General features: G+C 46.0%; 1 protein-coding gene across 4 annotated transcripts; it reads left to right on the top strand.

Moving 5' to 3' along the window:
* The first annotated feature begins 52,365 nt into the window (after positions 1-52,365).
* Positions 52,366-126,340, top strand: LOC144590725 (progranulin-like). 4 transcript variants are annotated; one of them, XM_078395152.1, is made up of 14 exons: positions 52,366-52,457; positions 60,542-60,610; positions 83,042-83,185; positions 87,093-87,227; positions 90,042-90,191; positions 90,458-90,685; positions 93,370-93,448; positions 98,875-98,984; positions 99,728-99,875; positions 103,989-104,086; positions 106,636-106,866; positions 112,719-112,949; positions 120,550-120,765; positions 123,694-126,340. In XM_078395152.1, the coding sequence occupies exons 3-14, from the start codon at positions 83,045-83,047 to the stop codon at positions 123,832-123,834; spliced, it is 1,908 nt and encodes a 635-aa protein (XP_078251278.1). In that variant the 5' UTR covers positions 52,366-52,457; positions 60,542-60,610; positions 83,042-83,044; the 3' UTR covers positions 123,835-126,340. The 4 variants fall into 4 exon arrangements, with proteins under 4 accessions (XP_078251278.1, XP_078251281.1, XP_078251280.1 ...); XM_078395153.1 differs by having other exon boundaries at positions 52,382-52,462; XM_078395154.1 differs by lacking the exon at positions 112,719-112,949 and having other exon boundaries at positions 52,373-52,457.
* The last annotated feature ends 11,230 nt before the right edge of the window (positions 126,341-137,570 follow it).

The raw sequence follows: 137,570 nt of genomic DNA, 5'->3' as shown, positions 1-137,570 counted from the left end.
TTCTTTATATTCTTGGCCAGCTTCCCATCGTACTTCATCTTTTCAGCCCGTATTGCCCATTTTGTTACCTTTTGTTATCCTATGAAAGTTTCCCAATCCTCTGGCTTCCCGCTGCTCTTTGCTGTGTTATACATCTTTTCTTTTAGTTTTATTCCATCCCTAACTCCCCTTCTCAGCCACGGTTGCCTCCTACTCCCCTTAGAATCTTTCTTCCGCTTTGGAATGAAATGATCCTGCGTCTTCCGGATTATGCTCAGAAATTCCTGCCATTGCTGTTCCACCGTCAATCCTGCTAGGATCCCTTTCCAGTCGACCTACAGCGTGGAAACACTGAGTCCTCGCCGACCAGCGATCCTCACACTGTTCTATACGCTCATTTTCACTGAAACCAAATTAAACGTGTATGTCTTTGGAGTGTGGGAGGAAACCGGAGCACACAGGGAAAACCCACTTGGTCAGAACCCTGGGGTGTACTCCATGTGGTTCAGGTGACAACACGTTCAGACATTTCAGCTTGCCAAGCACCTTCTCCTTTAGTAATAGTGACCAACAGTTACCTCCCTCCCCCCCCCCCCCCCCCCGCCCCCCACCCCCTCCCTCTTTCCCCCCACCTTCCTCAACTAAAAGTCGGCTAACCAGTTCCTCAGTCACAATGATGTATCCCTCTTGGGCTCATACCATCTCTAGCCAACAATCAGCCTATCTGGAAACCTCCTTGCCTGAGGTCACCTATTGCTGGCCCCAACTTGTCCTGTTTTTTTTCTCACTTTCAGTTCCCCCCCACCCCCCCCCCCCATTACAATCATGGAGGAAGGTTCCCAACCAAAAGGTCACCTATCCAGGTTCTCCAGAGATGCTGCCAGACTCGCTGAGTTACTCCAGCACTTTGTGTCTATGTTTCATTTCTACTTTCCCCAGTTCTGCCCATTGATTTCTTTCAGCCACCTAAGCAACTACAAATTGTCCATTTTATCATGCATGTGAACAAACAGCTTTTGTCAATAGGTGGAAAATATTGTGATTCTTGGAAAGGTTTGCATGATAATTCAACCTTATAAGGATGGCAATTCTGGCTGCAGGTCTATTAGGTGGAACCTACAGAGAACTCCCTTGAATGTTAGAAATGGTCAGATGGGCTTATTTGTGTTCACTGATGCGCTCAGTAAAGGAAACCTGATGCACAGGATACTCAGGTTACAGTATTATTTTGGTACAAATTGCCATCCGGTTCATTCAATTTTGAACACAAATTTAGAAGTTGGTAATCCAAGAGATCCTGTGCAAATTCCAAGTCTGGAAAGGAAACAAACATTTCATATTTTATGCATCATGATGAGTTATGTCCTTGAATACGGAAGCAGATCCCAGCTGTAGAAGAATCTCCGCTAACAGTTGTTCGGCGTGAGTTTTTAATTCCTGATATAGCTTTGCTAACGAGCCTTCGGCTTAGAAATTACTGTTGGCGATATTAGCGTGCAAACAGTTAACATCGTCAGATAATATTGCTATCATTGTTATGGAAGCATTGACCCACAACAGATACATTGGGACTCATTGACCCAGAGGCTTAGTGTACACTATACGGGCAGGGACCCGTTGGGCCCAAACCTCTCCTGCGGGCCCAGCAAACCTCCCCCAACTGACAACCCATGGACCCGTTGCAATCAAATGGCGATCTCAAAATGGCAACCCTCCCCCAACTGCGCAAGCGCGGATCAAGCGGCCATCTTACCGTTGTGACGCAAGATGAACACATAAGTATTAGATGAACAGGCCCCAACTGCGCAGGTGTGGACCCATTGGGTTCCCATTGCGACGTGGAACATGGAGGTATGACTGTGCAGGCGTGGCTGACGGGCAGGACAAGTGGAGAAGGGATGTATTAAAGCTTAAAAAGTGTGTATAATGTATGAGTTCTGTTAAAACTTAAATAAAATATTTTAAAAATAAAAAACATTTAAAAAAGTGATTTTTAAAGTTTAAAAAGTGAATAACTTTTAAAATATAACAACCATTTGAAATGCAGGCCAATGATGAGTAAGGTGGGCCTAAAATTGTTGCGCTATCGAATACTGTTTTAGCTGTATTTCGGGAACAAATATATCCACAAACCCATCCACAAACCCTTAAATATACAAGATGAGAGTTTTGGTAATATACTAGACCAAGTGGACCCATTGGGCCCGTTCCTCATAGAGTGGGGACAGGGAAGGGGAGAGGGTTCCACTCACCTCAGCCCCATGGAGCCAGTGCTGCAGCCAGAGTGAGCCATGGACCCAAAGCCTCTCCTGTATTGGTCTAGCACCCTCACCCCCCCACTCAATCCCCCACTCACCCACTCAATCCCCCTGATCCCCCCCGACCCACTCCATCCCCCCTACCCCACCCCCACTCCCCCCTCCCCTCCCCACCTCTACTTTCCCTCCACTCCTTCCTCCCCTCCCCCAACCCCCACTCCCCCCTTTCCTCCCACCCAGCCCCACTCCCTCCCTCCCTCCCTCCCCCTCCCCCTCCTCCCCCCACTCCCCCCCACCCACACCCACACTACCCCCTCCCCCCTCCCCCACTCCCCCACTCCCCCTCCCGCCACTCCCCGGCTGCAAGCCTTGACCGTATCAACGGTTCCCAACTGCGCAGGTGCGGCAAGGCCGTTGGGTTCCCATTGTGACGTCATAGCGGGTGACGGCAAAAGGGAGAGAAAAGTGATCTTTTAAACTTTAAAAAGAGATTTTGAAAGATTAAAAAGTGAAATTGTTTTTTAATATAACATTCATTCCAACCCCAGGACAATGGTGAGTAAGGTGGGCCTAAAATTGTCGCGCTATCGTGTACAGTTTTGGCTGTGTCCAGGCACAAATATATTAATATACACACAAACAAACAGAGAGTTTTAATAATGTATAGAAAGATAAAGGAGACCCAGGATATGCTTAGTCCCTATGAGCTTAGTGAGCTGTCAGGGTCAGTGCTTGGGTCACGTTCAGATCCCCACAGCAAATTTGGTATCAGGTTCGAATCAGGGAATTGTGGGTTCATTTGTTGATAAGTCATAGGAGTCGGCGCTGACCAGTGATCTCCGCACACTAACACTATCCTACCCACACGAGGGTCAAGCCAATTAACCTAAATAACTAACGTCTTTGGAGTGTGGGAGGAAACCGGAGAAACCCACGCAGGTCACGGGGAGAACGTACAAACTCCAGACAGACAGCACCCGTAGTCAGGTTCGAACCCGGGTCTCTGGGGCTGTAAGGCAGCAACTCTACCGCTGCGCCACCCACATCCTCTGTGTGAAAAAGTTATACCTCAGGACTCCTTTATGTATTTGCCCTCTCACCTTACATTGATGCCCTCTAGTTTTATAGTCCCCTACCCTGGGAAAAGGACTGTATCCATTCCCCTCTGGTTTCTATTCCCCTCTCTCAGTTCACCACTCAGCCTGCTGTGCTCCAGTTATAAAAGCCCCAGCCTATCAAGTCTCTCCATGTAACTCATCTAGTCCCGGTAACATCCTTGTTAATCTGGCCGGCATCCTTTCCAGTTTCATGACATTCTTCTCAGAGGTCGGTGACAAGAACAGAACACAATATTCAAGCGTACTCTCATCAATGTCTTGCACAGTTGCAACATGATGTCTCAACTCTTGTACTCAATGCCCTAACAAATGAAGGCAAGCATGTCAAATGCCTTCTTCACCACTCTCTCTACCTGTGTCACCATATTCAGGGAAGCCTGCACTTGTACTCCCACAAGACTCTGTTCTACAACACATTTGAGGGAATCTACTATTTGCTGTGCAAGTCCTGCCCTGATTTAACGTACCAAATTCCACCACCTTGTGCTTGTACAAAGTACCTTCCATCTGCCAATCCTCAGCCCACTTTCCCAATTGATCGTGATCTTGTTTAATCGAAGTCAACCTTCTTCACTGTCCACTGTACCATACATTTTGCTGTCATCTGCAAACTTACTAACTATACCTCCTAGATTTGCATCTAAATTTAGTTTAGCTTAGTTTAGAGATACAGCCCACCGAGCCCGCACCAACCAACGATCCCCACACATTATCACAAGCTTACACGCTAGGGACAATTTACATTTATACCAAGTATACAAACCCAAGTCAATTAACCTAAAAACCTGTACGTCTTTGGAGTGTGGGAGGAAACCAAAGATCTCTGAGAAAACCCATGAGGTCATGGGGAGAACGTACAAACTCCGTACAGACAGCATCCAAAGTCAGGATCGAACCTGGATCTCTGGCGCTGAAAGCACTATAAGGCATTGTTGATATATATTTTGAGAAACAAGTGGACCCAACTCAGATGGGTAACAGGCTTCCAATCTGAAAAGCAACCCTTCATCACCACCTTCTGACTTCAACATCCAGGCTAATTTTGTATCCAAGGTGGACACACAATGCTGGAGTAACTCAGCAGGGCAGGCAGCTTCTTGGGAGAGAAGGAATGGGTGACGTTTCAGGTCGAGAGCCTTCTTCAGACTGATGTCAGGGGAGGGGGTGGGAGAGTTGCTGCCTTACCGCGAATGTAGTGCTGGAGAACCGGGTTCGACTACGGGTGCCGTCTGTACGGAGTTTGTACGTTCTTCCCATGACCTGCGTGGGTTTTCTCGGAGATCTTCGGTTTCCTCCCACACTCCAAAGACGTACAGGTATGTAGGTTAATTGGCTTGGTAAATGTAAATATTGTCCCTAGTGGGTGTAGGATGGCGTTAATGTGCGGGGATCGCTGGTCGGCGCAGACCCGGTGGGCTGAAAGGCCCTGCTTCCGCGCTGTATCTCTAAACTATAGCAGTGGCCTCTAACAGTTGGATAAAACCCCTGATGTACAACTTCAATATTACTCAGGCAGCACAGTGGTGCGGCTGGTAGAGCTGCTGCCTCACAGTGCCAGATACCTGGGTTCGGCATGACATTGGATGCTGTCTCTGTGGAGTTTGTACGTTCTCTACGCAACCTCGTGGGTTTCCTCCAGGTGCTCCACTTTCCTCCCACATCCCAGACATGCGTGTTTGTAGGTTAATTGTCCTCTGTAAAATTGCTCCTAGTGTGTAGGGAGTGGATGAGGAAGTGGGATAAAATGAAACTAATACAAAATTAGTGTGAACGGGTGATCAATGGTGAGTGTGGACTGAAGGGCCTGTTTCCATGCTAAACCAAATTCACTTGAGTGAAAAGCATTGCTGTGGTCATAATCAGACCGCAATCGCCATGCTGACAATTACGTATCCAACTGTGCTGACCCCAATGTCCAACATTTGCTTCATTGCCTCTCTGCCCTTACAATACAAGTGCCCTCTGAGAGAATCTTTGCCTCTACCACCCCAGAGACTGCATTCAAGATTCCACAACATTCTGGGTGAACATTCTGAGTTTAGATTAGTTTAGTTTAGTTTAGTATAGTTTGGTTTAGTTTAGTTTAATTTAGTTTAGAGATACAGAGCGAAAGCAGGCCCTTCAGCCCACTGAGTCCGTGCCAACCAGCGATCCCCACACACTAATACTATCCTACACCCACTAGGGACATCACACAATTTTACCAAGCCAATTAACCTGCAAACCTGTACGACTTTGGAGTGTGGGAGGAAATCAGAGTATCCCGGAGAAAACCCACGCGGTCACGGGGAGAACGTACAAACTCCATACAAACTCCGTACAGACAGCACCTGTAGTCATGGCCTGAATTCAGAATGGTTCAATCGTTTATTATGTGTAGGAAAGAACTGCAGATGCTGGTTTAAATCGAAGGTAGACACAAAATGCTGGAGTAACTCAGCAGGACAGGCAGCCTCTCGGGAGAGAAGGAATGGGTGACATTTCGGGTCGAGACCCTTCGTCAGACTGATGTCAGGGGAATGGGCAGGACAGAGATAGAATGTAGTCAGAGACAGGAAGACTGGTGGGAGAACTGGGAAGGGGGAGGGGATGGAGAGAGAGGGAAAGCAAGGGCTAGTTGAAGTTAGAGAACTCAATGTTCATACCGCTGCAGTGTAAGCTACCCAAGCGAAATATGAGGTGTTGTTCCTTCATTTTGCACTGGGCCTCACTCTGACAGTGGAGGAGGCCCAGGACAGAAAGGTCAGGTTGTGAATGGGAGTTAAAGTGCTGGGCAACCGGGAGATCACGTTTATTATCACGTGTACCAAGGTACAGCGAAATACCTTTTTTGCAAATAGATCAACAAGACTATCACCATACACAATCCCCCAATGAGTACAGAATGAACAGAACAGCCCACTGTCCATGTGAAAGAATCACTATTTTGGCGACATCGTGGTCCCAGCTGCAGCTGGCAAGGAAGGCCCTGGCAAGGAAGGCCCTGGCAAGGAAGGCCCTGGCAAGGAAGGCCCTGGCAAGGAAGGCCCTGGCAAGGAAGGCCCTGGCAAGGAAGGCCCTGCAGCCGTCACCTGCATTCCCGTCCCCCCCTGAACCACCGTGCCTCTCCTCCCCTGGCCCTCTTGGCCCTCTTCTCTGGGAGGTGCCTCCCACAGCTGACCTTGAGGGCATGGTCCTTAGTCTAGCGTCTGCTGCCATCCTCCTCCATCATCCTCTCCAATTCCCGGTCTTCAGCGGTGAGCAGGGGCCGGGCTCGCTGGTCTTCCCACTCCAGGTGTGTTCCCGGTTTCACGGCGGGATGGCCAGGCTTGGTTGGGATAAAGCCGCAGCTCGCTGGGAAACTTTCTCACCGCCTCCTCTCATCCTCCCTGAACCTTCCACTCTTACCTTCAACCTCTGCCTTGGATTTAGACAGCTTTGTTATTACATCCTATAATAATGTTGAATTATGCTCAGTGGCCTGTATATTGCCACCAGTTTAGGGCACTCTACAGATAAATATTTAGTTAATCAAACATTGCTTGCTTCAATCACAGTCATTTCCTAACTGTGTGGGGTGGTGTAGCAGTGGTAAAGCTACTGCCTCACAGCGTCAGAGACCCAGCTGTAACTCTGACTGCAGGTCTGTACGGAGTTTGTATGTTCTCTCCATGACCTGCGTGGGTTTTCTCCGAGAAGCTCCCACACTGCTGGTCGGTGTGGGCTCGGTGGGCCAAAGGGCCTGTTTCTGCACTGTATCTCTAAACTAAACTAAACTAAACTAAACCAAACTAAACCTAGTTTATGCTGGACTTTGAATTCAGAATGTACGTTTCAAACATGCTCTCTTGGTGAAATTATTGGACAAATAGTTAGGCAAGATTCAGATGGCAATGTCCTTTAGACAGTTTCATGGCTTTGAAAATTGCACATTACAACAACAGTTTGAAATTCTAAATCTAGCATTTGACATTTTTATACAAGTGCTAAGCTATCATCTTGTGGTGTAGCAGTGGTCATCATTTCTATTTGTGGAGACTAATGCTGCTCAGAGGTTCTCTCTGCCAAGTCAGAGACGGCCCTGTCTTGTTCCTGACATGGAGAGTGAACTTGATATCCAGAGGCATCTGCTAATGTGATCACAGACCATCCATCTTTTCTTAATGAGCTTTATGTACTTATTCCCTTCAAAACATATGCAGCAAACCTTAATATCTTTGAGGTCAGTCAGACATGCATCAATGAAAACTGTTTGCTGAGAATTAAACAGAGATTACGGCTAAAACATCTGGCCTTTCAACCCAGCTAACTGCAAGCATTAAAGCTGCATATGAGCTTCTGCAGTTGTACAGGGCCCCAGTGAGACCACATCTGGAGTACTGTGTGCAGTTTTGGTCTCCAAATTTGAGGAAGGACATTCTTGCTATTGAGGGAGTGCAGCGTAGGTTCACAAGGTTAATTCCCAGGATGGCACGACTGTCATCTTTTGAAAGATTGGAGCGACTAGGCTTGTATACACCAGAATTTAGAAGGGTAGGAGGGGATCTTATTGAAACATATAAGATTATTAAGGGATTGGACATGCCAAAGGCAGGAAACATGTTCCCGATTTTGGGGGGTGTCCAGAACCAGGGGCCACAGTTTAAGAATAAGGGGTAGGCCATTTAGAATGGAGATGAGGAAATACTTTTTCACCCAGAGAGTTGTGAATCTGTGGAATTCTCTGCCACAGAAGGCAGTGGAGACCAAATCTCTAGATGCTTTCAAGAGAGAGTTAGATAAAGCTCTTAAAGATAGTGGAGTCAAGGGATATGGGGAGAAGGCAGGAACGGGGTACTGATTGTGGATAATCAGCCATGATTACAGCGAATGGCGATGCTGGCTCGAAGGGCCGAATGGCCTACCCCTGCACCTATTGTCTATTGTCCTCCATCTGCCCCAATATACTTCATCCTGTCAACGTGACCTTCTATTAATTTCTCCCTCATGCACTTTGGTAACTTTTACTTAAACTCCTCGATGCTCTTGCAGCCCTGACTAAGGATCAATGGGTCCAGAGATGAAGGATCTTCAAGGAGACTCTTCAATGTGGCCAGTTCAATGTGGCCAAAACTCGTGGCCTTGAGCTATAAGGGGAAGTTGGGCAGGCTAGGGCTTTTCCTTGGAGTGCAGGAGGCTGGTGGGTGATCTTATAGAGGTGTACAAGATACACATCTTTAGATGGATGCATAGAGTCTTTTATCCACAGTTGGGCAATCAAGAACCAGAGGACATAGGTTTAAGTTGAGAGAGCAACGATTTGATTGGAACCTGTCGGACAAGTTTCACACATGCAGGGTGGTGAGATACATGGAACTGGCTACCAGGGTAAATGATTGAGGCAGGTAAAATAACAACTTTTAAAAGGCACTTGTTCAGGTCTAGAGCTTTAGAGGGATATGGACCAAACACAGGCAGCTGGGACGAGAGTAGATGTGGCATTGTGGATGGCATGGGCAAGTTGGGCCGAAGGGCCTGTTTTGTATTTTATAACTCTCTGAGTCTACGAGGTTCAGGGGCAGCAGTGGCACATCAAGTAGTGCTCCTGCCTCACTGATCCAGCAACCCAGTTTTGATCCTGACCTCCCTGGCTGTCTGTGTGGCGTTTGCATGTTGTCTTTTTAACTGCATGGGTTTCCCCAGGGTGCTCCAGTTTCGTCCCACGTGCTGCTTGCTGAGTTAATTTGCTCTGTAAATCACCTGTAATGCGGTGTACAAGAACTGGTGGGTAGTTAATGGGCATTCGAGAAGGAATGGGTTACAGAGGAATAGCAAGATGTATAGATTGCTGGGGTTGTACTTAGAGATGGCATGGGCTTCATGGGTCAGCTGCCCTCCATTAAGACAAATAGGAGAGCTTTACAGGAATCTTTAGTCAGAGGGTGGTGAATCTGTGGAATTTCCTGCCACAGAAGGCTGTGGAGACCAAGTAAATAAATATGTTTAAGGCAGAGGTAGATAGATTCTTGATTAGTATGGGTGTCAGGGGTTACGGGGAGAAGGCAGGAGAATGGGGTTAGGAGGGAGAGATAGATCAGCCATGATTGAATGGCGGAGTAGACTTGATGGGCCGAATGGCCTAATTCTACTCCTATCACATGACCTTATGACCTTATCCCTTCATCCTTCAATAGAAGGCAGGAAGTAGCAGGTACTGTGGTTTTCCAGAGGATTTTGAGGTGTATGATTGCATGTGTATGAAACTGCAGGGTTAGGTTCAGACCAGAACCACAACCAGAAAGGAAATAACAAGGGTTTTCAGTCCCTTCATTTTCACATTCACCACAACCACATGCACGTAATCATAGCTGCTAAATCTATGCATCCACCAAGCTTACATGTTTTTATTCTGAACTGGTTCACTTTGCATTCTATAAACCAACCTTTGCACAACCAACCTCCCTTCCATTGACTCCATCTACACCTCACGCTGCCTCAATAAGGCCAGCAGCTTAATCAAGGACAAGTCGCACCCTGGCCATTCCCTCTTCTCCCCTCTCCCATTAAGCAAAAGGTATAGAAGTGTGAAAACGCACACCTCCAGATTCAGGGACAGTTTCTTCACAGCTGTTATCAGACAACTGAAGCATCCTATCACAACCAGAGAGCAGTCCTGAACTGCTATCTACCTCATTGGAGACACTATCTTTGATCGGACTTTACCTTGCACTAAACATAATTCACATTATTCCCTTGATCCTGTAACTGTCCACTGTGGATTGCTCGATTGCAATCATGTATTGTCTTTCTGCTGACTGGTTAGCATGTAACAGAAGTATGTTACTGTACCTCGTGACAATAACTAACCGTGACACTAAACTAAACTAAACTAAACTAGATATATACACCAATGAGCCAAAACATTATGACCACTGACAGGTGAAGTCAATGACATTGATTATCGTGTTACAATGGAACCTGTCAAGGGGTGGGATATATTAGGCAGCAAGTGAACAGTCAGTTCTTGATGTTGATGTGTTGGATGTAGAAGAAATGGGCAGGAGTAAAGGCCTGAGCAACTTTGACAAGAGCCAAATTGTTATGGCCAGACGACTGGGTCAGAGCATCTCTGAAATGGCAAGGCTTGTGGGATACTTCCGGTCAGCAGTGGTGAGTACCTACCGACAGTGGTCCGAGGAGGGACAAACCACAAACCGGCGACAGGGTGTTGGGTGCCCAAGGCTCATCGATGCGTGAGGGCAACGAAGGCTATCCTGTCTGGTCCGAACCGACAGAAGGTCGACTGTGGCACAAGTCACAATTTTAATGGTGGTCACGGGAGGAATGTGTCACAATACACAGTGCATCGCACCCTGCTGCGTATGGGGCTGCACACGGAGGACCAACAGCATATTAGGCTGATGGTCATAATGTTTTGGCTGATCGGTGTATGACACCATATTGAATGAACAGATCATTCTTTGGAAACAACATCGCTGCCATGAATCAGGAGCTCCAGCAAACAGGCCCGTCCTTTAATAATGGTGCAACCGATAGCACAGTGGGTGGGAGGAGGGGATGACAAGCTGCTAGACAGGGTGGGGAACTTATTGTTGGAGTCCTGAAGAAAAGTTCCCAATGTCTAAATTGGTCTAGAGATTCATTCGATGGAAACCCATTGCCAGCTCCAATGAAAGCATCATCTGTCACTCACCCCTTTTCTCCACAGAACACGTTTCATTATTAACGACATCTTACACCAGCCGAACTGGGGAAGGCCAGGAGATTTAATTCAAATAATACAAGACTAGAATAGATTGGATATTAGATCAAAATGAAAAAGACACAAAGTGCTGGAGTAACTCCACAGGACAGGCATCATCTCTGGAGATCTTGGACAGGTGTCATTTCAGTTCAGGACCACACTTCAGAATGATTGTGTGTGTGGTGGGGGAGGGGGTGGGGGGGTGTGGGCGGGGGGGCGGAGTGGGGGGGAGGAAAGAAAGCTGGAAGAGAGGAGGGTGAGGACAAAGTGTGGCAGATAATAGGTTAACATGGGCAAGGGGGGTATTTGATAGGAAGATGGTTGGACAAAGGCCAAAGATGAAAGGACAGAAGGTGTGAGACAAAAGGATTGAAGAGCTACAAATCATGAAGCCAGATGAAGGATTGGAAGTGGAGGGTCGGGTGATTAGGGTAATTTCAAAAGACTCGCGCTAGTTTGCTTTGCTTCTGTAAGCTGCCACTATTGTAGACGGGTGCTTGGAGAGCCCGTGGGTGGACATTGGGCAGGGTGAGGGCAGAGAAGTTGTACACAGCTGCTTGATGGACGGTGTTAATATGGTGGGCCTGGGACTGGCTCAACACTGCGTGACTTGGTGGCAATTTCTCTTCAGCTGAATTATGTCTCCTCTAATCGTTCTCTATTCCACAAAAAAACAAATCTGGCATATTTGATCTTTGCTCAGAGATACAGTTCCAGCAACAGTTTCATAAATCTCATCTGTTCCTCCGCATTCTCTCAGTTTAATCGGTTCTTTGCTGTTACATGAAGACCAAACTGTATGCAGCACTCACACTGTGTGTTGTTTCACGGTCTCCCAGCTTTGATAACAATTTTTAAGCTTTTCAGTAAAAGTTTAGTTTAGTTTACAGTTTAGAAATACAGTGTGGAAACCGGCCAACAGCCCACCGAGTCCACACAGACCAATGATCATCCATACTCTAGCTCTATCCTGCACACTACGGACAATTTACAGAAGCCAAGTATTTGGAATATTGGAGGAATTTTCTTCTCATTTCTCAATATTTTCTCACTTAATGTCATTTATTCTACATTTCCCTGTCTTGTTGCACATCCCCAATCCAATTCCTCGCATTTCTCTGGTTTAAGTTCCATTTACCACTTTTCTGTCTAATTAATCCTCCTTCAATCTCAAACGTTTCTGTTTACTGCATGAGAAATTTTAATGGGGAATCAACCATTAACTGTATTTTTTATATATTGGGTTGCAAAGAACAAGAATGTAATTTGTATAAAGCAAGCAAGAGGATTACAATGATTTACCAATAAGGGCTGAAATATTACAATTTGGGATGTAGCTTTCAATTGCTTGAACTTGCTTTTGGGCTGTTCATGAATAACAACAAACTTCATTAACTCTTTAATATGTTCAAGTAAGATCCAGATCAGTGTATTCTGGAAATGAAAACTAGCCCAACAAAAGCTTCAGTGACACAATGGTGCACTCTAGTGGTGACCTGCACAACTGCATGTCGCCAATGATGGACCATGACAAGTTTTTAGATGTTTTCTGTATGAGGCTTCCAACGTTTGTAATATTTTCAGTGTTATCGATCAGGAAATCTGCATGAATTCAAAGTCTGAACTGTACGATGCATTGATCAGAATGAATTTAAAATGTAGCATTCGGCAGATTTTTAACCATTTCCGCTTTCTTGGAAGATTGGACTGCTTCAGTGGCTGAGGGGCAGCACAGGTCCACTATCCATTTACAGCAGCCCTGGCTCCAGACCTTGCTGGATTATCCGTTTTTCTGGGCCAACAGACATCACATAATAATGATACAACAACACACCTCTGAACCACTAATTATATCCTACCCATGTTTGTAAAGCACCATGGACTGCTGGAACCTTAAACAAAATTAATATTAAATGCAATTTAAAATACAGTGAAATGTGCATTTGTTGCATGGGCAGCCTGGGCGCTGGGTAACGAGTTGCCCTCGGATGTCCTGAGGCGGGATGGCTCGGACTCCACCTGTGGGGCTGAGTGGCCACTCTCCCGGCAGGGCGACCGGGCCGACCCGAGATTTGCCAAATCTGCTGAAAATGCAGAAATGCCATCCCACCGTCTGATGCACGCCTGTGAGAGGAGTCAAAGGGCACTGGAATGGTTCACCTAGTCTGCCGGGCAGCTCCTCAAACTGCAGAGCATCCTAGACAATACAGCTCACCCCCTCCATGACACACTGGTCAACCTGAGGAGCACCTTCAGCAACAGACTGGTTCCACCAAGATGCAGCACAGAACGCCACACAAGATCCTTCTTCCCTGTGGCTATCAAACTGCACAACTCCTCCCCCTTCTGTCGTGGGGTAGACTGAAACTGACTCCCCCCCCCAATCTTTGCACATCCCCCAAGCCTTTCCACTCATCACTTTAATTTCATGTTTCAGACGGGAAGTGACACAGCTGGTGTCCTGGTGCCAGCGCAACAACCTGGAGCTCAATGCTCTCAAGACAGTGGAACTAATTGTAGACTTTCGAAGAGCTCCCCCTCCCCTCCCCCCACTCACCATCAACAACAACACAGTCACATCTGTGGGGTCATTTAAGTTCCTGAGAACCATCATCGCCAGGGACCTTAAATGGGAGGCCACCATCGACTCCACAGTCAAAAAGGCCCAACAGAGGATGTACTTCCTGCGGCAACTGAGGAAACACAATCTGCCACAGGCAATGATGGTCCAATTCTATACTGCTATCGTTGAGTCCGTCCTCACCTTCTCCATCATGATCTGCTTTGGCTCAGCCACCAAGCACGACATCCGGAGGCTGCAACGGATCGTTCGCACAGCTGAGAAGGTTGTTGGCTGCAACCTTCCCCCCATTGACGAACTGTACACTGCAAGGGCCAGGAAGCGAGCGGGCAAGATCATCTCTGACCCCTCTCACCCAGGCCACAAAATATTTGAAGCACTTCCCTCTGGAAGGCGACTCCGGGCTGTCAAAGCAGCCACAGCCAGACATAAAAACAGCTTTTTTTCCATGAGTAGTAGCTCTACTCAATAACCAAAGTCTGTAGTCTCTTTTTTGCTCTGGTTTATTTTCACCCACATGTTTAGACCGTAATGTTGTATCCTTATTGTTTTGATGTGTTTATGCTTTATTCTTAATTGTTAACTGTATATTTGTGTTGTCATTTGTGAGCGGAGCACCAAGGCACATTCCTTGTATGTGCACATACTTGGCCAATAAACCTATTCATTCATTCATTCATGTTTCATGTATCTTGTGTTTTTATGACTGTTGGCAGATCAATTTCCCTCCTGGGATGTATAAAGTTGTGTCGTATCGTATCGAGATACCGGGCCGCAAAGTCAGCCTCGGAGTCGGCTATGGGAATGGATCTGCCGGCTCCGGCCGGGCCGCAGTTCCAGAGCCCCGGCTGCAGCGGGCAAATTCGATCCGCTGATTGGCCACAGAAGTCCTGATGAGGTCAAGATCGGTCGCCTCACCCACCCCAGGCACCAGATTTTCATGGGGATCTCCGGGGGGGTTCAGGTGCGCTCTTGTAACTTTGATTGGATTGAAGGAGGTGGCGGACCATCAGTTGCCACAAAATGGGAGTGGTAGATCTGTACATGGAATTGAACATCGTACCATCACCAGCAGCAATCATCACCACATCTCACCTTATGAAGGGAATTGATGAAGCAGATGAATCTGTCAAAGGTATTTATTCACAACATGCTGGAGTAACTCAGCAGGTCAGGCAGCATCTCAGGAGAGAAGGAATGTTTTGGGTCGAGACCCAAATCCCTTCGATTTGTACCAGCATCTGCAGTTATTTTCTTACACTGGATGAATTTGTCAAGTGTGTTCAGGAATGTTTCCTCGGGCAATATATTGAGGTCCCTAAAAGGAGAGGCCAAAGGTTGAACTAGTCTTCTGTAATAGGACAGGGCAAGAATGAAATATCAGAGGCCAAGCCGTTGGGAACCAGTGACTACAATGCTTTTAGCTTTAGAATATTTATGGATAGGGACAGAGCTGGTTCATCAACACACTAAAGTCCTCATTTGTTTGTTTGTTTATTCCTGAACTACAGCCAAAACGGTACACGATAATGCGACAATTTTAGGCCCACCTTGCTCACCGTCGTCCCTTTGGTGCTAATGGAAGAAACATAGAAACATAGAAAATAGGTGCAGGAGAAGGCCATTCGGCCCTTCGAGTTAGCACCACCATCATCCACAATCAGTAACCCGTGCCTGCCTTCTCCCCGTATCCCTTGATTCCACTAGCCCCTAGAGTTCTGCCTCTTAAATTCATCCAGTGATTTGGCCTCCACTGGCATCTGTGGCAGAGAATTCCACAAATTCACAACTCTCTGGGTGAAAAAGTTCCTCAGTTATAAATGGCCTCCCCTCCCACATTAATGGAGATTTCTTGAAGACAGTCTGTATTAGGATTCGGGATATCTTTATTTGTCATCCAAAAAACAAGTTTTTTGAACGAGATTTCGTCACCCACAGTCCAACAATAAGAGCAATAAAATAAGCAAATTACACAACCCCAACCAACACAAAACACAAAAAAAGAAACACCCATCACAGTGAGTCTCCACCAGTCCCCTCCTCACTGTGATGGAAGGCCAGAATGTCTTTTCTCTTCCCATGCCGTCTTCTCCCGCGGTCAGGCTGTTGAAGTTGCCACGTTCCAGGCCACGCCGGACGGTGAAAGGTCCGCGGTGGGCCGACCCAAGCCCCGCAATCCGGGGCGGGCGAACACGCTGCCGCTGCCGGAGCTCCCGATATCGGCATCCATGTGGCCCGAGCCTAAGGCGAGTCGCAGCCGCTCCCACAGCCTCCGAGGACGGCCGGCTCACAGTTGAACAGGCAGTTTAAAAAGAGCGCCAAAAGGAAGCTAGTAGTCAATTTGAAAAGTCCGGGAGCAGAGCAAGGACGCCCGTTGGCTGAGCAGTAAAGTAAGTGCTAATCAAAGTGAGAAGTCGGGTAAATTGGACAATCAGGCAATTTAATTGGCGATATAAGCAATACTTGCAAAAGGGTGCAGCCCTGTTCGGGTGCAGCCCAGTGAGGAAAGTGCCCAGTGAGGAAAGTGCCCAGTGAGGAAAGTGCCCAGTGAGGAAAGTGCCCAGTGAGGAAAGTGCCCAGTGAGGAAAGTGCCCAGTGAGAAAAGTGCCCAGTGAGAAAAGTGCGAGTCTTCGGCGAGGAGGCTGAGGTGAGGAGGATACAATTGTTTTAAGCCAGAGCTGGTTATAGGCACAAGGTGATGGCGGAAAAGTTGGTGCGGTGTGTTTCCTGCAGGATGTGGGAAGACAGGGACGTCGCTGGAGCTTCTGGGAGCTACACCTGCAAGAACTGTGTCCAGGTGCAGCTCCTGAAGGGACGTGTGGTGGAGTTGGAGAGGCAGTTGGATGACCTCAGGGCCATCCGGGAATGCGAGAGTTTCCTCGACAGGACCTATTGTGAGGCTGTCACGCCAAGGGTCCAGGTCGAGCAAAGGTGGGAGACTGTTTCAGGGGGGAGTGGACGTGGACGTGGACTACAGGAGACCCCAGTGGCTGTGCCTATTGCAAATAGGTATACCCTCTTGGGAACTGTCGGGGCAGAAGACGTTTCCAGTCCGAGTGGCGGACCTGTTGGCAAGGATACTCGACAGGGGAGACCGAATTCTGGAAGAGCCGTAGTGGTCGGTGACTCCATAGTCCGAGGGACGGACAGAAGATTCTGTGGCAGCAGGAGGGACTTGAGGATGGTCTGTTGCCTCCCTGGTGCCAGGGTTCAACACATCACAGACCGGCTTCAGAAAATCCTAACGAGGGAAGGCGATCAACCTGAAGTCGTTTTGCACGTGGGCACGAATGACGTCGGGCGGAAGAGGAAGGAGGTGCTACAGCGGGAGTTTAGAGAGTTGGGAAAAACGCTGAGAAGTAGGACGTCGAAGGTGGTTATCTCTGGACTGCTACCGGTACCTCGTGCTGGTGAGGCCAGGAACAGAGAGATAGAGGGTATGAATTTATGGCTGAGGGACTGGTGCAGAGAGCAGGGATTTAGATTTCTGGACCACTGGGATCTCTTCTGGGCTAGGGGTGACTTGTACAAAAGGGACGGGTTGCATCTTAACAGCAGGGGGACAAACATTCTGGCAGGCAGGTTTGCTAGTGTGACACCTGTGGCTTTAAACTAAGTAGTGGGGGGAGGGGTTAACAAATTGTGAATATGAAGATGAGGTAAAAGGGAATACAGGAGATATTGCAAAAGACTCTCGGAAGAATGGGAACAGAAGTTCTAGAGCGGAAAAGAAATTAAGGGCAGGGCCAATTGTGAACGATGTGAGAGGGGAGGTAAATACAGAAGTTAAAGTGTTGTACTTAAATGCGCGTAGTATAAAAAATAAAGTGGACGAGCTTGAGGCTCAGTTAGTCATGGGCAAGTATGATGTTGTAGGGATCACTGAGACATGGCTACAAGAGGACCAGGGCTGGGAACTGAATATTCAGGGGTACACAACGTATAGAAAAGACAGACAGGTGGGCAGAGGGGGTGGGGTTGCTCTGATGGTAAGGAATGATATTCATTCCCTTGCAAGGGGTGACATAGAATCAGGAGATGTTGAATCAGTATGGATAGAAATGAGAAATTGTAAGGGTAAAAAGACCCTAATGGGAGTTATCTATAGGCCCCCAAACAGTAGCCTCAACATAGGGTGCAAGTTGAATCAGGAGATAAAATTGGCGTGTCAAAAATGTAATGCTACGGTGGTTATGGGAGATTTCAACATGCAGGTAGACTGGGAAAATCAGGTTGGAAATGGACCCCAGGAAAGAGAGTTTGTAGAGTGCCTTCGAGATGGATTCTTAGAACAGCTTGTACTGGAGCCTACCAGGGAGAAGGCAATTCTGGATTTAGTGTTGTGTAATGATCCTGATCTGATAAGGGGACTAGAGGTAAAAGAGCCATTAGGAGGCATTGATCACAACATGATAAGTTTTACTCTGCAAATGGAAAGGCAGAAGGGAAAATCGGAAGTGTCGGTATTACGGTATAGCAAAGGGGATTACAGAGGCATGAGGCAGGAGCTGGCCAAAATTGATTGGAAGGAGGCCCTAGCAGGGAAGACGGTAGAACAGCAATGGCAGGTATTCCTGGGAATAATGCAGAGGTTGCAGGATCAATTTATTCCAAAGAGGTGGAAAGACTCTAAGGGGAGTAAGAGACACCTGTGGCTGACAAGGGAAGTCAGGGACAGCATAAAAATTAAGGAGAGGAAGTATAACATAGCAAAGAAGAGTGGGAAGACAGAGGATTGGGACTCTTTTAAAGAGCAACAAAAGTTAACTAAAAAGGCAATACGGGGAGAAAAGATGAGGTACGAGGGTAAACTAGCCAATAATATAAAGGAGGATAGCAAAAGTTTTTTTAGGTACGTGAAGAGGAAAAAAATAGTCAAGGCAAATGTGGGTCCCTTGAAGACAGAAACAGGGGAATTTATTATGGGGAACAAAGAAATGGCAGACGAGTTAAACCGTTACTTTGGATCTGTCTTCACTGAGGAAGATACACACAATCTCCCAAATGTTCTAGGGGCCGGAGAACCTAGGGTGATGGAGGAACTGAAGGAAATCCACATTAGGCAGGAAATGGTTTTGGGTAGACTGATGGGACTGAAGGCTGATAAATCCCCAGGGCCTGATGGTCTGCATCCCAGGGTACTTAAGGAGGTGGCTCTAGAAATAGTGGAAGCATTGGAGATCATTTTTCAATGTTCTATAGATTCAGGATCAGTTCCTGTGGATTGGAGGATAGCAAATGTTATCCCACTTTTTAAGAAAGGAGGGGGAGAGAGAAAACAGGTAATTATAGACCAGTTAGTCTGACATCAGTGGTGGGGAAGATGCTGGAGTCAATTATAAAAGACGAAATTGCTGAGCATTTGGATAGCAGTAACGGGATCATTCCGAGTCAGCATGGATTTACGAAGGGGAAATCATGCTTGACAAATCTACTGGAATTTTTTGAGGATGTAACTAGGAAAATTGACAGGGGAGAGTCAGTGGATGTGGTGTACCTCGACTTTCAGAAAGCCTTCGACAAGGTCCCACATAGGAGATTAGTGGGCAAAATTAGGGCACATGGTATTGGGGGTAGGGTACTGACATGGATAGAAAATTGGTTGACAGACAGAAAGCAAAGAGTGGGGATAAATGGGGCCCTTTCGGAATGGCAGGCAGTGACCAGTGGGGTACCGCAAGGTTCGGTGCTGGGACCCCAGCTATTTACCATATACATTAATGACTTAGACGAAGGGATTAAAAGTACCATTAGCAAATTTGCAGATGATACTAAGCTGGGGGGTAGTGTGAATTGTGAGGAAGATGCAATAAGGCTGCAGGGTGACTTGGACAGGTTGTGTGAGTGGGCGGATACATGGCAGATGCAGTTTAATGTAGATAAGTGTGAGGTTATTCACTTTGGAAGTAAGAATAGAAAGGCAGATTATTATCTGAATGGTGTCAAGTTAGGAGGAGGGGGAGTTCAACGAGATCTGGGTGTCCTAGTGCATCAGTCAATGAAAGGAAGCATGCAGGTACAGCAGGCAGTGAAGAAAGCCAATGGAATGTTGGCCTTCGTAACAAGAGGAGTTGAGTATAGGAGCAAAGAGGTCCTTCTACAGTTGTACCGGGCCCTGGTGAGACCGCACCTGGAGTACTGTGTGCAGTTTTGGTCTCCAAATTTGAGGAAGGATATTCTTGCTATGGAGGGCGTGCAGCGTAAGTTCACTAGGTTAATTCCCGGAATGGCGGGACTGTCGTATGTTGAAAGGCTGGAGCGATTGGGCTTGTATACACTGGAATTTAGAAGGATGAGGGGGGATCTTATTGAAACATATAAGATAATTAGGGGATTGGACACATTAGAGGCAGGAAACATGTTCCCAATGTTGGGGGAGTCCAGAACAAGGGGCCACAGTTTAAGAATAAGGGGTAGGCCATTTAGAACGGAGATGAGGAAGAACTTTTTCAGTCAGAGAGTGGTGAAGGTGTGGAATTCTCTGCCTCAGAAGGCAGTGGAGGCCAGTTCGTTGGATGCTTTCAAGAGAGCTGGATAGAGCTCTTAAGGATAGTGGAGTGAGGGGGTATGGGGAGAAGGCAGGAACGGGGTACTGATTGAGAGTGATCAGCCATGATCGCATTGAATGGCGGTGCTGGCTCGAAGGGCTGAATGGCCTACTCCTGCACCTATTGTCTATTGTCTATTGTCTATTGGTGAGTCCGGTCCGCGAACCAGAGCCCTGGAGGCCGCCAGCTCCAGGAGTTTGGCCGATGGTAGGCCGCAGCAGGAACAGAGACACGACCCAGAAAACAAAGGTCGGGTCTCCGTTCGGAAGAGACAAATTTACAATTTTACAGTCCCCCCCCCCCCCCCCACACACACATAGTACACAACCACAAAAAAACACGACATCACATCTACAATTAAGACCAAAAAAAACAACAAAAACACAAAGACAAACGGACCGCAGGTAAGCCACAGCTGCTAGGGCAGCGCCGCCATTTTGGAATTATAGTCAAAGGTTGCTGAACCTAAAATATTGGAAGGTAGAGAACAAATTGCAGGACGCTGACGGAGATATATGAATCGTCATTAAACTTGGGTGAGGTGCAGGAAGGCTTGAGGATGGTTAAATCTGTGCCTCTATTTAAGAACGTCTGAAAAAGAACAAGGGAAATACAAAGCAGTAATCCTGATATCTGCAGTAGGAAAGTTATTGGAGAAGATTCTGAGGGATAAGATATGCATGCATTTGGAAAGACAGGGGTTGATCAGCATGGTTTTGTACGTGGGACATCGTGCCTTACGAATTTGAGTTTTTTGAAGATGTAACCAAGAAGGTTGAGAAGAGCAAGGCTGTTAACGTGGACATCAGCAAGGCATTTGATAAAGTTCTGCATGGTAAGCTGCCCTGAAAAGTTAGTTCACGTGGGATCCAGGGATAGCTGGCTAACTGGATAACAGTCTGAAGAAAGATCCCAACCCGAACAATCTCCTGAGATGCTGCCTGACCTGCTGAGTTACTCCAGCACTCCATGTTTTCTTTTGTAAACCAGCATCTGCAGTTGCTTGTTTCTAACTGGTTACGGAATTGGCTTCATGGTCGGAAGTAAAGGGTGGTGGTGAAAGGGTGTTTTTCAGACTAGAGGACTGTGACTAGTGGAGTGCCTCAGGGATCAGCCCTGGGCCCATGGCTGTTTGTGGTTCATATCAACAATTTCTATGAGAATGTACAAGGCATGATTAGTAAGATTTCTGAAGACATTCAAATAGGTGGTATCGTCGATTCTTATCAAGAATCACAGCATCACAAAAAGCTGGAGTAACTCAGTGGGTCAGGCAGCACATAGAAACATAGAAACATAGAAAATAGGTGCAGGAGTATGATAATGGCTGATCATCCAACTCAGTATCTCGTACCTGCCTTCTCTCCAAACCCCCTGATCCCTTTAGCCACAAGGGCCACATCTAACTCCCTCTTAAATATAGGAGAGAAGGAATGGGTGATGTTTGGTCTCGACCCGAAACATCACCTATCCCTTCTCTCCTGAGGTGATCTCCTGATCTACTGTATGTTTAGACCAAAGCTGTGATGATGTCTGGAGGAAACTGGTCCTGTCAAAACCCAAGTTGGCCATCAGTGGGGAAGTTATTGAAGAGTAAATGTCACCTGCCGTGACTCTTTTCCTCACCGTGCTGATGAGTGAGAGTGGACTAGGCAGTATTAAGGCACATTGTTTTTGCTCTGCATTTCTCGTGGATGGGACATATTAGGGCAATCTTCCCCATTATCAGCTAGAACTCATTGATCTAGCCACTGTCAAGATGGGGTCTTCAGAAAGAAGCCGAGAGGAATCATCTACTCAGTACCTCTGGGCCATCCTGCGTACTTCAGCATTATCTTTGATACGGGGTCCTGCCATTGTTAAACCTTTTTCTTGGTCTTCTGCTACTGTAGATGTGGTCGGACCACAGAGCTTTGAGCTGATCCATTTTGTGTAAGATCATTTTGATGCATCTATGGCATGACGCTTCTGTTGCCTGGTGTGCATGTAGGCCATTATCCCATTACTAGCTATGACTTAATGAACCTTCCCCATCATGTCCATTTTGGCCCATTGTGTTAGGGCGGTATGGTGGCGCAGAGGTAGAGTTGCTGCCTTACAGCGCTTGCAGCGCCAGAGACCCAGGTTCGATCCCGACTACGGGTGCTGTCTGTACAGAGTTTGTACATTTTCCCCGTGTCTGCGTGGGGTTTTTCGGAGATCTTCAGCTTCCTCCCACATTCCAAAGATGTACAGGTAAGTAAGTTCAGTCACTCTACACCTCCATCCCCCACCTGGAAGGCCTTAAAGCCCTCCGTTTCGTCCTTGACCGCAGAACCATCCAATTTCCCTCTAATAACACTCTACTCCGCCTAGCGGAGCTGGTCCTCACCCTCAACAACTTCTCCTTTGAGTCCTCCCACTTCCTCCGTCCAAGGCATAGCTATGGGCACCCACATGAGCCCCAGTTATGCCTGCCTCTTTGTAGGGTACGTTGAACAATTCCTATTCTCAGCATACTCTGGCACTATCCCCGAACGCGTACACTGGCCCTATCCCCGAACGCATACACTGGCCCTATCCCCAAACTCTATCTCCGCTACATTGACGACTGCATCGGTGCTACCTCCTGCACCCATGCAGAACTCATTGACTTCATCAACTTCACCACCAATTTCCATCCTGCACTCAAATTTACTTGGACCATCTCCCACACCTCCCCCCATTTCTTGATCTCAGTCTCCATCACAGGAAATAGACTACAGACTGATGTCTATTACAAACTCACTGACTCCCACAACTATCTCGACTACACTTCTTCCCACCCTGCTTCCTGCAAGGACTCTATCCCCTACTCCCAACTCCTCCATCTACGCCGCATCTGCACCCAAGATGAGGTGTTCTATACCAGGACATCCGAGATATCCTCATTCTTTAGGGAACGGGGGTTCCCCTCTCCCATCATAGATGAGGCCCTCACTCATGTCTCCTCGGTACCCTGCAGCTCCGCACTTGCTCCCCCTCCCCCCAGTCGCAACAGAGACAGAGTCCCCCTAGTCCTTACCTTCCACCCCATCAGCCATCACACACAACATACAATCCTCTAAAATTTCCGCCACCTCCATTCCCACCACTAGTTACATCTTCCCATCTCTATCCCTTTCCGCTTTCCGCAGAGACTGTTCCCTTCGCAACTCCCTGGTTACCTCATCCCTTCCCACCCAAACCACCCTCTCCCCAGGTACCTTCCCCTGCAACCGCAGAAGATGCAACACCTGTTGCTGGACCTCCTCCCTCGACTCTGTCCAGGCACCTCGACAATCCTTTCGGGTTAGGCAGACGTTCACTTGCACCTCCTCCAACCTCATCTACTGTATCCGTTGTTCATGATGTAGACTCATACATCGGTGAGACCAAACGCAGACTGGGTGATCGTTTCGCGGAACACCTTCACTCAGCCCACCTGAACCAACCTGATCTCCCGGTTGCTAAACACTTTAATTCTGCTTCCCATTCCCACACAGATCTTTCTGTCCTCGGTCTCCTCCATTGTCAGTGTGAGGCTAAACGCTAATTGGAGGAACAGCATCTCATATTGTGCTTGGGCAGCTTACACCCCAGTGGTATGAGTATTGATTTCTCTCACGTCAGATAGCCCCAGCATTCCCTCTCTCTCTATCCCTCCCCCTCCCAAGTCGCACTAACTTCTCATTTTCACCCTACAAACAGACTGTTTCCTTTATCGTTGTTACTTTTGTTCCATACCTTTCATTCATTGTTCTTTATCCCACCACATCACCATCCATATCTCTCATTTCCCTTATCCCTAACCAGTCTGAAGAAGGATCTCGACCTGAAACATCACCCATTCCTTCTCTCCAGAGATGCTGCCTGTCCCGCTGAGTTAGTTCAGCTTTTTGTGCCTATCTTCGGTTTAAACCAGCATTTGCAATTCCTTCTTACACATGTATGTAGGTTGATTGGCTTGGTATAAGTGTAAATTGTCCCTAGTGTGTGTAGGGTAGTGTTAATGTGTGGGGATCGCTGGTTAGTGCAGACTCGGCGGGCCGAAGGGCCTGTTTTCGCACTGTATCTCTAAAACTAAACTAAACTAAAATGTCCTTCTGCATCGCTCATTGGACCACAATCAACAGTAGTAGTTGAGAGAATATACCAGCCCATGAGCTTATAGACTGTGCTGGCTCTAGTTCTGTTGTTGCTGATGCTTCACAATTATGGAATACAGCTGTTGGAACTGGTCTAAATCTGTCCCATTTTCCCACCTCCCAATACATCCCATCGCCACAGAGGGCAGTGGAGGCCAAATCACTGGATGAATTTAAGAAGTTTGATAGAGCTCTAGGGGCTAGTGGAATCAAGGGATATGGGGAGAAGGCAGACACGGGTTACTGATTGTGGATGATCAGCCATGATCACAATGAATGGCGGTGCTGGCTCGAAGGGCCGAATGGCCTCCTCCTGCACCTATTTTCAATGTTTCAATGTTTTTATTACATTAAGTTCAAGGTGTTGCCTGACTTGTCAACAGACAGCTCCAAATGCTGAGGAGGGCTTTGCAAGGTTGCCCATTCCATGCCCAACACTGGTGTCCATGAATGCCAGGCAGTCCAGTGGTTTAATCTTCCTCTCTTTCAAAACAGAAGTCGTGGTGCAACAGCTGGAAGTGCTGGCCATTCAAATATCCACCACACTGATGGGTCTGGGTAGACTGGGTAAGTTGGGCTCCATGAAAGGTCATGAGCAGAGTCACGATTTTGCCACAAGTGCCATAAGTGCCTTTTTATGCCTTTTTGGATGATTTCAGCAAGATAATGCCTTTTTCGTGATCAAGTGCCTAAACCAGCCTTTTTTGCCGTGTTAACGTAACATCCATGACAATTTCCACCACCGGGTGAAACTGGGGGCACCGCTGTCGGTCGTTCATTCGTGGGTACTGGGCGAGGCCCCAGTCTTTTGCAGTCAGGCTGTAAGTGGGTGTTAAGTGGTGATTGGAGAGGGGTGGGTGGGGAAGGGTCCAGTCTTTTCAAACTGAAGTCAAGCTGTGAGTAGGTGTGAAGTGGTGGTTGGGGAGGGGGAGGGGGAGGGGGAGGGGGTACCAGGGTTAAGTTTCTGTTTATTGAACCTGCAGTAGAACTCGTTCAGGTCGTTGGTCAGCTGACGATTGTCTAAGAAGATGGGATTTTTCCTCTTGTAGTTTGTGATTTCTTGCAAGCCCTTCCAAACTGCTCATTAGCTCAGAACTTGCTCCTCAGCTTCTCAGAGTACCTTTCCTTGGCAGTTCTGATTCCTCTTCTCAGCTTGTACTTGGCCTGCCTGTAGAGGTCTGCATCCCCGCTCCTGTAGGATCTACCCCTGCAAGCGTCAAAAGTCAAGTCAACGCCTTGTAAAAAACTGAATGATTTGGTGAGAGTGTACGGGAGTGATATATTCTGTACAGACATCTGTGTGCAGTTTTGCAAAGCATGTGAGAAAGCAGTGAATCATGAGAAGAAATATTTTGTCTCCTAGCATGTACAGACAGCTAAACACAAGTCGGCGGCAGAGAAACTGAAGGTGGGAAACACGCAAGCTTGTCTCCTCACTACATTTACTGCTGGCTCCAGTCGCAAATCTAAGTTTACGAGTGATCTGTGCAAGGCATTCATTGATGCTGGAATTCCATTGTGGAAATTGGAAAACAAATCTCTCAGAGGTTTTTTAGAGAAACACACAGAGGAACATATAATGAGCGAGTCATCATTACGGAAACATTATGTTGACAGCAACTACAACATTTATTCACAAAATGCTGGAGTAACTCAGCAGGTCAGGCAGCATCTCGGTTCTCCTTTTCTTATGCAACTTCAACATTGTTGTGCAGAACATTAGAGATGAAGTTGCATGCAACAAAATATGGATCTCAATAGATGAGACAACCGATGCTGTGGGGAGATATGTTGCCAATGTGGTCATCCACTGGAGGCAGGTCAACCATCAAAGGAGTATTTGTATCTGAAGTATTGGAGAAGTCAAACAGCTCAACTATTGCTCAGATGTTTACATCTTCACTTGCTGTACTTTGGCCAGAAGGTTATAAAACACGAGAATGTTCTTCTGTTTGTGACTGATGCAGCTCCGTACATGAAAAAAGCTGCTCGTGCTCTTAAAGTTTTATTCCCCGAAATGTTGCATTTGACATGCTTAGCTCACGGACTCCATAGAATTGCCGAGCACATACGTAGCTTGTTTCCAAATGTCGATCGCATAGTTTCCAATGTCAAGATAATCTTCCTCAAAGCACCGTCACGTGTGCAGTGGTTCAAGGAAATGGCACCCAAGATTCCCCTACCTCCTCACCCCGTTTTGACAAGGTGAGGTACATGGGTCTCTACTATGCTGCAAATTTTGAAAAGATAAAATAAATCGTCAACTGTTTTGAAGAAGAATCTGCTGCAAACAGGATCGTCAGTGAAATCATGCAGAAAAAGTCCCTCCACCACGATCTTGTGTTTAATGCTTCCAATTTTGCAAACTTCCCACAAGCTATCACTTCCCTTGAGAAACGTGGTGAAACATTAGTGAATAACTTGCAGGTTTTCAACAAAGTAACTGACGATATTCGTAAAGTTCCTGGCGATGTAGGTAAAGATATACAAGGAAAATGTGAGAGAGTGATTTTAGGTAACAAAGATCTTAAAGAAATACAAAACATAGCTAAAGTTCTCAAAGGTAGTTGTTATGCACAAGATATCGACATGAATATAGAGTCTGTAGCTTGTTTCGGGTCTGCACCAGTGACTTCAGCTGGGGTAGGAAGAAGTTTTTCACAACTGAAGCATATTCTTTCTGACAGACACCAGATAATTTGAAAAATATGCTAGTAATTATGTGCAACCAGGCAACTTTGGTCATTTAATGTAGTATTGTAGCGACCATAGAGAGTGGTCCTAGGTGTCGAACCCTCAGATCGGCCAGCAAGGTCACGTGTGGGTGCGACCGTAAGGATTGGTCCAGGGAGTGAGACCGCTGATTGGACAGCGTGGTCACGTGTGGTTTTGGCGCCTAAAAGAGTCAGTTGAGAGACTCCTTCGAAGAGAACAGTTAGTTTTAATGGTTGTCTGTAATCTCGTTATGTAAACTTTGTGATCGAATATTGCTGTCGCAATAAACTTCTTCAACAAAGAACGAGCCTTCAGACTCGCCATAGTATACCTTTATATTATCATTTTTAACCATATTTTGGTGGTGGAAATACTTGCCTTTTTATGCCTTTTTTTGTCACTAAATGCCCTTTTCATGCCTTTTTTGTAATTTTTTATGCCTATTTGCTTGTCTACTTCAGAGAGTTTTAGCGCCTAAACATTCTGGATCTAGTCATGAGTGAAACATATACATTTTTCAGCAGCCCAGTAGTTTTTCACATCATTATCAATGACGGGCCTGGTGAAGGGTCTCGACCCGATACGTCACCCTTTCAGACTCTCCAGAGATGCTGCCTGGCCCGCTGAGTTACTCCAGCATTTTGTGTCTATCATCATCAATGACTAATTGGTTATGAAACAGAGGGAAAGGGTACATTGGATGGGGGAGCAGCCAAAGCTTGTGACAGAGGCTGCGATTGTCACGGGTGCCTCAGATAGAAAGAAGAAATATCAAAATAACAGTAATACCAAAACAGCACAGCTGAAAGTAACTGATAGTCAGTAATAAGGCTGATTTCCCCTCTCATATCATCATCATATCATATATATACAGCCGGAAACAGGCCTTTTCGGCCCACCAACTCCGTGCCGCCCAGCGATCCCCGCACATTAACACTATCCTACACCCACTAGGGACAATTTTTACATTTACCCAGCCAATTAACCTACATACCTGTACGTCTTTGGAGTGTGGGAGGAAACCGAAGATCTCAGAGAAAACCCACGCAGGTCACGGGGAGAACGTACAAACTCCTTACAGTGCAGCACCCGTAGTCAGGATCGAACCTGAGTCTCCGGTGCGTCATTTGTGACACAACCCAATGCTTTCAATTTTAACCATATATAAAATCGGATTTTAAAATTATTTTCCTGCATTCCAATTGTAAAGAAATAAAACTACATTACTGATGTTTACATAATTAATGGTAAACTGCAGTACATCTGATTAATAATTTCCAAAATAATTCTACTTGATTACATCTCAGAAAGTTGCAACATTTGTTTGTGCTCACAGACTTTGGAAAGAGGAATAAATACTTTGCAGCACGCTGGCACAGCAATCTAGCTGTGTTCACCGGTCTAACCGGTCTAACCGTGTTCAATCCTGACTACGGGTGCTGTCTGTATAGAGTTTGTACGCTCTCCCCGTGACCGCAGGGGTTTCCCCGGCAGCTCCAGTTTTCTTTCACATTCCAAAGGCGTACAGGTTTGCAGGTTAATTGGGCTTCAGTAAAGATTGTAAATTGTCCCTGGAGTGTAGGATAGTGCTACTGTGCGGGGATCGATGGTTGGCGCGGACTCCGGTGGGCCGAGGGGCCTGTTTCCGTGCTGTATCTCTAAACTAAACTAAACTAAATCTACAGGTGCAGATACTTCTGTGTCTCTCTGGGTTACTTCCTTCCCCATTCCAGTTAGAACCCTCAGGGTTTGCATAAACAAGCTGCAACAAGCCACCTGATGGAAATCACCTGATCAAGATGGGGCATTTTTACAGAACTCTTAAGCTAGAGTAAAGCTCATAAGTTTATGTTTACAATGCCTAAATCCAAAAACTCCTCCAAGAAGCCAGTATTCCTAAAATTATAGAAACAAGGAACAGCAGATGCAGGTTTACAAAAAAATGTGTTGGAGTAACTCAGTGGGTCAGGCACCAGCTGCTATCTGGCAACTGAGTCATCCTACCACAACCAGAGAGTAGTGGTGATAGAACTACTATCTACCTCCTTGGTGACCCTCGGACTATCCTTCAAGGTCGGCTGCAGTAGGCACCCCCGGGATACAGAGGTGGTTGGGTGAGGAGAGGGACATCACTTGGCAGGGGGAGATAGAGCATGCCCTGCAGCAGCCCGGGGCTTACCTGGGTTTACCTGGGTTTACCTGAACTTGCCTGAGCTTACCTGAGCTTACCTGGGCTTACCTGGGATTACCTGGGTTTACCTGGGCTTGCCTGGGTTTACCTGGGCTTGCCTGAGCTTGCCTGAGCTTGCCTAGGCTTGCCTGAGTTTACCTGGGCTTACCTGGGTTTACCTGGGTTTATCTGGATCAGAGAGCACCAGTACATTCAGCACGTTAACCGGAATTTGGACCTTGGAGTTCTTCTTTCTCTTTTGTAAATGCCACCAAAATATGGCGACAGGTGTAAGAATTTGACTGTGCAAACGAGACAATAAAGACCCATTGAAACATTGAAACATTGAACCATAAAACCATTGAAACATTGAAGCATTGAAACATTGAAACATTGAAACATTGAAACATTGACCCATTGAAACATTGACCTATTGAAACATTGAATGTTTCCATGACTTGCTTAGCTTTTGTGCATGCGGAAGTTTCTAATGAGGTCCTGTAAGGGGTTTCTGCGCCGAGCTTTCGCCCGACCTAAGGTCCCCGTGCCTTGCTCTGATCCCTTGACCAGGCCGTGCACACTGGTTCCCCGTGAGTGGTTCGACCCACTCACCCCTTACGGTTCTAGACACTGGGCTTAGATGCAGGAGCTCTTATAGTGCAGAAAAAATTCAACCAGACCAGATTTCAAAACCAGGGTTTAAATGAAAAGGGCTTTTATTCAGCACTTGGGACTATTGTCCATGAATACTTATTATACAGTTCGATAAGACATATCTATAATACACATCCCGAATACATGAATATCTTTTATTTATTAATCACAAAACGCACAGTTCACAAGACATATACCCGAATACCCTTTTCGCTGAAAACTTAAAAGCACACAGTTCCACGAGACATATATCCGAATACCTTCTTCGCTGAATTCTTGAAACACACAGTTACACAAAACGTATACACGAATACCCTTTTACTTATGAATTCTTAAACACAGTTCTGCAAGACACATACACGACTGTCAGATGGGGAACGCACGACGCATCGCAACCTTGACCAAACCCTATTTTTAATACACACCCAACGTTTATTCACAACCACCCTCCTCTCTACACTAAACTATGTCCAGGATATGTAGGATTTGAAGTGCATGCTCACCATGGGGTTATTACTGGGGTTACTGGCTGTTCGGTTTTTGCAGTATTTCTTTTCGAGTTGCGTGCCTGTTCCTCTCTCTCGCATCCGTTCTTCTTTCCGACTTTCTTCTTGACTTCAGACTTCGAACCCGGTTTTCTCTGCGCTTCTTGCCTCCTGTCCGTCTTAACTTTTTCACCCAAAGTAGTGGCCAGTTATACTGTTTCTGACCCGTCCTATCTCCCGCCAGATCTTGGAATCTTTTTGTTCAAAAGATATGTATGAGGTTTTATCTTCTGATCTGCCTTATGTTCCGGGATACCGGGGATGGCCAGACGGTGTAAATTGGGATTTCATTGTGAGGTGATGGGTGTTAACTGGTTTCCCATCACCTACCAGGTAGTTTTCTATGGGCTATTGTGCCCCCTCACTGAGATGAACTGTTTAGGTCGGCTTGGGGCATTGTGAGTATGCTGATGTCAGCGCCCCAGTGTCTGGACTCCGACCTGGTTTCGTAGGTTTCTGCATGGCCAATACCCATCCTTTGTTCTGGCCATGGCTTTGCAGAAAACCTAGAGACTGGGATGTAAGGTTTTTACCTTTTGTGGCTGGTCACGAGGTCCTGCGGCCATTTTAGGACCCACAGATTGTGACATCCTTTGTTAATCTGACCGCAGCCTTTCTCCGCTATCAGCCCCAGTCTCCCGTTTAAAATGTCCAAACTGCAGCTCTTTGGTTTGCGTTGCTTTTCAAATGAGGGAAAACTTCTCAAATCTTACAGTCCCTCCTGTTGATTTGCATAACCCCAGCTTATCGAATCAATTAAATAAAGTGGTTGAGCAATGTTTTCCCGATTCTCCATATCCAGACCCCTGAGGTTTTAACTAAACTAGTGTTTCATTGCGAACGTACAGTCCCCATCTCTTAGGCTGATCTTTACTGCCCGTGTCCCGGGCAAAACTATATTACATGTACATTTTCATATCGGACATATACACCTACACCTTGTCCCAGGCCGATGCCTCCGCCATCCTCCTACTGGTGTCAGCTGCAATGTAGGACATGAAAACAATACAACAGTAAAACGATACATTTTTTTTTTACATTCCTTCACAAATTCGAATACAAAAACCTAGTTTATACAAATTTTAAAAGGGGACAATATAAATCACAGTCTACTCGGTGCGGAGGGGGGCACGTCTTCCTAGCAGCTTGCGGCTGGGTCCTGCTCGCCCACCCGCACGTAACGGTCTTTCCATTCCCCTTGATGTACTCGGTTATTGAGGTGCTGCCCTCTTTTACATTTTACGCATATCAAATATAAGACTATACCCGCTTGTATCACAACTAATGCGTGTGACGCTATCCTAACCCAAGACGGGACCTCGATATTGGTGAACAGGTCCCACCATGGTGGGATCACGATGTCCAATATTTCGGACCCTATCTCTACGGTCTTTTGCTCCAGGGTGTAAAAATGTCTTTGCGACACGGCGACTGCCTTTAACAGGGTTGTGAGATGTTCGGGAAGAGGGGGAATGGCGTACCCGAAATGCGCTACAAATCGCTGCAGGTCAGTGAAGTTTTCCTGTACAGTGAGGTGAACCGTGGAGGGTTCAGGAATGGGGACAATTCGCTGCTGTGCCACTTGAACCTCTGCCCTGGGTTTAAAACAGAAGCTGCTGTCTCTTACCGGACACGAACCGTGCTGTCCGTGTCGATAGTACTGCGCTGCCGTGGTAACACAATAGGTACCACCCCCTATGTATGCCACCTGTGGGGGCACATGGCTCTCTGCCATTGCCTCCATGGTACAATTCATAGGCTTCGCGCCAGCAGTCCTGAACCCGCATTGCTGTTCTGAAAAGGCATTCAAGTGCTGAGGACACAATATGATATGTGCTCCCCGGCTCCGACACCCCGAGAGGTCAGTGCCCGTCATCGACTGCTCCCAGCGGATGACGTGCGATGGGACCGCTGCATAGCGAATATGGGCTCCCCCCTGAATGACTCCAATGTTCTCCACCCTGTACACTGGTGCGGGCCTTGTCGTCTTGCCCAACACTGGCATCCGCACCACTATTCCCATGACTGTGTGGTTTGACTGGCCACAATCTACGGGAACAGGGTATGCCTCCGATGCTAACCTGAGCTGGCACGGGGTGAGCGCATTCTGAAAGGGTAGCAGCGCCTGTAGGTGCTTGTTACTGATCCAGGACGGGACCAATCCTCCCTTTAGGTCCTCGAGGTTGCTGCGGCCCTCGCCCAGCAACCATGCCCCGTACAGTATACACACCTCATTTTGCGCTGCCTGATCGGACGCGTTCCGATCTTCCCTGATCAGTGCGTTCACCGTGCCGGCATGCCTTTCCAGCTCGGCAATTATCTCGCGCAGGTGTAGTGTCATTGCCTGGTCCTCATGTAGCTCGGACCCCACGACCTTGTTCTCATCTGTGAGGATGTCTTTTAACTGTGCCTTTAACCTGTTAATCTGCGTCTGCAGCTCCACGGTATCTAGAGCGTTGACCACAGATGTCCCGGTGTTAAAGCCTGTAAATACATCATTTACTACACCCCTCCTATGCCTCCCCGTCTGACTCCAGTCCTCCGGCTCTTGGCTATACAAGCTCTCCTTGTCCACACTGGCAAGGTCGAACTCGTAAAATTGCCGGAACAGATAAAGGAGAATGGTATAGCCAGCCTCTTGGGGAGTGCTTGGCTTTGTTAAACGCCTCTGCGGGCGGGTCTCTTGACCCCCAGCCTGCACCCCACACCCACACATCCTGGACGCATCATCTTTATTTAAACGCTAACTATCCCCACAAAACTTATCTAAAATAGCTTATCCTTATCTAAAATATCTATCCTTATCTATATTACCTAAAATATCTTAAATAGCTTATCCTTATCTAAAATACCTATCCTTATATTATCTAAAATATAATACAGTGCCGCCTTCCCCGGGCGGCTCCGCTAATCCCTGTCAGGGCTGCAGCGGGTCGTCTCCTGCGGCTGCACCATGCTGTCTCCCACCTTTGATCCACCGCAGCCTGTCGCTGCCTGTCGGGGGCTACACCTCCGCTGAAACGTAAGCTCCCTCCTCCCTACTTGGCTCCCTTCCCTCGGGGCGTGATCGACCTCTGGCCAAAACTTTCTAAGTTGGGGTTTCCTGCTGGATCTACGGAGGATCACCTTAGGCACTGCCCCCTGGACAGCCTGGCTGAGGACCGGTTCCTGCCGTGCCACAGCTCGGGTACCCCCCGCAGCTGCCGACCCTGGCCCCTCCTCATCCAGCTCTGCCCCCTTGGTGCTGGGTATACCCGCGGCATCCGGCCTCACTCTACCTGTATCTACAGGTGGTGAGCCTTCGCTCGCTACCCCCGCCTTCCTGGTGCTTGAGTCAGGGACGTTACTGTCGTCCCCCTCCGACTCCTCTTCCTCCGTAATGGGATCCAGCCCCTGGTCGAGCTGATCAGGCTCTTCCTCACCTGAATCCCACCCAAAACGGGAGACCCTCCATTCCTGGAGAATGTCCTCCCCCCTCACGCAGGCAACCTTGCCTGTCTGCGTGACCTGCCTCATCCTTGGCTGTGAGTCCCCACTCACAGGGCTGGCCCCTGTGGTTGACCCCTGTGCCCCTGGTCTGTACAATTTACATTGGTTGACATGGAACCACTTACCGGGGCATCTTCACGGCGTAAACCATGGGGCTGGCTTTATCTACAATGCTGTAGGGCCCCGTGTAGAGTGGTTCGAAACTACCTACCCTAGCGTAGTTCCGAACCATCACTAGTTCTCCTACCTCCCACTCCTGCAGCTTGCGTGGCTCCAGCAACAGCTTGTTACCCAGGTGCTGCCTACCCATGTTCCCAGCCGCCTGCCCGTGGACCTGTTTTAGATGCTCGAAGAGGTTCTGGACAAACCTGTCCCTCTTAACCTCTTCGAGCTGACCCTCCGTGAGCACTGGGGCCAGAACATGAGTGGGAGTGCGCATAACCCTGCCAGTCATCAGCTCGTACAGGGAATACCCCGTGCTCTTAGACTGGCTGGCCCTGATCCCCATGAGGACTAGAGGCAGGACCTCCGCCCATTTTTGGGGCGAGCCCGTAGCCTCCTTCCTCAGCCTTTCCTTCAGGGTCCTGTTCATACGCTCCACAATCCCTGATGACTGGGGATTGTGGGCTACGTGCCACTTCCCCTCAATGCCCAGGAGCATGAGGGTGTTCTGCATTACCTGCCCTGTGAAATGACTCCCTTGGTCGGACTCCACAAAACGAGGGAGCCCCCACCGTGAGAACACCTCCCGGACCAGGATCTTGGCAGTACCCAGTGCCGTAGCTGCCTTGCAGGGGAAAGCCTCCACCCACTTAGTGAACACGTCAACGAGGACGAGGCAGTACTTATAACCTCCTTGGGTGGTGGGCAAGGGCCCGATGTAGTCGATCTGGATCGACTGCCATGGTCCCTCCACCCTCCTGACGTGTCCCATGGGCACTTTCCTTTTCTGGGGGTCTGGGTTATTGGCAGCACAGACGAGGCAGCTGGCACAGAACTCACGGACCTCGTCCCTAAGCCCCGGCCACCATCCCGCCTGCTCTACCCGCTGCCACGTAACCTCCGGTCCGGGGTGCCCTGCCCCTGGACCCTCATGTGCCAGCTGGAGGAACTCCCTCCTGTGCTGCTGTGGCACAACCCACTGTTCGGCATGGAAGAGCATGCCTTCTTTTACAGAGAGGGTCTCCTTACCGTAGAGACCCTCTACCTGCTTGCCCTCGCTAACTGCTCTGAGGACGGCTTTTAAAACAGGATCCTGAGTTTGGACGGTCCTCAGGTCCAGAGGTAATGTGACCTTTGGGGTCCCGACGTTACCCTCCTTACCCTGGATCACTGCTATCTGCCTGTGCCCATAGGGGTCCCAAAAAATGCCACTGCGGGCGCCCTCCTTGGCCAGGACGTCCGCCTGCTTGTTGCCCTCCCACCGGGGCTCTGTGGCGGAATGAGCCTTCACCTTATCGATGTAAACCTCCCTTTTCTCCCCTACTGCTGCTAAAATCTGCTCTAGCAGGGGTTTGACAGTTAAAGGCCTCCCGTCTGAGGAAGTGTATCCGCGACGGGACCAGATGGCCAGGTACTCTGTACACGAATTGCATGTGAACATACTGTCCGAGCAGATCGTGTACGGGGTTGGGAACCTCTCTGGGTGGGTAATTACGTACGCCACCGCGGACAGCTCAGCCTGCTGCGCGCTCATGAGACTGGGGAGCTTAATTGCCAAGGCAATGCCTGCCTTGGGGTCATAAACTCCACATCCCGTGAGTCGTTCGCCAGCTGACACCGTACTGGAGCCGTCCACATAGATCTCCCGGCCTGTGGGATGGATCCCAGCCCGTAAACCTATGTCGACGTCCCAGACCCCCTCCACGGAACACCGATGGGCCGTTCCGGGATATATTAAATTTGCCGCGAGCTTGGGCTCGCACAGACCTTCAATTCTCAGATTCATCTGTGACAGGAGGAGGGTCCAGCGCGCGATGCGGGCGCTGCTGACAGTCCCATCCTTGATCCTTCCATCCAGAAGCATCTGGGTGGGTGTGTGATGGGTGAGGAGAGTGATTGGAGAGGTACCTGTGAAGATTAAAGCCCTCTTCACAGCCCAATGCGTGGCTAAAAGGTGCCTCTCGCATTTGGAGAAACTCCTCTCCACATCGGTGAGCACCCTGGAGGAGTACATCACTGGTCGCAGCCTACCGTGCCGTTCCTGCAGCAGCACGGCACTCAGGCTGTCCCCACTGGCTGCCACTTCCAGAGAAAACCCTTTCTCCCCATCTACGGCTCCTAAGGCTGGTGCGGTTTGCAGATCTCCTTTTAACTTCTCGAACGCGGCCTGGCAACCCTCATCCCAAGCCCACTCCACTCCCTTGTGTAGGAGTCGGAGTAGCGGGGCTGCGGTGGCCGCGTAGTCCTCGATGAAGTCTCTGCAATACCCGGTTAGTCCCAGGAAAGACCTCACACCCGTTACTGTATAGGGAATCGGCAACTCCTGCACTGACTCCCTCCTAGCCTGATCTATGGCTCTTTCCCCGGCACGGATGGTCAGACCCAAGAATTTTACTTCTGGCAGACCGATCCGTGCCTTTTTCGGATTTATTTTAAAACCCTTCCTAGCCATCAGCTCCAACAACTCGGTCAGCAGTGGACCGTGCTCCTCCTTTGTGTCTGTGAACAAAAGGAGGTCATCCACATACTGCACGACCTGGTGGCGCTGGCTAAACTCTCTCAGGCTATCCGCCATACACTGATGAAAAATGCTGGGGCTGTTGTGGAAACCCTGTGGCAAGCAGTTCCAGGTATACTGTTGCCCTTTAAAAGTAAAGGCAAACTTGTACTGGTCCTCCCGCCGCAGCGGAATGGACCAAAACCCATTGGAAATATCCAGCACCGTGAACGTGGTCGCGGATGCTGGGATACTTCCGATGAGGTCGGCAACTGCTGCCACCGTGGGTGCGCAGGCGGGGATGTTACTGTTGAGGACCCGGTAGTCCACCGTAGCCCTCCATGAGTTATCCGGTTTCCTAACCGGCCACAATGGAGAGTTTACGTGTGTGGCTATTGGCCTCAGTACGCCCTGCTGCACCAGTGAAGATATGGCTATCTCCAAATCGGGTTCTGCCTCCTTGGGGAAATTGTACTGCTTCTGGGGTCTGGTCATGGGGTCCCCATCTATGCTGACCTCCAACCCCACTACTCTACCACAATCGTGTTTGTGGGTCGCAAACGCGTTCACGTTGCTTCCCACACACTCTTGTAATTCGGCCGGGACCTCTGCCACCATGCGCTCGAGATCGTAACCCTCGGGCGGCTTCATGGTGCACAGAGTCCCTTTCCCCTCCTTTCCCCTAATCACTATTATCTCCCCTTTACCGCCCTTGTCCACCCAAAGGCAGTGGTTCCGTAAGTCCATGAGGATCCCATGGCTTACTAGAAAATCGGAACCAATGATTCCCTTTCCACCCCCTTCTGTCCACTTCATTAGGATACACTCCCATGTGGTGCGGAGTGTCCCCAAATGAACGGACAGCGGGATGGAACGCGCGCCAGCCTGTTCCTTCCCTGTGAACCCCGCCAGTGCGAAAGGGACCCCTGTGGACAGGGGAGAGTCAAAGGGTTCCTCTGTGTGGACCACGGTGCATGAAGCCCCCGTGTCCAACAGATAATTGCCCCTTTGCTTCTCCACTACTATCTCCACAAGTGGCCTCTTCCACGCATCGTAGCGGAGAGGACACAGATAGGCGGGCTGTGCGGGCTGATGTCATTGGGGAATCTCCAGTGTCCCTCCCGTACCCGGGGAGCCGGTAGCGACTGCCACCTTCCCCTGTGCTGTCATGAGGGACCGCATCACCTCGATCATTGTCTCGATGATCTCGGGCTTAACTGGGACATCGGCTCGCTGGGTGGTGCCAAACCTATCCCCCTTAATGTGGACCCTGCAATCTTTCCGCCAGTGACCCACCTTACCGCACTTAAAACACTTGGACTGTGCGGTAGGGTTACCCTCCTGTCGCCACCCCTTTTGGGCCGGTGCAGTAGCCTCCGCTACGTGCACCTTCCCTTTTACTAACCGGGTGGTCGTACTCCGGGTATTCCTGTACCCAACCGTGAGACGGTCCAAAACCGCCTCCTCCGTGCTATTTGTGGGATCAAACCAGGCTTTCGCCTGTTCCCTGACGGCCGCCAGGCTGTTTGATACCAAACATCGGAGCCACTGGGCTCTCCCATTCCCGGCCAGGTCATCCCGCGCGGGGACGTGCGGGCAACTACTCTGATATACTGTCCATAGTCGCGCCGCAAAAACTCTTGGGGGTTCTCCCTCCATCTGGAGGGTCTTCCCTAATCGGGCAAAGGGACCCTCATCCCCCACCCCCAAGACTTCCAGGACCTCGTCCCGCAGGAGATCGTAGGTCCTGGTCCCTCTTTTACTCTCATCTGAGAGGCATTGGAGGATCGAGCTGTCCAGGGAGAACAGCAACATTTTCGCCCGTTCTCCCTCGTCACAACCGTTGATTGCGGCGGTTTGCTCGATCTCCCTGAAATGTATTGAGGGGTCCCCTGATCCGGACAATTTTGTAACATGCCCGATCATGGCTCTTAAATGCTGGGAGTTGTGGGGCACCACGATCTCGCTCTGAATGGGTCCTGTGTCCCCATTGTCCAGGGGGGGTCCCCGTCGGGTTTCCAGGACCGGGCACATGGGTGCCGGTGCCGAGTATTCTACCGGGAGCTCCTCTCTCTCTCTCTCCCGTACACTACCCCTTTCCCAGTATGCCTCGTAGCTAGGGGGATCGCGGAGTTTGGGGGCTGAAACCACCATGGTCTTTCTAGGGATTAGAACCGGGACCTTCACACCCGCTAGTGACTGGCCCGCTGAGGGGTTCATTAAACAAACCAGCCCACTTGCTTTATTTAAAGTACTCCGCAGACCTTCTATCTCCTGCAGGCATGCCCCGTGGTCAGCCCCTTCTGACCTGTCCTCTAAAATCATTTTGTAGGCTGCCCTAACTCCCTTGAGGTTCTCTTCCTGGGTCTCCAGCTGGTGGCTCAGGGAAGCGCACTGCTCCCGGAGCCTGCCCTCACTGAGCATAGCCTCAGTAGCCTGACATTCCATGAGTTCTACCCTAGCTTCGTGGCGGTTGGTCACGACCCGGCGCTCTTTGTTTAAAGAGTCCAGCGCCTCAATCAGCTGGTTCCCACCCGCAGCCTTCTCCTCTACCTCCTCCTGAAGGTCCCTGATCTGGGCTGCCTGTGCCACAACTACACGGTCCAAAAGCTGGACCTGCTTTTTATAGCAGGTCAGCCAGACCGCCTTCTCTACAGATTTCTTATGGGCTGTACTGGCCGTCCACCGGATTGCTGCATCCAGTGGGCGCTTGTCATCTAGTAACGCACACATCCATTGTTTGGTGATATTCACCTTACTAAACACATAGTCCGCAATGCGCCATTATGTCCCTAGTTTTAAAATCCTTTTCTGGTACACTATTATCCTGCTGCCAGTGTCCCTTCGTGGTCGCCATTATCTGTAAGGGGTTTCTGCGCCGAGCTTTCGCCCGACCTAAGGTCCCCGTGCCTTGCTCTGATCCCTTGACCAGGCCGTGCACACTGGTTCCCCGTGAGTGGTTCGACCCACTCACCCCTTACGGTTCTAGACACTGGGCTTAGATGCAGGAGCTCTTATAGTGCAGAAAAAATTCAACCAGACCAGATTTCAAAACCAGGGTTTAAATGAAAAGGGCTTTTATTCAGCACTTGGGACTATTGTCCATGAATACTTATTATACAGTTCGATAAGACATATCTATAATACACATACCGAATACATGAATATCTTTTATTTATTAATCACAAAACGCACAGTTCACAAGACATATACCCGAATACCCTTTTCGCTGAAAACTTAAAAGCACACAGTTCCACGAGACATATATCCGAATACCTTCTTCGCTGAATTCTTGAAACACACACAGTTACACAAAACGTATACACGAATACCCTTTTACTTATGAATTCTTAAACACAGTTCTGCAAGACACATACACGACTGTCAGATGGGGAACGCACGACGCATCGCAACCTTGACCAAACCCTATTTTTAATACACACCCAACGTTTATTCACAACCACCCTCCTCTCTACACTAAACTATGTCCAGGATATGTAGGATTTGAAGTGCATGCTCACCATGGGGTTATTACTGGGGTTACTGGCTGTTCGGTTTTTGCAGTATTTCTTTTCGAGTTGCGTGCCTGTTCCTCTCTCTCGCATCCGTTCTTCTTTCCGACTTTCTTCTTGACTTCAGACTTCGAACCCGGTTTTCTCTGCGCTTCTTGCCTCCTGTCCGTCTTAACTTTTTCACCCAAAGTAGTGGCCAGTTATACTGTTTCTGACCCGTCCTATCTCCCGCCAGATCTTGGAATCTTTTTGTTCAAAAGATATGTATGAGGTTTTATCTTCTGATCTGCCTTATGTTCCGGGATACCGGGGATGGCCAGACGGTGTAAATTGGGATTTCATTGTGAGGTGATGGGTGTTAACTGGTTTCCCAACACCTACCAGGTAGTTTTCTATGGGCTATTGTGCCCCCTCACTGAGATGAACTGTTTAGGTCGGCTTGGGGCATTGTGAGTATGCTGATGTCAGCGCCCCAGTGTCTGGACTCCGACCTGGTTTCGTAGGTTTCTGCATGGCCAATACCCATCCTTTGTTCTGGCCATGGCTTTGCAGAAAACCTAGAGACTGGGATGTAAAGTTTTTACCTTTTGTGGCTGGTCACGAGGTCCTGCGGCCATTTTAGGACCCACAGATTGTGACATCCTTTGTTAATCTGACCGCAGCCTTTCTCCGCTATCAGCCCCAGTCTCCCGTTTAAAATGTCCAAATTGCAGCTCTTTGGTTTGCGTTGCTTTTCAAATGAGGGAAAACTTCTCAAATCTTACAGTCCCCAAATCCAATTTAAAATTTCTTCCTCTTACCATTTGGCCATTCACAATAGACAATAGACAATAGACAATAGGTGCAGGAGTAGGCAATTCAGCCCTTCGAGCCAGCACCGCCATTCAATGCGATCATGGCTGATCACTCTCAATCAGTACCCCGTTCCTGCCTTCTCCCCATACCCCCTCACTCCGCTATCCTTAAGAGCTCTATCCAGCTCTCTCTTGAAAGCATCCAACGAACTGGCCTCCACTGCCCTCTGAGGCAGAGAATTCCACACCTTCACCACTCTCTGACTGAAAAAGTTCTTCCTCATCTCCGTTCTAAATGGCCTACCCCTTATTCTCAAACTGTGGCCCCTTGTTCTGGACTCCCCCAACATTGGGAACATGTTATCTGCCTCTAATGTGTCCAATCCCCTAATTATCTTATATGTTTCAATAAGATCCCCCCTCATCCTTCTAAATTCCAGTGTATACAAGCCCAATCGCTCCAGCCTTTCAACATACGACAGTCCCGCCATTCCGGGAATTAACCTAGTGAACCTACGCTGCACGCCCTCCATAGCAAGAACATCCTTCCTCAAATTTGGAGACCAAAACTGCACACAGTACTCCAGGTGCGGTCTCACCAGGGCCCGGTACAACTGTAGAAGGACCTCTTTGCTCCTATACTCAACCCCTCTTGTTACGAAGGCCAACATTCCATTGGCTTTCTTCACTGCCTGCTGAACCTGCATGCTTCCTTTCATTGACTGATGCACTAGGACACCCAGATCTCGTTGAACTCCCCCTCCTCCTAACTTGACACCATTCAGATAATAATCTGCCTTTCTATTCTTACTTCCAAAGTGAATAACCTCACACTTATCTACATTAAACTGCATCTGCCATGTATCCGCCCACTCACACAACCTGTCCAAGTCACCCTGCAGCCTTATTGCATCTTCCTCACAATTCACACTACCCCCCAACTTAGTATCATCTGCAAATTTGCTAATGGTACTTTTAATCCCTTCGTCTAAGTCATTAATGTATATCGTAAATAGCTGGGGTCCCAGCACCGAACCTTGCGGTACCCCACTGGTCACTGCCTGCCATTCCGAAAGGGACCCATTTATCCCCACTCTTTGCTTTCTGTCTGTCAACCAATTTTCTATCCATGTCAGTACCCTACCCCCAATACCATGTGCCCTAATTTTGCCCACTAATCTCCTATGTGGGACCTTGTCGAAGGCTTTCTGAAAGTCGAGGTACACCACATCCACTGACTCTCCCTTGTCAATTTTCCTAGTTACATCCTCAAAAAATTCCAGTAGATTTGTCAAGCATGATTTCCCCTTCGTAAATCCATGCTGACTCGGAATGATCCCGTTACTGCTATCCAAATGCTCAGCAATTTCGTCTTTTATAATTGACTCCAGCATCTTCCCCACCACTGATGTCAGACTAACTGGTCTATAATTACCCGTTTTCTCTCTCCCTCCTTTCTTAAAAAGTGGGATAACATTTGCTATCCTCCAATCCACAGGAACTGATCCTGAATCTATAGAACATTGAAAAATGATCTCCAATGCTTCCACTATTTCTAGAGCCACCTCCTTAAGTACTCTGGGATGCAGACCATCAGGCCCTGGGGATTTATCAGCCTTCAGTCCCATCAGTCTACCCAAAACCATTTCCTGCCTAATGTGGATTTCCTTCAGTTCCTCCATCACCCTAGGTTCTCCGGCCCCTAGAACATTTGGGAGATTGTGTGTATCTTCCTCAGTGAAGACAGATCCAAAGTAACGGTTTAACTCGTCTGCCATTTCTTTGTTCCCCATAATAAATTCCCCTGCTTCTGTCTTCAAGGGACCCACATTTGCCTTGACTATTTTTTTCCTCTTCACGTACCTAAAAAAACTTTTGCTATCCTCCTTTATATTATTGGCTAGTTTACCCTCGTACCTCATCTTTTCTCCCCGTATTGCCTTTTTAGTTAACTTTTGTTGCTCTTTAAAAGAGTCCCAATCCTCTGTCTTCCCACTCTTCTTTGCTATGTTATACTTCCTCTCCTTAATTTTTATGCTGTCCCTGACTTCCCTCGTCAGCCACAGGTGTCTCTTACTCCCCTTAGAGTCTTTCCACCTCTTTGGAATAAATTGATCCTGCAACCTCTGCATTATTCCCAGGAATACCTGCCATTGCTGTTCTACCGTCTTCCCTGCTAGGGCCTCCTTCCAATCAATTTTGGCCAGCTCCCGCCTCATGCCTCTGTAATCCCCTTTGCTATACTGTAATACCGACACTTCCGATTTTCCCTTCTGCCTTTCCATTTGCAGAGTAAAACTTATCATGTTGTGATCACTGCCTCCTAATGGCTCTTTTACCTCTAGTCCCCTTATCAGATCAGGATCATTACACAACACTAAATCCAGAATTGCCTTCTCCCTGGTAGGCTCCAGTACAAGCTGTTCTAAGAATCCATCTCGAAGGCACTCTACAAACTCTCTTTCCTGGGGTCCATTTCCAACCTGATTTTCCCAGTCTACCTGCATGTTGAAATCTCCCATAACCACAGTAGCATCACATTTTTGACACGCCAATTTTATCTCCTGATTCAACTTGCATCATTGTGATCATGGCTGATTATCCATAATCAGTAACCCTTGCCTGCCTTCTCCCCATATCCCTTGATACCGCTAGCCCCTAGAGCTCTATCTAACTCTCTTTTAAATTCATCCAGTGATTTGGCCTCCACTGCCTTCTGCGGCGAGAATTCCACAAATTCACAACTCTCTGGGTGAAAAAGTTTTTTCTCACCTCAGTTTTAAATGGCCTTCCCTTTATTCTTAGACTGTGGCCCCTGGTTCTGGACTCCCCCATGTCCTTCTGCCAATTAGGAAACCAAAACTGCGCACAATACTCCAGATGTGGTCTCACCAGGGCCCTGTACAACTGCAGAAGGACTTCTTTACTCAGATACTCAAATCCCCTCGTTATGAAGGCCAACATGCCATTAGCTTTCTTCACTGCCTGCTGTACCAGCATGTTTACTTTCAGTACATGGACACCCAGGTCTCGTTGCACTTCCCTTTTTCCTAATCTGACACCATTGAGATAATGGTAGACACAAAATGCTGGTGTAACTCAGCAGGTCAGGCAGCGTCTCTGGAGAGACGGAATGGGTGACATTTCGGGTCGAGACCCTTCTTCAGACTGATGTCAGGGGAGGGGGCAGAATAAAGATAGGATGTAGTCGGAGACAGGAAGACTGGTGGGAGAACTGGGAAGGGGAGGGTATAGAGAGGGAAAGCAAGGACTATCTGAAGTTAGAGAAGTCAATGTTCATACCGCTGGGGTGTAAACTACCCAAGCAGAATATGAGGTGGTATTCCTCCAATTTGCACTAGGCCTCACTCTGACAATGGAGGAGGCCCAGGACAGAAAGGTCAGATTGGGAATGGGAGGGGGGGTTGAAATGCTGAGCCACCGGGTGATCAGGTTGGTTAAGACGCACTGAGCGGAGGTGTCAGCGAAACGATCGCCGAGCCTGCGCTTGGTCTCGCCGATGTAGAGAGGTTGACACCTGGAACAGCGGATACATTAGATGAGGTTGGAGGAAGTGCAAGTTAACCTCTGCCTCACCTGGAAAGACTGTTTGGGTCCTTGGATGGAGTCGAGGGGGGAGGTAAAGGGACAGGTGTTGCATCTCCTGCGGTTGCAGGGGAAAGTACCTGGGGAGGGGGTGGTTTGGGTGGGAAGGAACGAGTGGATCAGGGAGTTTCAGAGGGAACGGTCTCTGCGGAACGCAGAAAGGGGTGGAGATGGGAAGATGTGGCCAGTAGTGGGATCCCGTTGGAGGTGGCGGAAATGTTGGAGGATAATTTGCTGTATACGATGGCTGATGGGGTGGAAGGTGAGGACAAGGGGGACTCTGTCCTTGTTACAAATGTGGGGAGGGGGAGCAACAGCTGAGCTGTGGGATATCGAGGAGACCCCAGTGAGAGCCTCATCTATAATGGAAATGGGGAACCCCCATTTCCTAAAGAATGTGAACATCTCCGATCCCCTAGTATGGAACACCTCATCCTGGGCGCAGGTGCGGCGTAGACGGAGGAATTGGGAGTAGGAGATAGAGTTTTTACAGGAAACAGGGTGGGAAGAAGTGTAGTCCAGATAGCTATGGGAGTCAGTAGGTTTGTAGTAGATGTCAGTCACTAGTCTGTCTCCTGTGATGGAGGTGGTGAGATCCAGAAACGGTAGGGAGATGTCGGAGATGGTCCAAGTATATTTAAGAGCAGGATGGAAATTAGTGGTGAAATTGATGACGTCAGTGAGTTCTGCATGGGTACAAGAGGTAGCACCAATGCAGTCTCAATGTAGCGGAGGTAGAGTTTGGGGATGGGGCCTGTGTACGTCTGGAACAGGGATTGTGCGACATACCCTACAAAGAGGCAGGCATAGCTAGGGCCCATGCGAGTGCCCATAGCTACGCCTTGGATTTGGAGGAAGTGGGAGGAGTCGAAGGAGAAGTTGTTGAGGGTAAGAACCAGCTCTGCTAGGCGGAGGAGAGTGTTAGTAGATGGAGATTGGCTGGTTCTGCGTTCGAGGAAGAAATGGACCCTCCTGGTGGGGGATGGAGGTGAGATTGACTGGACATCCATGGTAAAGATGAGGGAGTGGGGGCCTGAAAAATGGCAGTTATTGAGGAGATGGAGAGCATGTGAGGTGTCTTGGACATAGGTGGGGAGGGATCCCCAGGGGGGATAGGATGGAGTCGAGGTTGGTCGAAATAAGTTTCGTGGGACATGAACAGGCAGAAACAATGGGTCTGCTGGGACAGTTCTATTTGTGGATTTTGTGGAGAAGATAAAAGATGTAGGGCTGGGGAATGATAAGGTTGGAGGCTTTAGGCAACAGGGAGCTGGAAGAGATGAAATCAGTAATGGCATTGGAGATTGAGGTCTGGTGCTCTTCGGTGGGGTCATGGTCCAAGGATAAGTCAGAGGAGGTGTCTGAGAGTTGTTGTCTGGCCTCAGTCCAGTAGAGGTCAGCCCGCCAGACTACCACAGCACCTCCCTTGTCAGCGGGTTTGATGACTAAGTCAGGGTTGTTGCAGAGTGAGTGGAGGGCTGCACGTTCAGGAGGGGAGAGGTTAGAGTTAGTCAGGGGAGTGGAGAATTTGAGGCGGTTAATGTCACGCCGGCAGTTGGAGATGAAAGGTTCTAGAGAGGGTAGTTGGCCAACCGGGGGGGTCCAAGAGGAGGGGGTCCGCTGGAGACGGGAGACGGGGTCATCAGTGGGGGGTGAGGACTCCTTCCCATGGAAAAAGGCCCAGAGGCAGAGGCGATGGAAGAAGAGCTCCACGTCATGGCGGACCCGGAACTCGTTGATGTGGGGTCGGAGGGGAACAAAGGTGAGGCCTCTGCTGAGGACAGACTGTTCAGTATCAGAAAGGGGGAGGTCAGGGGGGGGATGGTGAACATCCGGCAAGTGTGGGGGTTGGGGTCGGTTGAGGGCGGGTGAGCAGATGGAGGCCGGGGCGATGTCTGGTGGGGGGTGGTGGATGTTCAGAGAGGAGGGGGGCATGAGGACCATTGTGTGGGTGGGGAGTAGCTGAGGCCAGTAGCTAAAGGGGGAAGGGGAAGACCCAGTGGAACCCTTATTGAGGTTCCATTTAGGAGGAGGGGAGCAGTGAGACCAACACAGTCAAGCCCCGTGGTGTTGGACTCTGCCTCGTGGGGACTGTGATAATCATCTGCCTCCTTGTTCTTGCCACCAAAGTGGATAACCTCACATTTATCTACATTATACTGCATCTGCCATGCATCTGCCCACCCACTCAACCTGTCCAAATCACCCTGCAACCTCCTAGCATCCTCTTCACAGTTCACACTGCCACCCAGCTTTGTGTCATCTGCAAACTTGCTAGTGTTACTTTTAATTCCATCATCTAAATCATTAATATATATGGTAAACAGTTGCAGCCATGTCTCTGTAATCCCCACAATGTCATATCTGCCAATCTCCAACTGAGCCTCAAGCTCATCCACTTTACTTCTTACACATTGCACATTCATATATAATACTTTTAAACCATTACTCACCTCACCTTTCACATCGATTCCTATTACACTTGGCCATACTCTCCTATCCCTTCGTGAGCTTACTGTCCCGTTAATTCTGGTGTCTTTCTTAACTTTTTCAATACTCTCTTTCCCTTTAACTCCATCCTTGTCTATCCCATTTAACCCCTCCCCACTATTTAGTTTAAACCCACCCATGTAACAGTGGCAAACCTGCCCGCCAGAATGCTGGTCCCCCGCCTGTTGAGGTGCAACCCGTCCCTTTTGTACAATTCACCCTTACCCCAAAACTGATCCCTGTGGTCTAAGAATCTAAATCCCTGCCCCCTGCACCAGCTCCTCAACCACACATTCAGGTCCCATATCTCCCTGTTCCTGCTCTCACAGGACGAGGAACTGGAAGCAAACCGGAGATAACTACCCTGAAGGTTATGCTTTTCAGCCTTCGTCCGAGTCCCTAAAGTCACGCTGCAGAATCTCTTTCCTCTTCTTCCCGACATCGTTTGTGCCGACATGCACTACCACTTCCGGCTGCTCACCTTCACCCTTGAGGATGCTCTGCACTCGGTCCGTGACGTCCTGGATCCTGGCACCAGGGAGGCAACACACCATCCTTGAATCCCGCTTGTTGCCGCAGAAACCCCTGTCTGTACCTCTCACGATGGAGTCCCCTACTACCACGGCTCTGCCCGACGTTGGTCTCTTCGGCTTGGCCTCAGCGCCACGTTTTGCCTCGCAGTCCTGTCCACCACTCAGACTGGCAGTGTCTTCTGTCCCAACAGCTTCCAAGAGGGTGAACCTGTTGGAACCTGTTGGAACCTGAGGTGAACCTGAGGTACACCAAGCCTCCTTCCCTTCCTCACCATCACACACCTTCTCTCTTCCGGTACCTTCGGTGTAACAATCTCACTGAAGGCCTTGTCCAGGAAACTCTTGCCTCTCCAGTGCCCTAACACGGTCCTTCAGCAGCTGAACCTGGACACACTTTCAAACTCTTGCTTCCGTAGTCTAAGGTTCTTACCAGCTTCAAAAGGGTATTTATAGTACCATTGCCCTAGAAGAGCATGGTGACCTGCCTCGATGTCTACTTAGCCAGTTGCACTTACATCCACTGTAATAAAGTACTTTGAGGGGTTGGTTACAGTGCATTCAGAAAGTATTCAGACCCGTTCAATTTTTACACATTTTGCTACGTTACAGACTTATTTAAAATGGAATAAATTCTTTTTTTAATCATCAATCTACACACAATACCCCATAATCAAAAAGCAAAAACAGGTGTTTAAAAAGTTTAGCAATTTTTTACAAAGAAATAACTGAAATATCACATTTACATAAGTATTCAGACCCATTGCTATGACACTCAAAATTGAGCTTATGTTCATCCTGTTTCCATTGATTATCCTTGAGATGTTTCTACAACTTGATTGGAGTCCACCAGTGGTAAATTTAATTGATTGGATATGATTTGGAAAGGCACACATCTGTTTATATAAAGTCCCACAATTGACAGTGCATGTCAGAGCAAAAACCAAGCCATGAAGACGAAGGAATTGTCCGTAGACCTCTGAGACAGGAATGTGTGGAGACACAGATCTGGGGAAGGGTATAAAACAATTTCCGCAGCATTGCAATTCCCGAAGAGCACAGTGGCCTCCGTCATTCTTAAATGGAACAACTTTGGAACCACCAGGACTTTTCATAGAGCTGGCTGCCTGGCCAAACTGAGTAATCGGGGGAGAAGGGCCTTGGTCAAGGAGGTGACCAAGAACCCGATGGTCACTCTGACAGCGCTCCAGAGTTCCTCTGTGCAGATGGGAGAACCTTCCAGAAGGACAACTATATCTGCAGCACTCCACCAATCACGCCAGACGGAAGCCACTCCTCAGTAGAAGGCACATGACTTGGAGTTTGCCAAAAGTCACCTAAAGGACTCTCAGACCATGAGAAACAAGATTCTCTGGTCTGATGAAACCAGGATTGAACTCTTTGGCCTGAATGCCAAGTGGCACGTCTGGAGAAAACCAGGCATCGCTCATCACCTGGCCAATACCATACCTACGGTGAAGCATGGTGGTGGCAGCATCATGCTGTGGGGATGTTTTTCAGCGGCAGGAACTGGGAGACTAGTGAGGATCGAGAGAAAGATGAATTGAGCAAAGTACAGAGAGATCCTTGATGAAAACCTGCTCCTGAGCGTTCTCGACCTCAGACTGGGGCGGAGATTCACCTTCCAACAGGACAATGACCCTATGCACACAGCCATGACAATGCAGGAGTGGCTTAGTGACAAGTCTGTGAATGTCCTTGAGTGCCCAGCCAGAGCCTGGACTTGAACCCGATCGAACATCTCTGGAGGGACCTGAAAATAGCTGTGCATCGACGCTCCCCATCCAACCTGGCAGAGCTTGAGAGGATCTGCAGAGAAGAATGGGAGAAATTACCCAAATACAGGCGTGCCAAGCTGGTAGCATCATACCCGAGGAGACTTGAGGCTGTAATAGCTGCCAAAGGTGCCTCAACAAAGTCCTGAGTAAATGGTCTGAATACTTATGTAAATGTGATATTTCAGTTTCCCCAGTTGTAAATTTCCCCGGTGTGGGACGAATAAAGGAATATATTAGTTCTTTTTAATTACTTTTGCTTTTTTTTATTATGGGGTATTGTGTGTAGATTGATGATTAAAAAAATGAATTTAATCCATTTTAAAATAAGGCTGTAACATAGCAAAATGTGGAAAAAGTGAAGGCGTCTGAATACTTTCTGTAAATCGCAAATCAACTCCTGCAGCGGCAGCGTCTTCGCCCGCCCCGGATCGCGGGGCTTGGGTCGGCCCGCTGCGGACCTTTCACCAGCCGGCGCGGCCTGGAACGTGGCAGCTACAACAGCCTGACCGCGGGAGAAGACTGCAGGGGAAGAGAAAATACATTCTGGCCTTCCATCACAGTGAGGAGGTGACTGGAGGAGACTTTCTGCGATGGATGTTTCTTTCTGTTTCTTTTTGTTTGATTGTGTGTGTTATTGCTTATTTTTATTGCTCTTTATTGCTTTTATTGCTCTTGTTGTTGGACTATGGGTAATCTTTCATTTCACTGTACATTTACGTGTGTGTGACAAATAAACTTGACTTGACTTGACTTGCCTCAGAAATAACCTGTAAGTGCTTCAATTTGCATATTGCCGCAACAGGTCAACAGCAGATGCAGTCCCACTGGCTCTGGACACTCAGCTCTGGACCATCTGGATAACAGGAACACGAACGGGAGGTTGTTATTCAATAGACAATAGACAATAGACAATAGGTGCAGGAGGAGGCAATTCGGCCCTTCGAGCCAGCACCGCCATTCAATGTGATCATAGCTGATCATTCTCAATTAGTACCCCGTTCCTGCCTTCTCCCCATTCCCCCTGACTCCACTATCCTTAAGAGCTTTATCTAGCTATTCACCCACTACATCTCTATCATCCCCTCCAATCTATTCACCAAGCTCCAAGGTCTGGACCTCCCTTTGTAAATAGGTCCTCGACTTCCTCATTGTCAGAGCTCAATCAGGGCAGATCAGTAACAATATCTTCTCCTATACTGACCACCCTCACGGATACACCTCAAAGCTGAGTGCTTATCCCCTATTCCACTTCTCTTTACATCTATGGGCGAGTAGTTAACTACAGCTCCAAACGCCATCTGCCAATCCACTGATGACCACACTGTGGTTGGCTGCATCATGTGGCGGTGGTGACTCAGTATACAAGAGAGAGATAGAACACATCTGGTTGAGTGGTACTGCAACAATGACTTCTCACTCAGCGACAACAAGACCAAGGAACTAATCATTTGATTTCAGAATGTGGAATTTGGGGGATCAGGTGCGAGTTGAGCTTATAGGACTTGATATTACAATCCCTACTATAAATGGCACCTTCTTAATATCTTGAGTGGGGGTAAAAACTTAATTGGGGTCATCAGGTGGGCACCCTCCTTCCTTGGGGTTTCGTTGATAGGCCCACACCTCTAGGTGTGTGACTTTAGGCTTTTGTACCTCTTGCCCATTGCCCACGACACCTAGTGGTGTGTGACTTTAGGCTTTTGTACCTCTTGCCCATGGTACAAAAGCCTAAAGTCACACACCACTGGTTCCAGGAACAGCTATCAGGTGCTTGAATCAACCTGCACAGCGCTAATCCTAACTCAAAAACGGAATACCACAGATTTTTTTCTATCTCATGCAGCAAAGTGTATTTGGTTTTTTTTCTCCAATCGTGTTTTGAAATAATGTATTGTCTTTTTACACACTCTTTCACAAGGATTCCGCTGGGACAGGAGGACTTAAAGTTAAATTGGATAAAGCTGGCATTTTTTTCCCAGGGGTCAAGGAAGCTGAGAGGTGATATGATCCATAAAATGGCATATTAAAAAAAAGAGGGGATAGATAGGATCAATATTCAGAATCCAACTCCCAGGGTATGGTTGACTGAAACTAGAGGCATGTTTAAGTAACTCAGCAGGACAGGCAGCATCTCTGGATAGAAGGAATGGGTGATCCCAGCGGTATGAATATTGATTTTTTCTAATTTCATCTCACCCTTGATTTCCCTCTCTTTCCATACCCTCCCCATTCTAGTTCTCAGACCAGTCTGACTGTCCCCGATTAAATTTGATATCTGTATGCTCCGTTGTCACCCTCCCCTCACTAATAATGATCCATTCTACATTTTCCTTGATTACATCTCCTTTGATGTCTCATTTTCACACCTTCCACTCCCATATCTCTGTGTCTCCCTCTGCCCCGAATCTCAGTTTGAAGAAGGGTCTCGACCCGAAACATCACCAGTTCCTTTTCTCCAGAGATGCTGCCTGACCCGCTGAGTTACTCCAGCATTTTGTGTCTATCTTCGGTGTCAAACAGTATCTGCAGTTCCCTTCTACACAGGGCATATGTTTAGGGTGGGATGGAGGAAGATTTTTCACACATGGGTGCAGGTCCATGCAGTCATGTTTGTGGAAGCCCCACCCACTGGCCACAAGCCCAGCCCACTGGACACTAGCCCCGCCCACTGGACACAGTGGGCAGTGCAGGGGCAGTCACGAGGGAGGGGGGCAGAGTTGGGGGCAAGAGGTGTAGGAGGAAGGGGCGGAGGGAGATGGAGAGGTTGAGAGAGGGGGATGGGACAAGCTGAGGATGTGGTACAGGAGGGCAGGTCGCCACTGGACACTAGCCCCGCCCATTGGACACACGCCCTGCCCACTAGCCCCGCCTATTGGATACACGCCCCGCCCACTAGCCACGCCGAACCGGCACTTGTCCCGCCCACTTAGCACTAGCCCCGCCCACTGGACATACGCCCCCTGGACACTAGCCCCGGCCATCAGTTGGAAAGGCAGCCCATTGGACATAATCCCCGTCCATCAGCGTGCAGCCCCGCCCTCGACGGGTCCCGCCCCCGGCCCCACGTGACCGGTCCGCGCCGGTGGGAGGCGGGGAGAGACTGCAGCGGCGCCGGCGGTCAGGACAGCACAGCGCGGGACAGGTGAAGTAAGCGGCCCCGGCATTGTCGGGCGGGTGGGCGGCCGGCGCCAGGTGCGCTGCAGCGACGGACAGAGCAGCTGGGCAATGCGGGGATGGAGCCTGGGACCACAGCACACCGGCCCGCCCCTGTACCCCCCCCCCCCACACCCGCCCTGTACCCCCCCCCACACCCGCCCCCCCACACACCCGCCCCTGTACCCCCCCCCACACCCGCCCCTGTAACCCCCCACACACCCGCCCCTGTACCCCCCCCCACACCCGCCCCTGTACCCCCCCCCACACACCCGCCCCTGTACCCCCCCCCCACACCCGCCCCCCCACACACCCGCCCCTGTACCCCCCCCCACACCCGCCCCTGTACCCCCCCCCCACACACCCGCCCCTGTACCCCCCCCCACACACCCGCCCCTGTACCCCCCCCCCACACACCCGCCCCTGTACCCCCCCCTCACACACCCGCCCCTGTACCCCCCCCCCCACACACCCGCCCCTGTACCCCCCCCCACACCCGCCCCCCCACACACCCCCCCCCACACCCGCCCCCCCCACACCCGCCCCTGTACCCCCCCCCCACACACCCGCCCCTGTACCCCCCCCCACACACCCGCCCCTGTACCCCCCCCCCCACACACCCGCCCCTGTACCCCCCCCCCCCACACACCCGCCCCTGTACCCCCCCCCCACACACCCGCCCCTGTACCCCCCCCCACACCCGCCCCTGTACCCCCCCCCCACACACCCGCCCCTGTACCCCCCCCCACACCCGCCCTGTACCCCCCCCCCACACACCCGCCCCTGTACCCCCCCCACACACCCGCCCCTGTACCCCCCCCCCACACCCGCCCTGTACCCCCCCCCCACACCCGCCCTGTACCCCCCCCCCCACACACCCGCCCCTGTACCCCCCCCCCACACCCGCCCTGTACCCCCCCCCCACACCCGCCCTGTACCCCCCCCCACACACCCGCCCCTGTACCCCCCCCCCCCACACACCCGCCCCTGTACCCCCCCCACACACCCGCCCCTGTACCCCCCCCCCACACACCCGCCCCTGTACCCCCCCCACACACCCGCCCCTGTACCCCCCCCCACACACCCGCCCCTGTACCCCCCCCACACACCCGCCCCTGTACCCCCCCCCCCACACCCGCCCTGTACCCCCCCCCCACACCCGCCCTGTACCCCCCCCCACACCCGCCCCCCCACACACCCGCCCCTGTACCCCCCCCCCACACCCGCCCCTGTACCCCCCCCCCACACACCCGCCCCTGTACCCCCCCCCACACACCCGCCCCTGTACCCCCCCCCCACACCCGCCCTGTACCCCCCCAAACCCGCCCTGTACCCCCCCCCCCACACCCGCCCTGTACCCCCCCCCCCCCCCCACACCCGCCCTGTATCCCCCCCCCCACACCCGCCCTGTACCCCCCCCCCCACACCCGCCCTGTACCCCCCACACCCGCCCTGTACCCCCCCCCCCACACCCGCCCTGTACCCCCCCCACACCCGCCCTGTACCCCCCCACACCCGCCCTATACCCCCCCCCCCCACACCCGCCCTGTACCCCCCCCCCCGCCCACACCCGCCCTGTACCCCCCCCCACACCCGCCCTGTACCCCCCCCACACCCGCCCTGTACCCCCCCACACCCGCCCTGTACCCCCCCCCCCCACACCTGCCCTGTACCCCCCCCACACCCGCCCCTGTACCCCCCCCACACCCGCCCTGTACCCCCCCCCCCACACCCGCCCTGTAACCCCCCCCCCACACCCGCCCTGTAACCCCCCCACACCCGCCCTGTACCCCCCCCCCCACACCCGCCCCTGTACCCCCCCCCCCACACCCGCCCTGTACCCCCCCCCACCACACCCGCCCTGTACCCCCCCCCACACCCGCCCTGTACCCCCCCCCCACACCCGCCCTGTACCCCGCCCTGTACCCCCCCCCACACCCGCCTTGTACCCCACACCCGCCCTGTACCCCACACCCGCCCTGTACCCCCCGCACACCCGCCCTGTACCCCCCCACACCCGCCCTGTACCCCCCCACACCCGCCCTGTACCCCTCACACCCGCCCTGTAACCCCCACACCCGCCCTGTACCCCCTCTACCCCGCCCCGTCCGCTGTACTACCATCCTTCGCTGTACCTCCCGTACCCTCCACCATCATCTCCCTCCGTTCCACCCTCACCCCCTCCTCCCTCTCACTGTCTCGCTCACCGTTCCCTCTGTACCACATCCTCAACTTGTCCCATCCCCCCTCTCTCAACCTCTCCATCTCCCTCCCTCCCTCCTACACCTCTTGCCCCCAACTCTGCCCCCCCTCCCTCATGACTGCCCTTTCCCTGCCCCTCTCTACCCACAAGGATATCGCTGTACCCCCATCCACATCTCCCCGTCCCCTCTGCCTCGTTCCCTCCCACAGTTCGTGTGTTGGTGACTATCTCTGCTAGTCCTCCCACCCTGTGCTTGGGCTGCATTAAACTTTAATTTGAATTTGTGAAGATGCATTCTGTTTCTGCGTTTTTAATAGTTTCAAGTATCAGGCTGCATGCGGAAGTGAAACTAAAGCCTGAAATAAGACTTTATTGATTTTGACTTTATTCCAGGGAAGTAAAACCTGGCCTGCGTCTGCCGATTGGATCATTTTCTCCCCATCCCCCTCTTGTCAATGTTGCAATGTCTTCTGATGTGTTTTATTGAGGTTGTGTTAATGAAATGTATTTTAATTGGGATTGTGCTAGGTCCCATGCAGTTTGGCAGAGTAACGATTTCCCTGAAAGTGGTGGCACAGGTAGACAAGATGGTGTGTGGCATGCTTGCCATCATTGGACAGAAAGTACAAGAGTTGGGATGTTATAAGATATGTGAAACCCCACTTATAAGTATTGTGTACAATTCTGGTTGCAATACTATAGGAAGGAGGTGATTTAAGCTAGAGGAGGTGCAGTAAAAAACCCACAAGGATGTTGTTGTGACTGGTTTCAGGCATGAGGAGAGACTGGATAGTCTGGACTGTTTTTCTTGGAGCACAGTGGCTGAGAAGTTTATAAAATCCATAAGGGGTGTAGATAAGGTGAATAATCAGTCCTTTTCCATAATTGGGAGGGTGTACAACTGGAGGGGACATGATTAAGGTGAGAAGGGAAAGATTTAAAAGGGGTGGGATGGAGAAAGATGGAGGCCTTCTACGCTCTGTTGTATAATTCTATGTCTGTATTCATTTGGGAAAGTCTTTTGCAGTGAGAGATGCAGTAAATCAGAATAACAGTACACCATAATGGTGATTGATAGTCTAATTCTGCTAATGCCATTTTGTACATTGTAATCCTATAACATCTCCACTAATTGATGCAGGGAGCATTTAAGAATAGGTTTACACTGGTGTGTGGGAAAGTAACTTGACATGGGAAAAAATTGAAAAGAAAATGCAGTTCAAAATGGTCATGCCAGATTTTAGAAGTGTATTTAATCCCATTTAATTGCAGAATAGGTCGTGGTGAAATTAGTGTTATTTTTGATATGGACCAGCACAGCAAAGAATTAACCCTATGGCCCATAATGCCTGTGCCAAACAAAATGCCAGGTTCAATTAATCTCTGCCTCACCTGAATCAGATCCCTCCATTCTCTGCATATCCATGTGCCTGTCCTCTTAAACACCCCTGAAAACTACCCGAAACGTCACCCATTCCTTCTCTTGTATCTGCCTCCACCACCGCCTTTGGTAGCACCCACAACTTTAAAATACACTTGTCTTGCACATCTCCTTTAAACTTTGCTGCTCTCACCCCAGTGCTACGTACTCAAGTCTTTGACATTTCCACTCTGGCACAAACGTTCTGATTATCTGTATCTCAATCCAAATTTGTCTAACCTCTAACCTTTTAATCCAGGCAGAATTCTGGTAAACCTCCTGCACCCGCTATAATCCTTCATGCCCCAACTGTAATGGGGCAACCAGAACTACCCACAATACTCACAATTTTGCCTAACCAAAGTCCTAAATAACTGCATCATTGCTCTCGCAACGCTCAGTCCGCCTGAACCTACCTGATCTCCCGGTTGCTAAACACTTTAATTCTCCTTCCCATTCCCACACACACTTTTCTGTCCTAGGTCTCCTCCATTGTCAGAGTGAGGCTAAACACAAATTTGAGGATCAGCATCTCATATTTCACTTGGGCAGCTTACAGCCCAGTAGTATTAATATTGATTTCTCTAACTTCAGGTAGACCCAACATTCCCTCTCTCTCTATCCCTCCCCCACCCAAGTCGCACAGCTTTTCGTTTTCACCCAACAAACAGCTAACAATGGCCTGTTTCCTTTCTCATTGTTACTTTTTTTGCATATCTTTCATTCATTGTTCGTTATCTCTCTACATTATCGCCTATCTTTTGTTTTCCTTATCCCTGACCAGTCTGACGAAGGGTCTCAACCCGAAACGTCGCCCATTCCTTCTCTCCAGATATGCTGCTTGTCCCGCTGAGTTACTCTAGCTTTTTGCAGCATTGCTTCCAGACTCTTGTGCTCAACGCTCTGACCTTTGATAAAACATACCGCATGATTAGGGTAGTTTAATGTAGCTGTGCATCGTATTATCTATTGGCAAAGCTCACTGATTCAGCCGCGTGTCGCACCAGGAAGCAAATTGAATTTAAGTCAACAGTCTAACACAACTGCTTACCAAGGCTGTTTTGGAAATATTTTATTTCCTGTTCATACTCTGACTTTGAGTTTTAATGATATGGCACAAAACCTTTACTCCGCCAAATCCACTGTTACCATCAAGCTCCCTTTGGACTAATCTGATTTTAATTCCACACGCGTATACATTTTGTTCACTTCATTTAACTTTCCCTCATTTCCGTACTAAATGGCCTACCCCTTATTCTTAAAGTGTGGCCCCTGGTACGGGACTCCCCCAACATTGGGAACATGTTTCCTGCCCCTAGCATGTCCAATCCCTTAATAATCTTATGTTTCAATAAGATCCCCTCTCATCCTTCTAAATTCCAGTGTATACAAGCCCAGTCGCTCCAGTCTTTCAACGTACGACAGTCCCGCCATTCCGGGAATTATCCTCGTGAACCTACGCTGCACTCCCTCAATAGCAAGAATGTCCTTCCTCAAGTTTGGAGACCAAAACTGCACACTATACTCCAGGTGTGGTCTCACTGGGGCCTTATACAACTGCAGAAGGACTGCTTTGCTCCTATACTCAACTCCTCTTGTTATGAAGTTATAACATTCCATTGGCTTTCTTCACTGCCTGCTGTACCTGCATGCTTCCTTTCAGTGACGGATGAACTAGGACACCCAGATCTCTTTGTACTTCCCCTTTTCCTAACTTGACACCTTTCAGATGATAATCTACCTTCCTGTTCTTACCACCAAAGTGGATAACCTCACATTTATCCACATTAAACTGCATCTGCCATGCATCTGCCCACTCACACAACCTGTCCAAGTCACCCTGCAACCTCGTAGCAATCTTCCTCACAGTTCACACTGCCATCCAGCTTTGTGCCACCTGCAAATTTGCTAATGTTACTTTTAATCCCTTCATCCAAGTCATTAATATATATTGTAAATAGCTGCGGTCCCAGCACCGAGCCTTGCGGTACCCCACTAGTCACTGCCTGTCATTCTGAAAAGGACCCATTTATCACTACTCTTTGTTTCCTGTCTGCCAACCAATTTTCTATCCATGTCAGTACCCTACCCCCAATACCATGTGCTCTAATTTTGTCCATTAATCTCCTATGTGGGACCTTGTCGAAGGCTTTCTGAAAGTCCAGGTACACTACATCCACTGGCTCTCCCCTGTCCATTTTCCTAGTTATATCCTGTTTGGGGGCCTGTAGATAACTCCCATTAGGGTATTTTTACCCTTACAATTTCTCAGTTCGGTCCATACTAATTCTACATCTCCTGATTCTATGTCCCCCCTTGCAAGGGTCTGAATATCATTCCTTACCAACAGAGCTATACTACCCCCTCTGCCCACCGTCTGTCTTTTCGATAGGACATATACCCCTGAATATTCAGCTCCCAGCCCTCTTGCAGCCATGTCTCTGTAATTGCCACAACATCATACTTGCCAATGTCTAACTGAGCCTCAAGCACATCCCCTTAGTTTTTATACTTCCCACATTCAAATACAACACTTTAACTTCTGTATTCACCTCCCCTCTCACACTATTGGCCCTGACCTTACTCTGTTATCCCTTCTCAAACTTTTCTTCTCGTTAATTTGGGAGTTTTTTGCAACCTTTCCTGTATTCACTTCCCTTTTAACTCCATCTTTATATTCCCACTTTGTCAACCCCACCCCCCCCCCCGCACTATTTAGTTTAAACCCACACGTGTAGTACTAGCAAACCTGCCTGCCAGAACACTGTTCCCCCTCCAGTTAAGGTGTAACCCGTCCCTTTTGTACAGGTCACCCCTACCCCAGAAAAGATCCCAGTAGTCTAGAAATCTAAATCCCTGCTCCCTGCACCCCTCAGCCACACATTCACATCCCCGATCTCCCTGTTCCTGCCCTCACCAGCACAAGGTACTGGAAGCAATCCAGAGATAACCACCTTAGAAGTCCTACTTCTCAGTCTTCTTCCTAAATCTCTAAACTGACATTGCAGCACCTCCTTCCTCTTCCTCCTGACATCGTTTGTGCCCACGTGCACAACTACTTCCAGCTGTTCACCTTCCCTCTTGAGGATGTTCTGAAGTCAATCCAGGACATCTTGAACCCTGGCACCAGGGAGGCAACAGACCATTCTCGAGTCTCGCCTGCCGCCACAGAATCTCCTGTCTGCACTTCAGACAATGGAGTCACCCACCACTATGGCTCTGCTTGACGTTGGCCTCGCCGGTCAAGTCTCATTACCAGGATTGGAGCCACCAACCTGTCCGCCACTCGGACTGGAAGTGTCTTCTGCCCCAACAACTCCCAAGAGGGTGTACCTGTTTACATTAAGCACAGCCACCGGGGTCCCCTGTAGTCCATGTTTACTCCCCTTTGTCACGGTCTCCCATCTTCGCTTGTCCTGAATCCTTGACGTGACAACCTCACAGTAGGTCCTGTCCAGGAAGCTCTCTTCTTCCCGGATGGCTCTGAGGTCATCCAGCTGCTTCTCCAACTCCACAACACGTCCATTCAGGAGCTGCACCTGGACACAATTTCTGCAGGTGTAGTTCCCAGAAGCTCTAGCAGTGTCCCTGCCTTCCCACATCCTGCAGGAAACACACTGCACCAACTTGCCTGCCATTTCTTGAGTGTCAAAAATCACAAATAAAGGTTCAAACAAATGTAGCTGCCATGCCAAAGACTCTCACTTTCCTCACAGGGCCGTTCCCCTTGAGCAAACCTTGCTCATATTAGTTGATAAATTGAGTAATTGGCCAATTTACCAATCTTCTAATTTAATTGCTCAGCCAATCCATGCACTCATTCCTAACCTGCCTTCCTCTGACCAGCTTGAAGGTCTATGCGCTTCTCCCAACCTTCACTGAAACACTGCAAACGGCACTCTTTTTTAAACAGACTTTCCCTGTCACTCACACTCACTCACTCACTCACTCACTCACTCACTCACTCACTCACTCACTCACTCACTCACTCACTCACTCACTCACTCACTCACTCACTCACTCACTCACTCACTCACTCACTCACTCACTCACTCACTCACTCACTCACTCACTCACTCACTGCCAATGGTCGTCCTTGCTGCTGCTACTCCTGGCCTTCACTGAAAACATACCGAATATATACAAGTCCTTGTGACCAACTACCAAATGGTGACTTTTTCTTTGATATTTTTTTCTCTTCTGGTTCTGGGGACAAAGAGGAATTGAAGAAGGAAGTTTTGAGTTTCTTTGAAAAAGTTAACCACAAAAATGGGGATGTTCAAATCTGAGCTCATTAATTTCAGTACAGAAACACGATATTATATCAGGAAACTCTGTCAGCAGTCATGCTGCATGTGACTTCTCGTTGCCCAATGTGGTTGACTTGCTGAGAGTGCTGGTTTGAGGCTGCAGTGTTGCAACACACTAATTGTTACTTATTTGATTTCAGATCTGAATCTTGGGAGGAACCTTGCATTCGGAGCATCTGGGGTTTTGTGGCTGCCGTTACTGATCTTTGGTGAGATGCCTTTGTATTTCTTTGTATTTCAAAGTGATTTTTATAAATTGGTTACTGAATTTCTGCTCTACATTTATGCTGCTGTAGATATGTTGTGGTGTCACCCAGATCACTATGCTCTGGATGTGGTGGTGATTTTCCCCGGAGTGGGACGAATAAAGGAATATATTATTATTATTCATGCAATTGGTGATCTTAATTTGATTAAATCAAAGGAATTTAGGATTTGATAAATCTTAATGGGAATCTGAAGTAATGGTGCTCATGATGATTTCACTGCTGCTTCCCTTGTTCTTAACCAAGCAACCCAAATCAGTTTCATCACCATTGCTAATTTTTTCCAACTAAAAGATCCTGATCTTTAACTTAAACGGTCTATTGAGCTGATTGTTCATTGTGATATTTTTGTGATATTTATTAGGATTTAAATGGGTGCTTAGTAACATCATTAAGCTAAGTCATCTGTACTTGCATTTTACGCAATGTCTGCCTTTTAGCTTGTTATATTTCCAAGAAGTTTTCTTTATATATTTCCAAGAAGTTTCCTTTTTCCTATTTCCAAGAAGTTCTCTCCATTGCCTCCCAAGGCAGGGTTTAATGATCCAAGCACAGTCATATCTTTTTAATTTTTCCCTTGCCAATTGATTTGCAATAACCTTGAATTTTGAGAGCTTGGGTTTGATTTATTAAATTAGTGGAAGTAGTCCTCCATTTGTACACTACCTAATTCATTCATGGTTTTAAAGAAGGTATTTATTTCACAAAATGCTGGAGTAACTCAGCAGGTCAGGCAGCATCTTGGAGAGAAGGAATGGGTGACGTTTCGGGTCGAGACCCTTCCCCAGACTGATGTCAGGGGGGGCGGGACAAAGGAAGGATATAGGTGGAGACAGGAAGATAGAGGGAGAACTGGGGAGGGGAAGAGAGGGACAGAGGAACTATCTAAAGTTAGAGAAGTCAATGTTCATACCGCTGGGCTGCAAGCTGAGGTATGAGGTGCTGTTCCTCCAATTTCCGGTGGGCCTCACTATGGCACTGGAGGAGGCCCATGACAGAAAGGTCAGAGTGGGAGGGGGAGTTGAAGTGCTCAGTCACCGGGAGATCAGGTTGGTTAAGGCGGACTGAGCGAAGGTGTTGAGCGAAACGATCGCTAAGTCTGCATTTGGTTTCGCTGATGTAAAGAAGTTGACATCTAGAGCAGCGGATACAATAGATGAGGTTGGAGGAGGTGCTGGTGAACCTCTGTCTCACCTGGAATGACTGTTTGAGTCCTTGGATGGAGTTGAGGGGGGAGGTAAAGGGACAGGTGTTGTATCTCCTGCGGTTGCAGGGGAAAGTGCCCGGGGAGGGGGTGGTTTGGGTAGGAAGGGACGAGTGGACCAGGGAGTTACGGAGGGAGCGGTCTCTGCGGACGCCGAAAAGGGAGGGGTTGGGAAGATGTGACCAGTAGTGGGATCCCGTTGTAGGTGACGGAAATGTTGGAGGATGATTTGTTGGATACGCTGGCTGGTGGGGTGGAAGGTGAGAACGAGCGGGATGTAGAAGAGGCCCTAGTGAGAGCCTCATCTATAATGGAAGAAATCTATAATGGTATAACCTCATCTATAATGGTACCCCACTCCCAGTCCGACCTTTCTGTCATGGGACTCCCCCTCCCACTCCCAGTCTGACCTTTCTGTCATGGGCCTCCTCCAGTGCCATAGTGAGGCCCACTGGAAATTGGAGGAACAGCACCTTATATTTTGCTTGGGCAGCTTGCAGCCCAGAGGTATGAACATTGACTTCTCCAACTTTAGATAGTTCCTCTGTCCCTCTCTTCCCCTCCTCCTTCCCAGTTCTCCCTCTATCTTCCTGTCTCCACCTATATCCGTCCTTTGTCCCGCCCCACTGACATCAGTCTGAAGTAGGGTCTCGACCCGAAACGTCACCCATTCCTCCTCTCCAAGATGCTGCCTGACCTGCTGAGTTACTCCAGCATTTTGTGAAATAAATACCTTCGATTTGTACCAGCATCTGCAGTTATTTTCTTACACATGGTTTTAAAGACCTCTGTCAGGACTCCCATTCATTTTCCTGCTGAATGAATGCTCCAAACTGTTCTTATTTGTAGTTTAAGGCCGTTCTGGTCCTATCTTTCTAAATCTCTTGTACACATCCTACAATGGTTAGTACTGTTAGCAGTAAGGATCACTGAATGGTGCTCAGACCCACCAGCTCCCAGAACATTTTACATAATTTTACAATTGAACTTTATGCATGTAGTCTGAAGAAGGGTCTCGACCGAAACGTCACCCATTCCTTCTCTCCTGAGATGCTGCCTGACCTACTGAGTTACTCCAGCATTTTGTGAATAAATACCTTCGATTTGTACCAGCATCTGCAGTTATTGTTTTATACATGTAGGAGTCTACTTCATACTTTTGTTTTGTTGACATTCAATCCTGATTTCAAGGTTTACGAGAGGGTTGCCTCTCCTGCATTGCCTCTACCCTCTCCTCCCTCTCCTCCGTCCCCTTCCCCCTCCCCTTCCCCCTCCCAAAATACCCAAAGTCTTAGCCTCCACAACATAGAAAATAGGTGCAGGAGGAGGCCATTCGGCCCTACGAGCCAGCACCGCCATTCATTGTGATCATGGCTGATCGTCCCCAATCAATAACCTGTGCCTGCCTTCTCCCCATATCCCTTGATTCCACTAGCCCCTAGAGCTATATCTAACTCTCTCTTAATCCATCCAGTGATTTGGCTTCCACTGCCCTCTGTGGCAGAGAATTCCACAAATTCACAACTCTCTGGGTGAAAAAGTTTTTTCTCACCTCAGTTTTAAATGGCCTCCCCTTTATTCTAAGACTGTGGCCCCTGGTTCTGGACTCGCCCAATATTGGGAGCATTTTACCTTCGATCCAGCACCGCCATTCAATGTGATCATGGCTGATTAAGCCAGGATTTTGCCATGTGCCTTTTCATGCCTTTTTGGATGATTTCAGCAAGATAATGCCTTTTTCATGATCTAGTGCCTAAATCAGCCTTTTTTGCCGTGTTAACGTAACTTACAAGACAATTTCCACCACCGGGGTGAAACTGGATGCACCGCTGTCGGTCGTTCATTCGTGGGCAGTGGGCGAGGCCCCAGTCTTTTGCAGTCAGGCTGTAAGTGGGTGTTAAGTGGGGATTGGAGAGGGGTGGGTGGGGAAGGGTCCAGTCTTTTCAAACTGAAGTCAAGCTGTGAGTAGGTGTGAAGTGGTGGTTGGGGAGGGGGAGGGGGTACCAGGGTTAAGTTTCTGTTTATTGAACCTGCAGTAGAACTCGTTCAGGTCGTTGGTCAGCTGCCGATTGTCCAAGTTTTCCTCTTGTAGTTTGTGATTTCTTGCAAGCCCTTCCAAACTTGCTCCTCAACTTCTTTTTTTTAATTTTTTTAATTATTTTATTTTTGAAAAGCATATGTACAAATAGAAATAAGAAAAAACACATTTGTTACAAAGTTCTTACATAGCTTCAATTTTTAAATTTTTGAAGAGAGAAAGTAAAAATAAAAATATAAAACTATAAACTTGGGGAGAGAGAGTAAGAGGGTTAAAAAAAAAAAGGATCTAACAATAAAAATTAACGGGAGTAGATCCGGGAGACAAAAACCACAGCTGTACATCCAACCCCCAACTCAAGTTTCAACTTTTAATTTAATTTTTTTTATTTTAGTCCTGTGCCAAACCCATTTACTTTTCTAAAAATTCAATAAATGGAGACCATATTTTTAAAAATAACTCAGGTTTGTCGATTAAGGCAAACCTTATTTTTTCCTCAACTTCTCAGAGTACCTTTCCTTGGCAGTTCTGATTCCTCTTCTGAGCTTGTACTTGGCCTGCCTGTAGAGGTCTGCATCCCCGCTCCTGTAGGATCTATCCCTGCAAGCGTCAAAATGTCTTGAGTCAAGTCATCGCCTTATAGAAAACTGAACGATTTGGTGAGAGTGTACGGGAGTGATATATTCTCTACAGGCAACCGTGTGCTGTTTTGCAACGCATGTGAGAAAGCAGTGAATTATGAGAAGAAATATTTTGTCTCCCAGCATGTACAGACAGCTAAACACAAGTCGGCGGCAGAGAAACAAGGCGGGAAATACGCAAGCTTGTCTGATCACTACATTTACTGCTGGCTCCAATCGCAAATCTGAGTTTTCGAGTGATCTGTGCAAGGCATTCATTGATGCTGGAATTCCACTGTGAAAATTGGAAAACAAATCAGTTGTTTACATCTTCACTTGCTGTATTTTAGCCAGAAGGTATAAAACACGAGAATGTTTGTGACTGATGCAGCTCCGTACATGAAAAAAGCTGCTTGTGCTCTTAAAGTTTTATTCCCCGAAATGTTGCATTTGACATGCTTAGCTCACAGACTCCATAGAATTGCCGAGCACATACGTAGCTTGTTTCCAATGTCAAGTAAATCTTCCTCAAAGCACCGACACGTGTGCAGTGGTTCAAGGAAATGGCACCCAAGATTCCCCTACCTCCTCACCCTGTTTTGACAAGGTGAGTGAGGTACATGGGTCTCTGCTGTATCTACTATGCTGCAAATTTTGGAAAGATAAAATAAATCGTCAACTATTTTGAGGAAGAATCTGCTGCAAACAGGATCGTCAGTGAAATCATGCAGAAAAAGTCCCTCCACCACGATCTTGTGTTTAATGCTTCCAATTTTGCAAACTTCCCACAAGCTATCACTTCCCTTGAGAAACGTGGTGAAACATTAGTTGAATAACTTGCAGGTTTTCAACAAAGTAACTGACGATATTCGTAAAGTTCCTGGCGATGTAGGTAAAGATATACAAGGAAAATGTGAGAGAGTGATTTTAGGTAACAAAGATCTTAAAGAAATACAAAACATAGCTAAAGTTCTCAAAGGTAGTTGTTATGCACAAGATATCGACATGAATATAGAGTCTGTAGCTTGTTTCGGGTATGCACCAGTGACCTCAGCTGGGGTAGGAAGATGTTTTTCACAACTGAAGCATATTCTTTCTGACAGACACCAGATAATTTGAAAAATATGCTAGTAATGCTAGTAATTATGTGCAACCAGGCAACTTTGGTCATTTAATGTAGCATACTTTTATATTATCATTTTTGAAAATACTTGACTTTTTATGGATTTTTTTTGTCAATAAATGCCTTTTTTCGTGTCATTTTTGTAAATTTATTATGCCTATTTGCCTGCTTATTTCAGAGATTTATAGCGCCTAAACATCCTGGCTCTACTGATCATCCCATATCACTTGATTCTGCTGGCCCTAAGAACTCCATCTAACTCTCTTTTGAATGCATCCAGGGAATCGACCTCCACTGCCTCCTGGGGTGGAGAATTCCACAAATTCACAACTCTGGGTTGCAGTTTTGGTCTCCTAATTTGAGGAAGGACATTATTGCTATTATTGCACCTATTTTTTATGTTTCTATGACAGGATCACTGAAAGCAAATGCCTTTATAAGAGAGACGATAAGAGACTGCACAAAATAATTTTTTTTCAGATTGGAAAATTGTCCTATGATTGTCTCAATTGGTTTATAAGTAGCATGCTGTTCATGAATCATAATTTGAGTGCTGTGCAGTGTCTCAATAGTACATAAATGCTAGTTTTGCAACTGCACAAACTTAATTTAAAAAATATCTGCATTTGTAAATGACTGACCTATGGTTTTCCAAATATAAGAACCTTTCATTCTGATCTATACCATACTATCATATCATCATATCATATCATATATATACAGCCGGAAACAGGCCTTTTCGGCCCACCAAGTCCGTGCCGCCCAGCGATCCCCGCACATTAACACTATCCTACACCCACTAGGGACAATTTTTACCTTTACCTAGCCAATTAACCTACATACCTGTACGTCTTTGGAGTGTGGGAGGAAACCGAAGATCTCGGAGAAAACCCACGCAGGTCACGGGGAGAACGTACAAACTCCTTACAGTACAGCACCCGTAGTCAAGATCGAACCTGAGTCTCCGGCGCTGCATTCGCTGTAAAGCAGCAACTCTACCGCTGTGCTACCGTGCCGCCCTATATTACTATATTACTATATTACTCAATTACTTTGCATCTATAAATTTCAGCACCCTGGTGTACTAGTTAAATTTAGCTTGGTTTAAGAACATTTACATTTGCTAAAAGGATGGAATCTACAGTGTAGCAAGCTTGAAGCTGTCTTTTGTAAAAAACAGTATTTTAATTTATTTTGGTTTAGTGTAGTGATTCAGCAAGTAAACAGGCCCTTGGACCCACTGAATCCATGTTAGCCTTTGACCACCCATTCACGCTACTTTTATGTTGTTCCACTTTTGCATACGATACAATAGAACTTTATCCCAGGAGGGAAATTGTTCTGCCAACAGTCATAAAACACAGCAGGATGCTTGAAACATGAAATTAAAGTGACGTGGAAAGTCCAAGATTGGGGATGTGCAAAGATTGGGGAGGGGGAAGGGGTGTCACTCTACCCCACGACAGAAGGATTTGTACAGTTTGATAGCCACAGGGAAAAAGGATCTCCTGTGGTGTTCTGTGCTGCATCTTGGTGGAACCAGTCTGTTACTGAAGGTGCTCCTCAGGTTGACCGGTGTGTCATGGATGGGGTGAGTTGTATTGTCCAGGATGCTCCACAGTTTGAGGAGCCAGCCTTCCTGGTGAGCTTGTTAATTCTGTTGGCTTCTGCGGCCTTCGCTCTGCCACCCCAGCACACAACAGCGAAGAAGATGGCACTTGTCACCACCGATTGGCTGAACATCTGCAGCATCTTACTGCAGACGTTGAAGAAGCAGAGCCTTTTCAGAAAGTACAGATGGCTCTGTTCCTTCTTATACACTGCCTCAGCGTTCCTGAACCAGTCCAGTTTACTGTCCAGGTAAACTCCAAGGTTCTTGGTAAACTGCACATCCATACCCTTGATAGAGACAGAGGTGTTCGTCTCCTCCTAAAGCCCAACACAAGCTCCTCAGTCTTGTCAGTGTGAGCTGCAGGTGATTCTGCCCACACCACTCAACAAAGTTGTTGACTACACCTCTGTATTCAGCTTTCCTCTCATTGATACAGCCCACAATTGCAGAGTTGTGCAAACACCTGCAGGTGGCAGGAGTCCGAGTTGTATCAGAGGTCCGAGGTGTAAATGGTAAACAGGAACGGACAGAGCAGCGTCCCGTGTGGGGCCCCTGTGTTGCTCGCTTCCATGTCTGTTCCCATACTAGGGGCAATTTACTGAAGCCAGTTAACTATATACCTATAACTATCTTATCAGTCTGAAGAAGGGTCTCAACCCGAACCGTCACCCATTCCTTCTATCCAGAGATGCTGCCTGACCTGCTAAGTTACTCCAGCATTTTGTCTTTAACTATATACCCACATGTCTTTAGGATGTTGGAGGAAACATACGTGGTCACAGAGAGAATGTGTAAAGTCCATACAGACAGTACCTGACAGTGATTCTGGCGCCGTGAGGCAACCGGCTGAGCCACTGTGCCACCCACATTGACCTCAGTGGTATTTTGTCAGAATGTCTGATACCTAATAATTGGTTTTAACATGTCCTTGCAGTCTAAATTTTGGACAAGTTTTTTAGGCATTTTGAAGATTGAATACTTCGACGTTCTACACAATGTTCCAATGGCCATCAGTAAAGTACATTGAAGTGGAGTTGCTGTAGTAATTTGGGGAATATAGTCGGACTTTTATGCACAAGAGTAAAATAGTAGCTTTCACAGCAAATTGTTTCACAAGTTTTGATATTCAGTGTCAAATTAGGTTGGATAAAAAAGAAAACTGCAGTTGTTGAAAATAAAAATGCTGGAAATAGCATGTGTGGATAGCGGAAATGCTACCATGAAAATCTTTTGTCAAATTTGGCAATGAGCCTTGTAAAGAGCTTAGGATCGGTGACCAAACGTTTAATCAAAGAAGTAGATTTGAAGGAGAGTCTGTATGAAAAGGAGTGAGAATTCCAGAGCTTTCATAGAATTGTGAAATTGTATGCTTCAGATGCAAGGCTATTTTAAAAACAAAATGCTGGACACTTCCATGACTGTAAAATAATGGCACTTTCAGTGCACATTCAGTTATTTGTTTATGTGGTGAGTGTTACTCCCCTCCGCCACCACTTTTCAAGAAGTAGTTCAGAGTCCCACTAAAATAAAATTCCCCTCCACTTCCTTCAGAGGGTTGTGGCTGTATGGAATGGGCTTCCGGTGGAAGTGGTGGAGGCTGGCTCGATTTTATTATTTAAGAGTAAATTGGATAGGTATATGGATAGGAGGGGATTGGAGGGTTATGGTCTGAGTGCAGGTAGATGAGACTAGGTCAGGGAGAATGGTCGGCGTGGACTGGTAGGGCCGGACAGGCCTGTTTCCATGCTGTAGTTGTTATATGTTATTTTAACTATTTACTTTCCAGCTCTTAGCAACTTTTTTCAGGGGATTAGGTAGTTCCTAATCAGGTTAGGCAGGTCGCCACATCCAGGCTTCTAATTTTTGCATGTTAAATTTGCTTTGGATCTTGTGCCAAATATAACAACCACAGCCATCAAGTCCCTCTTCTTAACAAAAATCAGACATTTTGGAAACATTCTTTATTCTCATGTTCTCAAAACGAATATGATTAGTTTTCATCTGCAATTTGAGAGGGAAAAGGTTAAACCAGGAATGTCGGTGTTGCAGTTGAACAAAGGGGACTATGCAGGGATGAGAGAGGAGCTGACCAAGGTCGAATAGAAAGGGATCCTAGCAGGAATGACGGTGGAACAGCAATGGCAGGAATTTCTGGGCATAATGGAGAAGATGCAGGGTCATTTCATTCTAAAGAGGAAGAAAGATTCAAAGGGAAGTAAGAGCCAACAGTGGCTGACAAGCGAAGTTAGAGATGGAATAAAACCAAAAGAAAAGATCTATAAGATAGCAAAGAGTAGCGGGAAGCCAGAGGAGTGGGCAACTTTCAAAGGACAACAGAAGATAGCAAAAAGACCAATACGGGCTGAAAAGATGAGGTACGAAACGAAGCTGGCCAAGAATATAAAGAAGGACAGTAAAAGCTTCTTGAGGTATGTTAAGAGAAAAAGATTAGTAAAGACAAATGTGGATCTCTTGAAGGCAGAAACGGGTGAAATTATTATGGGTAGCAAGGAAATGGCGGAAGAGTTGAACAGGTATTTCAGATGTCTTCACTAAGGAGACACAAACAATCTCCCAGATGTACTAGTGGACAGAGGTTCAAGGGAGACAAAGGAACTGAAAGAAATTTGCATTAGGCGAGAAATAGTATTGGGTGGACTGATGGGATTGAAGGCTGATAAATCCCCAGGGCCTGATGGTCTGCATCCCAGGGTACTCAAGGAGGTGGCTCAAGAAATCGTGGACGCATTGGTGATAATTTTTCAATTTTCAATAGATTCAGGATCAGTTCATGTGGATTGGAGGATAGCTAATGTTATCCCACTTTTCAAGACAGGAGCGAGAGAGAGAAAACAGGGAATTATAGACCAGTTGGCCTGACATCGGTGGTGGGGAAGATGCTGGAGTCAATTATTAAAGAGGTAATAACGGTGCATTTGGCTAGCGGTAAAAGGATAAGTCCAAGTCAGCATGGATTTATGAAGGGAAATCCTGCTTGACAAATCTTCTGGAATTTTTTGAGGATGTGACAAGTAAAATGGATGAAGGGGAGCCAGTGGATGTAGTGTATCTAGACTTTCAGAAAGTCTTTGATAAGGTACCACATGGGAGGTTGGTGAGCAGAATTAGAGCACATGGTATTGGGGGTAGGGTATAGACATGGATAGAGAATTGATTGGCAGACAGGGAGCAAAGAGTAGGAATAAACGGGTCCTTTTCGGAATGGCAGGCAGTGGAGAGTGGAGTGCCGCAAGTTTGCGGGTGACACAAAGCTGGGAGGCAGTGTGAATTGCGAAGAGGATGTTAGGAGGTTGCAAGGTGACTTGGACAGGTTGAGTGAGTGGGCAGATGCATGGCAGATGCAGTATAATGTAGATAAATGTGAGGTTATCCACTTTGGCGGCAAAAATAAAGAGGCAGATTATTATCTCAATAGTGTCAGATTGGGTAAAGGGGAAGTGCAACGAGACCTTGGTGTCTTTGTACACCATTCACTGAAAGTAATCGTGCAGGTACAGCAGGCAGTGAAGAAAGCTAATGGCATGTTGGTCTTCATTAAGTGATTGGACACGCTAGAGACAGGAAACATGTTCCCGAAGTTGGGGGAGTCCCGAACCGGGGGCCACAGTTTAAGAATAAGGAGTAGGCCATTTAGAACGGAGATGAGGAAGAACTTTTTTACTCAGAGTTTTGAAGCTGTGGAATTCTCTGCCTCAGAAGGCAGTGGAGGCCAATTCTCTGGATGTTTTCAAGAGAGAGTCAGATAGAGCTCTTAAGGATAAGGGGATATGGGGAGAAGGCAAGAACGGGGTACTGATTGTGCATGATCAGCCATGATCACGGTGAATGGCAGTGCTGGCTCGAAGGGCCGAATGGCCTACTCCGGAACCTATTGTCTATAACGAGACAATTGGAATACAGGAGTAAAGAGGTCCTTCTGCAGTTGTATAGGGTCTTGTTGAGACCACATCTGGAATATTGTGTGCATTTTTGGTCTCCTAATTTGAGGAAGGACGTCCTTGCTATTGAGGCAGTGCAGCGTAGGTTCACGAGGTTAATCCCTGGGATGGAGTGACTGTCATACGAGGAAAGATTGGAAAGACTAGGATTGTATTCACTGTAGTTTAGAAGGATGAGAGGGGATCTTATCGAGACGTATAAAATCATAAAAGGATTAGACAAGCTACATGCAGGATAAATGATCCCAATGTTGGGGGAGTCCAGAACCAGGGGCCACAGTCTAAGAATAATGGGGAGGCTATTTAAAACTCAGGTGAGTAGTGTTTCTACTTCATCATGTGGAAAATGTGGCTTGTCTTTCAGAGAGTTGTGAATTTGTGGAATTCTCTGCCATGGAAGGCAGTGGAGGCCAAATCATTGGATGATTTTAAAAGAGAGTTAGATAGAGCTCTAGGGGCTAGTGGAATCAAGGGAATATGGGGAGAAGGCAGGCACGGTTTACTGATTGTAGATGATCAGCCATGATCACAATGATTGGCGGTGCTGGCTCGAAGGGCCAAATGGCCTCCTCCTGCACCTTTTTTTCTATGTTTCTATTCATGTACATTTTTTTGTGGCCTTGCCTGTTGTGTTTTCAATGCAAGACAGTAACTCAGTGGGTGAGGCAGCATCTATGGAGAACATGGATAGATGACATTTCGTGACGGGAGCCTTCTTTAGTCTGAAGGAACCCCAAACGTCACCTATCCATGTTCTCCAGAGATGCTGCCTGACTCTTGTCTCTTTTGTAAACTAGCATCTGTAGTTCCTTGTATTGGCCATTTTTTATATCATTGTTTCCATTTTCGATTTTCAGCATTTGCAGGGTTTTTTTATATTTCCATGTATTGTTCACATTTGTTTTATTGTAGTGGGGCTTGGCAGGTTGGTGCAGAGAGGCATGGAGGTCAGAATGGAAGGGTTGCAGAGATCTGAGCATTACAGAGCTGAATAAGGTTGGAGATGGAAGAGGCTTTGAAAGCAGTTTTAAATTGTGGGCATTACTGTAGTAGGAACTGGTGTAAATTGAGCAACAGTGTGATGGATGAATTTAACAGTGCAAGTTGGAATACAGACAAAATTTTGGATTGAAGTTTGAAAGGTGGACTGCTGACCAGTGGAGTTGTGTAGAGACTGGATATATCATTTGAATGGGTTGAGAGTGGAGGGGTGAATTGTTTTGCTATTGGAATATTACGCTCATTTTTCGCTTGGGAAGCTTACAATCCATGAATATTGATTTCTCTAACTTTGTAACCTCTACTTTCCCTCTCTTTCTCCGTCCCTCCCCCACCTTAATTCTCCGACTAGTTTCACTGTCCTGAATAATTTTACTGTTTGTATGCCTTGTTGTCACCTTCCCCTTCAACTATGAACCATTCTACATTTCCTTGAGCATTGTCTGCTTCGATCTGTCCTTTTCACACCTTACCCTTCCATATGTCTAGTTTCTTTTCCCCTGACAGTCTGAGAAATGGTCTCGATCCGAAACGTCACCCATTCCTTCACTCCGGAGATGCTGCCTGTCCCAATTTAGACCAATTTTACCTTGTTTTTTTACATTTTGATAGGTGGAATTTGTGAAATACTTGCACTGAAACTTGGTTGTGGAAAGCTTTCTGGTACATTATCGTGTGCATAGAGTCTAGGACACATGAGACGTGATTAGAACCTCACTACCTGAGTGCAGATTCTGAACTGAGAAACTTGTCTGGAATATTTAATTTGATGCTAATTTTGTTAGAAGAAAATGGATGTGAATTGGATGTAGGAAACTAAAAATAGATAATTTTAACTAATGTTGGAGATTATTAATAGTGACTTTAAGTGGTGATCATTAAGTGCCAGAATCTATAATTCTTTGAGTTTAGTTGGTAAGTATCATGGAAGTGCAGTGATTTATGGCCCATTACTGAGCCTCTGGTATCTCAGTACGTGAATTCAAAGTTATACCAAGGCTTTGAGACAAGCTGGATGTCCCGCATTTTGAATGACCTAATTTGGAGTTCAATGTCGTCGGTATCAGAGTAGACCTTGACTGAGTTTCTTCCATCATGTAATTGGTATGTAGTGATCATTTAGTCTTATTTTACTGCAGGTGTTCAGAGGTGATGAAAACAAGAGAATACTTTAGTGTTTCTACTTCATCATGTGGAAAATGTGGCTTGTCTTTCAGACTATTTTGACTCCTTTAAGTAATCAATATGCTTAAGACTTTCATTCAGGCAGTAAACCTCAAAATTAACAGATGCTAGTTTTTTTATAGCTGATGTATATTCTTGCCAATTTGGCATTTTAAGGAAGTAGGATTTTGGTGTACAATCTGATTACTAACTTCATGACTTGTGTTTAAGAAAAACTACATTTTATTTGGATTTGTGCTATCATTAATGCTGTGTAGGAAAAATTGTTTGATTTGGACTCTGGAGCTAATGTATTAGAGGCTGGTGAAGGGTTGATAAGATGAGGACACTAGGAAGAATAACATTTTGGGGCGTAATGTAAATTGTGGCATTGCCTTGAGTTCTGTCCAAGTGCCAAATATCATATCATATCATATATATATACAGCCGGAAACAGGCCTTTTCGGCCCTCCAAGTCCGTGCCGCCCAGTGATCCCCGTACATTAACACTATCCTACACCCACTAGGGACAATTTTTACATTTACCCAGCCAATTAACCCACATATTTGGAGATACTGTATAAACTGGCATGAATCTGAAAAACAAGTATTTTTAATGGGTTTGCACAGAAACTCAGATTGTGGAATTAATTTGCAATATTAAGGGAACATCAAAAGGCAATTTTTACACAGAAAATGCAGGATGTCAGGCAGTGAACATGGAAGGCTAAAAAGCATTTGTTGTTCATGGATTTATTAGAATAGAGCCGAAAGGAAAAGTCCAAACAAAATGAGTGGTGCCTTGGATATTATAGTACTCAAACATGGAGGGCGTGTGAATAGAAGGCAGTTTATGGAATACTTGGTTTTGGTATATATGTAGCTTCAAATTGTGGGGATGAAGATAGAGCATTAATAAAAACTGGGATGGATTTAAGTGTCATAGTCACAGAATCAAGCACCATGGAAATAGGCCCTTCGGCCCAACTTTCCCATGCCAACCAAGATGCCCCATCTACACAATATGCAAGCATTAGTCCGATATCCCTCTAAACCTTTCCTATCCACGTAGCTGTCCCAATGTCTTTTAAATGTTGTTATAGTACCTGCCTCAACTACTTTTTCTGGCAACTTGTTCCATATAAGTTACCCCTCTGGTTCCTATTAAATATTTCCCCTTTCGCTTCAACCTACATCCTTGATTCTACTCTTTCACCAAATCTGTTCCCCTCATGATCTTGCGTGCCTCTATAACATTCTTGCTCAGCGTCATGCTCTTCCAATAATAAAGTTCTGGCTTTCCCAGCCTCTTCCTGATAGCTCAGGCCCTCAAGTCATGGCAACATCCTGGTATTTTTTTCTGCACCCTTTCCAGCTTAACAACATCCTGACCAGAACTGAACATTATTCCAAATGCAGCGTCACCAACGTCTTATACAACAGTAACATAACATCACAGCCTCTAAACTTAATATACCCTGTCTGTTGAAGGCCAATGTACTGTAAGCCATCTTGACCACCCTATCTACCTGTGATGCCACTGTGAAGGGGCTATGTACCCGCACTCCTAAATCTCTTTGTTTTACAATGCACTTCAGAGCCCTGACTTTTACTGTGAAGTTCCTGCCTTGTTTTGACTTCCCAAAATGCAACACCTCCCACTTATACCTCAACCCACTTGTCCAACTGATCCTGTTGTAATATTTAGTATAAGAAAATAACTGCAGATGCTGGTACAAATCGAAGGTATTTATTCACAAAATGCTGGAGTAACTCAGCAGGTCAGGCAGCATCTCAGGAGAGAAGGAATGGGTGACGTTTCGGGTCAAGACCCTTCTTCAGACTGATGTCAGGGGGGCGGGACGAAGGAAGGATATAGGTGGAGACAGGAAGATAGAGGGAGATCTGGGAAGGAGGAGGGGAAGAGAGGGACAGAGGAACTATCTAAAGTTTGAGAAGTCGATGTTCATACCACTGGGCTGCAAGCTGCCCAGGCGAAATATGAGGTGCTGTTCCTCCAATTTCCGGTGGGCCTCACTATGGCACTTGAGGAGGCCCATGACAGAAAGGTCAGACTGGGAGTGGGAGGGGGAGTTGAAGCGCTCAGCCACCGGGAGATCAGTTTGGCCAACGCGGACCGAACGCAGGTGTTGAGCAAAGCTTTGATAATCATCTTCGCTATCTGCAATACTACCCACATTAATATCATCTTCAAACTTATTATTGGTGCATTCTACATTCTCATCTGCATTTTAGAGGTAAACCCATGAGCTGCAATGGGCTGACACTGATCCCTGAGGCACACCACTAGGCATGGGGCTCCAGCTCATAAAACAACCTTCCACCATCACTATCTGCTTTCTTCCATGAAGCCAATTCTCTCACCAGTTGGCTAGCTCTCGCTGTATCTCACGCAATCTGACCTCCCAGAGCCACTAACCATGTAGAATCTTATCAGAAACCTTGCTCAAGACCAAATAAACAACGTTATCAACCTCATCAACCTATTTGGTTACTTAAAACAAAACTCAAATCAGATTTCTAAGATACAATCTCTCATGTACAAAACCATGCTGACTATCCATAATCAGCCCAAATGCACAGATGTGAAGCTCACTGATGTATAGTTCCCAGGCTTTTCCTTACAGCCTTTCCTAAATAGAGGCACAGCATTAGATGCCCTCCAGTCTTCCGGCACTGCACCCATGTATAATGATGATTTGTATTTCTCGGCCTGGGCACTTGCAATTTCTTTAGCTTCCCACAGTGTTCTTGGATATATCTGATCAGGCAATAAGATTTATCTACCTTCATACACCTTAGGATGTCAAACATCTCCTTGACTGCAATCCAAATTGTCCTTGAGACTCTTCCATTAACTGTCCAAAGTTCCCCAGTCTTCATGTCTTTCCCCACAGTAAAAGCATAGGAGAAATACTCATTGGAGACCTTGACCGTCTCCTGCAACTCCACACAGATGACTACTTTGATTTCTGTGGGGCTATAATTACCCTCTTTCCCATAATTTATATACAATCTATTTGGATTATCCTTAATATTATCTGACAGAGCTATCTCCTGCCTCCTTTCTACCCTCATTTTGATGCTCCTCAGTTCCCAAAACTTCTCATTTCCTGGGATTCCTTTGCCAGCTGCCTGTTGGCATCCCAAGCCCTTTTCCTGACCTGAGCCTCAATTTCTCTCGTCATCGGAGGATTTATCTTGCATCAAAGTGAACATTTCTAAGTAATAAAAATTGAAATTGATGGCTGTTAAAGTGTTGTGTTGTATTTGATTAGTACAGGTGTCAGAGGATATGGGGAGAAGGCAGGAGAATGGGGTTAGGAAGGAGAGAGTTCAGCCATGATTGAATGGCAGAGAAAACTTGATGAGCCGAATAGCCTAATTCTGCTCCTATCATTTATGATCTTATGAATTGATGGCCAAAAGATAGCCCTTGTGTGAATTTGAAAGTGTAGGTGGAAGTAATAATGTAAAAAAAGAATTTGCGTATCTTTAGAGTACCTTCACTTTTACCCTGGAGACCAAACATTTTTTGGTACATAACCATATGAAGTGGGTAATTGGTACATTTTTTTAAATTGCTAACAAAAGTAACATTGATTTTGCTCAAGGTCTTGAATGATATTGGCTTTACCATCAGTGTTCTTGGGTATTTATATTTAATGTATCTATGTTGGTAAATGCAATCCTTGCCAGTGCTTTCAACATTGAATGGATTTAGTAAAGCAAAAAGGACAGATAATTCTAAAAGCTTAGTTTTTTTTAATCGATTGGACCTCAGAGAAAGGGGAAATGTAGGACCTGACTAAATGTATCTGGCTTGTGTTGAGTGTATTTTCTGTTGAATCATTGGTTAGGTTGGGCTGTGCCAGGCTGGCTCTGTACTTTAAGCAGCCTATCCTGATCTGGATAGTATTAGTGCCTGGTCATTAGTTGGTGTTTCATCAAGCTATGGTTTAAAAACAAGTTGAGGGTAAATTGCATGAGATTTTGGGGTGGCTTAGTCAAAAAGGTAACTACTGAACATTTTGGGCATTGACAATTGATGTCTGGGCTGATGTTAATGAATAATGTCGAGTTCCAGGATGTTTGGAGGCCAGAATTGGAGAAGCACAGATAGAGTAAATGAATGCAGATGCTAGTTAACAAAAAAGGTCAAAGTGCTGGAGTAACTCAGTGGGTCAGACAACATCTCTGGAGAACATGGATTGGTGATGTTTCTGGTTGGGTCTGAAGAATGGTCCTGACCTAAAATGTTTCCTATCAATGTTCTCCTGAGATGCTGTCTGACCCGCTGAGTTACTCTCGCACTTTATTTCATTTTTATAATGAATGAATGTAGGACCAGAATAGTTCAAGTTGGCGGGAGGTTGAGGCCGTGGAATGACTGAAATGATGATAAGATTATTCAACCGACTCTGCATTGCTTAGCCAGAAAGCGTTATAGGATAATGAACATCGTTATGAATTAGTAGATTTTAGGATAATAATTGGCATAAGCAACTAATATTTGATAACCCTTATTGAAGCCAGTCAACAATGAATGGCAGGTACAACAACAAATGGTCAGACCATGGTCATGTTCTTAAAGGTAGACAAGTTCAAAATATTGTTATTTTAACAGTATTTTGAACTTGACTGGCTTCACTGGAATAAGTTTTGGAGATGAGCAAGAGAAAGTGAGGTGTGATTGGTTGTAATCAGTGAGTATGTGCAAAGTTTTAGATTTTACTGAAGACCATGTAGATAAGTTAATTGGCAGGATTGGTCCCTGGTAGACACCACAAGGAAGAAAGGACCTTCATTTACTTAGCACCTTTCAGCACTTTGACTAAAATAAGCTTTATGAAAGTTCAGTGAAATCCTTTTGAAGTAAAGCTACAGTTCTGTGCCTTTGCTGCTTTTGATGTGGTGATGAAAGTTTAAAGTTTGTGCGGTCAGCCTGTCTGAAATATAAATTCACCTGAAGACAAGTCATTTAAAACGGAGGTGTACAAATTTGAGGGTAGGATTCTCTGAGACAGTGGATGGTGAAGGCTAGATAATCAAAAATATTTAACTTTAAGATAGCTGTCAAATCCTCTTTCAATATTATGTATGGGAATTTGTACAGAAGAGTTAAGGCCAGCCTAGATCAGCAGTGATATTTTAAAATGGTCGAACAGGCATGAGGAGCTCGGTATCTCTGCCAACTCATGCTCTTATTTGCTTATGTTCTTGTGTAATGTGGAAACGCCCTTGCAAACCAGCTATTATTCTGATCTATTGCCTCTGCAGTGCTGGAAACAAAACTAACTGATGTTGTTAGAGTGGAAATGAAACTAACTGATGTTGTTGTAGAGAACCTGAATGTTATGGAAACTGCCGTGAACTTTGTCTAAAAACTTTCTCGGTTAAGGTGAATTAAAATTGCTGGAATAGTTTCTGATGCAAGTTTACAAACATAAAGCTTGAAACTGCTGTCTCCGCATCACAGTTTGACCTGATCATGATTATCACCCAACCTGAGATCAGCTGACAACATGTGGGTAAACTAATATGACTTTATGCATGCTAGATAGAATTTAATGGAGAAAACTGAGAATTATTTGCATTAATATTTTAGACTTTATGCTTTGGTGATACAAAAGGCCCTTCGGCACACTGAGTCCGCGCCGACCAGCAAAAATCCCGTCCACTATCCTATACACTAGGGACAATTTTACAATTTTTACCGAAACCAATTAACTTACAAACCTGTATGTCTTTGGACTGTGAGGAAACTGGAGCATCCAGAGAAAACCCATGCAGTTACAGGGACAGTAAAGACAGTAACCTATCGTCAGGACTGAGCCCTGGTCTCTGGTGCTATAAGGCAGCAACTTACTGCTGCCCCACTGTGCTGCCCCAAAATTCTCGAAGGGAATGTGTTAAGAATATTAATGAAATAGTGCAGTTTACAGCACTTGGAGTGTTGTGCATAATTTTTGAAAATAGCTGAAGTTTTACTTTTTGAAAAATGAATAGTGGATGTTTGTTATAAACAGACACAAAAATTAATGGTGAACTAAATCAGCTGCAGAGTTTGGGCCTCGGTCCTTTATATCCAAATCTGGGCAGCACGCGAGTGGAAATGTTGAAGGCTTTTGATAGGATTTGCCAGGTGCCAGAAATGAGCAGCGGTGTCCTTAGTTGCTTGGGTGTTAGCGCACTGGTACAACAGTTATAGGATATGGCTTGCAGTTCCACACTGGAGCTCCAGGACTAAACGACTAGACACTTTATTACAGTGCATGCTGGGTTGCTGCATGGTCTCATCTGAAAGGTTGGATTTAAGACAAGGTTATATCTGCTCTAGGTTGAACATAAAAGAACAAGTGGCATTGCTTTGAGACAATAAGATGTGGGAATATTTGGCCATTCGGCCCATTGAGCCTGCCCTACCATTAATAGGATCATGGCCGATTCCGAATTCAATATCACTTTTTTGTTTTTTGTTCATAATCTCTGATTCTCTTGTTGATTAGAATTCTATCACAATTAAATAAGCACATGAAATCTGCCCCACATGATGTTCCAAACAGTGAACCCTCATTCTAAGTCGCCTTGGTCTTAAATGGTTCACCCCTTGATCTGGGACCATACTCTATTGTTATGGCTTAGATTGAATCATTCACTCAGCATTTAGTGTCTAGTCTAAGATTCTCCTGCAACATTTAACAACAGAAGCATGACTAGGCTGCTCAGTCCCTTGTGCCTGCCCTGCCATTCACTTCGGTCTGTCCCAGGCCTCATTTCCTTTGTGTCGGTTCCCCAATCCTTTAGCTATTTATGCAAAATGATTTAGGTTCCTTTTAAATGAGGTTCATTTCATTATTCTTCCATAATGAGCAAGGTTGCAATTACCTTTAATATTCAACATTTTTTATATATTCCCTCCTTACTTAAGCTGTATCTCAGTGAAAAGTGCATTTGCCTTGCAACTTGTCTTTCCACCTAATTTTGTTGGCAAATGTGGCTACATTCATTTATGCTGTCCTAATAGCTTGCTTTGTCCTAATAGCTTTGTCCTAATAGCTTTGAACTGCCAACCTGAAAATGTGCCTCCTATTGGCACTTCGTGCCTATTAGTCATTCCTCTACCCATGCCATTATATTGCCTCTAATAAAGTCCTTTATGGTTCCTAACATTCTCTGAGACATCTTGCTGCATGCTGTTGACCCTATTACCTCTATAGGGTATCAAACAAAAGACTCTAAATCAAGGTTTAGTTTAGTACAAAATCTTTAACACACGAGCAATTTTAAACATGCATGCAAACAATTGACTTCTAATAACTTCTCATTTACTTTATTATTTCAACTTATCACTTCTTAAACTAAATCACAAAACTCATGACATGAGTCAGATATTCCCCGTATGAATGAATTGGCCAGATTCACTTTGTTGGTAGGGGGTAGTCTTCTCTGAGCTTCGAACTCAGGTCCCTCCTTCTTGCGATGGGTGTTCCCGGGTTGTCACTGCCGATGTCTCGGACCGCCCTTCTTTTATACTAATTTTCCTTCAATCTCCTAAAATAAGCCTTTGTTCTAACCCAAGGCTCTCACAATTCTAAAGTCAATCATTTCGAGTTGTCACTCATCCAAGTGCTGAATAAATAAAACGCATCTTCGTTCCTTATCAGGCATGGGAGTTCTTAATTATGTTGCCTGTTCATATTTTCATTCTCATCATACAGTTCCACTGCAAAATGGCCGTTCCCCGACACCTTATCTTCTCAAGGCCATACTGCCTAGCCATGAAGTTACTTGCAGCTCTGTTCTCACCAGATGTCCATCACAGTGTTTCTTTGTTCTCCTGTTCCCAGCGTTTCACTCTGTCTGTCTCTAGCTAGTAGCATCCTTCCAAAGCCTGTCAGGATACTTGACATCCAGTCTCACGCTATAATGCCTTCTGGAAAGCCAAATATGGGACATTGGTACCCCTTGATCCACTCAGGCAAAGAGTTTACTATAAAAATCTAAAGGGTCTTTAACCTAAACTATCATTGTTCTTGTATCTTGCTACATTGTGTTCCTTTTTATCATCCTCCTTAACTAGATACTGAAATTGTCTCCATCTGTGGATTTACTGCTTTCTTTTGTCATGTTTTCCCTTTTAGTCAATACTTTCTTTGGTTAGCCATGGTTGATTCATCTGTCCCATAATATATTTCCTCATTTGGATATATTTTTGCTATGTATTAATGCTTGCTAACCTGCTTGCTAACCTGATTGCTTGAGTCATCCTCAACCACTGTAATTCCATTTTATTTAACTTGAATAGTTGTTTCTGACCCAAGTTCCTTGGATTGCCAATAACTACAAACCCAACTGGGTCCAGTCACAAATACCACAGTTATCAGAGCAGGTCTGGATATTTTGCCCTGAGCGATTTGTCTTGACGTCCTATCTAGAAACCAACCTTCTATTGACTCCATCTGAATTTAAAAGAGAGTTAGATAGAGCTCTAGGGGCTAGTGGATAAGGGGAGAAGGCAGGCACAGGTTACATAACTTCCGCTGCCTCAAACGCAAGAAGAAGAAGAATCATACTAAGTATCATATGTTGCTGTGCAGGCTGATACAGAACTCTCTCAAAGCTTTAAGATGTGCATTATAGGCTGTTTAATTGTTCTTCCCTGATCTTGTACATGTCCAGCATTAGAAGCTTGCAACTCACAAATCAAAGGGAAGAGCCTTAATGTTTTGACCTGTTGCATTGACTCCACTTTGAGCTTGGTCACAGCTCCAATTTTGGTAGCTAATTTTGCAGACCAATGCCAAATGCAGTTCTGTATCATGCTGCATGTCAATGCTTGATCTCATTGAGCAACAAATTATTAAGGCAAAAGAATTGCTTCCTGAAGTCAAATGCTGTGGTGTCGGCATGTTAAACTTTTCGTTTTAGTATCTCTTGTATGTTTTGGTAATGTGTTTTCTAATGTATTGACAAAGGTTTTCTTTTGACGATGCATCTTCCAAAAACGATGTTTCCCATTAACAAAACATAATACAATGACTTTTAAGCTCTTTTTGATAAATTATTGATTCTGCCACAGCCAGGTGTTTTCTAGTATATCTGCATTCTTTATCCCAATGACTCTTCTGTCTTGTGTAAAACCTAAACAGCAACTGTGATTAAATGACATTTCAGCTGGGCCTAAATTGTTCTTATAAAACATGTTTCCAATGGACATCTCTGAGCAGGAGGAATCCTAGACTCTCCCCTTGTTTCCATAGTCAATATTGCCCATTATCTGTGAACTGCATTTTCATCGAACTTCTGAATAAATGGATTCGAATGGATACTAACTCGGGTATTTCTGAATTGAGCAAAGACCCATAAAGCTGGTTATGTTTTGAGTAGAATGAAGGGGAAGTAGTTTGATTCAGTATTTGTAGTGAGTAGTCAAAGTACCTTTTAGAGAAGGTGAATGCTCCTAAATGATACTTTCCTGATTGAAATAAATTTGCTCAACTAACGTGATTAAATTTGCGCAGTTGCATAATACTCATTTGAGAAAGTATTTTCAATATGAAGTATCCAGTTTATGTATAAGCAGATAAAGGCATTATCCACTCAATTTGTGCACTTTTCTGTTCTGTTTTAGGTGATGATTCCAAAGTTTCTGCTCCTATGCCTGGCTGCTGGCCTGGCTTCTGCCATCACTTGTCCAGATGGGAACGTTTGTGACGATGGTGACACCTGCTGTAAGCATTCAGACGGAACATACGGCTGCTGTCCTTTACCTAATGTAAGTTCACTTGTTGCTCTTTAATAAATTGCTTCTAGTGACTTATCAGGGTTTGCCACTCACGTTGAAATGCTTGAGGTAATTTTCAACAAATTCTGTTAACGTTTTTGCCCCTCTAAAGAAACTGGCAGAATTTTGGAATGGTTCAAAGAGTAATTGATGCCAGATCATTTGTTAATCTCAACTCTACTCAATAGTTAATTGGTTCTGAGGGAAGAAATTCCACCTTTTGTCTGACATTTTCCACAGTAATATTTAATCACAAAATAGCCTTGGCTGAGAAATTTGAGATTTTCACTCCTGGGCTTTATATATTTGTTTCCAAAACCCAGATAACTTTTGCTTGCCTATTTTAGCTTTCCTTAATGTGAATAAACTTAATAATGCCAGTGCATTCATCTTGAGTTTACATATTTGCTTTCATTCCACTCGTCTTTTTCTTTACCCAAGAGTCAGTTTTAAGAATATTTTGTATATCGAAGTGTAAAACATGCGGGTTGCAATCCAACCCGCATCCTTTTTGCTCATTCGTAAAGCTTGCAGTAAATTGACCTTGTCAACAATTTGTAGTCTGCAGTTTTCAGATCAGTGTTTGCCTCCAACCAGAAAGTGACCTAACAATTAGGATACTTAAATAACTGAAATGTACGTCTTTCAAATGTCATTTCCTTCCATGTACCTTTCTAAATTGTTTTTAGTTCCCAAATCTACAAATAAGGGTGTTCTTTCCCCCTTTGTTCATGGGTATTTTTCAAATATTTGTTAAAAGTGGATGTGATAGAGTTGCAAAATGTCTTTTCCAGGCATGACTTGCCAATTGGTGTGTCATCACTTATGAGAACTGGGATCAGAACTTGTTTCTAAAGATGAATTTAGCATTCACTGATTGTTACTCTGCCACCAGAGACATAGCTTATGGATATTTTTATCCCTTACTATCTCTCCCTACTATCTAATAACAAAGTTAAATCAACTTTGAAAAGCTTCAGTAAGCACAATTGAAGCTTAAACCCTTTTTGGTCTGGCACATGAAGGCACTGTTTTAGTTCATTGCTTTTTTTTCTGCCAGAAGAGGCTTTGTTCCTCAAAACCAAGGACCCAGAAAGAAAACATTATTTGTGTTATTCCCCTTTATCATATATCTGCACACTGTAGATAGCTCGATTGTAATCATGTATTGTCTTTCCGCTGACTTAGCATGCAGCAAAAGCTTTTCACTGTATGCGTGACAATAAACTTAAACTCAACTCAAAATGCTACATCTGCCACCACTTGATTGTTAATGAATCATATTTGAATTATATTTCATATAATTTAAGGAGTATTCTGCGGGGAAAAAACAGATTAAAGCGTGGATCAGTGCTTAGGGCTGATGTGGCCATTCTGGAAAGAGAGATGCAACTGACAGCTCAATGTCCCAGGGTTTTGATGTTTCAGATGTGATAGAGAGGGAGGGAAAAGAAATGGAGGAGTTGCTTTACTAATCATGGAGAATATCATGGTACACTCAGAGGACATGGTGGAGGGTTTATCTGCTGAGACGATAATGGATCGAGCTCAAAAATAAGAAAAGTGCAAGCACTCAAATGGGATTGTACTATAGGCTTCCCAATAGCAAGTGGGAAATGGAGGTACAGATATGTAGAGGGATTACTGAAAGATACCAAAGGAACAGGGTTGTCTTAATGGGTGACCTAACTTCCTCAATGTCCACTGGGTCTTGCTCAGTTCCAAAGGCTTGGATAGGGCAGAATTTGTTAGGTGTGTCCAAGAGGTTTCTTGAAACAGTATGTGGATAATCCTGAGAAGGGAACACCTTGTGTTGTGGGAGACACAAAATGCTGGAGTAACTCAGCGGGACAGGCAGCATCTCCGGAGAGAATGAATGGGTGACGTTTCGGGTGGAGACCCTTCAGACCTGTTTCGGATCGAGACCCTTCTTCAGACTTGTGTTGCGGGAACAAGCTTGGCCAGGTAACTGATGTTTCAGTGGAAGAGCATTTTGGGAACAGTGACCACAATTCCATAATTTTTAAGATTGTTATGAATAGGAACAAGACTGGATTATGGGAAAGTACTGAATTGGAGTAAGGCAAATTGCAATGTTATTGGGCAGGAGGATACATCGGGAGTAGTTGTTATTGGGCAAGTCCATATCTGACATGGGGAGTTGTTTAAAGGGCAATTGATCAAGACTGACAAGTTCCAGTAAGGAGAGGGATCAGGATGTCAAAGAAATGGAAAATTGGAGAACCAAAGAGGTCGTAAATTTGGTCAAAAGAGAAAGCATAAACAAGTTTAAAAAAAAAAAAATCAGACAGTCTTTGAGGAATATAAAGCAAGGAGGAAAGATTCAGGTGATTAATAGGGGCCACAAAATGGCTTTGGTAAGTCGGATTAAAGAAATTCCCATGGTTTTTTATACATAACATTAAAAACGAAGGTAAACAGGACAAGAACGGACCACTCAAGGATAAAGGAGGGAATTTGTGCTTGGAGTCAGAGGACATAGACGGAGTACTAAATGTACTTTGCAGCTGTTTTTACCAAGGCGAAGGACATGGAGGACAGTGAGGTCAATGTGGAGTACACTAATATGCAAGGGTAGTTTGAGATTGAGAAGCACGAGGTGAATACAATGTGGAGGGACCTTTTTGAATCTATCCCAGGTTACAAAGCTCTGAGCAGGAGAGTAGCAAATGTTATTCATTTGTTAAGGGGAGAGAATCCAGGAAATTATAGGAATCCAGGAAATTATAGGAAATTATAGGACCTTGGTGGTATGCAAATTATTGGAGAGGGTTGTTTGGGATAGGATTTACTCCCATATGGAAGAGAATATGTTAATTGGGGACAGTTAGCATAGCTTTGTACATGGCAGGTTGTGTCTCACTAACTTCTTTGAGGTTTTTTTTAAGAGGTGATGAAGGTGATTGATGATGGTAGGATTGTGGATGTTGTCTGCATTTGATAGTCCTCCATGGTAGCCTGATCCAAAAGATTCAGGTGCAGAGGTTTAACAGTGACTTGGTGGTATGGATTCATTATTGGCTTACTGATAGAAGACAGAAGATTGTGGTGGAAGGATGACATTCTGGCTGGAGGTCTGTGATCAGTGATGTTCCATAGGGATCTTTGCTGGGACCTCTATTTCTGATATATATAAATAACTCTGACATAACCTTAGCTAAATTGGTTAGTAAGTTTGCAGATGACACTAAGATTGCTGGAATTGTGGACTATGAAGGCTGTCAAATTATACAGTGGCATATACTGCAGATTAGTTATAGAAATAGGCAGAGAAATGGCTAATGGAGTTTAATCAGAGCAAATGTGAAGTATTGCACTTTGTGTGACCGAATGTAATAGGGAAAATAAACGATTAAGTAAGAACCCTTAACAGCATTAATACATGGGGATCAGAGTCTAGGTCCATAACTCCCTGAAAGTGGCAACACAAGTCGATTGTGATAAAGAAGGCATATAATTTGCATACCTTCGTTAGTCAAGGCATTGAGTATAAGAGTCAGGAAATCATGAGGTGTAGGACTTTGATTAGTCTGTTTTTGAGTATTGCATGCAGTTCTGGTCGCCCCAAAACAAGAAGGATGTGGAGGCTTAGGAAAGGGTGCAGGGGAGGCTTAGCAGGATGATTAGCTGCAGGGAGAGGTTGGAAATGGACTGCAAATCTACTTCAGCTAATTGAAGTGCAGGGAGACTACATGAGTTTAGTTTGGGGTGATTATTATTTGAAATATAGACTCTGTATTCATGCAGGTATAAAAATCCCAGGTGTAATTTTATAGTCAACATGTAATATGGATTGAATCGCTTACTGTTAAGACTGTCTGTACAAAGCACAAGGTTTTATATTTTCCATTCATGATTGCATATTTCTCTGTTGCAGGCAGTTTGCTGTTCTGATATGATCCACTGCTGTCCTGAAAATACCACCTGTGATACCAAGCATTCAGCTTGCATTAGTGTGACTACCGTACCCTGGGTGGAGAAGGTCCCAGCAATCAGCACTGGCACTACCCTGGTAAATCAACATTACGTTCTATGCTGTAAATTAAGCAATAGAAATTTCAGTAATTTTGTTTAGAAGTATATTGAGTAATTTTAAGCCAAATTTACACTTTTAATATTTTGGTCAAGTATGTTTTTAAAAATCCTTTCATTTCAATTTTTCGATTTTTCAGTGTTCTAGATATTTTGAAATGGCTTGAGGACTTGTACTTTATTAATAATTTTATTTCTCCAGGTATATCCGCTTCACAATTTTCTGACAGAGAATGTGATGTGAGCTAGTTTTTATGCAGACCTAGTTTACATCCTGCCATTGTTTGACAAGCCATGACAGTCTTCTCATGTGGTTTATTTGTAATGCAAGGAATAAGCTTGGCTGACGACATTCTGAGCATTTTTTTGGTCCTAGCATTTAGTTTCCTAATCTCGGTAGTTGAACAAGCCAAGTCAAGTCAAGTCAAGTTTATTTGTCACATACATATACAAGATGTGCAGTGAAATGAAAGTGGCAACGCCTGCGGATTGTGCTAAACTACAAAACAGAATAGAAAAAAACATTTTAACACAAAAAATAAATTAATTCAGTAAATTAAATTAGTTCCTGGTGATATGAGAGTTAACAGTCCTGATTGCCTGTGGGAAGAAACTCCGTCTCATCCTCTCTGTTTTCACAGCGTGACAGCGGAAGCGTTTGCCTGACCGTAGCAGCTGGAACAGTCCGTTGCTGGGGTGGTAGGGGTTCCCCATAATGTTGCTGGCTCTGGATCTGCACCTCCTGATGTATAGGTCCTGCAGGGGGGGCAAGTGTAGTTCCCATAGTGCGTTCAGCCGAATGCACTACTCTCCACAGAGCCTTCCTGCCCTGGGCAGAGCTGTTCCCAAACCAGATTGTGATGTTCCCGGACAAGATGCTTTCTACAGCCCCAGATTAGAAGCACTGAAGGATCCTCAGAGAGACTCTGAATTTCCTCAATTGAGGTGGTAAAGGCACTGCCTTGCCTTACTCACCAGTGCGGCAATGTGTGTTGTCCATGTCAGATCCTCTGTGATGTGGACTCCCAGGTATTTAAAGCTGCTCACCCTATCCACAGTAGTCCCATTTAACTCCAGGGGCGTGCATGTCCTCGGACCTTGAGCCCTTCTAAAGTCCACAATCAGCTCCTTAGTTTTTTTGACATTCAAGAGGAGGCTGTGGTCCTGACACCAGAGTGCCAGATCAGCCACCTCCTCCCGGTAGGCCTTCTCATCGTTATCGGAGATCAGGCCCACCACCACAGTGTCATCAGCAAACTTGATGATGGGGTTGGAGCTGAACCTGGCCACACAGTCATGTGTGTACAGGGAGTACAGTAGGGGGCTAAGGACGCAACCCTGGGTTCAGGGTGAGGGGGTTTGAAGTATGTCTTCCAATCTTGACCACTTGGGCCCTGGCGGTGAGAAAGTCCAGGATCCAGGCACACAGGGGAGTGTTAAGCCCCAGTTTCAGCAGCTTCTCAGCAAGTCTGGTATTGTATTGAAAGCTGAATTGAATCCAGTTATCCTTGCTCACGAAAACAATTCTGTTCATTAGTCGCTGTTTATAGAGTCATACAGTGTGGAAACAGGCCCTTCGACCCTAATTCCCACACCGACCAACATGAGCCATCTACACTAGTTTTTGGTACCTACACTACCTGTGTTTGGCCCATATCCTACTAATCTTGTCTTATTCATGTACCTGTCCAAATGTTTCTTAAACATTGCGATACTACCTGCCTCAAATACCTCCTCTGGCAGCTCGTTCCATATATCCACCACTCTGTGTGAAAAGTTACCCCTCAGGTTCTTATTAAATCTTCCCCCCCTCACCTTAAATGTATGTCCTCTGGTTCCTCGATTCCACTACTCTGGGCAAGAGACTGTGTGTCTACCTGATCTATTCCTTTCATGATTTTGTACACCACTCTAAGATCACCCCCTCATCCTCCTGCACTCCAAGGAATAGAGCTAGCCTGCTCAATCTCTCCCTATAGCTCAGGCCCTCGAGTCCTGGCAACATCCTTGTAAATGTTCTCTGCACGCTTTCCAGCTTGACAACATTTTCCCAAAAACATGAAGCCTAGAACTGAACCCTCGAGTCCTGGCAACACCCTTGTAAATCTTCTCTGTGCGCTTTCCAGCTTGACAACATTTTTTGCCAAAACATGAAGCCTAGGACTGAACACAATACTCTAAATGTGGCCTCACCAACATCTTATATAATTGCCACATGACCTCCAAACTTCTATGGTCAATACTCTGATGAAGGCCAATGTGCAGAAAGCCTTTTTGACCACCTTATCTGCCTGTGGTGTCGCTTTCAATGAGCTATATACCTGCATTCCTAGATCCTCTGCTCTACAACACTCCCCCGAGCCCTACAATTCACTGTGTAGGTCAGGTCCATGCTAGTCTTCCCAAAATGTAACATGTCTCATTTCTCTCTCTTAAATCCATCAACCATTCCTCAGTTGAACTGCCCAACTGATCAAGATCCTGCTGCAATGTTTGACAACCATCTTCACCATCTACAATCTACATTTGTTGGCTGATTAGTCGGAATACTGTAGTATTTTTATTTTTCAGAGAAATCAATCATCTGATGTGAAAATTGTGCTTGGTATGGTAATTTGTATCCCCTGAGCTGTTATCAGACAATAAATTTTGGGGATTCAATATTTGTTGCTGAAGATTTACAATAGATTTTGTGGCCAAATAGATGCTTGGCTCAGAACCAGAACCATAGACCATGATGAACAAAAATACTTTGAAATGAATGAGAAATGAGATCTTGTCTCTCTAATTCCAGTGGGAAGAAGTAGAAACAACCCCATTTGTGCAAGCAGGAACAACGAATGCAGTGACTGAAAATGTGTGTCTGGATAATACGGACTGCCCGCCCGAGTACACGTGCATGCCGACTTCTAAAGGAGTCTATGGTTGCTGCCCACTCACTGATGTAAGATTTGTTTGTTTTAATGTCCTTCCTTCATGATTACTCTCTTGTGCACACCACAGTGGCTTTTTAACTGAACTTCTTGCACCACTATTTGCTGCCACCAGTTTAATGCAAATAAAACGTAATGGAACACGTGTTCAAATGAGTAAATGCTTTTATAGAACCTCGGAATATTATTTTCTTCATAAATTTACTCAAAGCCTTTTATCTACTCGGATGTTTTTTTATATAAAATGCTGGTTTAATTTTTTTTCTTTTCTGTTAAGGCAACCATTTGCAAGGATTGGGAGCATTGTTGTCCAAAGGGATACAAGTGTGATCTAGTCAAGGCCAGATGCAGAAGGACTGGAGTAGATGAAGAATTGCCATTGGTTTCTGGAGTCGAAAACCTGCGTACGGCTGAGAGCGAGCTTTGTGGGAACATGTCTTGCTCTGAGGGATATACCTGTTGTACCTCGACAGACTTTGGTTGGGGCTGCTGTCCTATGAAAGATGTAAGTCCTGAATTAACTTACCTTTTATGGTTTTTCTTTGAAATAAGTACTAGTACAGCACCCATAATTCATAATTAACTTTCCATACATATATTGGCACTGAGTGTTTGTTTTTTTTTTCTTCTTTATGTGAAAGCAAAATGCTAGAAATCTGTAGGTTAGCCACTATCTGTGGGGAATTGGTGTGCTGGGCCAAAGACCTTTCATTGTATCTTGTGGGGAAAAGTTAGGAATTAGATTATGGGGAAATGGCAGAGAAAGGGAGAAGAGGAAGAGTGGACCACAAGGAAGTGCTGTGATAGATAGTACGGCGAGCAGGAGGGACTTCATGTGGGTGAATGGCGGAAGTGCTGTGATAGATAGTACGGCGAGCAGGAGGGACTTCATGTGGGTCAGTGGCGGTTGTTGTTGATTGAAACAATAGAAGAGGAATGTCGGGAGATGTCAGTGGGACAGGAATGGAATATTAATTGTGTACTCCCACACATAATTTTAATTTTGTTCACACTGTCCCCACTATTTCTGCAATTGAACATGTTTCTTTAATAGCTTTTCCAGGTTGATATAAGTGTTTGATCTGAAACATGTGGAAACAAACCAGAATATTTAAAACATTTTGTTTCCATCTCCTGATTCTGTGTTATTTGCATTATTGTGCTTTTGAATTGAGGTTTGGGTTTACATTCTTTGTTATCAATTATTAGCATACTATTAGAAACTTGTGCTATGAAAGCCTTTATGGGTTTAGTATATTTTGCTCTGATAGTCATTGACTTGGCTAATGCAGCAAATGCTGGAAAACACTAACCTTTGTGTTTTTGAAGGTGGAGCTCATTCTTCTCTCCAACGTAGGCTGAATAAACTGCCCAGCAAAGTGAGCTTAGAAACTGCTCTCTTTTACAGCCAGTGAACATGTTCACCAACTGTTGGCAGATTCACTTAGTTCAGGACAATTACTTTTCTGTAATGATACAGAATGGAGAATGCATATCCGAGTTTTTTCTGATGTTCTCACATTTGACTTGGTCAAAACATCTCTATTGACAGGAAGTCATAGGAAATCTGGCTGAGAAATTACCCATTTAGCCCAACCATATATTAGGGTCATAATCATTGGTTTTTATGCTTCTCTATCTTGTATTTCAAACACCTGACTGCCAAAGAGTCTGAAGAAGGGTCTCGACCCGAAATGTCACCCGTTCCTTCTCTACAGAGATGCTGCCTGACCTGCTGAGTTACTCCAGCATTTCGTGTGTGCCAAAGAGGCTGTTTGGTAGTTTATGTCTGGGTATTTAGCTGTCCTTTCCTCTAGTTCCTTGAAAAATGTGCCTTGGACTGCTCATCATAACATCTTCAATTATTGAAGCTTAAAGTTGAACTTATCAGATAGACACTCAGCTGTCAATGACTGACAGTCAATGTTCAGGAGCTCCAGTGATGAGAGAATTCCCTTAATGTTCCCAATTGTACTGAGAAGCATTGTTTTCTGGTTATGATATAATTGAGTGTACTTGCTCATGCAACTGGTACACGTTTGTTTGAAAATAACCACTGCACCCACCCTTCCCAAAGATATATTGGAAGCACATCAAAAATGTTGCAAAATATCGCTTCATTGCACAGCAAGTAGAGTCTAATTCAGATATATGAAAGGCAGATTCAGCTCTTTGTACCCAGTTGTGTTGCCGTGTAAACAATGGCACTCTGCGCCTTGTTATTAGTGGTCTTCAGAAAAGCTCAGGAACAAATAATATATGCAGATTATCACATTAACCTACTGTTACTGATGAAGGGTTTGACTTTTAAGTATGCAAAGGATATTTTTTAACATGGATATTATTGGTCTTTCAAGTCCTGGATTGTCACTCGCTATTACTGCAGTATAATAAGCCTTTGTCATTCTTTGCCTTCAGAAAGGAACAGGAAAGCCAAGCAGCACTTCACTTTCCCCACCACTGAGCCTGAAACTCTTCTTGTTTGGTCAGAACATCTGACGTGACTGAGATCACGAACTAAAGAAGCTGAAATGCCTCCCAAGTGCTTTGTTCAGGCAATTGGAGACCTTTCACAAGATTCTCATTCCGTATCATTGCGTACACGTTATAAAATAATTTCCTCTGCAAACCAGGCCCATTGTAAGGTTTGAGGAATTAAGGAAATAAGTTAAGATTACGATCACCTTAAAAGAGCAGTGCTGCTATAATTTCTGGATTTGCCTCTTTTCCACCTGTTTGGTTGTCAGTCATACAGCACAGAAACATGCCTTGGACACCAAGCCGTCAATGCTGGCAACGATCTCATCTATGCCTTTTCCATTTGCCTGCATTTTACACATATTCCTCTAAACTCTTCCTATTCATGTACCTGTTCAAATGTACAATAACTTTTAAATGACCGGCCTCAACCTGCCCATCGGTGCTTCGGTTGACTGTGAAATGAGAACAGTAGTATTGGTTTAACTTTAACAACTTTAGTTTTATCTATGCTGTAAATAGTTGATTTTTAAATATATATTTTAATTTTAATGCAGCCTGCAATATTGCATCCTTTGTACATGAAACAGACACCACTAGATATTATCTGTTAACTTTTCAGTCTATCAGGTTGAGTGGAAGAAATATTGTTTTAATTTTTAACCATTGCACTCTTTCCTGAAGCTGACCCCCAATTCCATCTGATTACAGGCTGTATGTTGTGGTGATCGCTGTTGTCCAAAGGGCTTCCAGTGTGATAAGGCACGGAAAACCTGCATCAAACCCATTGGTAAGTTGCTGCAAGTATTCAGACTCCAGTCATTCTAGGCTTTCCAATATATTCAAACATCATGTTTCTCCGTTCAAGCCGGAATGGATATATTTTCAATTATCATTGCTGGATGAATTTCAAGCTATGTTTTAACTGAGAATGATATCACTTTTCTAAAAAGTTACTGGCAGCTACTGCAGGCTGGGTCAGATGGGTTCAGACTCCCAAGTTGCCAGTTGTCTGTCCTTGGCCCAAGTGGTTATTCTGGATGCAGCCCTCTGCAAGGAAACTGCCTCCCAACATTTCTCAGCGTTGATTAATGAACCGGGACAGTGTCAGAATTAAACGATGGTGGGACATGGGAACAGGGTGGAAGCCCCATGTGATTAAATACCAATGGTTTGGCATGTTTCCTCACCAACAATTCTAGTTTGCATTGAAACACGGGCTGAAACACGGACATTTCAGCATTGAGTCTGTGTCAGGGGAGAGCAACACCTCGTGCAATGTCCAGTGACTTCATTGTAACTATTGCAAAACTAGCAATTCTGAAAGTTAATTGAAGATAAGACTAAAATGTTGGAAATACTTGGCAGATCAAACAGCGCAAATGGTAGAGTGTAAACAGTTAACGTGTTGTTTCAATTGACTTTTATTGAAAGTGGGAAAAGTTGTAAATATACTTTTTAAGTTGCAGAAAAAAAGACAGGAGGTGTGAAGGAACATAAACGACAGGCTGAAGATAGACACAAAATGCTGGAGTAACTCAGTGGGACAGGCAGCATCTGTGGAGAGACAGAATGGGTGACGTTTCGGGTCGAGACCATTCTTCAGTCTTGATCCAAAACGTCACCTATTCCTTCTCTCTAGAGATGCTGCCTGTCCCACTGAGCTACTCCAGCATTTTGTGTCTATCTTTGGTTTAAACCAGCACCTGCAGTTCCTTCTACACAAACACTAGGCCTGTGTAAGGCAGAGCCTAGAAGAAATTGAGCAGAAAAAGATTGCTAGAGGAACTTAGCAGGCCCGGCAGACTCTGGAGGGAAATGCACAGATGATATTTTGGGTGGGATCCTTCTTCACGGTGATGTGAAATGTGGTCTGTCAATTTTCCTCCGCAGGAACTGCCTGAACTACGATTTAGAATCTTGAATCTTCGGCCAACAATGTCCTTGTTGAACATGATGCCAAGACCTACTGTTCTGATGCACATAGTTCATATCTCTTCATTCCCTACATGTTCATATGCCTAACCAAGTGTCTCTTGAATGCCACTATTGTATCTTCCTGAATCACCACCCTGGCCGCATGTTCCAGGCACCCACAAGCCTTTGTAAAAATAAAAACCTGCCCGACACATCTACTTTTAAACTGTGCCCTTCTCACTTTAGAGCTATGCCCTCTCGTATTTGAGTTTCCATCTGGAGAAAAAAGTTCTGTGCCACGCTGTCCACGTATATACTTCTATCATGTCTCCCGCATACTCTGATGTTCTGGAGAAAATAATCTAAATCTGCCCGACCTGTAGCTAATACCCTCTAATCTGGTAGTGTAACCTTCGCTCAGTCTGCCTTAACCAACCTGATCTCCCGGTGGCTGAGCACTTCAACTCCCCCTCCCACTCCCAGTCTGACCTTTCTGTCATGGGCCTCCTCCAGTGCCATAGTGAGGCCCACCGGAAATTGGAGGAACAGCACCTCATATTTTGCCTGGGCAGCTTGCAGCCCAGCGGTATGAACATTGACTTCTCCAACTTTAGATAGTTCCTCTGTCCCTCTCTTCCCCTCCCCCTTCCCAGATCTCCCACTGTCTTCCTGTCTCCACCTATATCCTTCCTTTGTCCCGCCCCCCCCTGACATCAGTCTGAAGAAGGGTCTCGATCCGAAACATCATCCATTCCTTCTCTCCTGAGAAGCTGCCTGGCCTGCTGAGTTACTCCAGCATTTTGTGAATAAATACCCTCTAATCTGGTAATCATCCTCGGCACCCTTTCCAAAGCCTCCACATCCTACTTGTTTTGAGGCGACCAGAACTGCCTGCAGTATTCCAAATGTGGCCTAACCAAGTTCTGTAAAACTGCATCATGACTTCCTGACATGCCAAATGCCTCAACCAATGAAGGCAAGCATACCATATGTGGCCTTTACCACTCAATCTACTTCTGCTGCCACTTTTGGACATGAGAATCCCTCTATATATCAATACTGTTAAGGGGCATGTCATTATTTGTATATTTCCCCCCTTGCATGTGATCTCCCAAAGTACAAGACCTCGCGCATGCTTGGATTAAACTCCATTTGCCACTTCTCCACCCACCTCTGTACCTGGTCTATATCCCACTGTATACTGTGACAGCTTTCCTCACAGTCCTCCACTCCAGCAATCTTGGTGTCATCTGCGAATTTACTAACCAACCATCTACATTTACATCTAAGTTCCAATGCTCAGGAAGAGTCCCAGGATTTTGACCCAGTAACTTTGAAGAAACAATGATATTTCTAAGTCAGGAATGTATGTGTCTTGGAGGGCAATTCAAGCTGGTGGTATTCCCATTTTTTTGAAGCCCATGTCATTCTAGCTGATGGAGGCTGTGGGTTTGGAAGGTGTCCTATGAAGTCTTGGTGTGTTACTACAGTGCGTCCTGTGGACAGTATAAGCAGCTACAAGTGTGCTTCAGTGGTGGGGTGAGTGGCTGGTTGTGGATGGGCTATCTATCCAAGCAGGTCGCTGTGTCCTGATGTCAACCTTCTTGAGTGTTATTGAAGCTTTTTACATCAAACAAGTGACGAATATTCTATCCGAAGTTAGGATTGAACCTGGGTCTCTGGTGTTGAGGCAGCAGCTGATGCCAAGGGCACACCCTTGGCATCAGTGTTAGTTTGGTTTGACCAGTCTACATAGATTAAAGTCAGTCTTTTGATTGCAGCTGTACCCTTTATTACATTAATCTTTTGTTTCCTATTTAATTCCATCCTCTACATCACTACGAGTAATTGGGAGCTTGGAGATAACCCCTGCCAATGTTTGTTATGGTCACCCATACTGATAGCATGTCAGTTTTCCATCCAACCTCGTCATGCAGTGATTTTCTCCTTTTCCACCAACATCTTGTACTTCCTTGTTGAATATTCCTCAATGTTCATTTGCTAATCGTGGTTATCCTCCAACCAGATCTCAGTTGTATATAACAATATTATACCATTTATACCTACCTTATTCATATCTTGTTGTCAATTTTAAAATATTCCTTTAGACTTTTCTATCTCGTGAATCATTTTAGTTTCTTTGTGAATTGTGGCCCTATTTGCAGATTTCCACTTGTTTACTGCATTTTCACTTTGGCTTTTGTCTTTCACTTTTCTGCTGGTTTTCATATCATCATATCATATCATATCTTTCTTCCCTTCCTGTCTATCTCCCTGCTTAACTTCCTCTTGCCCTGGTTCTAACCTTTCCAGGTGACACCACTTAACACCCAATAGTCTAATCCTGCCCAGCATCCACTTGTACTGGTTGCATGGTCCCACCTCCCAACAAATGTGTCCCTGGAATCAGTTCCTCACTGTGCCATCTCTCCAGCCCAATCAGGGCCGGATTCAGCTAGTGGGGGTTCGTAGCACATGTTATGAAGGGGCTTTAAATACGGGACAAGGTGACGTCACCGCCCGCGCCCCACGTGACCTCATCCAGCCAGTAGCCACGTGCTCCCGCTCCGCCAATGATGGCCGCCCGGGCCGGGAGGCGGGTTGCAACCTCCATTCGGCGAACACACATGGCCCCGCTCCCCGAACACACACGGCCCCGATCCCTGAATACACTGGGCCCCGCTCCCCGAACTCCGTTAACGTTAATGAGCTCCGTTAGCCTACACTGTCCTGGCCTATAGTGTCGGGGCCTACAGCGACCCGAAGGTCTAATATGGGACTCTCAGAAAATGTGTGATGGAGGGGTTTAGTTTAGAGATACATCTCTAAACTAAACCCCTCCATCACACATTTTCTGAGAGTATGTATCGCGAAAACAGGCCTTTCGGCCCACCGTCCGTACTGACCAGTGATCCCCGCACACACTAGGGACAATTTTACACATACACCAAGCCAATAACCTACAAACCTGTACATCTTTGGAGTGTGGGAGGAAACCGAAGATCTCAGAGAAAACCCACGCGGTCACGGGGAGAACGTACAAACTCCGTACAGACAGCGCCCGTGCTTGGGATGGAACCCGGGTCTCCGGTGCTACAAGCGCTGTAAGGCAGCAACTCTACCGCTGTACCACCATGGGGAGAATGACGAAGGATTGAGAGAAGAGGGCGGGAGGAATGGGAGCGCAGGGTGCCAGACAGGTAGAGACAGGGAGGGCCGGAGGAATGTGGAAAAGATAGGAGTAAATAGAGGCGGGACTGGAGGTAAAGGGATGAGAGGGACGGAGTAGCGGTGGGGAGTGCTGGAGCAGTGGGTGCTGAGACTGAAGAAGGGTGTTGACCCGAAACGTCACCCATTCCTTCTCCTGAGATGCTGCCTGACCTGCTGAGTTACTCCTGCATTTTGTGAAATAAATACCTGTCATGTGATATCCACATGCAATTTGCCACTGTGAATGCTTCATAGTGAACCTATCTACAACTGGTCTATAATGCCCTGCTCCCTTTTTGTTAATTGGCGTCCTACATGTTGATGTATTTTGACAAGTTAAAGCGAGATCATAGCCTCTGGCAAGTGGGTCAGTAGCCAGAGATCACAAATTTGAAATCATTTGCAAAATATTCAAATTATTGGGATCTGTAAGCTTGAATAAATGATGGAAACTATTTCAATCATTGATTTTAAAGAGATGCTTGAAGATGAGATTGAGTTATGAATGGAAAATGATGTTAAGTGGGATTGGTTGTAGGGAATCTTCATTGCAAGGTTAATTGCAAACAAGCTTTGTGCTGATTATAAGGAACCAGTCCTCCTTGAGCCTTGTCCAGCCAGCTATTGTTTTTTTGGAGTAAGTGACGAGCAGTGATCCTTATCGATTTTTATAGTAAATAAATGTCCATGAGTTTATTGGTTGTCTTGGCGACAAATAGCGATCTTCCTTTTTTTGGGGCAAGGAGGCATTGAACTAATTTTCTTTTGTGTCCTGCACTTCTCAATTTCTCCCGTGCTCTCATTCATCATCTCCCAGATACATTGATGGTTCTTTGCACTCTTTGTGGGCACCAGCACCTCTGCCACTTGTCACTCACTCTATCACAGTTATGTCCTTTCTTCTCTGCATGCCTTCACTGCAACTTAAAGCATGCTTGAGTTCTAACTTTTTCCCCCAAGCTCCATCAAAAAGTCATTGCCATGAGAACACTCCACAGATGAGGCCTGACCTCATTTTTTCCAACATTTAATTTGTATTTTGAGTTTTTCTTATTTGTTTCCAATTACTAAAATAAGATTTGTTCATAGCTGAAAATATGAAGGCGGTTATTTGCCCGGACAGAGCCTCGGAGTGTCCAGATGGGTCCACATGTTGCCAACTTTCCGATCAGCAATGGGGATGCTGCCCTTTGGAAAAGGTATTAGTTAGGTTTACTAGAAGACTCTAAACGTCTAATAATAATTTCTAACAGTGGACTGCTGAACATTTTATTTAAATGCAAGGGCCAAGTGTTATAATTATAACAGTAGCATGGTAGAGATCCATAAATCGGCGGCACGGTGGCGCAGCGGTAGAGTTGCTGCCTTACAGCGAATGCAGCGCCGGAGACTCAGGTTCGATCCTGACTACGGGCGCCGTCTGTACGGAGTTTGTACGTTCTCCCCGTGACCTGCGTGGGTTTTCTCCGAGATCTTCGGTTTCCTCCCACACTCCAAAGACGTACAGGTTTGTAGGTTAATTGGCTGGGCAAAAGTAAAAATTGTCCCTAGTGTGTGAAGGATAGTGTTAATGTGTGGGGATCGCTGGGCGGACCCGGTGGGCCGAAGGGCCTGTTTCTGCGCTGTATCTCTAAATCTAAATCTAAAATCTAAAATTGAAAGTTTAGACCACGTGATGTGAATTTTAAAATTGATTTCAACGCACTTAACAATTTGTGCCCTAACTATGTCAAAATGTGTGGAGAAATTGTAAGATAAAATATTGGATTTCCATGAGCTGATGGTGTTTTCTGAAACCTATAGTTATTTTTGCAGACTATAGAATATGTTTATTATTAAAAATGGGTTTATTTTAGCAGCTTCTGTTTTTCTCTGTAAATATTTTGTCCATATGGAGGATGCTAGTGTACTTTTCAATCCCCCTGTTATTTTGCGTGGACAGGCTGTATGCTGTGAGGACCACCTGCATTGTTGTCCTGCAGACTCCAAGTGCGACCTGAAGCAATCCAAGTGTTTGTCTGAGTATGGAGTGATGGAAATGTGGACAAAATTTCCAGCCCGCAGACGATTTGCCATGAAGAACACACAAGGTTTTTTATTCTTATTACTGTTTCTCACCCTAAATTATAATTTATTTTAAATGGATCTCATTACTTCTTTGAGTGCTCCAATATGAAAACTTCAGTGAGATCAACTGAATAAGTTGAACTATTTCAACACAAGCCACCGCAGGACACAACTTGAATTTTTTGTTCTGCAGGGACTGCTCCTCCCAGAGTGATGTGGCTTATTGTGTCATCTCCATTAAGAGCCACCCTCTTGGCCTTGCAATTGCTGATACTATTACTTGCCCTTACCATCATTAAGAGCACCAAATGTACTTCTATGCTAATGCAGCAACTTATTTGTACCACCTCCAGTTTGGTATACTGCTCATAATGAGGTAGACTTTACACTGGTGAAACCAAACCTAGTGAGTGACTACTTTGCAAAGCACTTCTGTAAATAGGATGCTGAGCTTCCAGTTTCTTGATACCCCACTCCATAGGGCGGTATGGTGGGCAAGGGTGGAGCTGCTGCCTTATAATGCCGGAGACCTGGGTACAATCCTGATTACGGGTGCTCTCTGTACCGAGTCAGTACCTTCTCCCCGTGATTGCGTAGGTTTTCGCTGGGAGCTCCAGTTTCCTCCCACATTCCAAAGATGTACAGGTTTGTAGGTTAATTAGCTTCAGTCAGAATTGTAAATTGTCCCTAGTGTGTAGGATAGTGCTAGTGTATGGGGGTCGCTGGTCGGGGTGGACTCGGTGGGCCAAAGGCCCTGTTTTCGTGCTGTATCTCTAAAGTCTAAAACTAAATTAAACACTAAAAACGTATTCCTATTCCTTCTATACTCTTCCAGCAAAGCTCAATATTAACTCTGTTCTCCCTTGTCTTTCTGCTGAGCATTTTAATCCCTCCAGATTAGACTTCAGTAACGTCACATGGTAGTTGATAGGTTTTCTACCATTCATTTTCCTTCTACTTTGGGAGTTGGTGCTTTGCACATTTATAGCCTTCCCAGATATTATTCATTAATCCCTGTATCATTTTATACATAATGCTTTTACTGCTGTCCTACTTGCAACACCACCTCTTATTTTATTCCAACTCTCTTGGTCTACACCATATCGTAGATATTCTGTAGTTTATTCACGTTCATAAATTATAGGAGCGGAATTAGGCCATTTGGCCCATCAAGTCTACTCCACCATTCAATTGTGGCTGATCTATCTTTCCCCTCAACCCCATTCTCCTGCCTTTTCCCAATAACCACTGACACGATGCCACAATGCTGGTCTGTTTGAATGTTTGATGTGTTCCGATCTTTGCTCCATCAGTCTGGTAATTACCAGATGTGAGGATATTTTACAGTCCTGCCCTTGAGGCAAAGGTTGTCATTGAGATTTTTCACTGCCTTCAATGTGCCTTTGGTCAATTGAGGTAAAGGATATTTGAAGATCAAGTCCAGCTTTACCAGGGAAGTGTGTTTGGTGCTCTACGGGATGGTAAGCACAGATGCAGGCATTTGCAGTTGTAGAAAATTCATAGTTTACCAGCTACAGTGATCTCTGCCCTATTATATATCCTGGAATACCTGCAGCAAGCATCTCAAGACATTAGAAAAATTCTAGCAATGCCATCTCTGCAAAACTCTCCCAATTTTCTGGACATAAAAGCAAATAGACTTCAATACCTTTCAAATCAGAATGAAAGCCTGTAGATGGAAGGAATTGCAGGTGTTAGTTTACATAAAAGACAAAGCTGGAGTAATTCAACAGTACAAAAATTGACAGTGCTGGAGTATTGAAGAGTCCTGATCCAAAATGTCACCTACCAATGTTCTTCAGAGAATGCTGCTTGACCTGCTAGTTGCTCCATCTCTGTGTCTTGGAATGAAAGAATGGTTGCACTATTCGGCTATATTGAGCTAGCTGTGTCATCCACGTGCCCAACACCAGACTATTCTGAGCTCTCTATGGAAGTAATTACCAGACCGATGGAGCAAATACCGGAACACATCTCCTTATAAATTATCCATCTGTTCAACCACTAGTCATCACGTACCCTATCTGTGGAAAAGTCTGTGCAAACCACATTGGCTTTCTAAACCACCTTAGAACCATAAAACTGGAAGTGGGATTAAGTCAACCTCTATCCTGAGCGACTGCCCAAGAAGTATTTAAATGTTGTTAACACTTAGGTAGGCAAATGGAATTGTGAAACAGATCATGAGTGAGCAAACAGCAAGAGAGGCCCTAGGGCTGAATGGCAGAATGTTTTAATGCATTCAAGGCTTTAATAACTTGGTAAATTTGAAGAAATTTGAAGTTCTTCAATCCCAGTTTGGGTTTCCTTTGGAATGTGGGAGGCTAAGGGGTGGCCTTATTGAGGTGTACCAGATCATAAGGGGCATGGATAAAGTGAACGCTCGCAGTCTTTTTCCCAAGGTAGATTATAAAACTTGAGGACGTAGGCTCAAGATGAGAGGGGAGAGATTGAAAGACCTCGGGGCCAGCTTTTTCACTCCATATCTGGAACAAGCTGCCAGAGGAAGTATTGAAGCAGATATAATTATGACTTTTAAAGGACATACAGACAGAAATATGGGTAGGCAGAGTTTAGAGGGCCAAATGCAGGTAAATGGGACTAGCCCGGAAGGCCAACGAGGCATGGACAAGGTGGGCCAAAGGGCCTGTTTCCGATCTGTACAGCTATGACTCTGAACTTCCCAACATTTATAATTTGTACTGTGCTCTTGACTTGCTCAACAAATAGGCACAAATTGTACATCCTCTTTGACTGATTATAACCCTTCATTGCTTAGATGCTTTGTTTGAATGAATGTGCTTTTTGCTATTATAATACACTGATGTGCTTCAATTGTTGTAGACTTTCAGTAAATTAATGGAATGGCAGGCAGTGGCGAGTGGGGTGCCGCAAGGCTCGGTGCTGGGGCCGCAACTATTTACAATATATATTAATGATTTGGATGTTGGAATTAGAAGCAAGTGTGCAGATGACACAAAGCTGGGTGGCAGTGTGAACATCGAAGAGGATGTTAGGAGGTTGCAGGGTGACTTGGACAGGTTGAGTGAATGGGCAGATGCATGGCAGATGCACTATAATGTAGATAAATGTGAGGTTATCCACTGTGGCGGCAAAAACAAGGAGGCAGATTATTATCTCAATGGTGTCAGATTAGTTAAAGGGGAAGTGCAGCGAGACCTGGGTGTCCTTGTACACCAGTCACTGAAAGTAAGTGTGCAGGTACAGCAGGCAGTGAAGAAAGTTAATTGCATGTTGGCCGTCATAACGAGAGGATTGGAGTATAGGAGTAAAGAGGTCCTTCTGCAGTTGTATAGGGCCCTGGTGAGACCACATTTGGAGTATTGTGTGCAGTTTTGGTCTCCTAATTTGAGGAAGGAGATCCTTGCCATTGAGGCATTGCAGCGTAGGTTCACGAGGTTAATCCCCGGGATGGTGGGTCTGTGGTATGAGGAAAGATTGGAAAGACTGGGCATGTATTCTCTGGAGTTTAGAAGGATGAGAGGGGAGCTTATAGAGATGTATTAAATTATAAAAGGACTGGACAAGCTAGATGAGGACAAATGTTCCCAATGTTGGGGGAGTCCAGAACCAGGGGCCACAGTCTAGGAATGAAGGGGAGGCCATTTAAAACTGAGGTGAGAAGAAACTTTTTCACCCAGAGAATTGTGAAATTGTGGAATTCTCTGCCACAGAAGGCAGTGGAGGCCAATTCACTGGATGAATTTAAAAGATAGAGCTATTTAAAAGATAAGGGCTAGTGGAGTCAAGGGATATGGGGAGAAGGCAGGTACAGGTTACCTATTGTGGATGATCAGCCATGATCACAATGAATGGCTCGAAGGGCCAAATGGCCTCCTCCCGCACCTATTTTCTGAATTTCTATCTAACAAATCTTTCAAATTTCCAAATAAATAAACTATTTCAAGTTTGTAGCTCGAGAGATGTTTGAACTTGCTAATGTATTGGGTTTTTATGAATTACTTCACACATGAGAATTCAATTATTTCTGCCCCCTGTTCCTCTCTCATTGTCCTTCTTTTAATTTCTTCCTCCCTTGATGATTTTCTAGTTTTGTTCAACTGTTTGTTACCTTTATCATGTTCTCTTTGCAGTTTCAAATGTGCAGTGCAATGACACTGTGTTCTGCCCTGGAAATGAAACCTGCTGCCTGATGCCCTCAGGAGACTATGGGTGTTGTCCTATTCCAAAAGTAAGAGATTTGCACACTTGAAATGTGTAACTACTTTCTTTTCAGCCCGTCTGTAATGTGGGGAATCTCCTTGGCCCTTTGGCCCAACTTGCCCACACCGACGAACATAACCCATCTAAACTAGTCCCACCTGCCTGCATTTGGCCCATCTATATACTAAAACTCTCGTTTGTTCCTGAAGTACAGCCAAAACGGTACATGATAGCGTGACAATTTTAGACCCACCTCTCTCACTGTTGTCCCTATGGAAGAAGTTTCATTGAAATCAGTGTTATATTTTTAAAGTCATTCCATTTTAAAGTTTAAAAAAACGTGCATGCGAAGTTGGGGCTCCGTTGATCTGGTACTTACGTAAGATGGCCGCCGCATCCGCGCGTGTGCAGAACAAACGCGTCCGCGCTTGCGCAGTTGGGGCCCGTTGAGCAGGGCTCGGCTGCCTGTCTCTTGGGAGCGGGAGAGCCAGGCCTGGTGCCGGGGGAAGCAGCCGGAGCCTGGGCCTGGACCTGGACCTGAACATTGAGCACCTGAGCCCCACAGACTGAGGAATGATTCTCTGCTGATCTATGCTGAGTTAGTGGCTCTTTATCAGGAGTCTGAAGAATGCTGCATCAAATGTCAGTTGTGTGGGTTCTGGGAGAAAAGTGATTTGATTATTACGATCGCTGTAGTGCATCGAGCTGGCAATATTTGCATGTTTGACCTGCAAACATCATGACTCGGCTAATCTCGTAAAGAACCATAAAAGGTGCTCCTGTGCATATAAAGTTCCAACTTTTGGGAAGATGTGTACGGAATGTATTTAGGTGATAACAAAATTTAATGTCGCTGCACAGAATGTAAGAATTCATCATCCATTAGTTTAATGTTGTCATTCCTGTGTCCAACTGCATACACTTCAGAAATTGCTTGGTTTCACACTATTATGGGAAGCGTTAACAGTTGTGTCAACTTTCTAATCCAAAATCTAGATCAATGAGTGGCCTTTGTCATAAACTTTCAGTCATTTCCTTCTAAAAGGTATGTAGGTTAATTGACTGGGTAAATGTAAAAATTGTCCCTAGTGGGTGTAGGATAGTGTTAATGTACGGGGATCGCTGGGCGGCACGGACTTGGAGGGCCGAAAAGGCCTGTTTCCGGCTGTAGATATATGATATGATATGATAAAAAGGGAAGATACTTAATGAATTGTAATTACCAGCTGCACTTGCTCCTGGGACTGTTAACAAAACACAGTGCTCACCTCTGCATGCTCCTCTCATTCTCTCATTTGCTTGGGTTTGTCCAGAAGAATACCTTCACACAAAGGAAGGTGGGTGTATGGAACCAGCTACCAGATGAGGTAGTTGAGACAGAGACTATTGTAACATTTAAGAAACAATTGGGTACATGGATAGGACAGGTTTAGAGGGATATGGGCCAAAGACGGGCAGGTGGGACTAGCGTAGATGGGACTTGTTTGTCGATGTGAGCAGGTTGGGCTGCAGGGTCTGTTTCCATGCTGTATAGAAATATAGAAACATAGAAAATAGGTGCAGGAGGAGGCCATTCTGCCCTTCGAGCCAGCACCACCATTCATTGTGATCATGGCTGATCGCCCACAATCAGTAACCTGTGCCTGCCTTCTCCCCATATCCCTTGATTCCACTAGCCCCTAGAGCTCTCTCCAACTCTCTCTTAAACCCATCCAATGATTTGGCCTCCACTGCCCTCTGTGGCAGAGAATTCCACAAATTCACCACTCTCTGGGTGAAAATGTTCCTTCTCACCCCAGTTTTAAATGGCCTCCCCTTTATTCTAAGACTGTGGCCCCTGGTTCTGGACTCGCCCAACATTGGGAATATTTTTCCTGCATCTAGCTTGTCCAGTCCTTTTATAATTTTATACGTCTCTATAGATCCCCTCTCATCCTTCTAAACTCCAGTGAATACAAGCCTAGTCTTTTCAATCTTTCCTCACATGACAGTCCCGCCATCCCAGGGATCAACCTCGTGAACCTACGCTGCACTGCCTCAATCACAAGGATGTCCTTCCTCAAATTAGGAGACCAAAACTGTACACAATACTCCAGATGTGGTCTTACAGGGCCCTATACAACTGCAGAAGAACCTCTTTACTCCTATACTGAAATCCTCTTGTTACGAAGGCCACACAACATGCCATTAACTTTCTTCACTGCCTGCTGTAGCTGCACGCCAACTTTCAGTGACTGGTGTACAAGGACACCCAGGTCTCGCTGCATTTCTCCCTTACCTAACCTGACACCATTGAGATAATAAGCTGCCTCCTTGTTTTTGCCGCCAAAGTGGATAACCTCACATTTATCTACATTATACTGCATCTGCCATGCATCTGCCCACTCACTCAACCTGTCCAGGTCACCCTGCAACCTCCTAACATCCTCTTCACCGTTCACACTGCCAACTATGACTATAGAATATTCAGGAATATAAATTCTAAAAATTGTAATGATTTAAAATACCTGTACTTATTATTTTTGTGACAATATTTAGTTATACTACAATAAGTTTTCTTTATTCTCTCCTCATCAGGCAGTTTGTTGTAGTGATAGAATACACTGCTGTCCACATGGATCGACCTGTAACCCTGACACTGGAGCTTGTCAGGTGAAGGATGCTTCCCTCCGCTGGAGGACCAAAATGCCTGCTGTTGTGAAAGTTGCCGGGGCCGATGTGAAGTGTGATGATGCCACGAGCTGTGCCACAGGTGCAACCTGCTGCAAGCAATCTTCTGGTGAATGGGGATGCTGCCCGATCCCACTGGTTAGTTCTAAAAACAAATCTTTAATTGTTAATGGGCGAACACTGAAATTTGTATTTGTTATGGAGAATAGATATCCAATTAATTTAAGGAAGCTCCATTGGTACAAGCGGTAATGTTTCCCATATGAAATGGATGTAAAAGTGGCTTGTTTGCAATACAGGTCGGCTGGCTCAGAGTTGTACAGGTGCTCCTCCGCTTCTGGTCGGGTTCCGTTCCGAGAAACCCATCGGAAACCTAAAGTATTGTAAGTTGAAATGAATCGTAATACACGCGATCAGGTGGCCGGAAGCACGCGGCGGCTCGCTACGGGTCACTGCAGTTTGCGAAGTCGACACATCGCAAGTCGACACATCGTACGCCGGGGAGCACCCGTACTCCCATTGGAGGGCACACGCACGGCATTATCTGGATCATCCATCTTGTGGAGTAACTTAATGTTATCTACAGCATTGATTCAGTTGCTACCTGAAGGAACCAATGTTCAGGAAATGAAGGTCCTATTGAATCTACTGTTTTCTGAGTACTTGCTATCTTGTGTAGGTTGGGAGTGTTCATTCAGCATATGTACAGCTCCCATTGGAGTTATCAGTTTCAGGTCAAACGGCCTCCATTCCATTGACATTTTGTGAACAGAAACATTAATATGATGCAGTTTATGGAGGGGCTCCACAGGTCAAGCAGCATCTGTGGAGGGAAATGGACAGATGAAGTTTTGATCGCGACCTAAAACATTGCCTGTCTATTCACTTTCCGCAGATGTTGCTTGGGCTGCTGAGTTCCTCCAGCAATTTGCTTTTTGCCCAAAATTCCAGCATCTACAGTTTCTTGTGTTTGTATTTTGAGAACTAAATTAGAGTGAAACCATTGCATCTACCATGAGTCGTACAGTCCTTGAATTCTCAACAGCTTTGACTGTGTGGTATGAGGCATCATGTCGAACATGGAAACGGGTCTGATGAAGGGTCTCCCCGAAACGCCACCTATTCCTTTTCTCCAGAGATGCTGTCTGACATGTTGAGTTACTCCAGCATTTTGTGTATCTATGGAAAAGTACAGCACAGGACCAGACCACTCGGCCCACAGTGTCTGTGCTGAACATGATGTCAAGATCAACTCTTATCTGTCTGCACATAATCTATATCCCTCCATTCTCTGCATGTAGATGTGCCTATCTAAAAGCCTCTTAAATCCACTATTTGAGGGCCAACACACATTCTTAAAAGCTTAAAAGGAAACTTAAAAGCATTGCCAACAGTCTCTGCAGTGAGGCTGCAATAGCTGGTGGAAGAGATGTAAGGTTCACCCAGTTTGCTGTTTTCAAATAACTGGTCTATCTTGTGTTTAAATTGCATTTTGTTTAAATTAGTCGACACTATTTAGTCTGACTGATGCTGGATGACAAAAAATGCCCCTGATTGAGCAGGAGAACTATTCTTAAGTATAGATATCCCCAGGTTACGAATGTGTTCCAAGAACTGTTTGTAATCTGTTTCCGTTAAATCAGCAGCGTTGGTTGTCTGCTGAGATTCCAAAAGGTATACTGGTAAGAGTTACTTAGCTACAGATTAGGTTTAAAACGTGATAGGCCATGTGATTTACTGACCACGAGAAGCTGAGCCAGAAAATTTCAACCTGCATTATTGTAAAGGCAAATGGACAAAAGCCGGGAGTGGGATTCTGAAGTGCAGGTGTATGGGTATCATGAACTGAGATTGTTATGATATTGTCCCACTATGCTTATTTCACGATTAGGATTTTTGGGTTTCATATAGACTCTTATGGCAGACATTGAGTTGTCTCTTGGCAGTCACATTTTAATTTGAATTACCTTTGCTGCAACCTGCAATTTGCTGTGAAGATCTTGTACGCTGCTGTCCCAATGTCTCCTTGTGTAATCTTCAGGTGGGGCTCTGTTCAAAACATGGGAATCCATGGTGCTGAATGTGACTAAAATGAAGGCAGTGTGTCTGGCACTGATGTAGTGATGGTACTGTTAGTGCAACAGTGCAGGCTTGCTGCAGAATTGTCCAAGGCAGAGAATTTCACAGATTCACAACTCTGGGTGAAAAAGTTTTCCCTCTTCTCAGTCCTAAATGGTCTACCTCTTATTCTTAAACTGTGACCCCTGGTTCTGGACTCTCCCAACATCGGGAAGATTTTCCTGCATATAAATTGTAATAAGTATCATTCATAACCGACAGATTTTAGCTGAATTTTACATTTATTTTCTCACTAAACACACCCCCTTGTCTTGCACTGTCTCCCCGCCTACCTTTGGAAACAGAATCCCTCCCTCTATTCCCTCCAGACAGACTTCTTTACTCTCCCATACTTAAAAATATTATAGGAAAAAAAACTGCAGATGCTGGTTTAAATCGAAGGTAGACACAAAACGCTGGAGTAACTCAGCAAGTCAGGCAGCATCTTGGGAGAGAAGGAATGGGTGACGTTTCGGGGTCGAGACCCTTCTTCAGACTGATGTCAGGGGAGGGGGCAGGACCAAGATAGGATGTAGTAGGAGACAGGAAGACAGTGGGAGAACTGGGAAAGGGGAGGGGATAGAGAAGGACAGAGGAACTAACTGAAGTTAGAGGTCAATGTTCATACCGCCGGGGTGTAAACTGCCCAAGCGAAATATGAGATGCTGTTCCTCCAATTTGTGCTGGGCTTCACTATGACAATGGAGGAGGCCCATGACAGAAAGGTCAGACTGGGAGTGGGAGGGGGAGTTGAAGTGCTCCGCCACCGGGAGATCAGGTTGGATAAGGCGGACTGAGCGAAGGTGTTGAGTGAAACGATCGCCGAGCCTGTGTTTGGTCTCGCCGATGTAGAGAAGTTGACATCTGGAACAGCGGATACAATAGATGAGGTTGGAGGAGGTGCAGGTGAACCTCTGCCTCACCTGGAAAGACTGTTTGGGTCCTTGGATGGAGTCGAGGGGGAGGGGGTGGTTTGGGTGGGAAGGGGACGAGTGGACCAGGGAGTTATGGCGGGAATGGTCTCTGCGGAAAGCAGAAAGGGGAGGAGATGGGAAGATGTGGCCAGTAGTAGAATCCTGTTGGAGGTGCCGGAAATGTTGGAGGATAATCTGTTGTATACGATGGCTGATGGGGTGGAAGGTGAGGACAAGGGGGACTCTGTCCTTGTTACGAATGGGAGGAACAAGAGCGGAGCTGTGGGATATAGAGGAGACCCTGGTGAGAGCCTCATCTATAATGGAAGAGGGGAAGCCCGGTTTCCTAAAGAATTAGGACATCTCTGATGCCCTAGTGTGAAACACCTCATCCTGGGCGCAGATGCGGCGTAGACGGAGGGATTGGGAGTAGGGCATAGAGTTTTTACAGGAAACAGGGTGGGAAGAAGTGTAGTCAAGAGAGGTATGGGAGTCAGTAGGTTTTTTGTAGTTGTCGGTCACTAGTCTGTCTCCTGTGATGGAAATGGTGAGATTCAGAAACGGTAGGGAGATGTCGGAGATGGTCCAAGTATATTTAAGAGCAGGATGGAAATTAGTGGTGAAATGTATGAAGTCAGTGAGTTCTGCATGGGTACAAGAGGTAGCACCAATGCAGTCATCAATGTAGCGGAGGTAGAGTTCGGGGATGGGACCGGTGTACGTCCGGAACAGGGATTGTTCGACGTACCCTACAAAGAGGCAGGCATAGCTAGGCCCATGCGAGTGCCCATAGCTACGCCTCGGCTTTGGAGGAAGTGGGAGGAGTCAAAGGAGAAGTTGTTGAGGGTAAGAACCGGCTCTGCTAGGTGGAGGAGAGTATTGGTAGATGGAGATTGACTGGTTCTGCGTGACTGAAACGTTACCCATTCCTTCTCTCCCGAGATGCTGCCTGACCCGCTGAGTTACTCCAGCATTTTGTGTCTACCTTAAAAATATCATCCTTAATAATACCATCCTTAACTTTAAACTCACTCTAATCCTGTCAATTCACCTATCATTCATTGATGACTTGTTTTTTCGCTTGTTTTAACGCCTTACATTTTTCGAGAGGCTTATTTAAAATTGTGACCTGTACATCACAATTGAGAAAAGCGACTGTAATCGCACATCCCGGCTCTGAGTTTAAAGCCTTGCAGATCACTGGTCTTTAAATATCCCAGTGCTGTTCAATGTGAGCACGGTTACTGCCTGTCGCACTTTTGCATGCAGGAAGATCCAGACATGTTCTGGTTGGGATGGGGCGGAAAAATTCTTGCCACAGTTTTTATTTGCCAATCGGTCATTAACAAGTCCTCAATAAAATGTGGTGTCCTGGACAAAGTGACTAATATTGTGTAGTGAAACTACGAGCTGCCAAACAAGCAGTCTGGTGTAAGCTGAACTGTGGGATGTGGGGGACACACTGTCTGCTTCTATGATACTTGAAGTTTACTAAAGGGCCTGTCCCACTTAGGCGATTTTAAGGTGACTGCCGGCGACTAGACTTGCCAACAGTTCGCCGGGTGTCGCGGGCATGATCATGAGGAGTCTTCTAAAAATCGTAGTGGATCTCAGCGCATCGCTGAGAAATCACCCGGTTTGAAATTTCTCGGCGACAGCTGGCTTGTCGCCAGGTATCGTTGTTTATTGCGGGCGCTGTCGCATGCTGTCCCCAGGTTTGCTAGGTTCTCTTAGATGCAGTTAGAAGCACATAATATTAAAATTAGTAAAGTTATTTCCAAATACCATAAAATGCTTGTGTTTAACCAATTTATTTACCGTCAAGACATTTGACAGGTAGATTGAAGGCGACAGTTTGACGGTCAGGTAAGTGTGGGAATTTCCGCGATGTTTATGGCCATCAGCCATTACATTTATAGTGGGCTACCAACCCAGATATGCAACCCAGAAACCAGATATACATCTCCCTTACATTTTCAAAGAATGCCCACACACTTTTCACAAAAATCCACTTAACCACTTTTTAATTAATTTTTTTTAATACTGCTATTATTAAACTGGAAGCAAATCCAGTTTATGCCTTGTTACAGTGAAGCTTGGTTTTTAAGTAACCCATACAAGATGTTATAGTTCAAAACTCTCAAGTACTTACCGACTTGTCAGTGATTTCAGCGAAAATTAGGACGCCAGAGAAGCATTGACAGCGTGGGAATTTCGCGATGTTTCCGAAGACGGTGTAATCTCGACCTGACTCGGCATTGTCCTGGTCATTGTCGTCGGGAAAAGAAAATTTTGTCGATCTGCTACAGTCGCCGGCAGTCGCCAAAAAAATCGCCTAAGTGGGACAGGCCCTTTAAGCTTCTCTTTGAATGTTGATTGCTTGTATTTTGGTCATTTGCTCCTTTTGCACATTGATCGTGACTCTGTTTTTATAGATATATATATGTATGTATGTGTAAAACAATATGTTATCCTCTTTGTGGCTTGAAGCTTAGCAGAAGAGTTAATTTGTCCACCTGGAGATCTTGTCTCAGATAATGGCCCTGACAATGCAGCACTCCTTCAGTACTGCAACGGGTAGTTTCTGCTGCAAGAATTACTTGTTTAGAGTGTGGCTTGAAACCTAGACTTTCTCACATGAGATTAATTGTTGAACCATGTGACACTTTAACATTTTTAAGGTATGCTTTGTATGGGATCATTTTTAAGGGGAAAAAAGTGCATTTTTGGTGACATTTGGTTTTGGCGAGAGCCAGGTCAATTTATTGCACAGCTGTAAAGGATTTGTGCTGCACATCTTGTGGTTCAATGTGGAAAATAAACCTGAGGATGGAAATAGGATCTTTCTTCCCAGTAGATTGTTAGAGTGAAGCTGCTTAACCACCTTTATTGTAGCATGACTTATTGTGGATTATGACTTGGGTTTTGAGATATAGCAGTATTTCTTTTCTCTATCAGGGTGTTTGCTATGACGATCATATTCATTGCTGCCCTAATGGTTATACATGTGATGTTCAAGCACAGCTCTGTCACAAAGGCAGTGTTTCTATTCCTCTGTTAACAAAGATGTCAAGTATTGTGAAAAGTGAAGCCTTAGATGTCCAGTGTGATGAGACAGTAAAGTGTCAATCAGGCTCGACCTGCTGCAAGCTGGTGTCAGGATCCTGGGCCTGCTGCCCTCTTCTCCAGGTCAGTTGTCACTGCTTGGTTATATGTCTTTGAGCCATCTTAGTGAATGCTTGTGTTCATTCCTGTCATGCTGCCATGGTGCTTCACATGTGACTGGTGCATTAATTTCTGTATGCATGCACATCGTCTTTTCTGTATTAGTTTCTATTTGTATAGTTTAGACAGCGCGGAAACGGGCTCTTCGGACCACCGCGTCCGCGCCGACCTGCGATCCCCGCACACCAGCACCATCCAAAACACTAGCGACAATTTACAATCTTTGCCAAAGCCAATTAACCTACAAACCTGTACATCTTTGGAGTGTGGGAGGAAACCGGAGCACCCGGGGAAAACCCACGCGGTCACGGGGAGAACGTACAAAGTCTGTACAGACAGCACCTCTAGAACCCGGGTCTCTGGCGCTGTAAGGTAGCAACTCTACTGCTGCGTAGCAACTCTCTCTGCCTTGCTGTTTTTTAGAACACGCTTTCCCTTACCCGTCCCTGTTTCGTGCTGCATGGGTTATAGATTCGTGTTTCATGCACCTCAATTCTTATACGTGGGAAAGAAAGATATGAATATGGTCATTTTGCAACAAGCAATTATCTTGAATTGAGGGATAATTATAGGTGAGTTTACATACCATTCATAGAATGTGGAAAATGTGCAACACAGGCTGCATTGTTCTGATCAGAGCCCAACTCCATCTTCAATTTAGTCTGTAGTTCTGCAGGTCATGAGCCTTAAAGTACATCTAAGTACTGAAGGATTCCGACCCAAAGCGTTACCTGTACATGTTCTCCAGAGATGCTTTCAACCTGCTGAGTTACTCTTGTTTTGTAAATCACCATCTGCATTTCCTTGTATTCTACTTTATTCCATTTTCACTAAATCTTTCAGGGATCTGTCAGACACGGTGAAAATATTTTATTGCTAGTCTTCCTGTAAAGTATGTTACTTGGAAGGAAAACTACCATGTCAAGCTTTGAACTTAATCTCTTGCTTGTTTCCTTTATACTTTTTATGAAATGAATAAAATTAAGTGAAAAAAATTAGATGTTAGAGGAAATAGCCATTTTGTCTTGGCAAAGTAGTGGATTGAGCTTTGTTTTCAGTTTGCACCTGGAGGCAATACAATGGAATTGGTGTCAATTTATCATTGTCATGTGGACCAAGGTCTCGTCAAAAAAAGGTTTTGCGTTATATCCACACAATCATACTATGCTTGAGCACATTAGGTAGTGCAAAAGAATAAATGTAGTGCTACAGTTAAAGAGAAAGTGCCGACATAAAGTGCAAGAGCCTCAGGGCCCTTTAAGAGTCTGATAACAGTGGAGAAGGAGGTGTTCTTGAATCTGATGATAAGTGCTTTCAAGCTTTTGTAGCTTCTGCCTGATGGGAGAAAAATGATTATATTCATAATCATAATCTATTAGCCAAGTATGTTTTGCAACATACGAGAAATTTGGTTTGCCATACAGTCAAACCAAAAAAGCAACAAGACACATAACCACATAAAGATTTAACATAAACATCCACCACAGCGGCTCCTCCACATTCCCCACTGTGATGGAAGTCTTATCTTCTTTCCTCCTTTCCTCCCGCGGTCGGGGGAATCGAACCATCCGCAGCCGGCGATCGAGCTCCCACATCAGGGATTGGATTGGAATTCCCCAAATCAGTTGCTACCCAGGGACCGCGAGGTTCACCATGTTAAAATCCGCAGCTCCCGCAGCTTTGGAGCACCAAAGGCCGACCCCTGCCAAAGGGATCGCCCGCTCCGAGATGTTGAAGTCCGCGGGAGCCGCCAACTCCACGATGGAGCTCTAGAAGTCCCAAACAAGAGGCCGCCAACTCCACGATGTTAGTCCGCAGTGCAGACAGAGATACGACACGGAAAAAGTCACATCTCCGTCGAGGAAAAAGAAAAAAAAGTTTCCCCCACCCCCCCACCAAATAAAAAACTAAAGAAGCTAAAAACATCAATTTTACAACTAATTAAAAACACAAAGAATGAAAAAGACGAAGTCAGCCGTTGGCGAGGCAGCCATCGTGCGGCGCCCCCTGGCTGCTTTCCTGAGCTTGTGTGAAGTATACACTGAGTCGATTTTGGAGCAGGGAGGGGAGGAGAGAGGCTGGTTTGTTTGATGGACTGGGTCATGTTCACAACTCTATTTGCTCCAAACCTCTCGATTCAGTTTTAGCTTTATTTTCATGCACCAGAATCCCAAATCGCTGGTGCTGCAGTTTTACCCTAGTTAATTATTTTTCCAAAATGAACAGCTTCACATCTTCACACATATTACACTTGCCAGCTTTTTGTCCAATCATTTGCTTGTTATTTTAAATAGGGATTAATCCTGTAGTTATAATGTTATTTATGTCTACATTTGTTTGAAGCTGATCAAAAATTTATAACATCATTGTAAACATTTTAAGTACGAATAGACCAAGTGGACCCGTTGGGCCCAAACCTCTCCTGCATTGATGCAGCACCCTCTCCTCCCCCATCCCCCTCTCCCCCTCCCACTCCCTCCCCCCCTCTCGCCCCCTCTCCCTCCCTTCCCCTCCTCTCTCCCACCTCTCCCTCCCTCCCATCTACCTTCTTCCCTCCCTCCCCCTCCCTTCCTCCTCCACCCCCTCCTCCCCTTCCCCGCCCTTCCCCTTCTGGGGAGAAGGCAGGCACAGGTTATTGATTGTGGATACTTAGCCATGATCACAATGAATGGCGGTGCTGGCTTGAAGGGCCAAATGGCCTCCTTCTGCACCCATTTTCTATGTTTCTAATCCCTGTATCCTTTGCCCTTTTGTAAGAATCCTGTAGCAGTGTCACTGAAACAGCACAGAGGGAGGCCAACAATCTATTTACACTAATCCTACACTAGTTCCATTTCTATTCACATTCCTCTTGACTCTGTCCCTCGATTCTGCCACTCACTGACTGTAGATCAACCATATTTATCTCTGTCTACATAACCTTCACCACATATCCTATGCATGGTACACATTCCACTTTGTAATCCAGTCCAGGATTTAGGTAGGACTGGAGTCACTGACGTGGTTGGTCTGTTGCTTGTTCGGTTAGTTGTTAGTCTGTGAGCTGAAGTGAGGAACGCACAGGTGTGCTGCTCACTCGGAATGGGTCTAATAAATGTTTTATGGTTCACCGAATACTTTGTAATGGATTGATTACAAAACACTGACCAGCTTTATAATGAAGTATAATTGACAGTGAACAATTTGCCTAACGACCTATTCTTGGAATGTGAAACTCGAGTATCGAGAGGAAACCCAAGTGGGAATGGGAAGGAACATAACATGGAGGTCAGGGTGAATGCCAAGACGCTGGAGCTCGCTAGGCAGAGCCTGCCACTGTTGGGCATTGATAGCAACACTGCAAATGCCAGAATGGCAAGGACTTTGTTGAATTTTGAAAAGTACAGAATGGATGGCATTAAGTAGAATTTCACATTCGTTCCTAATTGTGGATAATTTATCTGATAGAATTGTGGAAAAGGAACTGAATTGTTATATTCAGTATATGACTTCACTCTGAATAGTCCCTTGTACTGAGTGGTTTTAAGTAGAAGCACAGCTTGCTGGATCAGTTGAATTTGATTTGCTTGAGGTTGAACACGAAGAACAGATTTTGTCAGATCCCAACCATGTCCTGTCAGTATGTAGCCCTGAGCTCCCGATCTGAGCCGGGCTTGCTATGTCCTGTCAGTATGTGGCCCTGAGCTCCCGATCTGAGCCGGGCTTGCTATGTCCTGTCAGTATGTGGCCCTGAGTTCCCGATCTGAGCCGGGCTTGCTATGTCCTGTCAGTATGTGGCCCTGAGCTTTGCTATGTCCTGTCAGTATGTGGCCCTGAGCTCCCGATCTGAGCCGGGCTTGCTATGTCCTGTCAGTATGTGGCCCTGAGCTCCCGATCTGAGCCGGGCTTGCTATGTCCTGTCAGTATGTGGCCCTGAGCTCCCGATCTGAGCCGGGCTTGCTATGTCCTGTCAGTATGTGGCCCTGAGCTCCCGATCTGAGCCGGGCTTGCTATGTCCTGTCAGTATGTGGCCCTGAGCTTTGCTATGTCCTGTCAGTATGTGGCCCTGAGCTCCCGATCTGAGCCGGGCTTGCTATGTCCTGTCAGTATGTGGCCCTGAGCTCCCGATCTGAGCCGGGCTTGCTATGTCCTGTCAGTATGTGGCCCTGAGCTCCCGATCTGAGCCGGGCTTGCTATGTCCTGTCAGTATGTGGCCCTGAGCTCCCGATCTGAGCCGGGCTTGCTATGTCCTGTCAGTATGTGGCCCTGAGCTCCCGATCTGAGCCGGGCTTGCTATGTCCTGTCAGTATGTGGCCCTGAGCAGACCTCACAACCCTTCTGAATTTGGCGGAAAGTTTCCACTTTTTTATTTAACTTCCGCCATTCTGATTTAGCCTCACATTTTTCCGCAAAACACCTGCCTCGCAGCTCTCCCAGCTCCTCCGCTCGCCGCTGGCCTGGCCCCTCACCTCACCGCTGGCCTGGCCCCTCACTGCTGGCCTGGCCCCTCGCCGCTGGCCTGGCCCCTCGCCGCTGGCCTGGCCCCTCGCCGCTGGCCTGGCCCCTCGCGGCTGGCCTGGCCGCTCGTCGCTGGCCTGGTCCCTGACCTCACCTCGCCGCTGGCCTCGTCTCACCTCACCGCTGGCCTGGCCTGGCCTCGCCGTTGGCCTGGCCTCGCTGTGTAGTGTGAGTCCCGTTGATGTTGAGAGGGGATGGGATGGGTGGGGGTTGGGGGGTAGGGGAGGGGGATGTGGGGGTCAGGGTCGGGGGGCAGAGGAAGGGAGGGGTGTGGGGTGGGGAGGGGAGTGGGGAAGAAGGGGAAGGGGGAGTGGAGGTGGGGGGAAAGGGGAGGGGGGAGGGGAGGGAGGGGGTAGGGGTAGGGGAGGGAGGGGAGAGGGGTAGGGGAGGGGGGAGGGGTTGGGGTGGAGTGGGGGTGGGTAGTGTAGGGGTGTGGGGGGGGGAGGGGCATGGGCCATTGTGATTTGCTGTTGAAGACCACTGGAGCAAGTATGTCTTCAATGAAATTAAGTATGTGCAGTTTTAAATGAAACTTTCTTCATAATTTAGTCATACATTTTATGACCATTGTTCTTTTATTCAATAGAATTGGGATGTGTAAGGAAAAAGCAAAATAGAAAAAAACAAAACAAACTTTTTTCTTTGTGTTGTAAAATGTATTTCTGTTCAATACCATTTCTATAAATAGAATATACTCATGATAGGCGTGACATTCTACATGTAGTCCAAGAACATGAATGTAGCGCAACGCGTACACGCATTTGGCGTGCATACATGTTTTTGCTGAAAAGTTGCATTATGCGCCATATTATGAATTTTGATGTAAAATTCAGAATTTTGGACATCAAAATTATGAATTTGAAAAATCAAGTTTTGGGAGGTCTGCCCCGAGCTCCCTATCTGAGCCTGGCTAGCCATGTCCTGCCAGTGTGTAGCCCCGAGCTCCCTATCTCAGCCTGGCTAGCCATGTCCTGCCAGTGTGTAGCCCCGAGCTCCCTATCTCAGCCAGGCTTGCCATGTGCTGCCAGTATGTGGCCCGAGCTGCCAATCTGAGCCAGGCTCACCATGTCCTGCCAGTATGTGGCCCTGAGCTCCCTATCTCAGCCAGGCTCGCCATGTCCTGCCCGAGCTGCCAATCTGAGCCAGGCTCGCCATGTCCTGCCAGTGTGTGGCCCTGAGCTCCCTCTCTCAGCCCGGCTCACCATCTCTGCCAGTATGTAGCCCCGAGCTCCCTATCTCAGCCCGGCTCACCATATCCTGCCAGTGTGTAGCCCTGAGCTCCCTCTCTCAGCCGGACTTGCTCATTAGTGAGCCATACATGCAGCTTTTCCACACTGAGTACTGGGGTGATTCATTGTGTGGATTTAAATGGAGGGCAGGAATTCACGCCACATTCCTGGCATGGTTGCATGCGGCAGAGGGGTGGGCAGGGGTCTGTCGAGTCCTGATACAGCAGTGGGGATGGCAGGGTTTAATGTCTGCCTCGTGGCATAGCAGCTTGAGCAAGTACAAGGACACATACCTCTGAGTGTTTTGACTGGAGGACCTAGTGCACTATAATATATTGCTGTTCTGGGGAAAGGGGTATGTTGGGTACCAGTGTGCAAGAGATGTATTTTCACATTTACTCTGCATTTAAAAAAATTTCCATTGAAAAATTCCCGTGAATGGTATCTATGGGTTATGGACTGGCTGTCGCTTTCAAAAAAGGACGCCGTGCTGAAAATCAGCAGGTCAGGCAGCATCTCAATGCCCATTTCACCCATTTCTCCCCCTTCCACCTATATTCCTTCCTCTGCTGCCACAATTTGCAATTTTTCTATCATTTTGCACCTTTTTATCTTTTCATCTTTGGCCTTCGTCCAACAATCTGCCTATCGAAAACCCTCTCCTGTATCTGCCTATTACTTGCCAGGCAAGTTTCTACCTATTCCTTCCCTTTTCCAGCTTTCTTTCACCCCCACTCCCCGCAATAACTCTGAGGAAGCATTCTGATCTAAAAGGTCACCTCTCCATGTTCTCCAAAGATGCGCCTGACCTGCTGAGTTACTTCAGCACTTTGTCTTTTTATTGTAAACCAGCATCTGCAGTTCCTTGTTTCTTTGTAAATTTCAAGATCTGGGAGAATTGGGTTGTTTTGCTTAAAAGCCCCATGGAATGATTGCTCAGACTTCATCCTGCTAGATCTCGTTCAACCTCTGATATTAGTGTACCTGGTAATGTCTTCATCTGTTGATCCGAGCCATTGGGGCATTGGCGTTTTCACTCCTCCTGAGCCCATGATATTCCAACAGGGACAAAGCACTAAATTACAGAATACAAATGATTGGTGGTGTTAGTGCTCTGAGAATCCGATTAGCCTTAAACTCTGTTTAGTTGAGAGATACAACATGGAAAAGGACCGTTTGTCCACCAGTGATCAACCATACACTAGTTCTATCCTACATACTTGGCAATTTACAGAAGCCAATTAAGGTTTCAAAGGTTTAGGTCTTTTATTGTCACATGTATCAATTAAGTTACAGTTAAATGCGAATTATCATACAGCCATACGGAAAAAAAAGCAACAAGACACACAACTACATCAAAGTTAACCGTTAACCTACAAACCTGTCTGTCTTCGGAGTGTGGGTGGAAACCGGAAAAAGTCCATGCTGTCATGAGGAGATGTACAAACTCCATAAAGACAGCACCCATAGTCAGTGGCTCTCTGGCCCTGTAAGGCAACAACTCTACCTCTGTGCCACTGTGCCATCCCAAAACATAAATTGAAAACATCAATGAACCAAGATTGACTCGTATTAATTACATAAGTTAAAACATTTAATAAAAGATCCACATTGTGTTGCATGTATCCTGTTCGTGCTAGAAGATGGTAATGCCATAAACTTTCAAGCAGTTTTGTTTTAATATCTTCCCCATAGCACCTGCTTTTCCTGTTTTTTTAAAAATCATAAATTACTTTGTGTTTGAGAAGTGTTTTTGGAAATAAAAGCTTCAGTTTCTTTGCTTGGAGTGCGAGGGCCTTCAGTGAGATGTTGTTGTTGATTGTTCTCGTCTCTTCCAGGCGGTCTGCTGTGAGGATCATGAGCACTGCTGCCCAAACGGCTACACCTGTGACTTGGCAGCCAAGAGCTGTGAAAAACAAAGTAGCTTGGTACCTGCGATTATCAAGCTGTCTCCTGTCTTTAATGTGAAATGTGATGACGAGGTCCAGTGCCCAGCTTCAGCCACTTGCTGCAGGGTTGCCTCGGGCAGCTGGGCTTGCTGTCCCTATGATCAAGTAGGTGCTTCAATAATCGCAGTTTCTGCCAGTCGCCGTTTGTCTCATTAGGGCTGCTCAGTGTTGACTTTAGAGATACAGCGTGGAAACAGGCTCTTCAGTGCACTGAGACCGTGCTGAACAGCAATCACTCTGTACACTAGCACTATCCTACACACACTAGGGACAATTTACAATTTTACAGAAGCCAATTAACCTACAAACCCGCATGTCTTTAGAGTGTGAGAGGAAACCAGAGCTCCCAGAGAAAACCCACGCGGTCATAGGGAGAAATCCAACATCCACACACAGCACCTGAGGTTAGGATTGAACCCGGGTCTCCGGAGCTGTGAGGCAGCAACTCTTCCACAGTGCCACCCAATGCCGTGTGGTCTTTAGTGATGGTGCTAAACTGAGCTGTATTGTTGTTGAAGGTACTTATTAATCTGTGGTTTGAGAAGATTGCACCAACCAGATTATTTTAACTGTCCACACCAGTAAATAATGTGAATAAATTAAGGCATAATGCATCTCTAGATAACTTCCCATGACCATGTCCAATAGTGCACTAAATTGGTTAATTTGCAGTTGAAGAATGCTGGTTTGAACTACAAAACATATCCTTTCATTACTGCTGCAAGGATAAAGTGCTGAAGCTGATTCTTCAGCACATTACAGCCAGGTCTTTATCTCTTGAACCAAAACTCAAGATAAAATAAATAATAAAGGTACATTACCTTTTATTTAAAAAAATTCCATGAGTGAGAGAGAATCTAGGACCAGAGGTCATAGGCTCGGAATAAAAGAGAGGAGATGAGGAGGAATGTCTTTAGTCAGAGGACGGTGAATCTGTGGAACTCATTGCCACAGATGGCTGTGGAGGCCGTCAGTGGATATTTTGAAGGTAGAGATTGATAGATTCTTGATTAGTACAGTGTCAGGGGTTTTGGGGGGAAGGCAGGAGAATGGGGCTGAGAGGGTAAGATGGATCCGCTATGATAGAATGGCAGTAGACTTGATGGGCCGAATGGCCAAATTCTGCTCCTATCACTTATGAACTCCACAATAAGCATTTAGAAACATAGAAAAAAAGTTGCAGGAGTAGACCATTCGGCCCTTTGAGCCAGCACCGCCATTCAATATGATCATGGCTGATCATCTAAAATCAGTACCCCGTTCCTGCTTTTTCCCCATATCCGTTGATTCCGTTAGCCCTAAAAATATCCAATGAATTGGCATGCACTGCACTGCCTTCTGTATTTTTGCAATGTCACAGCATTTTCCCATGGCTTACCTTGACAACCAACTCAATAAATGGTGGCACTGAGCTTTGCAATTATCCCTAACACTAGTTTGGTTTTATTTCTGTTTATATTACATTGCAGTCCCACAATTCATAATACTGAATAAGTAAACTGGATACTCTGTTAAGCATTAGTGCAGTCCTAGCCAGATTGTCTCGTAAAGTAATAGTTTATTTGGATTTTATAATCTGTGATGTGAAAGGTTAGTTTCACTAATTAGAAGGATATTGCATCTTGTAATCGGGATTGCATCAAGGTACTGATTTCTGCTGCTGCTGATCTTCTGGGGGAAGAATTGTTAAATCAGATTTCTTTCATTGAAAGTGTTCATGTATTTGAGGTAGTAATGGTTTAGATGCTTTTCCTCTCAGTTGTTAGATGCATTTCGGGACTTGGGAATCTTTAACCGTGAGGATTTCTTTAAATGAACTTAACTGGACTCCGGCAACACGGAGTAAGAGATTGCTTTGCATTCTTTATATCTTTCAACCTCAAATGGACCAGAGGTAGCAGGAGATCCAGTTGCTCTGGTTGGCAGACTTCAATTTAAATTTGAGAAGTGGTTAATCGCTTTCCTTGAAGCCCAGTGTCCCTCGTGTGCCTGATATCATTTGGCAGATTCATCTTCCAGTGTGAGACATTCGACGACTTCTTCTTATCGTGTCCACACATGTTACCAATTGTGTTTCAGCCAAAACTGAACACAACTCTTAGCAATATCATTGTTCTCTGTGAGGTGCTCCGCTTTGCATTCGTGCTCCAATAGAGGACATCTCAATAGGTGCTCCATAGTTTGTGGTTCAGTGCCACATATGCAGATAAAGTCTTCAGTATCTATAGAACCCCACTTCTTGAGAGTGGCTTTACAACGACCAGTACCAGCTCTGTCTGTTGAGGCATTTCCATTCAGCCCAGCTTGATTTGGCCCCAGGAGGTTCTTCTTTGGCACTTATGGACGGATGTCGTTGATGGGAGATTGGCTAGTCTCTCTTCCCATAATGCAACTCTAGTACTTAGACTTTAACCAGGCTAAAGATGGGTAATAACCGTGGCCATGCCAGCATCACTCATGCTAGGAACAAATTGATTGTAAGAGATCATTTCAATATTTAAATTTGGATCACAATATGGAAAGACAATTCAATTAAAATTAGAAGATATTCCATTGCACTGACCTCACTGTATAAAAATACAATTTTGTATACGTGTAAAATTAAGTGAACAGTTCAAAATGTAAAAAGTATCTACATCAGTTCAAGGACTTACTTTTCCACTAAATGTGGTGTGTGGTTGACTGCAGGTATTTTATACATTTAGGATCCAATAATTAGAGCTTGGCATAACGCCGTTCTTTCTCTAAGACAAAATAAACATTCAGAAGAAAATATTCATTTTGTTCTTTGCATTAATCTTAACTCTGCACACCATTGGTTTTCTGTTGCTCTGCTTCAGCATAGCTTTTCCAGGAATGAATGTCAGAAGGATTTAAAGATAAGGGAAAGTGAGTTCAGTGTGTGTTGTCAAGATGTTATACTGGTGTGCACCTACCCAGTTATGACCCTCTAAGATGTTATACTGGTGTGCACCTACCCAGTTATGAGCCAGCATTATGGGGTTATTAACTGATGTTGTGATTCTTTTGCAGGCGACGTGCTGTGAAGATCAGAAGCATTGCTGCCCGCATGGCTACACATGTGGTCCGGGAGCTGAAGCATGCACTCTGCAACCTTTTCATCGCTGGGACCTAACTTCCTCAAAGCGCAGAACGGTCTTCAACACCCTGTAGCATGTTTTGCGCCCTAAACCACTAGTTGTGTAATGCTCTCAAACAAAACTCTTCAATTTGAAAAATTGGGCTGTTCAAATAGGAAGATTTGGCTAACTTTTTACAATGAATAAATCTTCTGATGAAGTATACCCACAGGGAATATCTCTGGTGGTGAGTCCATATTGCAAACTGTTTTGGATGCTGATTTATTTTAGGAAGCAATATCTTTTTTTTGTAAAACCTTGGGGCCTTAAATTGAATTTTGTTTTTGTGCATTACATGGATGTTGAATGTAAAATTACATCACGTTGAAATCTATCTGCTTATTTTGCTTAAAAAATTGAAAATTCTCAGCTTGTTCACCTAAAAAAACCCAAATGAGCAGGCAACGTACCTGATTTAAATTTGTAACCCAATTGATGCTTGGCTTTACTTCAGCAATGCAGCATATTTACCTCGATCTTTAAGTTCAGTAGAAAATTTATTTGTGGTGGGCACTCTTGGTATAGTTCCCTTAACCAGCTCATCTGACGGAAACACATGGTTAAATTGTGGTTGATGCAATGCAGGCACATTACCATTGGCGTAGGGTAGATGTGGAACAGGAGTATTGTTCTTTAATGTTTGGTCTAGGTGGTTATACACTTCTAGCTCATGAGCCTAGAACGGACTACCGCTCAACGTCCCTGTCCCCACTCTTTCAATTCGTTCTCTGTGCCTTATACATTTAATCGTGGCAGAGCCGAGAATGTCATCCTGGAGCCAGAGATGTGATATCTTGCCCAGCATCTACATTTCACCAGATATCCCAACTGATCTCATGCTGGAATGCCACCTGTACACAAAAATGACAAAGCACAGGAAGTCTATTCTAAAGCTCTTAATATGAAGCTTTGTGTTTCAGCAGACCAAAGGTTGAAGTGATTAGTGTAGAATTTAGCTTACTTTGCTAGAACTCCAATCTAGAGTACACTCGAATCCCAATCCCACACTCTTTAAAATTGTGGTAGTATCTACTTTAATGGTGTTTCGAAGAGCAGGTGAAACAGTGTGCTGGTTCAGAGGTATTGATAGCTTGCAGAATTTGAAATAGGAATAATTGCAAAAATTCCAGCTTATACATACCCAAGTGTTTAGGTTTTTGTGCTCACCATGGATTACTGGTCTAATTTTATAATGCAATTAATACTTGTTTAAATTTCATTAAGTTGATTATAAAAATACAGCATTCAGCAATACAATCAGAATCATAAACATGGAAATGGGCCATTTGCCCCTTCTGGTCCATGCTATCCAGTGTGAACCTTCTGTATTGAACCATCATCCAGCCTACTATACCCAAGTGATTTCAAGTGTTTGTTGACTAACTTAAGTGTTGTCAGCAATCCAGCTTTAACCCCACTCAGTACATTCCAGCTACTTACCAGTCTCTTGGTGAAGGTCCCCCATGTATCCTATCGGAATTCTTTCACCCACCACACCCTCACCCCCTAACCTTAAACCCCTGTCATCTACTTCTATCTACCTCTATTGTGGGGGATGGGGAAGAGGTTTTCTGCAGGCTACCTTAACTATACTTGTACACCCCAATCATGTTCCCTCTTAACTTCCCCAATACCAGTGGGGAAAAATAAATGGCTTCTCCAAACCCTCCTCACAACTGAAATGCTCCATCTTGGGCAACATCCCTGTGAATCTACTCTCCAATGCAAACACATCCCTCCTGTGGCTTAGTGGTGAGTCCTGTACCCAGTACTCTAGCCAAGTTCTGACAAAAGGGTTTATCAAGTTGGAGCATAACCTCCCTACTTCTGTATTCATTGGCCTGACTAATTAAGGCCAATATTCCACATGCCTTCCTAACAACACTACTTGCACTGCCCCATCAAGGATCTATGGATTTGTACTTGGACATTTCGGGTCGAGACCCTTCTTCAGACTGAGTCATGGGCGAGGGGAACGAGTTTGTTTGAAGAAGGGTCTTGACCCGAAACGTCACCCATTTCTTTTCTCCAGTCCCACCGAGTTACTCCAGTTGTTTGTGTTTTGTGTAAACCATCATCTGCGGCTCCTTCCTACAGGGATAGGCTCCTGTCTGGTGTTCCCAAACTCCTATACTAGTAGCTTTTGTTTAATTATTTGTTCTGAATTGTTATTAAATACTCCAAATGAGGTGTATTGTTTCATAAATTCAATTAATGGCAATAATTTTCTATTTTAGCTCATTTATAATAAACAATGTTTGAAATGAGTGTTTCAGATTTAGCGGTTTGGAATGCTTGCAGCTGCAAAACAATGCAATTCAATTCATTAATCAGACCCTTCCACTCATTTAAAGCACTCCATTGTTACCTTTTCACTGAAAATTGGTCAACTGGTGGATTCTGAGCATCCGCTCACTTGATGGAAAAGATGGCGCTCTATGGCTTTGGTTTACAGCAAAGGGAAATTTCATGATGGAAATCGTTATTGCTTGTACGGTGTGGCTTTCTTTCTTAGAAATAAAATTGAACTGATTTGAAAACCTCTGTAGTCAGACTGCTCCATCAGGACCTCATTACCAAAATAGCTGCTCTGGTGAAAGGCATCTGTTCCGAGACCAGAGGGTATATAGATCTGAATGTGTTCTACAATTGCAAAGGCCATATTTTGTGTTATTTATAAATGGGTGTTCTCTTCTCATATGGCATTGAGGATTCTGATGAGGCAATCAAATTAACTCAATTATAACGTGAGTTGAGCTTGCCAAAAAAATATAGCGCAGGAGAAACTTAGTGGGTCAGGTAGCATTTCTGGAGAACATGGTGACGTTTAATTTAGTTTTGAAGTTGTAAATTCTTAGATGCTACTTGATACAAATGACTGGGTAATTAGGTTTCATAGAGCAGCAAATGTCTATAAATCAGCAGAGCTATTAAATTAGCAATGCAAATGTGACAGAGGGAGGGAGGGTATTATGTGAGGGTGCCACTTGTACAAAGTGAAAAAGGAAAATTAATGGGAAACAAATCCGCTACTTTGCATCAGTCAGTGAACACTCAAAATAGCCTAAAGATATTTCAAATTGTATGGAAAAAGTTTTCCTTCCTGATGGATATTATTAAAAAATAAATCCCTTTTGGATAAACTAAAAATCAAAGTGAGGATTAAAGGCAGAAAGTTAAATACTAAACAGGATAGATACATGAATCGCAGGGACCTCCAGGAATGGTGATGGGTACAGGGACGTTGGGGTGCAATGTCCTAGCTCCCTGAAATGGTGACCCAGGTTGATAGGGTAGTGAAGAAGGCATTTGGCATGTAGGCATTTAATATAGGAGTTGAGATGTAGTATTGTAGTTATTTACCCAAGGTGGTAGTGGTAATCATGTTATTGACAAAATGCTGGAGTAACTCAGCAGGTCAGGCAGCATCTCGGGAGAGAAGGAATGGGTGACGTTTCGGGTCAAGACCTTTCTTCAGACTGATGTCAGGGGGGCGGGACAAAGGAAGGATATAGGTGGAGACAGGAAGATAGAGGGAGATCTGGGAAGGAGGGGGGAAAGGGAGGGACAGAGGAACTATCTAAAGTTGGAGAAGTCGATGTTCATACCACTGGGCTGCAAACTGCCCAGGCGAAATATAAGGTGCTGTTCCTCCAATTTCCGGTGGGCCTCACTATAGCACTGGAGGAGGCCCATGACAGAAAGGTCAGACTGGGAATGGGAGGGGGAGTTGAAGTGCTCGGCCACCGGGAGATCAGTTTGGTTAATGCGGACCGAGCGCAGGTGTTCAGCGAAGCGTTCGCCGAGCCTGCGCTTGGTTTCGCCGATGTAAATAAGTTGACATCTAGAGCAGCGGATGCAATAAATGAGGTTGGAGGAGGTGCAGATGAACCTTTGTCTCACCTGGAAAGACTGGGACCTTGGATGGAGTTGAGGGGGGAGGTAAAGGGACAGGTGTTGCATCTTGTGCGGTTGCAGGGGAAAGTGCCCGGGGTTGGGGTGGTTTGGGTAGGAAGGGACGAGTGGACCAGGGAGTTACGGAGGGAACGGTCTCTGTGGAACGCAGAGAGGGGAGGGGATAGGAAGATATGGCCAGTGGTGGGGTCCCGTTGTAGGTGACGGAAATGTTGGTGGATGATATGTTGGATCCGCTGGCTGGTGGGGTGGAAGGTGAGAACGAGGGGGATTCTGTCTGTTGCGAGTGGGGGGAGGGGGAGCAAGAGCGGAACTGCGGGGTGTAGAAGAGATCCTAGTGAGAGCCTCATCTATAATGGAGGAGGGGAAGCCCCGTTTCCTGAAGAACGAGGACATCTCAGAAGCCCGAGTGTGAAACACCTCATCCCGGGTGCAGATGCGGCGTAGACGGAGGAATTGGGAGAAGGGGATAGACTTTTTGCTGGGGACCGGGTGGGAAGAAGTGTAGTCAAGATAGCTGTGCGAGTCAGTAGTAAATGTCCGTCACTAGTCTGTCTCCTGTGATGGAGATGGTGAGGTCCAGAAACGGGAGGGAGATGTCGGAGATAGTCCAGGTATATTTAAGGGCAGGATGGAAATTGGAGGTGAAGTGTATGAAGTCAGTGAGTTCTGCATGGATACAAGAGGTAGCACCAATGCAGCCGTCGATGTAGCAGAGGTAGAGTTCGGGGATGGGGCCAGAGTACGTCTGGAACAGGGATTGTTCGACGTACCCGACAAAGAGGCAGGCGTAGCTAGGGCCCATGCGAGTGCCCATAGCTACGCCTCTGGTTTGGAGGAAGTGGGAGGAGTCAGAGGAGAAGTTGTTGAGGGTAAGAACCAGCTCTGCTAGGCGGAGGAGAGTGTTGGTCGATGGGGATTGGCTGGTTCTACAGTCGAAGAAACGGAGGGCTTCAAGACCACCCTTGTGGGGGATGGAAGTGTAGAGTGACTGGACATCCATGGTAAAGATGAGGGAGTGGGGGCCTGGGAACCGGAAGTTATCGAGGAGGTGGAGAGCGTGTGAGGTGTCTTGGACGTAGGTGGGGAGGGATTTAACCAGGGGGGCTAGGATGGAGTCGAGGTAGGTGGAGATAAGTTCAATGGGGCATGAGCAGGCAGAGACAATGGGTCTGCCGGGACAGTTCTGTTTATGGATTTTGGGTAGGAGGTAGAATCGGGCCGTGCGGGGCTGGGGAACTATGAGTTTGGAGGCAGTGGGGGGTAGATCGCCGGAGATGGTGAGGTCCGTGATGGTGCTGATGATAAAGGTCTGGTGTTTATCAGTGGGGTCATGGTCCAAGGGTAAGTAGGAGGAGGTGTCTGAGAGTTGTCATCTGGCCTCGGTCCGGTAGAGGTCAGCACGCCAGACTACCACAGCACCTCACTTGTCAGCGGGTTTGATGATTAAATCCGGGTTGTTGTGGAGTGAATGGAGGGCTGCACGTTCAGGAGGGGAGAGGTTGGAGTTAGTCAGGGGAGTGGAGAATTTGAGGCGGTTAATGTCACGGCGGCAGTTGGAGATAAAAAGTTCTAGTGAGGGTAGTTGGCCAAACAGGGGGGGGGTCCAAGAGGAGGGGGTCCGTTGGAGACGGGAGAAGGGGTCATCAGTGGGGGGTGAGGACTCCTTCCCATGGAAAAAGGCTCCGAGGCGGAGGCGGCGGAAGGAGGCGGTGGAAGAAGAGTGGTAATCATGTATTGTCTTTCTGCTGACTGGTTAGCACGCAACAAATGCTTTTCACTGTACCTCGGTACACGTGACAATAAACTAAAACTGAAACTATATGTATGAAGTGGTAGACAAATACAATTATAGCATTTAAATACAATTACAACATTTAAAAGGCATTTGGATACTTATTTGGAAAGGAAAGATATAGATAAACCTTGTGGTTAGTGTGTGAGTAGCGGTTGTTCAGTTGTCCAATACTAGAGGGTTTAGTTATACGGTGAGGTTGGGGGGGGTTTACAAAGTGGGGTAGAGGTGGCGGCAGGTATGATAGTGGCTTTTAAGAGGCTGTTGAATATGTACATGGGAGTGCAGGGAATAGAGGGATATGGATCATGTGCAGGCAGATGGGATCAGTTTAACTTGACATCATGTGAGGCACAAACATTGTGCTGTACAGCTCTAGGTTCTCAAAGTATTCGGTGGGATACAGATTATCTAAAGAAATGGCAGATAGAGGTAAATCTGTGCAGGGGTGAGCTGTTGCACTTTGCGAGGTTGAATGCAATGAGAAGGTATTAAGTTATGAGCAATACCCTAAACAGCACTGATGTACAGAGGGATTTTGGTGTCCAAGTCCACAGCTCCCTGAAAGTGGCAACACAAGTGAATAGCGGGCTGACGAAGGCACATGGCATGCTTGTCTTCCCAAGTCAGGGCATTGAGTATCAGAGTCAGGGAGTCATGTTGCAGCTTTATAGGACTTTGCTTAGGCGACATTTGGAATGTTGTGTGCAGTCCTGGTAGCCCCATCAACTGCAGGATGTGCAGGGCAGAGAAAAGGTTTGACAGAATGTTGCCTGGATTAGAGGGGATTAGCTACAAAGAGATTGGACAAAGTTGGAATGTTTTCATTGGAGTATCAGAGGGAGAGGGGAGACCTTTTAGAAGTATACAAAATTATTGAAAGCGTAGACAGGGTAAACAGTCAAACCTTTTTCCTGGGTGGAAATGTCAAGGACTCGAGGCTTTAAGGTGAGAGGAGCAAAATGTAAAGGCGAATGTGGGGCAAGTCTTTGTTTACACAGTTGGGGATGGATACCTAAAACATGCTGCCAGGGGTGATGGACACCAGGGTGGCAATTCAGTTGGACACATGGATATGGAGTATGCCTGCAAAAGAGATTATTAAAGATGTAAAGATGCATTTGGATAGTAGTAACAGGATCGGGCCAAGTCAGCATGGATTTATGAAGGGGACATCTTGCTCGACTAATCTTCTGGAATGTTTTGAGGATGTTACAAGTAAAAAGGATAAGGGAGAGCTTTTGGAAAGCCTTTGACAAGGTCCCACACAGGAGATTAGTGGGCACAATTAGAGCACATGGTATTGGGGGTAGGATATTGGCATGGATAGAAAATTAGTTGGAAGACAGGAAACAAAGAGTAGGGATTAATGGGTCCCTTTCAGAATGGCAGGCAGTAACTAGCAAGGCTCGGTGCTGGGTCCACAGCTATTTACAAGAAATATTATTGATTTAGATTAAGGAATTAAAAGTAACATTAGGAAATTTGCAGATGACCCAAAGCTGGTGGCAGTGTAAACTGTGAAGAGGATGCAGGGTGACTTGGATAGGTCGGGTGAGTGGGCAGATGCGTGGCAGATACAGTATAATGTGAATAAATGTGAGATTATCCACTTTGGTGGCAAGAACAAGAAGGCAGATTATTATCTGAATGGTGTCAGATTAGGAAAAGGGGAGGTGCAACGAGACCTGGGTGTGCTTGTACATCAGTCACTGAAAGTACGCATGGCAGCAGGCAGTGAAGAAAGCCAATGGCATGTTGGCCTTCATAACGAGAGAATTTGAGTATAGGAGCAAAGAGGTACAGGGCCCTGGTGAGACCACACCTGGAGTATTGTGTGCAGTTTTGGTCTCCTAATTTGAGGAAAGACATTCTTGCTATTGAGGGAGTGCAGCATAGGTTCACAAGGGCAATTTCCGGGATGGCGGGACTGTCATATGATGAAAGAATGGAACGACTGCAATTTATTAGGATGAGAGGGGATCTTATAGGATCTTATAGGAACATATAAAATTATTAAACATATAAATTATTAAGGGAATTAACATGTTCCCAATCTTGGGGGAGTCCAGAACCAGGGGCCACTGTTTAAGAATAAGGGGTAGGCCATTTAGAACTGAGATGAGGAAAAACTGTTTCACCCAGTTGTGAATTTGTGGAATTCTCTACCTCAGAAGGCAGTGGAGACCGATTCACGGGATGCATTCAAAAGAGAGTTAGAGCTCTTAGGGCTAACGGAATCATGAGGTATGAGGAGAAGGCAGGAACGGGGTACTGATTGTGGATGAACACATTGAATGGCAGTGCTGGCTCGAAGGGCTGAATGGCCTCCTCCTGCATCTATTGTCTGTTTCTATTAGTTAAACGTGGCATCATGCTGGGCTCATACATTGTGGGCTGAAGGGTCTGTTCCTGTGCTGTACTCTTCAATGGTCCATTGTAATATTTACCATTCACTATTTTAAAATTTGATGGAATATAGTCAATAATTGAATGGCGCACTTCAGAAGGTATTTGAGCCAAATAGGGAGAGTCCATAGTCACATGTCGGCTGCTCAAAATGTCATCTCCAGCACACGGATGAAGCCAATGTTCTTTATGATCGTGCAGTCAGTCATGGTCATCTTCACTGCGACAAGATGCACCCCAACACTTACACAATTCCACATCATAGAGTCATACAGCATGGAAACAGGCCCTTCGGCCCAACTTGCTCACACTGACCATCATGTCCCATCCACACTAGTCGCACCTGCCTGTGTTTGGCCCATATCCCTCTAAACTTATCCATGAACCTGTCCAAATGTTTTTTAAATGTTGTGATAATACCTGCCTCAACTACCTCCTCCGGCAGCTTGGTCCATCTCTCTACCTTAGTGAAAGAAAAGTAGCCCCTCTGCTTCCACTTAAATCTTCTTCCCCCCCCCCCCCCCCCCCCCCCCCCCCCCTCCTCACCTCCATCCTCTGTTTTTTTATTCCCCTACTCTGGGTAAAAGACAATGTGCATTTACCTTATCTATTCCTCTCATGATCACATACACCTCTATAAGATCAACCCTCATCCTCCTGCACTCCAAGGAATAAAGTCCTATCCTGCTCAACTGCTCCCTTTAGCTCAGGCCTTCAATTCCTGACAACATCCTCGTAAATCTCTATCCTTTTCAGCTTAATAACATCTTTCATATAACAGTGACCAAAACTGAACACAATACTCCAAATGTGGCTTCACCAATATTTTGTGCTGCTATAACATAACCTCCCAACTTCCATACTCAATACTCTATGACTAATGAAGCCCAATGTGCCCAAAAACCTTTTGACCATTCTATCTACCTGTGACGCCACTTTCAAGGTACTATGTACCTGCACTCCTGGATCTGTCTGCTCTACAACTCTCCCCACAGCCCTGCTTGTATAGTTCCTGCCCAGGTCAGACTTCCTAAAATGCAACATCTCGCACTTATCTATGTTAAATTCTATTCACCATTCCTTTGCCCAAACAATCAAAATCCTGCTCCAAATTATTGACAACCATCTTCACTATCTACAATACCACCCAGTTTAGTGTCTTCTGCAAACTTACTAATCGTGCCCCGGACGTTCTCATCCAAATCATTGATGTAGATGACAAACAGAATCCTGTATCATTAATTAATTACAATTCCACTGTTGCCATAGAGGGGACTGAGCTTGAGCCTTTGGTGCAGTCATCTAAACTGCACCACCATCTTACTTGGTGGTTCCATGGATAGTTTCATACTGATTCTTAAGACGAGCTTCACTTCAGTGGCCAGCCTGTTGGAAGTGAAGTGTAATGTTGTCTTGTGGAAGACTGATACAGAGGTTGGACTATCAATGCAGGCTTGCCGCACCCCAGTGTATACTGGGACACATCCACAGTGGACCTGTTGGATAGAATGACAGCTTACATACTATCATGAAACAGATGTAGAGTGCAGACAGGTTTCTGAATCAAATATTATCTTTTTCGTTTGGCAAAGGTCAGAAAATGCCATGTACCGTAGATCAGTGTTCTCTGCACAGTTTACGAATTTAATTCAGGGTGGAGATCACATCCACGACCCACTTCATGTTTGAATCCACACTGTGAATTAGAGAGCAGCTTTTCAGCTGCAAGGAGATGTTGAGAAGTTTAGGTGGTAGACAATTGGTAGATGCGTCTCTTGAAAGATCTCACAATTATAGCATCTCTTCACATCCCTGGATTGCCTTCTGTGAGGTTTTGTCAGAAGTTCCTCCTGAAGTTCTTAAATTTGGCAGGTATTATGTATTACAGAGGGAACGGTCTCTGCGGAATGCAGCAAGGGAGGGGATGGGAAGATATGGCCAGTGGTGGGGTCCCGTTGTAGGTGACGGGAATGTTGGCGGGTGATTTGTTGGATACGCTGGCTGGTGGGGTGGAAGGTGAGAACGAGGGGGATTCTGTCCTTGTTACGAATGGGGGGAGGGGGAGCAAGAGTGGAGCTGCGGGATGTAGAAGAGACCATAGTGAGAGCCTCATCTATAATGGAAGAGGGGAAGCCCCGTTTCCTGAAGAATGTGGACATCTCTGACGCCCTAGTGTGAAGCACCTCATCCCGGGCGCAGGTGCGGCATAGACGGAGAAATTGGGAGTAGGGGATAGACTTTTTGCAGGAGACCGGGTGGGAAGAAGTGTAGTCCAGATAGCTGTGCGAGTCAGTGGGTTTGTAGTGGATGTCAGTCACTGGTCTGCCTCCTGTGATGGAGATGGTGAGGTCCAGAAACGGGAGGGAGATGTCGGAGATAGCCCAGGTATATTTAAGGGCAGGATGGAAATTGGAAGTGAAGTGTATGAAGTCAGTGAGTTCTGCATGGGTACAAGAGGTAGCACCAATGCAGTCGTCGATGTAGCGGAGGTGGAGTTCGGGGATGGGGCCGGTGTACGCCCGGAACAGGGATTGTTCGACGTACCCGACAAAGAGGCAGGCGTAGCTAGGGCCCATGCAACTGCAGTTATTTTCTTACACTACAATGTTTGAGATCAGCCTCATTAGTGTCACTTGTTGAGCTCAGCCTAGAAATCATACTCTGGCCTTAGTATTTAGTTGAGAGATACAGCTCAGAAACAGGCCTGTTGGACGACCGACCAACGATCCCCGCACATTAACACTATCCTACACACACTAGGGACAGTTTACATTTTATACCAAAGCCAACTAACCTACAACCCTGCACATCTTTGGATTGTGGGAGGAAACCGAAGATCTCGGAGAAAACTCACAAGGAGGACAGACAAACTCCGTACAGACAGCACCCATCGTCAGGATCGACCCTGGGTCTCTGGCGCTGTAAGGCGGCAACTTTACCACTGCGCCACCGTGTATATCGCTTTGGAACACTTGAAATTTTAAATTCAGTTCAAAGAGACCTGTTCATTTCTCAAAAATGTTTTTAATAAGCTTTATTTTAACAATTTTACTTCAGGAACAAGCAAAAAAGATTGCACAGAATTTTGACCATGTTTTCTTTGAAAAGATCGGAGCAAACTGGAAGCAAGCACACATCTCTGTTCAAGACCACCTCATTTAAAAAAACCGTGGCCAAGAGTAAAGCAAGAGACACTGAGTCACTAGCACTAATAATCAGTTTAAAATGTCGCCACACATACAACACATCCAGTAAAAACAGTCCCAGATCATTCAACTTCCCTCAGTTGTGGCACAATATCTGAAACTCAATGACATGAACTCTCCAAAGGAGATGTGAACCGATGGCACTAAGACAAATGTCTATCAGGTTAGAAAAACGCGTTCACAATTACAATACCAATAACTCTTAAAGCAGTTCCTGTCTTGAGCCTAAAATTACAGTGTTTAATATGTGCATTAACAGTCAAGCTGAGTGCCTTAATTGAATGGAATAATTTACAGTCACATGTAACAAGTCACAGTGATATGCTTTGCTCGCATACACAAAGTATGCAAACAGTCGCCACATGAAGGGCACTGGCAAAGTTACAAAAGTCCACCTTTGTTCTTCCCCCCCCCCCCCCCCACGCTGGGCCTCCTTTGTTCTCCCCCCCCCCCCCCCCCCCCAGGCCAGGCCCTCCCTTGTTCTTCCCCCTCCCTCACGGTGGTCAATACGCTTTTAGTTTAAAAATGAAAAGATGTTAAAAATATCCAATCCTTTAAATACTTCTGGCCCAGTCTGGTCTATCATGGGGAGAGTCGGGATTATTTCACAACAACTGTGTGCGTGGGTTCGAACCAAGAATGGAAAATGAGAGTGCTGATTCCACCAGCAACCCTCTGGCCTTTTAGCTTTCTGTGGCCAGAGCTCAGCCTGGCCTGAGGACCAGGATCACCACGGCAGCGTTTTGCTGAATAATGGTTGCCTGCGATCACATGCTCAGCCTGCACTCAATTCATAACGAGAATATCAACAACCTCCGCTCGAACAAAACATCCCAGAGAGGTACGATATGCAGCAGTACAGTTGCTGCCTTACAGTGCCAGAGACTCGGGTTTGATTCTGAGCACGGGTGCAGCCTGTACACAGTTTATGCGTTCTCCCCGTGACCTGCGTGGGTTTTAAGAAAGGGAGAGAGAAAATAGGGAATTATAGACCAGTTAGCCATACATCGGCAGTGAGGAAGATGCTGGAGTCGATTATTAAATATGTTAAAGCAGCGCATTAGGATAGCAGTAACAGGATCGGTCAAAGTCAGCATGGATTTATGAAGGGGAAATCATGCTTGACTAATCTTCTGGAATTTTTGAGGATGTAACAAGTAGAATGGGTAAGGGAGAGCCAGTGGATGTGGTGTATCTGGACTCTCAAAAAGCCTTCGACAAGGTCCCACACAAGAGATTAGTGGGCAAAATTAGAGCACATGGTATTGGGAGTAGGGTATTGACATGGATTGAGAACTGGTTGGCAGACAGGAAGCAAAGAGTAGGAATTAACGGGTCAATTTCAGAGTGGCAGGCAGTGACTAGTGGGGTACTGCAAGGCAGTACCGGGACCCGTTATTTACAATATATATTAACGATTTAGATGAGGGAATTAAAAGTAACATCTCCAAATTTGTGGATGACACAAAGCTGGGTGGCAGTGTGAGCTACAATGAAGATGCTATGAGGCTGCAGGGTGAATTGGTTAAGTTGGGTGAGTGGGCAGATGCATGGCAGATACAGTATAATGTGCATAAATGTGAGGTTATCCACTTTGGTGGCGAGAACAAGAAGGCAGAATATTATCTGAATGGTGTCAGATTATGAAAAGGGGAGGTGCAATGAGACCTGGGTGTCCTTGTACATCAGTCACTGAAAGTGAGCATGCAGGTACAGCAGGCAGTGAAGAAAGCTATTGGCATGTTGGCCTTCATATGAGAAGGATTTGAGTCTAGGAGCATGGAGGTCCTACTGCAGTTGTACAGGGCCCTGGTGAGACCGCACCTGGAGTATTGTGTGCAGTTTTGGTCTTCAAACTTGAGTGCAGCGTAGGTTCACCAAGTTAATTCCCGGGATGGCGGGACTGATTTATGATGAAAGAATGGATCAACTGGGCGTATATTCGCTGGAATGAGAGAGGATCTTATAGAAACATATAACATTCTTAAGGGATTGGACAGGCTAGATGCAGGAAAATGTCGTCCCTTTGGTGCTAATGGAAGAATTTTCATTGAAATCGGTTATATTTTTTAAGTTATTCACATTTTAAAGTTTAAATCTATCTCCTAGGGAGGGAGGGGGGAGGGTGGAGGGAATGGGGGAGAGGGAGGAGGGATAAGGGGGGTTGAGGGGGATGGAGTGGGGGAGAGGGGAAGGGGGAAGATGGGGAGGGGAGGGTGTGGAGGGAGGGGGGAGGATGGGGGGAAGGGGAAGGGGAGGGGGGAGATGGGGAGGGGAGGGAGGGGAGGGGGGAGGGGGAAGGGGGAAGGGGAGGAAGGAGGAGGGAGATGGGGAGGGGAGGGAGATGGGGAGAGGAGGGAGGGGAGGGGAGAAAGGGGGGGAGAGGAGGGGGAGGAGGGAGGGGGGAGGAGAAGGTGCTGCATCAATGCAGGTGAGGTTTGGGCC

The sequence above is a fragment of the Rhinoraja longicauda genome, unplaced genomic scaffold (genome assembly GCF_053455715.1).
Source record: "Rhinoraja longicauda isolate Sanriku21f unplaced genomic scaffold, sRhiLon1.1 Scf000273, whole genome shotgun sequence".
NCBI classification, from domain to species: domain Eukaryota; kingdom Metazoa; phylum Chordata; class Chondrichthyes; order Rajiformes; family Arhynchobatidae; genus Rhinoraja; species Rhinoraja longicauda.
The sequence above is the reverse complement of the archived record's forward strand: the minus strand, read 5'-3'. Positions and strand labels throughout refer to the sequence as shown.

Excerpts from the sequence above, each read along its gene's own strand:
- LOC144590725 (XM_078395152.1), top strand. The coding sequence starts at position 83,045 with ATGATTCCAAAGTTTCTGCTCCTATGCCTGGCTGCTGGCCTGGCTTCT. Across the intron at positions 83,186-87,092 it reads GCTGCTGTCCTTTACCTAAT|GCAGTTTGCTGTTCTGATAT; the intron begins GTAAGTTCACTT and ends TCTCTGTTGCAG. Across the intron at positions 104,087-106,635 it reads GGTGTTGTCCTATTCCAAAA|GCAGTTTGTTGTAGTGATAG; the intron begins GTAAGAGATTTG and ends TCTCCTCATCAG.